The sequence below is a fragment of the Anabas testudineus genome, chromosome 24 (genome assembly GCF_900324465.2).
Source record: "Anabas testudineus chromosome 24, fAnaTes1.2, whole genome shotgun sequence".
NCBI classification, from domain to species: Eukaryota; Metazoa; Chordata; class Actinopteri; order Anabantiformes; family Anabantidae; genus Anabas; species Anabas testudineus.
The window spans coordinates 16,776,835-16,920,419 of NC_046632.1; the positions used below are offsets into that span (position 1 = coordinate 16,776,835).

The 143,585-nt window shown below is 38.5% G+C and overlaps 10 protein-coding genes and 4 long non-coding RNA genes across 14 annotated transcripts in view; all 14 read right to left on the reverse strand.

The window, feature by feature from the left end:
• Positions 1-1,502: 1,502 nt before the first annotated feature.
• On the reverse strand, positions 1,503-8,936 carry smpdl3a (sphingomyelin phosphodiesterase acid like 3A). The gene is made up of 8 exons (XM_026341733.1): positions 8,735-8,936; positions 8,051-8,264; positions 5,800-5,944; positions 5,430-5,526; positions 4,794-4,957; positions 4,428-4,608; positions 3,306-3,430; positions 1,503-2,970 (listed from the first exon to the last, which is right to left on the reverse strand). Exons 1-8 carry the CDS (start codon positions 8,901-8,903, stop codon positions 2,668-2,670), a joined length of 1,398 nt encoding a protein of 465 aa, XP_026197518.1. The 5' UTR covers positions 8,904-8,936; the 3' UTR covers positions 1,503-2,667.
• A 1,209-nt stretch (positions 8,937-10,145) lies between these two features.
• LOC113148946 (fatty acid-binding protein, brain) lies at positions 10,146-11,694 on the reverse strand. The gene is made up of 4 exons (XM_026340714.1): positions 11,428-11,694; positions 11,141-11,313; positions 10,766-10,867; positions 10,146-10,401 (listed from the first exon to the last, which is right to left on the reverse strand). Exons 1-4 carry the CDS (start codon positions 11,498-11,500, stop codon positions 10,351-10,353), a joined length of 399 nt encoding a protein of 132 aa, XP_026196499.1. The 5' UTR covers positions 11,501-11,694; the 3' UTR covers positions 10,146-10,350.
• A 2,565-nt stretch (positions 11,695-14,259) lies between these two features.
• On the reverse strand, positions 14,260-46,081 carry LOC113149060. The gene is made up of 11 exons (XM_033325895.1): positions 46,021-46,081; positions 45,513-45,839; positions 42,776-43,105; positions 42,615-42,652; positions 27,673-27,916; positions 16,593-16,757; positions 16,242-16,277; positions 16,030-16,122; positions 15,924-15,952; positions 15,648-15,716; positions 14,260-15,409 (listed from the first exon to the last, which is right to left on the reverse strand). Exons 1-11 carry the CDS (start codon positions 46,079-46,081, stop codon positions 15,287-15,289), a joined length of 1,515 nt encoding a protein of 504 aa, XP_033181786.1. The 3' UTR covers positions 14,260-15,286.
• LOC113149066 lies at positions 32,780-35,039 on the reverse strand. Its single transcript, XR_003297545.1, has 5 exons — positions 34,945-35,039; positions 33,509-33,601; positions 33,403-33,431; positions 33,128-33,196; positions 32,780-32,889 (listed from the first exon to the last, which is right to left on the reverse strand). It is a non-coding gene; the product is annotated as an uncharacterized LOC113149066 (long non-coding RNA).
• A 3,073-nt stretch (positions 46,082-49,154) lies between the features above and the next one.
• On the reverse strand, positions 49,155-50,922 carry LOC113149069. Its single transcript, XR_003297548.1, has 4 exons — positions 50,846-50,922; positions 49,996-50,091; positions 49,873-49,901; positions 49,155-49,485 (listed from the first exon to the last, which is right to left on the reverse strand). It is a non-coding gene; the product is annotated as an uncharacterized LOC113149069 (long non-coding RNA).
• A 7,758-nt stretch (positions 50,923-58,680) lies between these two features.
• Positions 58,681-59,374, reverse strand: LOC113149068. Its single transcript, XR_003297547.2, has 4 exons — positions 59,281-59,374; positions 59,168-59,196; positions 58,900-58,941; positions 58,681-58,750 (listed from the first exon to the last, which is right to left on the reverse strand). It is a non-coding gene; the product is annotated as an uncharacterized LOC113149068 (long non-coding RNA).
• Positions 59,375-64,393: 5,019 nt separating this feature from the next.
• LOC113149067 lies at positions 64,394-65,263 on the reverse strand. Its single transcript, XR_003297546.1, has 4 exons — positions 65,200-65,263; positions 65,100-65,128; positions 64,758-64,799; positions 64,394-64,654 (listed from the first exon to the last, which is right to left on the reverse strand). It is a non-coding gene; the product is annotated as an uncharacterized LOC113149067 (long non-coding RNA).
• A 231-nt stretch (positions 65,264-65,494) lies between these two features.
• LOC117152835 lies at positions 65,495-70,283 on the reverse strand. The gene is made up of 4 exons (XM_033325896.1): positions 70,250-70,283; positions 68,445-68,759; positions 65,755-66,015; positions 65,495-65,676 (listed from the first exon to the last, which is right to left on the reverse strand). The coding sequence occupies exons 1-4, from the start codon at positions 70,281-70,283 to the stop codon at positions 65,495-65,497; spliced, it is 792 nt and encodes a 263-aa protein (XP_033181787.1).
• Positions 70,284-75,489: 5,206 nt separating this feature from the next.
• LOC113149057 lies at positions 75,490-88,899 on the reverse strand (the record flags this gene model as incomplete). The annotated part of the gene is made up of 4 exons (XM_026340888.1): positions 88,708-88,899; positions 88,109-88,441; positions 75,659-75,940; positions 75,490-75,521 (listed from the first exon to the last, which is right to left on the reverse strand). Coding segments are annotated over exons 1-4 (708 nt in total), but the record flags the coding sequence as incomplete, so codon positions are not given.
• Positions 88,900-92,395: 3,496 nt separating this feature from the next.
• LOC113149636 lies at positions 92,396-96,715 on the reverse strand (the record flags this gene model as incomplete). Its single annotated transcript, XM_026341845.1, has 4 exons — positions 96,622-96,715; positions 92,999-93,331; positions 92,600-92,875; positions 92,396-92,445 (listed from the first exon to the last, which is right to left on the reverse strand). Coding segments are annotated over exons 1-4 (753 nt in total), but the record flags the coding sequence as incomplete, so codon positions are not given.
• Positions 96,716-102,423: 5,708 nt separating this feature from the next.
• Positions 102,424-105,442, reverse strand: LOC113149638. The gene is made up of 6 exons (XM_026341847.1): positions 105,033-105,442; positions 104,493-104,822; positions 104,088-104,369; positions 103,104-103,199; positions 102,982-103,010; positions 102,424-102,486 (listed from the first exon to the last, which is right to left on the reverse strand). Exons 1-6 carry the CDS (start codon positions 105,091-105,093, stop codon positions 102,424-102,426), a joined length of 861 nt encoding a protein of 286 aa, XP_026197632.1. The 5' UTR covers positions 105,094-105,442.
• Positions 105,443-108,875: 3,433 nt separating this feature from the next.
• Positions 108,876-116,056, reverse strand: LOC113149640. Its single transcript, XM_026341850.1, has 9 exons — positions 115,848-116,056; positions 115,318-115,647; positions 112,827-113,126; positions 112,428-112,703; positions 112,175-112,267; positions 110,737-110,829; positions 110,631-110,659; positions 110,360-110,428; positions 108,876-110,121 (listed from the first exon to the last, which is right to left on the reverse strand). Exons 1-9 carry the CDS (start codon positions 115,906-115,908, stop codon positions 109,999-110,001), a joined length of 1,374 nt encoding a protein of 457 aa, XP_026197635.1. The 5' UTR covers positions 115,909-116,056; the 3' UTR covers positions 108,876-109,998.
• Positions 116,057-128,136: 12,080 nt separating this feature from the next.
• LOC113149645 lies at positions 128,137-131,916 on the reverse strand. Its single transcript, XM_026341861.1, has 7 exons — positions 131,775-131,916; positions 131,125-131,457; positions 129,446-129,547; positions 129,140-129,241; positions 129,040-129,068; positions 128,697-128,738; positions 128,137-128,247 (listed from the first exon to the last, which is right to left on the reverse strand). Exons 1-7 carry the CDS (start codon positions 131,914-131,916, stop codon positions 128,137-128,139), a joined length of 861 nt encoding a protein of 286 aa, XP_026197646.1.
• Positions 131,917-142,001: 10,085 nt separating this feature from the next.
• LOC113149646 overlaps positions 142,002-143,585 on the reverse strand; it is a 3,456-nt gene continuing 1,872 nt past the window's right edge. Inside the window, exons 5-10 of the mRNA XM_026341863.1 lie at positions 143,550-143,585; positions 143,076-143,165; positions 142,966-142,994; positions 142,624-142,665; positions 142,356-142,424; positions 142,002-142,112 (exon numbers count right to left, since the gene is read on the reverse strand). The exon at positions 143,550-143,585 is cut by the window's right edge and continues 49 nt beyond it. Coding sequence (XP_026197648.1) covers positions 142,002-142,112; positions 142,356-142,424; positions 142,624-142,665; positions 142,966-142,994; positions 143,076-143,165; positions 143,550-143,585 — 377 coding nt within the window. The remainder of the gene's footprint in view (positions 142,113-142,355; positions 142,425-142,623; positions 142,666-142,965; positions 142,995-143,075; positions 143,166-143,549) is intronic.

Consider the following 143,585-nt stretch of genomic DNA (forward strand, 5'->3'; position numbering starts at 1 on the left):
CATAAACAGATTCCTGCTCCCCAGGAGAGGGCAGTTGGATGGCTGTACTGTCCTGACAGTAATCCTAAGATTAACCGGTTGTGGGGCACCACCAGTCAGCCAGCAGCCAGTCAGCCAATCAGCCAACTGGAACAACATCAGACATGTATGCAAACCTGAACATGTGGGTCAGTCAGCCAAACATAGAACCAGAGAGTCCAGCAGCCAGTCAACACATAATATCTTTATTTTATTTATTATTTATTATTATTTAATATTTTAAATATGAACAAAATGATTCTATGAACTGTTACACAGGGTTACGAGCAAAAAAAGTTCATTAAGTTAATTGATTATAAAAACAGTTTGTAGATTTATTTTAAAAGCACCTTTATTTTACTTTTCTCTTTTAATCTAGCACCAGCTCCAAAACCCAGTGGAGCTGTAGCGAGGAAACACACACAGACCTTTATCTGCTGTATCTAATTGGCAGGTCAGTGGTTAAATAAGAGCCACTAACAGTGATCTCCGAGATGGATTCGGAGGACTGGGAGCTTTACTGCTGTTACCGTGGCGATGCATCACCATGCTCGCCACCAACTCTGTCTCCACGGTTACGTTTTGTCAGGCACCGACCGAGGCCAGACTTGGTCAGGAATAATAACGATGGAGGGGGCACATGAGGGGAAAGACGGTAACAAACACGCAGACAAAGATTCAATCCTCAAGGAGCGACGTGGTCTTAAAGTTCTGAGAAGAGACTCACAGAAATATTTAATTTAATATTTAATGATCCCGGGAACCCAGGTGAAAACTCAAAATAGACTATGTTCTTTTATTGAAACATGTTTTTCATTTCATTAATTTCTGCCAAGAAGGAAAATCTATTTTAAAATAAATTAAAAATAAAAAGCTCTAAGATTAGTGTCCTCAACATTTTGGGGGAGGGGGTATAGGAATAAAAGGGGTGGGATTGAGGAGGGGAAGACAGGAGGGGCAAATGTTTGAGGTACAGGCTGAGAAACGAGAGGAGGTTCTGGAAGGTTCGAACAGGAGAAGAATAAGATCAAGGCGACAGTGGTGGGAGGGGGTGAACTTAGAGTGAGGGGTCACATGAGGTTAGTCGCTGCTCCTTTGCCTTCCCTGCAGAGAGCAACTAGCCTGCACATGTTTTACTGTGACTTTCAAATAACCAGAGTAACTCCTGCAGCGACGGCTCTTTTTAAAAGCTCTAACATAAAAAAGAGACGAGTTAATAATAATCAGCTGCGACTGTATGACTGGAACCTCTCAAACACAGGCTGTTCATTCAGACAGGATACACAGTCCTTAAACTTTTATTTTGTAGAAAAATAAACTGAAGAGTTAAAACATAACATCAGTCCTGTGGAATAAGCTCATGTGCTCCCTTTGTTTTCATTTTTTTATTTTTTATGCATCTGCAGAATTCAGTGGTAACATCACCAGAAACTATGACTTTTATTTCTGGTTCATTTTACTGTACACATTTCTCACTTTTGAGCTTTAGTGGAATTATAAATGTCAAAAGCATCTGATTCAATAATGTCCATAAGTGCAACATTATGGAACATACAGGTCCCTGTATTTACACTTAGACAGACAGCATATGAAAGAGAGACAGCTACACATTAAAAAGTCTTAAATCTCATTACAGAGGTTAAACATTAAAAAATCAGTCAAAATCATATACTCAAGTGACTCAGGCAGCAATTATCATCCCACAGATGAGGTGGAATCTATTTGGTCAAGGAGGGATTCAGGGAATAAACCTGCATGTTAAACTAAGATTTTAAATTAAACAGTGCAACATACTCTTTTCATCAAGGTGTCTAAAAACCATTTAGTAATTATCTTACTGTGTATGCCACCAAAGTTTGGAGGCGGGCAGGTGGATTTTAATGTCATCAAGATGTCTATGATATGAATTTTTCTATTATTGGATCTTTAAATACAAGAAAGTAATTAAAAATGACATGAAGAGAAATCTGCACAGCAAAAATGTGGGACTGGTCTTTTCATGACTTCCTTGTTTCACATTTCAATGTGTCTTTCAGAACAAAGATCTGAGGATCAGTTGATTTATTCCACCTTCATGTTAGCATTCCCTCTAATGACCCGTAAAGAGGAGAAACTGGACTTTATGCTTTGGTGTCTGCAGCGACATCATCTCCACACATTCAGTTTAGCACATAGATAACAAGACAAAAAAATGATCCCAAGGCACAAAGAGAGCAAAACTCCCTTTAACTGAAGAAACCTCCAGCAGAACAAGGCTCAGGGTCGGCGACCGTCTGTATCAACCAGACGAGGCGAGTGGCGAGTTTATAGTTTTACAATCTTGATTCACATAAAATCTTACATTAAATATCACCTCATCGAGAGAAAGCTTAAAAAAGTTAAAGCACGCTGTTCCCTTCTTAATGTTTATAGTCAAATTTCCTCAATAATAAACTTGTAATTCACATTCATACCATCAGTCTTCTTAAGAAGAAGCAGCAGGTGACTTATACGACATTTACAATATTTTTGTAAGACGTTTCTGCCTTAAAAAAAGTTAAAATAGTTTATTTAATATCTAGGAGGAGCACTTCCCTTGTTTGATTCCAGTTGAGTAAAAATATTTGATTTAAATCATTAAAAACTAAACAGCTGAGATAAATCCCTTGATCATTGTCCCTTTGCGACACATTTAGAGTAGGACTGTTGGTCCAGGTAGAGCACAGCACACACCTGGCTGACCTTGCAGCGTCCTTCACAGGTGATACTGCTGTCGTAGTTGACCATGTAGTGACTGAAGTACTTGTCGAAGGTTTTGGTCTGTGGCAGCATGAAGCTCAGGCCCAGCTGGAGGAGGCTTTGTGGCTGCAGGTCAGTCAGTCCAAAAGCCTCAGTCATGACATATTCAAGCCTCCAGTCAGATCTTTGTTTCTCGTTGGCTTCCGTCAGATTCAAATAGTACTGCCAGATATCCTTCAAAAAGAGAGAAAGGCACCGAAAGGGGGGAGGGGAGCAAGAAAAAAAGGTCTTTGACACTTGTTGAATGCCAGAAACTGTTTTTGTGTGCTGACTGACACCGTCATTAATCACTAAAAGAAACTTTTTTTCTGTCTTTGAAGAGTGAGATAAAACCTCGAGAGGGTGTTTTGAAAGATTTTTAGACGTTTTTAGTTTTGACCTGAATGTTCAGTTCCCATCTTCTGTCTGTATTTTTTTCAAACCTGCCGTACAGTTCACACAGAGACACCACGGGACATGAAAGATAAGAAAGACCTGAGCTGAGATGTGTGCAGCACAGAGCGTCTTACCTGCAGGGTGTAGTCCTTGGAGTTGTACAGGTACACACGGAAAGCTGGGTTGTTAGAGTACGCCTCCAAAAAACTTTTGATTGGTGTAACAGCCGGAGACACAAACAGAGAATTCACTGGTTTACCTAGAAAATAAAAAAAACAAGTTTCCAGCCAGTTGTTTATCAGCTACAATACTTATACTGTACAGGAACACATTAAATTCCAATGATTTTGTAAATATACATGAATGATTTTATCATAAAGATTCATATAAAGCGCCACAAGGCTCAACTCTGGGTAAACTACTTTGGTCTATTATACAATATTCTCCCAGTAAAATTCTTTCCACTCCTCCTCTGATATTTAATTACACACTGCAAACTGTACCAAAAAACACATTTATTCTTCAAAAAGGTTTTTCAGGTTTTCTTTTTGATTATATGCTGTATCTGTGACTGTTCAGTAGCTTTTAGCGCTGACTTGCATTTCCTGCACAAAAATAAAATAAATGAGTTCAGTAGGAATGTAGTTCAAGTTCGATGGAAACAGCACCTGCAGGCAGAGAGCCTGGTGTTTTAAAGCCTTTTAGAAATGACATAATTAGGACACTTTTATTTTTAATCTGCGATTCATGAATCAGAGATAATTTACTCTGCAGAGTTTCTTCATTTAACAGACTTAATATCAAAGTTTGTCTTTCTAATTCTGTACTATTGAAAGTTCTGTAGAGTTTTCTCTCAGATCTCTTTTCATTGCTTAAAAAGCGGACTGCAACTGATGATTAATTCCATTATTGAAAAATCTCCTGATTAATTGAGTTTAGTCTATAAAATGTAAAATAATATTTAAAAAATGACATTAACACTTTCCCGGGGTCCACAGAGATTTCTTAAATTAGCTTATTTTATACATATATTATATTTTTAAGAAACGCAATTTACCAGTTATTTTTACTATCAATTCACTAACACAACTATATGTTGTGGCTCTGGTGGAGTCATTGAAGAGTTGAATCAGTCTACAAACGCGTCACAACAGGAATATTCTATTACCATTTAGCACAGTTGCCCCTGTGTAGTGAGTATAAGAAACGATGGTTGTAAAATAAAGGTCATAAGACATATTTATCTCTTGTTTTACCTTGTTGGTCGGGCAGCACCATGATGCTGTCTCGGTGTGTGTGACCATAGAAATGTCCCGTAATAACATGACTGTACTTCCTGAAGATAGAGACCAGCCGCTCGTTGTCTCTCTCTCTTATAGCAGTGGTGCTTCTGGCAAATGGCAGGTACCCCACTGGGACGTGGGCTATGATGTACACCTAGAGCAAGAAGTAAACTCCCCTCAAATCCCAGCTCTTTATGCAGAAACAGAAGGGATTCCCAATATTTCCACATATTGTAAGATACACAGTATTATATTAATTTGATAACTAAAAAACAACATGCAGCACTGTAAGGCAGCTCAAATGTCGTTGTTCAAAATGTTTAAAATAGAATTTCAGACCTTCTCCTGGCTCTGATCAGCTTTCTGCAGAGTCTTCTCCAGCCACTCAAACTGTCCAGCAGGGTCTGTCATGTTACTGGTGACTTTATCAGGACCATAATACAGGATAGTGTTGAGACTGACAACACGCAATCCAGGCTTTGCCAGCTGAGAGTAGAAACCACCTGCAAGGATTAAAAAAGCAAAACAAACTAAATGAGTCTGATTCTTACCTCATAGAGCAAAGTTAAATATCAAACACTCAAACTGTGACAATCTCTGTATCGTCTGAGTGTCCAACTTCTTCTTAGCTAACCTCTACATACGGACCTGGACACTTCCTTGTCCGTTTTCCACTTCCCTGATGACACTACATAACTGCAGTTATGTATTTTACATTTGTCTCTTGCACTAAATCACAATAACTTTGTATTTTCAGAGACATCATTCACACCTAGCTGTGGTTTCCTCTCTCCCTTATTTCTTAATAAAGGAACCTTCCAGTCATTTGCTTTTTCAGCCATCTATCAGATCATGTGATGTTTAAAGTTGAGGATGCATTTTATTTCTATTATATTTGTTACATGTAGGTCCGGAAAGCTTTCACATTGGTACTAAGACTTAATCACAGCAGCTGATGCACTGATGACATGTTACCTTGTGAGAGCGTAGCCAGAGCTTCAGTCTGCAGCCAGGGTTTCCACAGCTCAGCAGCAGCTTTGTAGATGGCGTTGGTGGAGTCTGGCATCTGGTCCTAAGAACAGAGACACAAACACTAACTTAGAAAACACTCTCAGGAAAATCTCAAATACTTAATTAAAAACCTTTAAATCCAATGATATCCATTAATACTGGATCAGAATGTCTCCTAAGCTAAAAGAATCAGTCTGATAAGCTCCTTCCCAGACAGAGGGAAACACTTCAAATGGCTGAGTAATGATAAAGGTACAGTTTCATTTAAACTCCTTAGCCTTTTTCTCAAAGCTTGAAAGACTACCTGCTTTTATGTCCTATTATATAAAGTTACCTGTGGCCAGTAGTCATGGTTCCCCAGGGCAGGATACACTGTGAGTTTGGGGAAGTGCTGTCTGATGGTCTGCGTCATGTTACTTATCACCTGGATCACTATGTCTGTGGTGAGCTCGTCCACAGGGACGTGAGGGGGACTGTCACTGTGAGAGATGGAAAATAAAAGCATGTATTATTAACACAGGTCAGATGAGCCACAGACAGGTGGAGCTTTGTCTTTTGTTCTTCAATAGATTTCTTTAAACTTACAGTAACTAAAATTCCAGTTACATGACTAACAGGTTTTGTTGCTGTCTGGGTTTTTCCCAGTATTTAAACCACCAGGGGGGGTCAAGTTGATAAGAAAAGACAGGAAGATGCATCTTGAGGCCATTTGATACTTAGCAAATAAAGGAAAATACTACATGAGTTAAAGTCACTGAGGTGGTTTCTCTGATTTCCTAACAGCTCGGTATCTTCTCTCCATCAAATCATGGTTTTTCCAGACACGGCTGGCTCAGCAGAGCTGTACTCAACTGTACAATAGAGAAGAAATAACGTGACTCCCATTGTACAATGGCTTTCCCCTCTACATGAAAAGGCAAACCCGTGCTACAAAACCCATTAACAATAGAATAAAGCAAAATCTGCCTGCGCAGTAACGTAATCCTCTACACCAGGGAGTCTTTCTGAGTTTTAAGTGGCAGGGAGTTCTCTTAAGCATGTTTAATAAGTCTATGAATTCCTGGCTTAGATGATTAGCTGCAGATGAATGGAGAGCTGTATGGAGGTGGTGCTGCTGTGGCTGAAGCTTTGTGTCATTATCACTGTATAAACAGTGTGAACACAGATGATGCTGAGCTACTTTTCATGACAAGTGAACAGCTCTGTACTCATCTTTCAAAGCTCCATGTTTGTTATTATTGAAATTTGATGAATGAGAACTAAACCACAAACCACAAGGGAACTCAATAAGGTACTCAGTGGGTTTTTCTATTCAGTAGGGACCACAGGAGGAAGTAACACTTCTGCTTCCTGACACGAATGAAGGCACTTACAGGAGCGCTTCTGACAATCGAAACCCTGAATGGTTAATGCCACAATTTACACCACTGAAAAGAAGAACTGCTACAGACTATCAGCAGATCTGCAGGAGCCAGTTGCACACACTGAAGAATCACAGTCTTCTCAGGAACCACTGTCTACCTGGTTCCTTCATGAAGAGAACGTCAGTGCTGCTGAGTCCAGTGCAGTTTAATACTGAACCCCAAAGTGCCTGTAGGAGTCCACTTTCATCACATCCTCTCTCTGGATGACAACCAGGAAAGGGAACCTCCTGTTCCAGTTGCAGTCCACCACAGGCTCACTGGTTTTGCTGACACTGACATGTGATGGAGTTCTCTGGTTCTATACTCCTCTTTAAAAATAGACCCTAAGTGCAGACAACATGTTTCTTTCTGATAATTATTCACTACATGGTGAATGGTGGAGAGTACGTGCACAATCATCATGACACGGAAACTCTAGTTTCATCGTCAAACTTTTCTAACTTGTAGTCTTCAGTCTGCAGCTGCCTCTGGAGCCACGTAAGCTTTATACTGTCCAAACTTTGTGTTAAATACACATTGTGTTAAATACACAATGTTGGTCTGTACGTTGCCTTCTAGCTACAGTTAAATACTTCACAGTCAAACCAGAGTGCACTTGCAGGGTAAAAATAAACGTGCAAATAACCAGAGGTGAAAATCTGTTTCATGTTTAGTCTAAATAGATCTCAAGAGCCTACAGCTGTGCTAACACTGTGACTCTGTGTGTAAACAGAACAGTGCTTTCAGCCACAAACTGATATTTAGCTTCATGTTTGCTGATGCGCTGAAGTTTAAAATCTTTATTAGTACTATACAATGAATAAGACTGAGATTGAAAAGAATGTCATTCATTTTGTATATATTGTGTTATAAACCAAAAAACACTCGATGAAAACGGATGGTTTCATTGAAGTTATTACAATATAGTCCTGCAGGTGATGTCTGATAGAAAATGAACATCCTTCTTACACAACTAAAAAAAGAAGTTGGGATTTCCAGACTGACTTAAGCCAACTCTAAGTTCAAATTGGTTTTGGTTCTGTAAAAGTACAGAATGCATTAGTTCCACAACTACTACTGGAGAGAGGGAAAATGAAATGAAACTCCTGTAAAGCCACAGATTTATTAAGTTATTATGATGCAAAAAGCCTCAAGTTATTCAAAAATAAATATTATACCGACCCGGTCCATACGATGAAGTCCTGCGGCTGTGTGAGTGACGCCATGTGAGTGAATGCTGACTGGATGAGGCGGTAGGGCGAGTCACACAGGAAGTCCCCGAACACACCGGCTTGGCTGGCCGGGGCTCCTTTGGAGGAGAAGCACACCTTGGTGGGATCTGGTGCCAGGTGGTAGGTGGGGTCCAGGTGGAGGTCAGTGATATGCCAGAATCTACCTGTGTAGATAGACAGTGAATAATAATAAAGGTGAGAGTGAATAAAAATTGTAATTAAAACAAAGTGCAGTTAAAGTTAATGTGGGAGTGTATGGAACTCCACTGAGGCCAAACTCTGTTTAAAAATTAGTCAATTAATAGATTTTGAAAACATTCTCTGACAGAATATATGTTTAACATACCATTTCACATATAGTATAACTCCTTAAAGTCTGAGGTCACATTCGGCGAAGCATGACAATTAACAAATAGCACTCATTTTAAGAAAATCTCGATTTAAACAGTGGAAGTAAACAGGTCAAAACCGCACATAACACATTAAGTGACATGTTGTTCGGTGAAACCAATAAAAGAAGATAATCTAAAAGCATAAACCCACTGTGTACAGCTCAGTCTCGATAAATCTCTGTAAATAATGACTAAAAGCAGAAACAAACTGTCCTCTGATTATCCCTGGTGCTCCTTCTCACCTGTGCCCGTCAGGAAGCTGCTTCCAGCCGGTGCTGCCGTGAGCGGAGCCGCGCAGCAGAGCAGCAGCACAAAACACCAACGTTTCACCATTTTCAGTGAGTGAAAACCCGACAGTAAAGTGATCGACATGGTTAAAGAATAAAATAAAGAAGAAACAGGGAAGGACATTCCCCTCTGAAGTAAACAGGAAGTACAGCGGCCAACGGGTCATGTGACTTCTGTGTTTTGACGCTCAGGGGGAGGAGCTTAGAGAAACTGGAAGTCAGCAGGGTTCAGTATTAGACACACTTTACAAGTTATTAATGAGATGTAATTAAGTAGATTTACTCAAGTACTGCACTGAAGTATACTACTGAGGTACAAAAAATCCAGACAATTATTCCACCACATATTACAAGTTTGACTGATCTATTATAGCACATATAATAAATTATCATAATAAATATAAAACATGTACATTTAACTCCATCTCAACCAATTAAAACTATAAAAGGCAGCTTATGCAAAAGGCTGACACTGTTATAATAGTAGTTCATTATCTTAATATACTTTACTTTGTCAAGTCATGCTCAGTCATGTACAGTTTGTAATCAATTCTAAATGATTATTAATATGAATGTATGAGACAGAGAGAGGGGAAGTTATTTATATATAGATATATAGATATATAGAGAGATTATACATAATTTGCGCAACACCTTTATTCTGTTTTCCTTCCTGTCTGTTTAATAACAGTTTATCTCAGCACATAAAAGCCACTTCCTCACACATTACAGTCTTCTCTCCTAGTCATATGTAGTCATATGGGAAGCGCTTGGTTTCATTTTGCTCAGAGCTTTCGATTTCAGTCTCTGAGCTTTCTGTTTCCACCCACACAGTGAAAAAACATTTCACTACTAAAAGTAGTTTTAGTCTCATCAGTGATAATAATCAGATTGATATTATTTTTTAACAACATAACGTCCTTTTCCACTGTAGTTAGAGACACTGTTGGTGTAAAGATCCACTGCTGTAGGTTGGACTGAAGACTCATTTGAGCTCTTAAACTCTAATAAAACCACATCAGGGGATAATCTGAGGGAAAATTTTGTGTAAGGATACAACTGCTCCTTTGTCCCAGAAAATAGTAGATTGACTCCCCTGATTCTGATTCTCAGAAATATTCTCAACACTCACAGCCTTTGTTGTAATGAGATATTGTTGTATTGTGCTGAACTACTAAACAATATGTTTCAGTTATAATGGTGCCCTGTTATAACAGATGAAATCATGCAGAGAAAGTCTTTTCTGTTTGCAGAAAGTTCAGAGGTCAGGGTTTGGATCAGAGGGTTATTCTCTATTCAACTACAGTGAATAATGGAGCCATAGTCATTTAAAATCAGAATCAATGCATCAGACAGCAGACAAACATTTACTCTCTGTGGTTTTTATTTCATGTTTCACACAGGATTGCAAAGACGATCCACCCATCACGACAGAAATGTATTCGTATAAAAAATTCTTACAAAACATGCAGCCTGGGGGCTGTGGACATGTGCAGCAGGATGCAGTCAGTCAATAATAATTATAAAATCAAGACTTCTTGGTCAGTGTGGGAGGCTGTCATTCGGAGAACTCACGCCTTCTCGTAGGTACGCACCGCATGGATGTCTTCAAAGGTCAAATTCTGCACGAGAGAGACAACACTTACTAATAAGTCTTTTTTTAAATGAATAAAAAAGTTTTTAACGTGAGAACAGAAGTAATGAGGCAGAGTTTGACTTATTTGTGCAAGAAATCCAAAGAAAAGCACAAAAGTTTTCTACACACATCACTGAGTAATGAACAAGAACTGGAAAGCCAAGTGTATCATCCATGAACATTTTCTGCATCCACACATATTTCACAGTGATATTTCTTTTTATTTGAAACTGAAACTTCATGAATATTTTATTTTATATCTCTGGTTCTACCTTTCCACTGTCTTAGTGAAAGTAATCCATTAAAATCACATAGAAGAAGCACGTGTGATGTGGATCTGTTTGTCTCACCATGATCAGTTTGCCATCCTTGATTTCTCTGACGAACTTGGTCTCTTTGCCGTCCCACTTCTGGACGTGGACCAACTTGTCTCCCTCCAGACTCACTGTGGACTGAATAAATAACAAGTGAGGAGAAAAGTCAAGATGCTGCCAACTGTTGGTCTGTTTCAGGAGGTCTCAAGATCACAACTCTTGTCTCTGAATCTAAAAGAGCAGCAAAGAAATGCTGCAGAAGTCCTGGATTAAATAGATTTGACTTATTTAACACTTCTTTGAATCATTCCTTGAATGTCTGGACTTTGAAAAAGTGCCTAAATTAGCTTTTAACCACTCGTATGCAATAATTAATAAATAAGTAATTCAGCCTCCTTTCTATCAACTTACTTTGCAGTTCCTGTCATCAGCAGTGGCCTCGTCAAACTCCTCTCCCAGCTTGAAAGAGATCTCAGTGTTTTTGAAGGTGCTCTGGGTGCGAATCACCACCTTGTCGCCCTCCTGGCTGATGATCACAGTCGGCTTGGTCACATTCCCGACCTGCCGGGTGGCAAAGCCCACACCTGAGCCGGGGACAGAGGTAAAATATGACTGTTAACGTCATGTTTAAATACAGTCTTTAAACATATGATTTGCATTAATGCAAAGTAAGTTTGCATTAGTGAAGCGTTACTCACCAAGTGCCTTCATGTACTCATCAAAGTTCTCACTGTCAACCAGTTTCCAAGTGGCACAGAAGGCGTCGACCATGGTGAAGGTTTTTCAGAGAGGCAGAGTAAACTCCAAAGCACACTGAGCAAGCTGCAGCTTTTCCAAGTTTCCTCCCTGTGTTATTATTCTGTCTCTTATTACTATGCGAGCAGGTGGGCGGTACCAAGCATCCGATTGGCTCAGGAGATTTTCTCTTAGTTGTGATTGGGTATTTAAATTAGGTCAGGGTCTGATGGACCCTAAGACATGAGAAAAAAAAAAGATAAATTAGCTCATTTGTATGCAAAATGATGTAAGTACTCTCATTGTTGGGTGTCGGTGAGGTTTAGTGAGGTGAAGTTTGGTGCTCGACACAACTGCAGGAAAAACTCTGATATTAAATCATATTTCATAAAAAATAAAAACCTGTGGATTTATCACCAAAGATCTTCTAAACATGTGGTTTGCCTACTTCATATAAAACACTATCTGTTCCGCTGGAACCTGGATTTAAGTCAGTGAGCGCCAGGAGCTGCGGTAATTCCCTCTGTAGAATTCATTTCCTCATCCTAAACCCCCACGTTGGAGACCGGCCGTCTTCTTGTGGATGGAATGTGTCCTGTAGATGAACACCAGTGAAGCAGAATCAGTGTGTTTGACAGCCCTTTGTCCTTAACTGCATTAACAGCCCTCGACTGCAATTTATTCATGCTCAACACACACACTAATTACTGCAACTACATGTCTGTGTGTGTGTGTGTGTGTGTGTGTGAGAGAGAGTGAAGAGTTCTCACACAAAGTAAATGTATGTTATTATCTCCAGGCCTCCGGGAGGATATTTTGATTTATTTATTATTTTGCTTTTGACAATAAATTTGAGAAAACATTTGAACATTAAAGTCAAACTTTACTAGAAAAACCTTTTACTACAAACTTTGGTGTACAGATTAAAATGTGAAATTACTTCAAAGTTGTTTTTAATAAGAAGGATTTTATTTCTCTTTAAAGAGCAGGTGGAGGAACCAGGTGACCACAGTCATGTAAACTGAAACAGTCATGGATTGATGTAAGTTATTGATGGTTTCTCACAATAATGTTGATGAATAATGAATAATGTTAAAAAGAACTGAATACACACTTTACAAGATCTTATAATTTGACTTTTTATGGATCAGTATATGTTTGCTGTCAGTTTCCTTTTATATTCTCTCATATCAGAAAGTAATATTTGACATTTTACTTAGTTTATTCCACTGGCAGCTGTTGTTTCAGTTCTAAGATAAATTGATGGTTCACTTAGTTTGGATGAACTATCACCACTGAAAACTTAAATTTCAGTTTCCATACATCTCTCTACACTTTACTTCCATTTTTTTGTCATTATTGTTTTTCCTTCTTTCTTCTCGTTTCATTTTCTTCCTTCCAAAAGCATGAATTTCCCTAAAACTGTAGATGCTGTCATGTCAGATTAAGAATGCTCCAATTGTTACCTTTACTTTAAATAATACGTTTATTGTATTGTTGTTAGATAGCGGCGCTTTATTTGATAATGGTTTGGGAACTCTGTAGATAGTCAGTAATAAGATAATGAGTGCTGTGTGATGAGGATGAGTTTCCAGCACTGACCTCCATGTGGTAACAGATCTCTGGCGCCACTCTCTGGTGAGAAAAGAAAACTGTGACATTGATGAAATCCCATATTCATCCGTTTTGCTGAGATATTTGGGGGATGCTCTGCTCTCTGCACATATTTGTTTTAATTGCTTTTTCCATGACTGGTCTTCTTGTATTCTGACGTCTACTTGTCGGACGTCGTCTTGTATAGTTTCCTCTGACATCTTTCAGTCAGTAAACTTGGCTTCAGTTGCTTAGAAAGTTCTTTGGATTTCATGGAGTGGTTTTAAGAGGAATTGCTGAACACCAGATGGATTTTAGCTCAGTGGAACTTTGCTCACATGATAACAAATGATGGTGCACGGTGTCCAAAAACAAATTGAACTGTACTTATTAGAATATTTGTCAGAAGTGGGCCACCTTCATTTTATCATCTCTTAGGACCTAGCGTACACATGCGTGTACATCACATTTTGGGTTCTTGTGCGTGCAAGCTGATTGGAACTGTTACACAGCCTTTCACAAATAGGTGTGTAAAGAAAAGGGTATTACTAGTTTTTAATTCAAAATGTTTTGAATGTGTTAATTTGTTATTCTAGGAATATGATGTCTTCCTGAAACTGTTTGTGAAAAGATGATGCTTAGTTTTTATACTTATCAGGTTCCAATAAGCCAAATCAAAGAGAAATAAAAAATGCATATCAAATTAGAGCTCGGGTCTTAAGAGGTTAAAGTTATCCTAATCTAGCACTAGCTCTGCCCAGCCCTCCCTCTTCCTGCTTTAATACAGGTCTGCTTTGCTTTTTTACACTTCACCTTGCTCTGCACTAGTAATGCTATGTTCATGAACGGTTCCTGGGTAGAAAAGGAGGGATCCGACTCTTACTTCAGAACTCAAGAGCCTTATTTTCACACTGTGCCCTAATTTCACTGACTACACAAAATCCACTCCTCTCTTTTTCTTGAACTGTGAGCTTTATGAAAAAGTTACGAGAGGGAGAAGTTGCTGAGTATAATTTGTCCGTGCTGCCAGAAAACGCACCACTTCCTTCCTGCCTCAGCAGCGGTCGAGCAAATGATGAGCGGTAGTGAGGTCTGTTCCTTCTTTCTGCTCTATGCAGCTGAGCATATGTGTGGATTATTACAGTATATGTTATTCCATTCACAACTCTGCAGCCAGCACAATCTTTCAGGTAGTTGTTATCAAATTACAATAATTGACAAGCTACAGAACTTTTTATTATTAGTAGGACTCTTGCTATTCTCTGATTGGTTAGAAGGGGGCTGCTGAAAGGCTTTGACAACACCTCTCCACACTGACATAACTTATAAAGCAAATGTTATTTAAAAGTAGCCCAAAAAGAATTATATATATATAGTCCATTAGTATTTGCACATAGAGAAATCTGCAATAACTCATATATTTATTTCATTAATTGATTAGATGTTGATTTGTTGCTGTTTCTAGACAGATGTATGTTAAATGTGCAGCGTGTGCAGCAGAGATCATGTGATCAACGACATTTAAACTGATCTAAAGACAGACATGCTGCCCTTCCTTTGTCAGTGTCTAAGGAACTCACACACTTCTTTGCTGTTTCTCAGAAAGATTGAGGAAGTTTACACGTCGTCACTGATGCTTTATTTACTAGTGGTTCTGTTTCAAAAAGAGGAAGTGTAATGATTAAAAAGCAGAAGTACGTTCATGTTAATGTACAGAGGTTAAAATAAGGCTGAGAAACTGACGTGATATCATGAAGGTGCATGATATGATCAAGATCTAGCCACACCAACAGTGCAGTGAGTACTGTGTCAGTGGTTAGTGGCTGTTTCCGTTTGCAGCTTTACTTAGTACTAAACCAGACACAGAAAATAATTTGGTGTGAAGTGGACAAAGCTGCAGCAAAGACTTAAAACAGCATCTGAAAACCTACAGGACTTATTAAACCAGGAAACCATTCACACTATAGCAAGAAAAACTGAGCATATAGATGATAAATAAACAATAATGAACAGAAAACATCATGTAGTTAAACAAACAGACAAAGAGGATAAGAAAGATGTTAACCTGAACCTTAACCTACCATCAATGAGGGGAGACACAGTACTAAGAAAGAGAAATACACAGGAACCAAAATACTAATGTACTGTACTGTATGTACACCTGTACAGTAGAAGACAGTCCAATAGAAGAACTCTACACAGAATCTCTCTCAAATGTCTGAATTAATCTTATTTGTTTGGTTTGTTGACGGTTGTATAGAGGATACTGGGGTCAGTGGAGGCTCCAGCAGCAGAAGAGGAAGCTCTCACAGTGCTGTAGGTCACCGCATCAACTTCATCAGCTTGTTGATCCTGGAAGGAAACAGCACACGATTTACATCCACATAAACTTAGGAGCTCTGACTGTCCTCATTCTGCTGCAGCTTTTATCTGCTGAGTAGATCTGAGTGGTGATACTGCAAAGGAAAGGTCTGGGGGCCACAGGGATTAACAGTCTGATCAGAATCACAATCAATTATCAATCAATTACTTTGACTTTAATTTAATTAATGTCCTCATTATTCAACATCACACCAAGCAGACGTCTTACCCAGGTTTTATTTTTGGTCATCTTGGTGAAGCTGATGGAGGCGTAGGGAACTCCATCTTCAGGATCAGTCTACAGAGAGAAGACAAAGATCAGAATGTGGATTTAATCTGAGTCACTATCACCACAACAGTCTCACTGCACATTAGTTTGTGTTCTGTACAGTGAAGTTAGTACCGTTTATTGTTCTCTCTGTTTCTTTACATATTTAATAGTAAAACAATTTAATTTATAACATTAAAATTATAAAAACATTTAGTTTTTAGCTCTAAAACTCACCTTGTTTTCAGTTCTTTGTGTTCTGTTCCCTGAAAAGACAAAAGAAAGTCAAGTTTAACTAAGAATCCAGGTTGATTAGAAATCTCTGCTTTTACTTCTTTCTCACCTTTAGTTTTCTTCCATCTGATGAATGTTGCAACAACAATTATTAACAGTGCTGCTAAACCCACAGCTCCAATAATGAACCACCAAGACCAGCCTGGGAAGAGAAATTAAAAATGGTAAAGACCTGAACCCCAAGAAAAACAACAGGGTTCAAAACTGAGAAGGACTGAACCAATTAAATTACATAAACTAAACAACAGATTCAGTCAGTACCTTGTTGTTTTCCTGGATCAGTGATGTTTGTCCCACCTGATGTAAAAAATGTCAGAAAGTAACAGTGAGACTAAATGTTCCTTTACAAACACGTGATAAACATGTTAAACACTGGTGTCATGTTAAAACCTCAAATAATTTCAATAAGACATTTTCTTTTATTATGTCTAAATCAAAGTTAATATAAATATTAAGTATATGTGTAAAGACTTGTGTTAATATCTATTAACAGTATAAATATCATTGTTCCATTTGTACATTGATGTTGATAAAGAAACAAACTAATACTGATGATACTATAATAAACTCTGAAAACTTTACAATCATAAAAAGAGAAAAATGTTCAGTTACCTGGTGATTTTGTTGGTTCACTGCTGCTTGTGGAGGTTTTTTCATTTGTCTCTTCAGTCACTGGTCTTGTTGTTGTTGTTGATGTTGTTGTTGTTGTTGTTGGTGGTGGTGGTTGTAGTGTAGAAGTAGTAGTAGTTGTTGATGATGGTTTTGTTGTCTCTTTAGCTATATTACAAATACAAACAAAATTGCTCTCTGATAAAATACTTTATGTTGGTCATCAGCAACAAAAGAAATAATTAAAGAAGAATTTCACATCAGTTTCGAATGATTTCAACAGTTCATCATCTTCTCACCTGGTTTTTCACGTGAAGTCTGACGTCTGAAGGGAAACTGCTGCTTTCTCCTGTTACCATCAGTCACTTCACACTTCAATAAATCAGAATACTGATTAAAGTCAGATGTTGTAAATGTCACAGTGGCAGAACAGGAACTCTGTGGTGTCTTCATGTCTGTTAAATGATTATTATTATCCTCATTCAGCCACTTCACTGTGAGTCTACACTGATCATATGTTGATACAGAGCAGGTTAATGTGACCTGATCATTGTTCTGATGTTCAGTCTCTGATGAAGATGAAGATTCTGTGACAGAAATAAAACAAGAGTTAAATGAACTTCATCACTGTATCATCATTATTGTAACGTTTCAGTTTATTGTTCTGACAAAACAGTTTGATGTGAAAACATTATGATGGAAATACTCACTGGTAACAACAGACAGATCAACCTGAGAGTCTCCACCTTGTTGTCGTCCTGATATAAACTGTCTGCAGGTGTAACGACCAACATCTTCATCTGTGACCTTCTTTATAACCAGAAAACAGTTCTCTGTAACACTCAGTCTGTTGGATTTAGATTTGGCTTCTTTCTTAATCTCTCCAAGATTAACCAGCTCTACTGCTTGCTGAGTTTCCTGAACCAGTGAAGATCCAGATGGTACTGTTACATTTATTCTGATCCTCTATCACATTTCCACAAGGTAAAGTGACGTCATCTCCGTCTCTGACAGTGAAGTCAGAATATTTTCCAGTTACTGTTGATGAGAAAAAGAGAGAAATGTCTGAAATGAATAGAACTGTTCTATTCATAGTATGAGGTTAATTTAGATTCAACACAAGTTGTGTTTGTCTCATCTTTGGTTTCCAACAGTCAACTACATTCTCACAGTTCCAAACTAAACTGATTCTGTCTCATTTAAAGACATTTTGAACCTGTCTGAATTCAACCATCGTGTGTTTGTCTCTTCTCACTATTAACCCCTTGTTGTCAAACTCTCAGTTAACACAGTCTGTGAAGTTGTTTCTGTTTAAAGGTGATTACAGCGTCTAATTCCTGTGACCAATGAGCTGTCACTTTGTCATGATTTACACTTTGTTGAATGTAGAGAAGAGATTAGTTTTTAATGTCCACTGTGAGGACGACACTGTTTCTTAGTGGATCAGAAACAGAAGAAGTCAGATGTGTGAAGATGGTTCATGAACAGAAAGCTGCATGAATGCGACTGATTTTCTTTGAACAGTGTTTGTTAGAGAAGAGACAGGAGTCCTGGTGACGTCTGACAGCTCACATCAACAAACAGGTGAAGAGTCAAACCTGTCACAGTGGGATTCTTGATGCTGAGTGGTGGAACATAGTGATACTGTTCATAAAGAAGAAGATATTTAGTCATGGTGGTCGTATCTCTGAAATGACTTCTTTCTGACTACAGAGGAGGACGTGTTGTACTGAGAACGTGACAACAGCAGCAGAGCTCTGGAGGTTTGAGCCACAAACAATGAGCTCATGAACATCAGGAACATCTGTGGTTTTAACACGTTGATCAGTTTGTGACTGAACTAACTTTAGAGCGTCAGCTTCCAACAGTCTCACTTCTGCAAAGTAAAGTCTAAACTTTATATTAAAAATATCAACAAGTTATTAATAAGTTTTCTTTTCTGTGAGATGAAGTTTAGATTCAGATGATAAAGTGAGAACAGATGATACAGAGCTGAAGAAGATGAAGAAATAAACTGATATTTGGTTCTTAATATGAGGTCAAATCACATCTTTAATGATCTGAGAGTAAAACAGAAATATGTTGTCACACAAAACTCATTTATCATAGTTTAAAACAAAAACACTGAGTAATCGACATCTTCAATAGATTCTATGATTCTATTGTTGTTCTTATATAAAATGTGATAAGATGATATGAAATCATAGAAATATTAGACAGTTTCAGTGTCTAACAAAACAGTTTGATGTGAAAACATTATGATGGAAATACTCACTGGTAACAACAGACAGATCAACCACAGAGTCTCCACCTTGTTGTCGTCCTGATATAAACTGTCTGCAGGTGTAACGACCAACATCTTCATCTGTGACCTTCTTTATAACCAGAGAACAGTTCTCTGTAACATTCAGTCTGTCTGGTTTAGATTTGACTACATCTTTAGAAATCTTCCTTTTTTTAGACAGTTTTACTGCTGCTGAATTTCCTAAACCAGTGAACATCCAGGTAGTACTGTAACATTTATTCTGATCATCTCTCACATTTCCACAAGGTAAAGTGACGTCATCTCGATGTCTCACAGTGAAGATAGGTGGATTTTGTCCACTTGCTACTGTTAATAATAAAAAAAGGTAAATATTAGTAAAATAATGTGAACTTGACTATTTTAATAATACTTTCTAACATTAATCTTCCTGTTTTCAGGTTCATTTAGCTACAGTAGAAGTTGTGTTTGTCCAAGAGTCGACTACTTTCTCTCAGTTACAAATCAAACTCTATTTTCTCTGTGGAAGAAAAACATCTTGATAAACCTGTCTCAGTCATGTTTGTGCAGTTCTCTAATGTTTCTTGATTTAGTGTGAGTTCTATGTGTCCTTACCTGTAAAGTGAAGCATCAGAATCAGAAATAAAGACATTTGAATCCATCTGAATTCAACCATCCTGCTTCTCTGTCTCTTCTTTGTTGATCTCTTGTTGTCAACTGACAAAGTCTGTGTAGTTGTTTCCTCTTAAAGACCAGTTGAGGCGTCACTTCCTCTTCAGGACTTCACACTGCATTTTCTCTCCTCTCTTTCCTGTTCAACTTATAAAGGATAGAAGCTTTTTATCTATTGAAGTTATCAAAAGACGGATTCATGTTTTTAACTTTTTAACTGTTATGTTTGATCCATTTCACTGACTTTTATTTTCACTGATTCACAGTGAGAGAAACTGTGAAAAACATCTTGATCACAAACAGAATAGAGGAAGTTTAATATGTGAAGACTGTTAGTTATGATAAATGTTTGTATTAATGCAGCTTTTCTTCTCTTTAGACAGAGGTTTTTAGAAAACATGAAGGATTCATGATGTTTGACAGCACATGAACAAACAAAAGAAGAGTCAAGCTCCTCGTCCGTCACAATTTGACTCTGTCTTGTTCCAGTTCCTCCCTCTGGCCCTGTCTTTTGGTTTGGTTGTTTTTTTTTTTTTTTTCTGTCTCACTCTCCTGCCACACGCCCATATATGGACTTCCTCTACTCTCCACTCTCACTCCCCGGACTAATTATTGACTCATTTCACCTGTGCATCCCTTTGTTTTAAAAGCACCCCTCAGTTCTCTGCTCATTGCTGGTTTGTTGACATTATACACGCTGTTCTCTGCATTTCCTCTGGTTAGTTCGTTCGTTTGCTGCTCATTCATTCACTCACCATTGTTGTTCATGTCATCATTCATGCTGTTCATCGCAGTTCTCGGGTTAGTTCGTTTTGTTTGTTTGCTCCATATCATCCTCCACCCTGACTTTCATGTCCTCTCATGCCGACATTGATTCACCTCTGGTTAGTTCGTTTGCCGATTCATTCATGCTTCACACATTGACTTTCACACATCATTCACTTCTGTTCATTCATGCTCTCACGCTGCTCATGTTTTGTTTGCCCCGTATCATTCTGGTCAGTACGTGTGTTTGTTTGTTCGTCAGGAACCCTGTTTGTTTGTAAGTTTGAATTATTTGGTCTGCGTTTATGCAGTGTTCCTTAGTTGTTACTTTGTCCTGTTAATTTGGTATGTTTGTGAGTTTGTACGTTGCCTGCCTTTTGCAGTGAATTTTCCGTTGTTACTTTGTCTTGTTAGCCGTGTCTGTTTGTTCCCGTGTAGCCTGCCTTCAGCAGTGATTTTTGTTTGCTACTTTTGTATTTTCTAGTCATGAGTTCATTTGTGCCTTGTCTTGTTTTATGTTAGTGTGTTAAGTTTCTAGGTTGTATTTTGCGCCTGTGTTTCCACGGCGTTTTCAATTGTTACTTTGTATGTCAGTTTATGGTTTAGTTTGTGTCTGTCCACCGTGTTTTTGGGTCTTTAAGTTGATACATGAAAAAAACAGGAGAGAAGAGTCAAACTCCTCGTCCGTCACACTTTGACTCGTTCTGTTCATAGTTTAACTGATGAAACTGCAGCAGCTGAGAAAGAACTGAAGATGAAAGATGTCACAGATCTGAGGTCTGTTGGTTCCTCTTCTGAGGCTTATTTTCTTCTGAGAATTTGCAGCAGGGTTTAGATGCAAATGTTGACCTAATAACAGCAACACAAGTGGTCAACACACTGATGAGCGACTGACTGAAGGGTTTAATTTCCCTGAAAGTTCATCATCTGCTGCAGTTTTGTTAGATCAAGAGATAAAGAAAGAAAAGTCACAGAAAGGACACCCTGTGATCAAGAATACTCAAAAAGCCATCTGTGTGTTTATGATCCTAATAAATGTAAGGGATGATCAGTGACCTGAGTCCCCAGGTCTTCAGGGCATTTGAGTGGTAGATTGGTTCATCCATCCATCACTGATACCACTTATCCTGTAGAGGGTTGTTGGGAACTCAGAGCTGATCACAGCTGACACTGGACACCAGATCATCACTGAACCACCAGGTCTGTTTGAGTTGTTGTCAAATGGTCTGTTGAACTTTTGCTGAACTAAACTGTGCATTTGTTCTATAACAGCTAAATAAGTTAATTTACTGTTTGATCTAACTTTTGATGCTGATGATGCAGAAATGATTTCAACCCAACAGAGGGAAGATTTGATGGTAGAAGTGAGAAAACAGGAAGTGACAGCTGAGCAGAGAAACGCTTGTAGTTAACGTCATGTCAAATGTGGACAAATTTAACTTTAGATACCACAGTTGTGGGGACGTGTTGACTCTAGTACGACTCCACCACCCTCTGTGACCTGAACCTGAACCCATTTGAAGTTGGATTAATTTCACTGACTCTTCTTCTCAGTGATTCACAGTGAGGGCAACAGTAGAAAACGTCTTGATGAAGCTGAATGTGGGAAGATTGTTAGTTCTGATCAGTGTTTGCATGAAGTCAGTGTTTTTCTGAGAACTTGACATCAGCAGCAGGTTTTAAACACTAACGATGAAACAAACAAACAGCAGTAACACCAGTGGTTAACACGTCCATTAAAAGCGTCTGACTGAACTGTTTTTCATTTCCGTCCATCAAGTTTCCACAGTGTCACTTTAAAGATAGAAATAAGCAGCAGGTCCGTTTATCTTCCATCAGTTTGTCCTGTAGAGGTTTGTGTGGAGCCCAGAGCTGATCACAGCTGACACTGGGTAAGAAGCAGGGTTCACCCTGGACACCAGATCACCTCTACTGCAGCATGACCTCTGACCTCTGGTTATGTTCATCCATCCTTTCAACCCAACACAGGGAAGTTTTACTGGTGCTGAGAGAACAACAAGTGTAGAGCTGAGTTCCAGTAAGCTTGTAGTTTGTGTGTGTACATGTACTCTATGTACTTGTGTGTACATATTGTAGTACTTCTAATGTGTACTGTCCTCTGTGAAGCTCAGCAAGCAGCGAGCTGGACTCCACAAGTTGATCCCTCCCTGGTGGCTGGTTGCAGTACAAGTCTCTAACACCGTCACTGGTAGAAGTTCAAAATCAGCTTCACCAAACATGTGTCTCTAAAATAATGGATACACATTTCTACTTCAATACATGTGATGCAGTCTGTAATAAATTCACGTGACAGTCTGTACAGTATTTGATTCCAGCTTTTTCCTTGTACCTGAGTTTTATTTTGATGTTACTACATCTCAAAGGAGCATTTCAACTAGTATGTTTTGTTCATCAGCAGTTATTATTGAAGAGCAAATGTTGCAAACACTGGTTCAAGTCATTGAGTCTTCAGAGTATTTAGTAGATGCAGTTATTCACTATGTGACTTTTAAAAGCCGTTTAAAGAACCAGTGATGATTCAAATGAGTTGTTTGACATTTACACCAGTCTGCAGCATGTGTAAAAGCATGAATGGAGTCTGGATAAGCATAATAAGTATATTGCTACAGCGTAGGTACTTAACACATATTTGGACTAAACTTGTCGACTGTACTTTGTTTAGCAGCTGCTTCCTATAGATGTCAGACCTTATGTGTGCACTGAGAATTGAAGTTCAGTGCGGATATACAGGAATCAAAGTAGCATGTGCCACTGCTGGTTTATATCCCATCAGCTTGTCGGGAAGTGTTTATTATTACTCCTGAGATTAAATAAATCTCCATGATATAGATAAACTGTTGGCTGTACTACCACAGATATCACAAGTGCCACTATATTCTGTTGGGGTAGAAATCATACACATGAATGTGATTAGAATAACATTGACAACAACATTTTGGAAGTTACTACAGTGTTGGTGGAAGTCAACTGCGCAGCAGCTTTAGGAAATCTTTAGGAGTCTGTTTTCCAATAAAAAAACTCAGTTCCACATATTGCTTTAAGAAAAAAGTCACACCAGACATGAGAAGATATAGGGTGTTGGGTTCAAGAAGTGTTAAAGGCCCCAGATTGGGAACAAAAATATTGAGGGAACTCATATTGTCCTTCATTAGACACTACCTCCTGTTGCATGAACATCAAAGCAAAGGGTGTTAGATCTATACATAGTTCATGTTCCAATCCAGAAACAGATATCACACTTATGACATTATCCTCAGAAAATGAAGCTATGTTGTCATCAATACAAAACAAATCGTGGGCAGCAAATTAGATTTTGGGGGTATTAAAGGAGTAACTCCTGTTGTTGTACAGCCAAAGTATAATTTTAGACCATGCAAAGCAACAATATCCACTAAGTCAGGAGGTTGTTGAGGGCATTGCTCCAGTCATTCAATCACTTATAGAAAGAGGTGTAATAGAGGAATGTCCCCAGTCACCATGCAACACCCCCACAAAACGAATGGGTCATGGAGGCCAGTCCAAGATCTTAGAGCTATAAATGAAGCAGTTCACCATCAGGGTCCAACAGTACAAAATGTAACAACACTTATGTGTCCCAGGTCCCAGGAACTGCTTTTTGGTTTTCTGTCACTGATCTGGCAAATGCATATTTAGTATTCAGTATTTTGTCCATCCCGATTCACAATTCTGGTTTACTTTTACTTTCATTGGTAAGCATTTACATTTACATTTTACATTTAATCATTTAGCAGAGGCTTTTATCCAAAGCGACTTTCGAGTAAGTGATATACGTGGACACTTATGGCTCAGGGATTTTCATCCAGCTCGACATTGTTTGCATTAGCAGTGGCTGAAAATCTCTCACATTGGGAGCCACCATGTAATAATAAATTAATTACTTATGTGGATGATCTGTTAATCTTTTCAATAACAAAGCATATGCCAAACCGATACAGTGTCCCTGCTTAGTTTTCTGGCAGAAAATGGACGCAAGGTTGCTAAAGACAAATAACAACTTGTCTCACAATCTGTGCTCTATCTTCGCTATATAATCACTCCAGAGGGCTGTAATTGGGATCCTGAACGCATCCAAGCAATTTTGGGTATTCCAAAATAGCAAAATAAAAAAAAACAAATGATGTCTTTTCTAGGCCTAGCAGGCTATTGCCGTCAATGGATTCAAAATGATGCGGAGATCTCCCAAACCCTGTATGACATCACACATGGGGGGAAACATATGGTCATGACTGACAATCTGACTTGGACTAAAAATGCAGAAACTGCATTTAATGACTTAAAAAAAGCTCTTGCAAGCACACAGTTCACTCACTAATTCTGCAAGCAAAAACTGCTCATCTAACACCAGCAAGGCTACTGCATTGGCAAAACACCTTACTAGCCATGTCTCATCCCACACTAAAACAATGTACTGTTCTTAATCCTTCAACTCTGCCTCCCATAGCTGAAGATGGAGAACCACATTCCTGTGTGGAAGTTATAGACACTATGACAACTCCACATGATAACTTGTTTGATACACCTTTATGTAATCCTGACTGTAAACGTGTGTTTTTTGTAGATGGATCTGCAATGAAGAATCCCTCAAATGGTTCACCTCGTGTTGCTTATGCTATATGTAGCAACAAAGTGACAGAAGAAAAGAAGAGGGGATGATGGATTTTGTAAATAGATTATGGTATGCTCTAGGGTTTTCAGTCTTTGCTGAAAATCTTTGTAAATATATATAAAAATATATATTTTGTGCTACAAATAAAGTTGGCATAACCACTGAGATGCCTTTATCGACACACCCAAAACCTGAAGGTCCTTTTGAATGTTTAATGATTAACTTTATTGAACTAACACCATGCTCTGGTTACAAATATTGTTTAGTAATAATAGACTTGTTTTTAAAAGTGGATTGAATGTTTCCCATGTATGAAATGCATAAGCTATCTCAGTAGCATAGGCATTACTTAGAGAAGTCGTTTCACGAAGTGGTTTACCTTCAAGACTGAGCAGTGATAATGGCTCACATTTTGGAAACAACGTCATACAGAGCCTGTCAGAAAGCTTTCAGATAAATCTGAAAACACACTGTGCCTACCATCTAGCCAGTGGTGGTGCAGTGGAAAGAGCAAATCAGACACTCAAAACCAAACTCACAAAACTAATGTCTGAAACACAGTTGTTGTGGGTTAAAGTTCTACAAACAAAAAACTGAAAAAATAAAAAACAAACGAATTTAATGAATTTATATATGCTTCATAATGTCTGTAACATTCACATGTACAGTTTACAAATTAAGAATTAGTGTAGTTCTGCACTGAAGCCAAAGTTTACTATGATACTAATCAGTCGTGGATTCATTTGTTGAATAGTTTGAATGTAATCTACAGTACAGCACTGTTGGTCCTCTGTGACAGAAATTCACTGCAGCACTTATGTTATTATGGATTCTTATTACATCTTTGGTAAACATGGAAGATATCACATCACATCATGTTAAACTGCTTGTTTTCTAAATGTCATTCTTTTCAGGTTGTTCTACAGTCATGTTGAATAAAAACTGTTTTAGGTTTTTACCAGAGATAAGAAACAGAAAACCACAGCACCATGCAACATTTGAACAGGACAGAGAGTTGAATTGTTAACTGGGAACAGCAGTCGAGTCATGTCTCTTGTTGATCAGTGGAGTCTGACAGACGCAGAAACGTCTTCATCATCTTCATAGTTCATCTTCATCATCACACACCTGAGAAGAACAACAACACTTGAGATTCAGAGTTTAAACTGATCTCCCAGTTTGTGTTGTCAGGTTGACTTCATACTTGAATCAACACTTTAGATTTTCTGTTGTCATATTCAACTTCTTCCTCTCCAGTAACAACTTGCTGAATTATTTTCAAACTGTTTAGTTCTGTTCTGTCCTCTATGATTTTACACAACAGTCTGAAGATTATCCTTGTTCACTGGTTCCTTTACCACTAAACTCTGTTATACAGTTGCCTCAACAAAAGCAACACCTGAATCCACCAAAGATACTCCCCTAACGTGTGGCTTTTAACCACAGTGCTAAATGAACCAGACCATGAACAATTTTCTGAGATAATGTATTTGACTATTTAATGTTCATACTCACAGTGTTTCCTTCTATCATCATCTTTTTCCCTGAGAAGAATATAAAACATAAAACAAGTCAACTTAAGCTTGAAGAGTAAAAAACTTGTTGTTTGTAAAAGTTTCCTCAGTGAATGTTCTCACCTTTAGTTCTCGTCCACATGTTGACTGTAACAACAGATATGATCAGTGCTGCTAAACCCACAGACACAATGATGGATCTCAGTAAATATGGAAAATCTGAAAAGATTCAAAAATATTTAACTTCAACTTCTTGTTCTGTTTAAAATCTGAAGGTTAAAGAAAATTCAATATGTTTGAATGTGTAAAATAAAATCTCTGTTGTGTGTGGTACCCCATGCACACTGATTTCGTTTTTTTTGTCTCAGTTTGTTCCTTTACTGGCTCTAAACTGGATCCTCCACCCACTGTCATACTAATCAGCAGAGCTGCTGACAAACAGCTTCAACAAACCTAAACTACACCCAACAACAAGTCCAAATCATCAACTACACATGGAAGGTAAAACAACACAACATGTGTCAACAGTCTCTCCACTACACTCAACATGCTCCAACTAGACACAGATTCAGTCAGTGACTTGTTGTTTTCCTGGATCAGTGATGGAAAAAATGTCAGAAAGTAACAGTGAGACTAAATGTTCCTTTACAAACACGTGATAAACATGTTAAACACTGGTGTCATGTTAAAACCTCAAATTCTGTCAAACATTCGACTTTAATTTGAAATAATTTCAATGAGACATTTTCTTTTATTATGTCTGAATCAAAGTTAATATAAATATTAAGTATATGTGTAAAGACTTGTATTAATATCTATTAACAGTATAAATATCATTGTTCCATTTGTACATTGATGTTGATAAAGAAACAAACTAATACTGATGATACTATAATAAACTCTGAAAACTTTACAATCATTAAAAGAGAAAAATGTTCAGTTACCTGGTGATTTTGTTGGTTCACTGCTGCTTGTGGAGGTTTTTTCATTTGTCTCTTCTGTCACTGGTCTTGTTGTTGTTGTTGTTGTTGTTGTTGTTGTTGTTGTTGTTTTCTCTTTACCTGAACAAATACAGGTATATAAGTGAGATATAAGTAAAAATAATTTTGTGATAAAATACTTCATGTTTGTCATCAACAACAAAATAAAATAAAATAAACAAGAATTATTTTAATTTTTCACTCAGTTTAAAATGATTTCAACAGTTCATCATCTTCTCACCTGGTTTTTCACCTGAAGTCTGACGTCTGAAGGGAAACTGCTGCTTTCTCCTGTTACCATCAGTCACTTCACACTTCAATAAGTCAGAATACTGATTAAAGTCAGATGTTGTAAATGTCACAGTGGCAGAACAGGAACTCTGTGATGTCTTCATGTCTGTTAAATGATTATTATTATCCTCATTCAGCCACTTCACTGTGAGTTTACACTGATCATATGTTGATACAGAGCAGGTTAATGTCACCTCAACATCGTTCTGATGTTCCGTCTTTGATGAAGATGAAGATTCTGTGACAGAAAGAAAACAAGAGTTAAATTAACTTCATCACTGTATCATCATTATTGTAACGTTTCAGTTTATTGTTCTGACAAAACAGTTTGATGTGAAAACATTATGATGGAAATACTCACTGTTAACAACAGACAGATCAACCTCAGAGTCTCCACCTTGTTGTCGTCCTGATATAAACTGTCTGCAGGTGTAACGACCAACATCTTCATCTGTGACCTTCTTTATAACCAGAGAACAGTTCTCTGTAACACTCAGTCTGTCTGATTGAGATTTGACTACATCTTTGTGAATCTGCCTTTTTTTAAACAGTGTTACTGCTGCTGAAGACTTTCCTGAACCAGTGAAGATCCAGGTAGTACTGTCACATTTATTCTGATCATCTATCACATTTTCACAAGGTAAAGTGACGTCGTCTCCGTCTCTGACAGTGACGGAGTAGAAATATTGTCCAGTTACTGTTGATGAGAAAAAGAGAGAAATGTCTGAAATGAATAGAACTGTTCTATTCATAGTATGAGGTTAATTTAGATTCAACACAAGTTGTGTTTGTCTCATCTTTAGTTTCCAACAGTCAACTTCATTCTCACAGTTCCAAACTAAACTGATTCTGTCTCATTTAAAGACATTTTGAACCTGTCTGAATTCAACCATCGTGTGTTTGTCTCTTCTCACTATTAACCCCTTGTTGTCAAACTCTCAGTTAACACAGTCTGTGAAGTTGTTTCTGTTTAAAGGTGATTACAGCGTCTAATTCCTGTGACCAATGAGCTGTCACTTTGTCATGATTTACACTTTGTTGAATGTAGAGAAGAGATTAGTTTTTAATGTCCACTGTGAGGACGACACTGTTTCTTAGTGGATCAGAAACAGAAGAAGTCAGATGTGTGAAGATGGTTCATGAACAGAAAGCTGCATGAATGCGACTGATTTTCTTTGAACAGTGTTTGTTAGAGAAGAGACAGGAGTCCTGGTGACGTCTGACAGCTCACATCAACAAACAGGTGAAGAGTCAAACCTGTCACAGTGGGATTCTTGATGCTGAGTGGTGGAACATAGTGATACTGTTCATAAAGAAGAAGATATTTAGTCATGGTGGTCGTATCTCTGAAATGACTTCTTTCTGACTACAGAGGAGGACGTGTTGTACTGAGAACGTGACAACAGCAGCAGAGCTCTGGAGGTTTGAGCCACAAACAATGAGCTCATGAACATCAGGAACATCTGTGGTTTTAACACGTTGATCAGTTTCTGACTGAACTAACTTTAGAGCGTCAGCTTCCAACAGTCTCACTTCTGCAAAGTAAAGTCTAAACTTTATATTAAAAATATCAACAAGTTATTAATAAGTTTTCTTTTCTGTGAGATGAAGTTTAGATTCAGATGATAAAGTGAGAACAGATGATACAGAGCTGAAGAAGATGAAGAAATAAACTGATATTTGGTTCTTAATATGAGGTCAAATCACATCTTTAATGATCTGAGAGTAAAACAGAAATATGTTGTCACACAAAACTCATTTATCATAGTTTAAAACAAAAACACTGAGTAATCGACATCTTCAATAGATTTTATGATTCTATTGTTGTTCTTATATAAAATGTGATAAGATGATATGAAATCATAGAAATATTAGACTGTTTCAGTGTCTAACAAAACAGTTTGATGTGAAAACATTAGGATGGAAATACTCACTGGTAACAACAGACAGATAAACCTCAGAGTCTTGATGTCGTCCTGATATAAACTGTCTGCAGGTGTAACGACCAACATCTTCATCTGTGACCTTCTTTATAACCAGAGAACAATTTTTTTTAACAGTCAGTCTGTCGGATTTAGATTTGACTTCTTTCTTCATTTGTCCATATTCAAAAAGTGATACTAGTGCTGAGTTTCCTGAACCAATGAACATCCAGGTAGTACTGTCACATTTCTTCTGATCATCTCTCACATTTTCACAAGGTAACATGACCTCATCTCCATGCGTTACAGCGTAGGTGGAAGATTCTCCAGTTACTGTTAATGAGAAAAAACACAAATATCGAATAATCTGTCTATTTTATTTATATTGTGAGGTTAATAGATCCAACATAAATTGTGTTTATCTCGTCTTTCAGTTACAAACTACAATATATTATTTTTGTACAAGGATTTAAAACAGTAATATTCAAACAGTTTCTATTGACTTTTTAAATGTAATGTGAGTTCTATGTGTCCTTACCTGTAAAGTGAAGCATCAGAATAAGAAATAAAGACATTTGAATCCATCTGAATTCAACCATCCTGCTTCTCTGTCTCTTCTTTGTTGATCTCTTGTTGTCAACTGACAAAGTCTGTGAAGTTGTTTCCTCTTAAAGACCAGTTGAGGCGTCACTTCCTCTTCAGAACTTCACACTGCATTTTCTCTCCTCTCTTTCCTGTTGAATTTGATTCTATCTGTGTTTGAAGCTCCTTAAATGAACTGTTGACAGCTACAGAGAGAAACAAGTGTTGAACATTTGAAGTTGGATCCATTTCACTGACTCTTCTTCTCAGTGAAGGGTCAAACTTCTGGTCCATTAGAACTGAGCTGTTGATGTTCAACACGGTGAAACTGCAGCAGCTGGGAAAGAACTCTAGGTGTCTGAGACCTCTTGTTTCCTCATTGTATTTATGAAGTCAGTGTTTTTCTGAGAACGTGACATCAGCAGCAGGTTTTAGACACTAACGATGAAACAAACAAACAGCAGTAACATCAGTGGTTAACACGTCCATTAAAAGCGTCTGACTGAAATGTTTTTCATTTCCGTCTATCAAGTTCCCACAGTGTCACTTTAAAGATAGAAATAAGCAGCAGGTCCGTTTATCTTCCATCAGTTTGTCCTGTAGAGGTTTGTGTGGAGCCCAGAGCTGATCACAGCTGACACTGGGTAAGAAGCAGGGTTCACCCTGGACACCAGATCACCTCTACTGCAGCATGACCTCTGACCTCTGGTTATGTTCATCTGGTGCTGAGAGAAGAACAAGTGGAGGGCTGAATACCAGTAAGTTTGTAGTATGCGTGTGTACATGTATTCTATGTACTTGTGTGGACATATTGTACTACTACTAATGTTTACTGTCCTCTATGAAGCTCAGCAAGCAGCGAGCTGGACTCCACCCACAGACTATTTCTAAAGATGGAGTCATGAAAGCTCTGTAAAAGTGAAGTCGATCCCTCCCTGGTGGCTGGTTGCAGTACAAGTCTCATCAGAAGTTCAACATCAGCTTCACCAAACATGTGTCTCTAAAATAATGAATTTAGGACTTCATTAAAACTTGGAATCCAGACTTTTCCTTGTAACTGAGTATTATTCTAATGTTACTTGTCACGAGGTCGGGCTCAGACTCCATTGCCAGAGACCACACAGAGGCAAGAATGAGTTTAAAAGATTCATTACGATAATTGGTGCAAGTGATAGAGTTGGGGAGTTCTGCAGGGCACCAGCAGGATAGGGGATGATGTTGGGTGAGTATGGCGGTCTAGTAGAGGAGACAGTTAATAAATATCAGTAGCATAAGTGGTTAATACAATAATGATTGGATGATTGAAGTGTCTTTCATTTCCTGGAGTAGAGCAGAAAGTTCCCACAATGCCACTGCTGAACACATGTAGTATAGTGAGAGACACAGCAGTTTGAGGGACAATAATGTGAAGACGATGTTGATAAATGATCTTGAGATAACAGTAGATCATAGGAACATTTCTGGAACAAACTTCTCAGGACCACCGATGAGGTTAATAAGACAGTTGTTTATTTTCTCTTGAGCAAAGGGAGCATGGTTCCTCAGCAAAGACAGAGGAAGTTATAATAAATGGGAGTTTGATGAGAGAAACAAATGTAAAATGAAAACTATCTGTACAATGTTTCTAACAACCAGTCACAGAAAATCATTTGGTTTCAATGTGGACAAAGCTGCAGCAAAGGTTTAAAACAGCATTTGAAAAACTACAGGACTGAAAGAAACTGGAAACAATCTAAATAAACTAATTTCAAGTGAAATATCTAAAACATAATTTGGAATAATATTTTAATTTGGCCTGAAAAACATCACAGGTTATCCAGGATCTGTGGTCACATGAACCTGTGCTTTAGTTAGTAAAAATAAAAACATCATCAGGAAAAACATGTTAAACCAGGAAATCATTCACACTATAGCAAGAAAAACTGAACATTTAGATAATTAATAAACAATAATAAACAGAAAGCATCATGTAGTTAAACAAACAGACAAAGAAGATAAGAAAGATGTTAACCTGAACCTTAACCTACCATCAATGTTGGGAGAAACAGTACTAAGAGAAAGAAATAGAAATACACATGAACCAAAATATTAATTTACTGTACTGTATGTACACCTGTACAGTAGAAGACAGTCCAATAGAAGAGCTCTACACAGAATCTGAATTAAACTTCATCATAGGTGATGTAACTTACTGCATTAGGCTAATTTCAGTGGTGTGTCCTCCCCATTTCCATACATGAGGGGTTCAGTTTATTAGGAACACCTTTCAATGCTGAAAACTCAAACAGTAGGAATTTCCTGTTCAGTGGATGTTATGGCTGCAGGTATTGGATTACATTCACCTGTACAGGTCTACATCAATCAGTGTGTGTCTGTCTGCCCCCTCTTTCTTTACCTGACAGTAATTTGTAAAATAAAAAGAATTAAGTCAAGAAGAAGAACACGACCAACTATTAAAATCATGTCTGTTATTAATCTTAAAATTTAAACCATGATCCAATCATGCAAGTGCAATAAAAACCTGATCATTAAGAAACATTTTATTTGTTTGGTTTGTTGACAGTTGCATAGAGGATACTGGGGTCAGTGGAGGCTCCAGCAGCAGAAGAGGAAGCTCTCACAGTGCTGTAGGTCACCACATCAACTTCATCAGCTTGTTGATCCTGGAAGGAAACAGCACACGATTTACATCCACATAAACTTAGGAGCTCTGACTGTCCTCATTCTGCTGCAGCTTTTATCTGCTGAGTAGATCTGAGCGGTGATACTGCAAAGGAAAGGTCTGGGGGCCACAGGGATTAACAGTCTGATCAGAATCACAATCAATTATCAATCAATTACTTTGACTTTAATTTAATTAATGTCCTCATTAATCAACATCACACCAAGCAGACGTCTTACCCAGGTTTTATTTTTGGTGATCTTGGTGAAGCTGATGGAGGCGTAGGGAACTCCATCTTCAGGATCAGTCTACAGAGAGAAGACAAAGATCAGAATGTGGATTTAATCTGACTCACTATCACCACAACAGTCTCACTGCACATTAGTTTGTGTTCTGTACAGTGAAGTTAGTACCGTTTATTGTTCTCTCTGTTTCTTAACATATTTAATAGTAACACACTTTATTTATTACATTAAAATTATAAAAACATTTAGTTTTTAGCTGTAAAACTCACCTTGTCTTCAGTTCTTTGTGTTCTGTTCCCTGAAAAGACAAAAGAAAGTCAAGTTTAACTAAGAATCCAGGTTGATTAGAAATCTCTGCTTTTCCTTCTTTCTCACCTTTAGTTTTCTTCCATCTGATGAATGTTGCAACAACAATTATTAACAGTGCTGCAAAACCCACAGCTCTAATAATGAACCACCAAGACCAGTCTGGGAAGAGAAATTAAAAATCGTAAAGACCTGAACCCCAAGAACAACAACAGGGTTCAAAACTGAGACGGACTGAAACAATTTAATTAGATAAACTAAAAAACAGATTCAGTCAGTGACTTGTTGTTTTCCTGGATCAGTGTTTGTCTCATTGATGTTCTTCTTCTGACTCTTGTTGACAGTTCAGTTGTCATGATTCCAGTTTTCTTGCTGCCTGTTCTCCCCCCATGCCCTTATTTGGTCAACTTCCTGTTTCCTCCTCCCAGCCTAATTATCCTCACCCGCTGATTGGCTGCACCTGGACTACATATACAGACCTTCTCACCTTCCTCCCCTGCCGGATAGTCTGCCCTCAAACCCAGATTAAAACTATTCAGCGTTTCTATTCGGACTGACATTTGGACTTTACCTGCCCTGGACCGCGCTTTTACCTGAGGCTCCGGCACCGTGAGTTCCTCTCTCCTGATCTGTCCATTCCTGGTCTTTCCACCTTCTCACAGCACCTGACCTGAACCTGTCTCTACCTCAGAGATTTGCCAGCCGGACTTCCCTTGTACTGCCTTACCATGTATGCCTTGGAAACTTCTGAGCACGGATACTAGCTCTTGGACTTCTTATTTAACCTGCCCCTGTACATAACCCCAGACTGTTTTATCATACTGTTTGTTGGACTTTGGTTTCATCATCCTCTGTTTAAGAATCTGGACTGTTTCCCCATCGTGCTTCTACAGAAATGTTATTACTCCCCTGGACACTCTCCACAGTGGCCAGCCGCCATTCCTGGTTCACACCCTGACCTCCACACTCACCCTACACCATCTCCTCTTGAGGAGTTCTCTGTAATACTCATTTGACTTTTTCCCTTGTGCACTGGTTATTAATAAACCTTTAAAAATCCTTTCTGTGTGTCTCTAGTCATGGAGTCCTTCCTCGCACTCGTTACATCAGTTCTCATTGTCGATACTGATTTAGTTGTAGTGGTATCTTCACAAGAACAGAAACAATACAGAATGTCAGAAAGTAACAGTGAGACTAAATGTTCCTTTACAAACACGTGATAAACATGTTAAACACTGGTGTCATGTTAAAACCTCAAATTCTGTCAGAAATTCCACTTTAATTTTAATAAATTTTAATTAGACATTTTCTTTTATTATGTCTGAATCAAAGTTAATATAAATATTAAGTATATGTGTAAAGACTTGTGTTAATATCTATTAACAGTATAAATATCATTGTTCCATTTGTACATTGATGTTGATAAAGAAACAAACTAATACTGATGATACTATAATAAACTCTGAAAACTTTACAATCATAAAAAGAGAAAAATGTTCAGTTACCTGGTGATTTTGTTGGTTCACTGCTGCTTGTGGAGCTTTTTTCATTTGTCTCTTCTGTCACTGGTCTTGTTGTTGTTGTTGTTGTTGTTGTTGTTGTTTTCTCTATACCTCGACAAATACAAAGTAAAAATTGTACTGTGATAAAATACTTCATGTTTGTCATTAACAACAAAATAAAATCAAATGAACAACAATTAGTTTAATTTTTCACTCAGTTTAAAATTGGTTTCAACAGTTCTTCATCTTCTCACCTGAAGTCTGACGTCTGAAGGGAAACTTCTGCTTTCTGCTGTTACCATCAGTCACTTCACACTTCAATAAGTCAGAATACTGATTAAAGTCAGATGTTGTAAATGTCACAGTATCAGAACAGGAACTCTGTGGTGTCTTCATGTCTGTTAAATGATTATTATTATCCTCATTCAGCCACTTCACTGTGTGTCCACACTGATCATATGTTGATACAGAGCAGGTTAATGTGACCTGATCATTGTTCTGATGTTCAGTCTCTGATGAAGATGAAGATTCTGTGACAGAAAGAAAACAAGAGTTAAATGAACTTCATCACTGTATCATCATTATTGTAACGTTTCGGTTTATTGTTCTGACAAAACAGTTTGATGTAAAAACATTATGATGGAAATACTCACTGGTAACAACAGACAGATCAACCTCAGAGTTTCCACCTCGTTGTCGTCCTGATATAAACTGTCTGCAGGTGTAACGACCAACATCTTCATCTGTGACCTTCTTTATAACCAGAGAACAGTTCTCTGTAACACTCAGTCTGTCTGATTTAGATTTGGCTTCTATCTTAATCTCTCCAAGATTAACCAGCTCTACTGTTGCTGAGTTTCCTTAAATAACTGTACAACCAGGTATTACTGTCACATTTATTCTGATCATCTATCACATTTCCACAAGGTAAAGTGACGTCATCTCCGTCTCTGACAGTGAAGTAGTAGAAATATTGTCCAGTTACTGTTGATGAGAAAAAGAGAGAAATGTCTGAAATGAATAGAACTGTTCTATTCATAGTATGAGGTTAATTTAGATTCAACACAAGTTGTGTTTGTCTCATCTTTGGTTTCCAACAGTCAACTACATTCTCACAGTTCCAAACTAAACTGATTCTGTCTCATTTAAAGACATTTTGAACCTGTCTGAATTCAACCATCGTGTGTTTGTCTCTTCTCACTATTAACCCCTTGTTGTCAAACTCTCAGTTAACACAGTCTGTGAAGTTGTTTCTGTTTAAAGGTGATTACAGCGTCTAATTCCTGTGACCAATGAGCTGTCACTTTGTCATGATTTACACTTTGTTGAATGTAGAGAAGAGATTAGTTTTTAATGTCCACTGTGAGGACGACACTGTTTCTTATTGGATCAGAAACAGAAGAAGTCAGATGTGTGAAGATGGTTCATGAACAGAAAGCTGCATGAATGCGACTGATTTTCTTTGAACAGTGTTTGTTAGAGAAGAGACAGGAGTCCTGGTGACGTCTGACAGCTCACATCAACAAACAGGTGAAGAGTCAAACCTGTCACAGTGGGATTCTTGATGCTGAGTGGTGGAACATAGTGATACTGTTCATAAAGAAGAAGATATTTAGTCATGGTGGTCGTATCTCTGAAATGACTTCTTTCTGACTACAGAGGAGGACGTGTTGTACTGAGAACGTGACAACAGCAGCAGAGCTCTGGAGGTTTGAGCCACAAACAATGAGCTCATGAACATCAGGAACATCTGTGGTTTTAACACGTTGATCAGTTTCTGACTGAACTAACTTTAGAGCGTCAGCTTCCAACAGTCTCACTTCTGCAAAGTAAAGTCTAAACTTTATATTAAAAATATCAACAAGTTATTAATAAGTTTTCTTTTCTGTGAGATGAAGTTTAGATTCAGATGATAAAGTGAGAACAGATGATACAGAGCTGAAGAAGATGAAGAAATAAACTGATATTTGGTTCTTAATAGAGGTCAAATCACATCTTTAATGATCTGAGAGAAAAACAGAAATATGTTGTCACAAAAAACTCATTTATCATAGTTTCAAACAAAAACACTGAGTAATCGACATCTTCAATAGATTTTATGATTCTATTGTTGTTCTTATATAAAATGTGATAAGATGATATGAAATCATAGAAATATTAGACAGTTTCAGTGTCTAACAAAACAGTTTGATGTGAAAACATTATGATGGAAATACTCACTGGTAACAACAGACAGATAAACCTCAGAGTCTTGATGTTGTCCTGATATAAACTGTCTGCAGGTGTAACGACCAACATCTTCATCTGTGACCTTCTTTATAACCAGAGAACAATTCTCTGTAACACTCAGTCTGTCTGGATTTAGATTTGACTTCTTTCTTCATTTGTCCATATTCAAACAGTGATACTAGTGCTGAGTTTCCTGAACCAATGAACATCCAGGTAGTACTGTCACATTTATTCTGATCATCTCTCACATTTTCACAAGGTAACATGACCTCATCTCCATGCGTGACAGCGAAAGTGGAAGATTCTCCAGTTACTGTTAATGAGAAAAAAAACAAATATCTAATAATCTGTCTATTTTATTTATATTGTGAGGTTAATAGATCCAACATAAATTGTGTTTATCTCGTCTTTCAGTTACAAACTACAATATATTATTTTTGTACAAGGATTTAAAACAGTAATTTTCAAACAGTTTCTATTGACTTTTTAAATGTAACATGAGTTCTATGTGTCCTTACCTGTAACGTGAAGCTTCAGAATCAGAAATAAAGACATTTGAATCCATCTGAATTCAACCATCCTGCTTCTCTGTCTCTTCTTTGTTGATCTCTTGTTGTCAACTGACAAAGTCTGTGAAGTTGTTTCCTCTTAAAGACCAGTTGAGGCGTCACTTCCTCTTCAGGACTTCACACTGCATTTTCTCTCCTCTCTTTCCTGTTGAGTTTGATTCTATCTGTGTTTGAAGCTCCTTAAATGAACTGTTGACAGCTACAGAGTGAAACAAGTGTTGAACATTTGAAGTTGGATTCATTTCACTGACTCTTCTTCTCAGTGATTCACAGTGAGGGCAACAGTAGAAAACGTCTTGATGAAGCTGAATGTGGGAAGATTGTTAGTTCTGTGTTTTCTGTGGCGTTGACAGTAACTTGTAAAAGAAAAAATAAAGAATTAAGCCAAAAAGAAGAACCCAACCAGCTATTAAGATACTGTCTGTTATAAATCTTAAAATTTAAACTATGATCCAATCATGGAACTGTGCGTTCTGATTGTTATCAGTGTTTCCATGAAGTCAGTGTTTTTCTGAGAACGTGACATCAGCAGCAGGTTTTAGACACTAACGATGAAACAAACAAACAGCAGTAACACCAGTGGTTAACACGTCCATTTAAAGCGTCTGACTGAACTGTTTTTCATTTCCGTCCATCAAGTTTCCACAGTGTCACTTTAAAGATAGAAATAAGCAGCAGGTCCGTTTATCTTCCATCAGTTTGTCCTGTAGAGGTTTGTGTGGAGCCCAGAGCTGATCACAGCTGACACTGGGTAAGAAGCAGGGTTCACCCTGGACACCAGATCACCTCTACTGCAGCATGACCTCTGACCTCTGGTTATGTTCATCCATCATTTCAACACAACACAGGGAAGTTTTACTGGTGCTGAGAGAACAACAAGTGGAGAGCTGAGTTACAGTAAGTTTGTAGTTCGTGTGTGTACATGTACTCTAGGTGCTTGTGTGTACATATTGTAGTACTACTAATGTGTACTGTCCTCTGTGAAGCTCAGCAAGCAGCGAGCTGGACTCCACCCACAGACTATTTCTAAAGATGGAGTCATGACAGCTCTGTAAAAGTGAAGTCGATCCCTCCCTGGTGGCTGGTTGCAGTACAAGTCTCTAACACCGTCACTGGTAGAAGGTAAACATCAGCTTCACCAAACATGTATCTCTAAAATAATCGGTATATTACTTGATTAAAATTTGGAATCCAGAGTTTTCCTTGTAACTGAGTATTATTCTGATTTTTCTTGTCGGGAGGCCATGTCTAGGCTCTTAGAGCTATAAATGAATCAGTTCACCATTAGGCTTCAACACTAGCAAATGTTACAACACTTATGTGTCAAGTCCCAGGAACTGCTTTTTGGTTTTCTGTCACTGATCTGGCAAATGCACATTTTAGTATTCTTGTCCATCCCGATTCACAATTCTGGTTTGCTTTTACTTTCAATGGTAAGCGATATACGTGGACAAATATGGCTCAGGGATTTCTATCCAGCCCCACATTGTTTGCATTAGAAGTAGCTGAAAATCTCTTACATTGGGAGCCACAATGTAATAGTAAATAATTACTTATGTGGCTGATCTTTTAATCTTTTCAATAACAAAGCATATACCAAACCAACATAGTGCCTCTTCTTAGTTTTCTGGCAGTAAACGGACACAAGGTTGCTAAAGACAAATTACAACTTTCCTCACAATCTGCGCACTATCTTGGCCATATAATCACCCCGGAGGGTCGTAAATTGGGTCCTGAATGCATCCAGGCAATTTTGGAAGTGCCAAACCTGCGAAATAAAAAGCAAATGATGTCTTCTCTAGACCTAGCAGGCAATTGCTGTGCATTAATTCAAAATTATGCGAAGATCTCCCAACCCCTGTATGACATCACACATAGGGGGAAACATATGGCCATGACTGACAAGCTGACTTGGACTACAGATTTAGAGACTGCATTTAACGAATTGAAACAAGCTTTTGCAAGCACACAGTTCACTCACTTATTCTGCAAACAAAAAATGCTCATATAACGCCAGCTAGGCTGCTGCTTTGGCAAAATGTCTCACTAACCATGTCTCATGTCACAGAGGATAATTTGTGCTACAAATAAAGTTGGCAGAACCACTGAGATGCCTTCATCGGCACACCCAAAACCTGAAGGTCTTTTTGACCGTTTGATAATAGACTTTGTTGAATTAACACCATGCTCTAGTTACAAATATTGTTTTCTGATATTAGACTTGTTTTCAAAGTGGATTGAACGTTTCCCATGTAGAAATGCATCGGTTGTTCCATGATGGGCTTTACCTTCAAGACTGAGCAGTGATAATGGTTCACATTTTCAAATGTTCCAATGAGCAGTTTTTTTGATCAAGAGCTCAATAAGATTCTTTATCACAGTATTAACTTGAAAAGTTGGAGTTTTATTTGGAATAAAAATCAAGCAACTAAAAAACTGAAAAAGCAAAAAAACAAACATATTTAATCAATATATATTTGCTTCATAATGTCTGTAACATTCACATATACAGTTTACAAATCAAGAATTAGAGCAGTTCTGCACTGAAGCCAAAGTTTACTATGATGCTAATCATTCATGGATCAACAACATGTTGAATAGTTTGAATGTAATCTACAGTACAGCACTGTTGGTCCTCTGTGACAGAAATTCACTGCAGCACTTATGTTATTATGGATTCTTATTACATTTTTGGTAAACATGGAAGATTTCACATCACATCATGTTAAACTGCTGGTTTTATAAATGTCATTCTTTTCAGGTTGTTCTACAGTCATGTTGACTAAAAACTGTTCTCTGAAGTTCTTCAAGACCCATTTCAAACTTTTTACTGCTGGTTTTTACCAGAGATAAGAAACAGAAAACCACAGCACCATGCAACATTTGAACAGGACAGAGAGTTGAATTGTTAACTGTGAACAGCAGTCGAGTCATGTCTCTTGTTGATCAGTGGAGTCTGACAGACGCAGAAACGTCTTCATCATGTTCATAGTTCATCTTCATCATCACACCTGAGAAGAACAACAACACTTGAGATTCAGAGTTTAAACTGATCTCCCAGTTTGTGTTGTCAGGTTCAACTTCTTCCCTTCAATTAACAACTTGCTGAACTGTTTAGTTCTGTTCTGTCCTCTATGATTTTACACACCAGTGCTAAATGAACCAGAACATGAACAATTTTCAGAGATAACGTATTTGACTATTCAGTGTTTAAACTCACAGTGTTTTCTCTAATCAGTCTCTTTTTCCCTGAGAAGAATATAAAAACTTAGAACAAGTCAAGTTCAGCTTCAACATTAAAAAAACTTGTTGTTAGTAAAAGTTTCCTCAGTGAATGTTCTCACCTTTAGTTCTCGTCCACATGTTGACTGTAACAACAGATATGATCAGTGCTGCTAAACCCACAGACACAATGATGGATCTCAGCAAATATGGAAAATCTGAAAAGATTCAAAATATTTGGCTTCAACTGTTTGATCTTTTTAAAATATGAAGTTTGAGACATTATCTGAAAATATTATATATTCAGACATGGAAAATAAAATCTGTCTGAGAAACTAAATGGTAACACTTCACTGCTCAGTATTTCAAACTGAAATGGCAAACACAAATAATAAAGGAGTTCAGTGTAGAAGATTATTTGTTGAATGATACAGGGGCCACACAGAGGAAGCAGGGAACAAAAAACATGTCACAAAGCACACAAAAAACACAAGGTACCAACTAATATGACAAGAACAACAAAAGCATGATGAACAATGGAAAAGTATGAACTGAAAATCAAACTACACACTTATAGGGGCTGAGGTCAAAAGTATGTAATCCAGGGACTGATCCAAAGGAAAGCAAAGGTCCAAAATCACAGGTCAGGAAAAACAGGAAGGCAGAGACGAGGTCCAGATTTAAACAAGGACACACAAGGAGGAAAGTGAGGCTGGAAACAAAACACGAGACAAGATGCAAGAAACAAAACTAGATACAAGATACAAGAAACACAAGGTCAATGACTGGAGAGCAGCACAACACTGACAATCTGGTTAACAGGGTGGTGATTAAAAAGGGGGATAACGAGACACGGGTGAAAGTAATCAAACACAGACGGGAGACAGGATGGATTACAAAATAAAAGCATGACACGGAAAAAAAGAGTCAGGATCATGACACATTCACAGTATGTTGTTAGGTTTATATAAAATCTTTAGATATTGCTGTGGCCAAAACTAATTATCAAGGTTTCACATGACTTTAAGATCTACTGTGGATTCAAATTATTCAGCTTCTTTTGTTGTAAATCAAATTTTGTTTCCTCCAAATGTGTTGTAATCTAACTATCAATAACTCCTTCTTACCATCGCGTGTCTGTCTGACCTTCACATGTTAAAAATTATGACAGCAGAGAGAGAAGATGTGAAGTCTCTACCTTGTTGTTCTGTTGAGTTTCTGTTGTTGGTGGAGTTTTTATCATTTGTCTCTTCTGCTGAACTTTCTTCATCTGATGTTGTTGGTTTAATTTTCTTTGCTGAATCTTTACCTGGACAGAAAAGTAAAAAAAAAAAAAAAGTACAATGAGACAAAATTTAAAATCCATCAAATTAACAATGATTTTATTTTAAAATGATTTTAACAGTTCACCATCTTCTCACCTGAAGTCTGACGTCTGAAGGGAAACTGCTGCTTTCTTCTGTTACCATCAGTCACTTCACACTTCAATAAGTCAGAATACTGATTAAAGTCAGATGTTGGAAATGTCACAGTGGCAGAACAGGAACTCTGTGGTGTCTTCATGTCTGTTAAATTATTATTATTATCCTCATTCAGCCACTTCACTGTGAGTCTACACTGATCATATGTTGATACAGAGCAGGTTAATGTCACGTTGTTCTGATGTTCAGTCTCTGATGAAGATGAAGATTCTGTGACAGAAAGAAAACAAGAGTTAAATTAACTTCATCACTGTATCATCATTATTGTAACGTTTCAGTTTATTGTTCTGACAAAACAGTTTGATGTGAAAACATTATGATGGAAATACTCACTGGTAACAACATACAGATCAACCTCAGAGTCTCCACCTAGTTGTCGTCCTGATATAAACTGTCTGCAGGTGTAAAAACCAACATCTTCATCTGTGACCTTCTTTATAACCAGAGAACAGTTCTCTGTAACTCTCAGTCTGTCTGATTTAGATTTGACTAAATCTTTGTTAATCTGCCTTTTTTTAAACAGTGTTACTGCTGCTGAGTTTCCTGAACCAGTGAAGATCCAGGTAGTACTGTCACATTCATTCTGATCATCTGTCACATTTCCACAAGGTAAAGTGACGTCATCTCCGTCTCTGACAGTGAAGTAGAAATATTGTCCAGTTACTGTTGATGAGAAAAAAAGAGAGAAATGTCTGAAATGAATAGAACTGTTCTATTCATAGTATGAAGTTAATTTAGATTCAACACAAGTTGTGTTTGTCTCATCTTTGGTTTCCAACAGTCAACTACATTTTGCAGTTGATGCAGAAAATGTTATTTATTAAATGTGTGTTATACTGTAAGTCTCCTTATGTGTAATTAGAAGCATCAGTTTCATTAATAACATTTTAAACAGAGTTCAACCATCATGCTATTATATCTCTTATTATATTGTGAACATGTCTTCTTCTCTTTCGGCTTTTCCCATCAGGGGTTGCCACAGTGAATCATCCTTTTCCACCTAACTCTATCATGAACATCTTCTACCCTAACACTAGCCAACCTCATGTCCTCTGTTAAGACATCCATATATCTCCTCCTTGGTCGTCCTCTTGTCCTCCTGCCTGGCAGCTCCATCTCCAACATCCTTCTACCAATATACTCACTATCCCTCCTCTGAACATGTCCAAACCATCTCAGTCTGGCCTCTCTGACTTGTTGCTAACTCAGACAACGTGAGCCGTCCCTCCGATGTACTCGTTCCTTATTCTGTCTAACCTGGTCACTCCTAAGGAGAACCTCAACATCTTCATCTCTGCTACCTCCATCTCAGCCTCTTGTCTCTGTCTCACTGCTACCGTCTCTAACCCATAGAGCCGAGCTGGTCTCACCACTGTCTTGTACACCTTTCCTTTGAGTCTTGCTGACACTCTTCTGTCACACAACACTCCTGACACTTTCCTCCACCCGCTCCAACCTGCCTGCACTCGTCTCTTCACCTCTTTTCCACACTCCCCATCACACTGAACTGTTGAACCCAAGTACTTAAACTCCTGCACCTTCTTCACCTCAGCCCCCTGTAACCTAACGCTTCTACCTTGATCCCTCTCGTTCAGACACATGTATTCTGTCTTACTACGACTGACCTTCATGCCTCTTCTTTCCAGAGCAAACCTCCACCTCTCCAGCTGTTCAAACATCATTGTCCAGGGAGATTCCTGTCTGACCTCATCTGTCGGCCTGTCCATCAACATAGCAAACAAGAAGGGACTCAAAGCTGATCCTTGGTGTAGTCCCACCTCCACCTTGAACTCCTCTGTCTGACCTACAGCACATCTCACCACCGTCATACTTCTCTCATACATGTCCTGAACTACTCTGACGTACTTCTCTGCCACTCCCGACAACCTCATACAGTACCACAGCTCCTCCCTCGGCACCCTGTCATACGCCTTCTCTAAATCTACAAAGACACAATGCAGCTCCTTCTGACCATCTCTGTACTTTTCCATCAACATTCTCAAAGCAAAAATGGCATCAGTGGTGCTCTTACGGGGCATGAAACCATACTGCTGCTCACAAATCTCCACCTTCTTCCTAAGCCTGGCTTCCACTACTCTTTCCCACAGCTTCATTGTGTGGCTCATCAACTTTATTCCTCTGTAGTTGCTGCAGTTCTGCGTGTCACCCTTGTTCTTAATATATTGTGAACATGTGATCAATAAATAAAGCAGCATTAATGCAGCTGATTTTCTTTAGACAGAGTTTAAACAGTCAGGACTCATGATGATGTTTGACAGCTCACATGAACATGGTGAAGAGTCAAATGTCTTGTAATTTGACTCTTCATGGTGAATTATATATATATTCTGCAGCAGATCATAAAGATCCTAGTTTTACTCTGTCCATCTATTTATTTCTGAGAACTGAGGGGGGAAGTGTTTTACTGAGAACATGACAACAGCAGCAGAGCTCAGGAGGTTTTAGCCACAAACTATGATCTAATAAACCAGAAATACATGTGGTCAACACTTTGATGAGTGTCTCAACAGTTTACAATTAGCTGCAGGTAAAACATCAAGTTTCCATCAAGTTTATCTGAGTCTGTTTGATTTAATCACTTCAGTAATTTTCATGCTGTGAACATTGTAAAGAAGAATCTTTGGTTCTCAGTGATGTCTGAGAAAAATCTGGAGTAATGTTCCAGCTACAGTGAGAGGATCTGTCTTTCCACCATGAACACTTGTGAATGTAGCCTGAGCTGCTGCATTTTCATTGAGACTCGTGGGTCATTAAAACCAAAAACATACTGGACTCACAGTTAACACGTTAACAAGACTAAATTTAGACAAATGAAGTAATTTCCTCTGAACACTGAGCTTCTGCAACTTAAACAAGAACCAGGAAGTAAAACCTCTCAGTACAATGCTGTATAAATGTATAAATACATTACTGTATAAAACAATTCTTTTGTTAGATGATATTAAGCAAACAAAACCACAGAGTAATCCACCAACTTAAAACATAATTATTGTAATATTTGCTCTAAAAATACTTTTATATCTGAAAACATTATAATGGAAATACTCACTGGTAACAACAGACAGATCAAACACAGATTCTCCACCTTGTTGTTGTCCTGACATAAACTGTCTGCAGGTGTAACGACCAACATCTTCAGCTGTGACCTTCTTTATAACCAGAGAACAGTTCTCTGTAACACTCAGTCTGTCTGATTTAGATTTGGCTTCTTTGTAAATCTGCCCATGATCAATCAGTGTTACTGCTGCTGACTTTCCTGAACCAGTGAAGATCCAGGTAGTATTGTCACATTCATTCTGATCACTTATCACATTTTCACAAGGTAAAGTGACGTCATCTCCGTCTCTGACAGTGGCGGTAAAAGATTGTCCAGTTACTGTTAATGAAAAAATAAAAATACATATCTAATAATCTGTATGTGTCTATTTAATTCATATTGTGAGGTTAATAGATCCAACAGAAGTTGTGTTTGTCTCGTCTTTCAGTTACAAACTACAACATATTCATACAGTTTATATTGACTTTTTAAATGTAACATGAGTTCTATGTGTACTTACCTGTAACGTGAAGCTTCAGAATCAGAAATAAAGACATTTGAATCCATCTGAATTCAACCATCCTGCTTCTCTGTCTCTTCTTTGTTGATCTCTTGTTGTCAACTGACAAAGTCTGTGAAGTTGTTTCCTCTTAAAGACCAGTTGAGGCGTCACTTCCTCTTCAGGACTTCACACTGCATTTTCTCTCCTCTCTTTCCTGTTGAATTTGATTCTATCTGTGTTTGAAGCTCCTTAAATGAACTGTTGACAGCTACAGAGTGAAACAAGTGTTGAACATTTGAAGTTGGATTCATTTCACTGACTCTTCTTCTCAGTGATTCACAGTGAGGGCAACAGTAGAAAACGTCTTGATGAAGCTGAATGTGGGAAGATTGTTAGTTCTGATCAGTGTTTGTATGAAGTTAGTGTTTTTCTGAGAACGTGACATCAGCAGCAGGTTTTAAACACTAACGATGAAACAAACAAACAGCAGTAACACCAGTGGTTAACACGTCCATTTAAAGCGTCTGACTGAACTGTTTTTCATTTCCGTCCATCAAGTTTCCACAGTGTCACTTTAAAGATAGAAATAAGCAGCAGGTCCGTTTATCTTCCATCAGTTTTTGCTGTAGAGGTTTGTGTGGAGCCCAGAGCTGATCACAGCTGACACTGGGTAAGAAGCAGGGTTCACCCTGGACACCAGATCACCTCTACTGCAGCATGACCTCTGACCTCTGGTTATGTTCGTCCATCATTTCAACCAACACAGGAAATTTTACTGGTGCTGAGAGAACAACAAGTGGAGAGCTGAGTTCCAGTAAGCTTGTAGTTTGTGTGTGTACATGTACTCTATGTGCTTGTGTGTACATATTGTAGTACTACTAATGTGTACTGTCCTCTGTGAAGCTCAGCAAGCAGCGAGCTGGACTCCACCCACAGACTATTTCTAAAGATGGAGTCATGACAGCTCTGTAAAAGTGGAGTCGATCCCTCCCTGGTGGCTGGTTGCAGTACAAGTCTCTAACACCGTCACTGGTAGAAGTTAAACATCAGCTTCACCAAACATGTGTCTCTAAAATAATGGATACACATTTCTACTTCAATACATGTGAAGTAGTCTGTAATAAATTAATGTGACAGTCTGCACAGTATTTGATTCCAGTACTTCTGCACTTTAACTTGATTCAAACTTGGAATCCAGACTTTTCCTTGTACCTGAGTTTTATTCTGATGTTACTACTTCAACTAAATCTTTCTCATCCTTCCCAGTTTTTGATTTTCCCTCCTTCCTCTCACTAATAAGCAGCTGTGTTGGAGCTTCTAGTGTGTAACAGTCCCTGCATTTCCTTCTTTCACCAGCAAGTGGCGTTAGAATTCCCTTGACTGTCTGCTACTGCAACAGACTTAAAGGACCATTTCAACTATCTTTTGTCCATCAACAGTTATTATTAAAGATCGAATGTTGTAAACACTGGTTCAGGTCAGTATTTAGTAGATGCAGTTTTGCATCTTTGTGAAGATATAGGGTGTTGGGTTCAAAAAGCATTAAAGGCCCCAGATTGGGAACAAAACTATGGAGGGAACTCATATTTTCCTTCATTGAACACTACATCCTATTGCATCAACATCAAAGCAAGAAGTGTTAGATCTATGCATAGTTCACATTCCAAGCCAGAAACAGATATCACACTTATGACATTATCCTCAGAAAATGAAGCCTTGCTGTCATCAATACCAAGCAAAGTGTGGGCAGCAAATTTGATTTTGGGGGTATTAAAGGAGTAACGCCTGTTGTTGTACAGCGAAAGTCTAATTTTACACCATGCAAAGCAAATATCCACTAGGTTAGGAGGCTTAGGTCTTAAGTCTCAGGAACTGCTTGTTGATTTTCACTGATTGTCATTGTCACTGATCTGGCAAATGTATATTTTAGTATTCCTTTTTTTTTTATAATAAATGTAGAATTTGTGCTACAAATAAATGTGACAGAACCACAGAGATGCCTTTATCAGCACACCCAAAACCTGAATGTCCTTTCAACCGTTTAATGATGGACTTTATTGAACTAACACCATGCTCTGGTTATAAATATTGTTTTGTGATATTAGACTTGTTTTCAAAGTGAATTGAATGTTTCCCATGGAGAAATCATCAGCTATCTCAGTAGTAAAGGCATTACTTAGAGACGTTCTTCCACGATGGGGTTTACCCTCAAGACTGAGCAGTGATAATGGCTCACAATTTGGAAATAACCTCATACAAAGCCTGTCAGAAAGTCTTCAGATAAATCTAATAAACACACTGTGCCTACCATCCAGCGAGTGGTAGTACAGTCGAAAGAGCAAATCAGACACTCAAAACCAAACTCACAAAACTAATGGCTGAAACACAGTTGTCGCGGGTTAAAGTCTTACCATTGGCATTAATGTTTAGGGTCGCCCATTTAGACCAAAGGGACTCTCCCCATATAAAATACTTACTGGTCGACCTATGCTAATGACTAATACACAGTTTCCCCAAAAATAAGTTGACTTTGACAGATATGGATGATGAGAGATTAAAATGCTGTTGTGCACTTAACCATACTCTTAAGAGCATTTTCTCCAAGGTAAAAGCTGCTCTTCCTGAACCTGCAGTGGGGTAACTCCAAAACATCATGCATTGGGGAATGGATTGTGGTAAAGGACCTAAGGAGAAAGCTCTGGCACCAGCCCCAGTGGACAGATGTTGCTGACCAATGAGTCATAGAGTCAGAGAACACTGGCAACGTCTTCCCTCCATGCTGCATGTAATAAATCTGAGATGAAACCACACGCTGTTGTTTTGTTTTTTTGATTCTTGTGAGAAATTTCCACAACATGCCACATGTTGAACCTGAACTCAGAGTGTTGTTCATTCATTCCCTGATGTGTTTGTGTTGTGATTTCAGAAGCAGCCTGTCCCATAGACACAGCACAGGACAGAAGATGAAGACTCCTCCAACACTGACAGTGGACTCTCTACATGTTCTACTAGATTAAACATCAACTCTTAGAGATGGACAAAGGTTTGAACATCTAAAGTAATCCTACATGTTCCTGTTCCATCTTCTCTGTTTATCACAGACTGAGTTCAAATGTTCTACAAACAAACTTATGTTATTATGGATTCTTATTACATCTTTGGTAAACATGGAAGATTTCACATCACATTATGTTAAACTGCTGCTTTTATAAATGTCATTCTTTTCAGGTTGTTCTACAGTTATGTTGACTAAAAATCATTCTCTGAAGTTCTTCAAGACCCATTTCAAACTTTTTACTGCTGGTTTTTACCAGAGATAAGAAACAGAAAAAAACCACAGCACCATGCAACATTTGAACAGGACAGAGAGTTGAATTGTTAACTGGGAACAGCAGTCGAGTCATGTCTCTTGTTGATCAGTGGAGTCTGACAGACGTAGAAACGTCTTCATCATGTTCATAGTTCATCTTCATCATCACACACCTGAGAAGAACAACAACACTTGAGATTCAGAGTTTAAACTGATCTCCCAGTTTGTGTTGTCAGGTTGACTTCATACTTGAATCAACACTTTTGATTTTCTGTTTTCATATTCAACTTCTTCCCCTCAATTAACAACTTACTGAATTATTTTCAAACTGTTTAGTTCTGTTCTGTCCTCTATGATTTTACACAACAGTCTGAAGATTATCCTTGTTCACTGGTTCCTTTACCACTAAACTCTGTTATACAGTTTCCTCAACAACAGCTACACCTGAATCCTCCAAAGATACTCCCCTAACGTGTGTTTTTTAACCACAGTGCTAAATGAACCAGACCATGAACAATTTTCAGAGATGACTTATTTGACTATACAGTGTTTAAACTCACAGTGTTTCCTTCTATCAGTGTCTTTTTCTCTGAGAAGAATAAAAAAACATAAAACAAGTCAACTTCAGCTTCAACAGTAAAAAACTTGTTGTTAGTAAAAGTTTCCTCAGTGAATGTTCTCACCTTTAGTTCTCGTCCACATGTTGACTGTAACAACAGATATGATCAGTGCTGCTAAACCCACAGACACAATGATGGATCTCAGCAAATATGGAAAATCTGAAAAGATTCAAAAATATTTAACTTCAACTTTTTGTTCTGTTCAAAATCTGAAGGTTAAAGAAAATTCAATATGTTTAAATGTGTAAAATAAAATCTCTGTTGTTAAAAGTTGCTGTTTGTTCATGTTGACACAAGGAACTTTGTCAACTCATATTAAAGCTGGTAGTTTGATTCTCAACATTTTGACTTTAACCTTCAAATTTCAACTTTATTCTCAAAATGCAAACGTAAAAAACTCCTCCTGACTCTAATACTGTCGTATAACTGAGATCTGATCTGCTTTGCCTCCAACAGCAGTGGCTGTTTGATTTCAGGGTAACCAGCCCTGCGTCTAGTTAACACTGACAGAATAATCTAACATCCACATGAGCTGGTTGATAACATGCAAACAACAAAAGCACTGCAGATGGTTCCATTAGCTGAACAACTTGACCCACAATGTAGGATTCACCATCAGCAAACCTCCCTTCATGTACGTTCAGTGTCCTCCACCTGGAAACATGTCTGAAGTTTGAGTCTGTGAAGGAGCGGTGGGGGGAGACAGGTCTGTCCAAACTTTGTAATTTGAACTTCAGTAGCTGCTTTACCTGCTTTAACTATGTGTAAAGACTTGTGTTAATATCTATTAACAGTATAAATATCATTGTTCCATTTGTACATTGATGTTGATAAAGAAACAAACTAATACTGATGATACTATAATAAACTCTGAAAACTTTACAATCATAAAAAGAGAAAAATGTTCAGTTACCTGGTGATTTTGTTGGTTCACTGCTGCTTGTGGAGGTTTTTTCATTTGTCTCTTCTGTCACTGGTCTTATTGTTGTTGTTGTTGTTGTTTTTGGTTTTGGTTTTAGTTTTGTTGTTATTGCAGCTGTTGTTTTCTTTTTATCTGAACAAAGAGAAAAGTAAAACATGTACTGTAAGAAAATACTTCATGTTTGTCATCAACAACAAAATAAAATCAAATGAACAAGAATTAGTTTCATTTTTCTCTCAGTTGATTTCAACAGTTCATCATCTTCTCACCTGGTTTTTCACGTGAAGTCTGATGTCTGAAGGGAAACTGCTGCTTTCTCCTGTTACCATCAGTCACTTCACACTTCAATAAGTCAGAATACTGATTAAAGTCAGATGTTGTAAATGTCACAGTGGCAGAACAGGAACTCTGTGGTGTCTTCATGTCTGTTAAATGATTATTATTATCCTCATTCAGCCACTTCACTGTGTGTCTACACTGATCATATGTTGATACAGAGCAGGTTAATGTCACGTTGTTCTGATGTTCAGTCTCTGATGAAGAAGAAGATTCTGTGACAGAAAGAAAACAAGAGTTAAATTAACTTCATCACTGTATCATCATTATTGTAACGTTTCAGTTTATTGTTCTGACAAAACAGTTTGATGTGAAAACATTATGATGGAAATACTCACTGTTAACAACAGACAGATCAACCTCAGAGTCTTCATAGTGTCGTCCTAAAATAAACTGTCTGCAGGTGTAAAGACCAACATCTTCATCTGTGACCTTCTTTATAACCAGAGAACAGTTCTCTGTAACACTCAGTCTGTCTGATTTAGATTTGACTGAATCTTTCTTAATCTGTCCAAGTTCAAACAGTGATACTGTTGCTGAGTTTCCTGAACCACTGAACATCCAGGTAGTACTGTCACATTTAGTCTGATCATCTATCACATTTTCACAAGGTAAAGTGACGTCATCTCCGTCTCTGACAGTGAAGAAATATTGTCCAATTACTGTTGATGAGAAAAAGAGAGAAATGTCTGAAATGAATAGAACTGTTCTATTCATAGTATGAGGTTAATTTAGATTCAACACAAGTTGCGTTTGTCTCATCTTTGGTTTTCAACAGTCAACTACATTCTCACAGTTCCAAATAAAAATATGTTGATTTAAAGAAAAACTGCAGTTGATACAGAAAATATTCTTTATTGAATGTGTGTTATACTGTAAGTCTCCTTATGTGTAATTAGAAGCATCAGTTTCATTAATAACATTTTAATTAGAGTTCAACCATCATGTTTCCCTGTCTCTTATTATATTGTAAAAATGTCATCATTAAAATAAAGCAGCATTAATGCAGCTGATTTTCTTTAGACAGAGTTTAAACAGTCACGAGCTGGATGAAGAACTCCATGGCCAGAGATTACCAGAGTTGCCAAAGTTTTCAACTTTTATTTCTAACAAGAGAGCAATAAGTCAATGAAATCAACAGGCATTAGATGGGAAGAGATGGCGTAGGGTGAGTGTGGAGGTCTGTGGAGGTCTGTGGAAGTGATTGCTGCCTGGAAGAGGGGGTGTGACGTCACGACCAAGATGGCCGACCAACGGGGAGCACGTGGAACAGATGGAGGAGAATGGAGATGGTGAATGCTCGGAATGGCGGCTGACAACGGTTGAGAGTGTCCAGGAGGGTAACAAGAGTATTGCAGAAGCACGATGAATAAATAGTCCAAACTTTAACACAGATGATGATGAAATCCAAAGTCCAATACACAGTGTGAGAAAACAGTCCGGGGTGATGTACAAAGGCAGTCCAAACAATAAATCCAACAGGCTAATATTGGAGGTCAGGGGCAATCTAGGTCATACACAGTGAAACAGTACAATTGAGTTCCGGCAGGCACAATCCACAACAGAAAGACAATCTAGGTCAGAACACTAAGGAGGTCCAAACAGTCAGAGCAGGGAAGGGAACAACAAGGGAGAGAACAGATCAGAGGAAAACACTCACAGAGCCAGAGGGGTAGACGGGAAGCAGGGTCAGGTCAGGCTGGTCCAGTGAGAGGAATCCGGTAGAGACAGGGTAAAAGGGGTGCAGGTCCAGAAAGGGGAATCAGGCAGTGACAGGCTCAGGCTCAGTACTGTGAGCAGGGGGATGACGGAGAGCAAGCAGAACTCACAGTACAAAGGGATCAGGTGAGAGACAGGGTCCAGGGCAGGCAGAGACCAAAATAACAAAATAGTAGTCCAGGAGAAACGCTGGATAGTAACTACTCAGGGATTGAGGTCAGACCATCTGGCAGGGGAGGAAGGTGAACAGGTCTGTATATGTAGTTTTGGGGAAACCAGGTACAGCCAATCAGGTGAGTGAGTGTAATTAGGCTGGGAGGAGGAAACAGGAAGTTGTCCAAATAAGGGCATGGGGAAAAGACGGGCAGCAAGGAGGCTGGAATCGTGACATAAACAATCAGGACTCATGATGATGTTTGACAGCTCACATGAACACGGTGAAGAGTCAAATCTCTTGTAATTTGACTCTTCATGGTGAATTACAGTGATTCTACAGCAGATTATAAAGATCCTAGTTTTACTCTGTTCATCTATTTATTTCTGAGAACTGAGGGGGGGAAGTGTTTTACTGAGAACGTGACAACAGCAGCAGAGCTCTGGAGGTTTTAACCACAAACTATGATCAAATAAACCAGAAATACATGTGGTCAACACTTCGATGAGTGTCTCAACAGTTTATAATTAGCTGCAGGTAAAACATCAAGTTCACCACAATCATGTAAATATCTTCTGCTCTTCTCTCTAACCCTCATACTTATACTTCACATCGCCCCCAACATAACATTCCAGAGGAACTAAGTATATGTGTACTATGAAGAAAACAAATTCTTCTACACATAAGTTGACTGTTTTCACTACAGGTCTGTGTTTATCCCTCGTTACAACCTTGTGACCCAGAACCCATGTCCTACCCATGTCCTGTCAATGAACCCTTGTCCTGGTTGGTATCTCTTGCCTTCTTTTTATGTGTAAGAATAATCTGGAGTAATGTTCCAGTTACAGTGAGAGGATCTGTCTTTCCACCATGAACACTTGTGAATGTAGCCTGAGCTGCTGCATTTTCATTGAGACTCGAGGGTCATTAAAACCAAACACATACTGGACTCACAGTTAACACGTTAACAACAAGACTAAATTTAGACAAATGAAGTAATTTCCTCTGAACACTGAGCTTCTGCAACTTAAACAAGAACCAGGAAGTAAAAACTTTCAGTACAATGCTGCATCTGGAAGCAAAATTAAAGATGCAGTAGGTTAAATGTATAAATACATTATAAAACAATTCTTCAATTGTTAGATGAAATTAAGCAAATAAAACCACAGGATAACCCACCATCTTAAAAAATTATTATTATTATATTTGGTCTAAAATACTTTTATATCAGAAAAATTATAATGGAAATACTCACTGGTAACAACAGACAGATCAACCACAGAGACTCCACCTTGTTCTCTGCTGAGGTAACGACCAACATCTTCATCTGTGACCTTCTTTATAACCAGAGAACAGTTCTCTGTAACACTCAGTCTGTCTGATTTAGATTTGACTACATCTTTTTGAATCTGCGCATGATGAAACAGTTTTACTCTTGCTGCTGAGTTTCTTGAACCACTGAAGATCCAGGTAGTACTGTCACATTGATTCTGATGATCTTTCACATTTCCACAAGGTAAAGTGACGTCATCTCCGTGTCTGACAGTGAAGGAGGAATATTGTTCAGATACTGTTGAGGAAAAGAGAGAAAATTTTGTAAAATAATGTAAACATGACTATATTAATAATACTTTCTAACACTAATCTTCCTGTTTTCAGGTTCATTTAGCTACAGTAGAAGTTGTGTTTGTCGAAGGGTCGACTACTTTCTCTCAGTTACAAATCAAAGTCTATTTTCTCTGTGGAAGAAAAACATCTTGATAAACCTGTCTCAGTAATGTGCAGTTCTCTAATGTTTCTTGATTTAGTGTGAGTTCTATGTGTCCTTACCTGGAAAGTGAAGCATCAGAATCAGAAATAAAGACATTTGAATCCATCTGAATTCAACCATCCTGCTTCTCTGTCTCTTCTTTGTTGATCTCTTGTTGTCAACTGACAAAGTCTGTGAAGTTGTTTCCTCTTAAAGACCAGTTGAGGCGTCACTTCCTCTTCAGGACTTCACACTGCATTTTCTCTCCTCTCTTTCCTGTTGAGTTTGATTCTATCTGTGTTTGAAGCTCCTTAAATGAACTGTTGACAGCTACAGAGAGAAACAAGTGTTGAACATTTGAAGTTGGATCCATTTCACTGACTCTTCTTCTCAGTGAAGGGTCAAACTCCTCGTCCATTAGAACTGAACTGCTGATGTTCAACACGGTGAAACTGCAGCAGCTGGGAAAGAACTCTAGGTGTCTGAAACCTGTTGGTTCCTCATTGTATCTATGAAGTCAGTGTTTTTCTGAGAACATGACATCAGCAGCAGGTTTTAGACACTAACAATGAAACAAACAGCAGTAACACCAGTGGTTAACACGTCCATTTAAAGCGTCTGACTGAACTGTTTTTCATTTCCGTCTATCAAGTTTCCACAGTGTCACTTTAAATATAGAAATAAGCAGCAGGTCCGTTTATCTTCCATCAGTTTGTCCTGTAGAGGTTTGTGTGGAGCCCAGAGCTGATCACAGCTGACACTGGGTAAGAAGCAGGGTTCACCCTGGACACCAGATCACCTCTACTGCAGCATGACCTCTGACCTCTGGTTATGTTCTTCAGATCTTTGCACTGGCTTCCTGCACTGGCTTCCTGTGGCTGCAAGGATCAGGTTCAAAGCTCTGTCTCTTGCCTACAGAGTGGTTAACTCCACAGCTCCATCTTATCTCAGTTCAATCATTCAGGTCTACATCCTGTCCCGTCCACTGCGCTCAACCAGTGAACGTCGTCTGGTGGTACCAGCACCACACAGTCGACACCAAGGAAAACTGTTCAGCTCAGTGATCCCAAGATGGTGGAATGAGCTGCCTATCTCTGCACGCTCAGCCACCTCACTTGCAATCTTTAAAAAACTGCTGAAAACAGAACTCTTCCGCATCTTCTTTTGCACTTAAAAAAAAAGAAAAAAAAATTCTACCCTTTCTTTCTAACATCTCTTGAAACAGAAACACTTTTTCGATAGCACTTTGCTTGATGTTGTTTCTCCTTGACTTAGATTTTGTTTGCTTGCCTTGTTCCTCACTTGTAAGTCGCTTTGGATAAAAGCGTCTGCTAAATGACTAAATGTAAATGTAAATGTTATGTTCATACCTCATTTCAACCCAACACAGGGAAGTTTTACTGGTGCTGAGAGAACAACAAGTGGAGAGCTGAGTTCCAGTAAGCTTGTAGTTTGTGTGTGTACATGTACTCTATGTACCTGTGTGAACATATTGTAGTACTACTAATGTGTACTGTCCTCTGTGAAGCTCAGCAAGCAGCGAGCTGGACTCCACCCACAGACTATTTCTAAAGATGGAGTCATGACAGCTCTGTAACAGTGAAGTCGATCCCTCCCTGGTGGCTGGTTGCAGTACAAGTCTCTAACACCGTCAGTGGTAGAAGTTCAACATCAGCTTCACCAAGTAGTGAAGTGTTAGTGTAGTCAGTCTGTTTGTCAGTTATAGCTTTAGCTTTGTATTTTAATTCAGCGTTCACCTGCGCTCATTTGTTTCTCATTAGATCCAGCTCAGCTGATTAGTTTTTGATCTTTAGTCCCAGCAATTGCGGTGGTTTGTTTTTTCTTCGTTAGTTTCAGCTTCGGCTGTGATTTTGGTTTCCTTTTGTATCATGTTTACTGTGTTTCTTTGTTTGTTATTCAGACTAGTAAGATTCTAGTTTTCCTGCCTTATGCAGTGATCTTTATTTTGCCCCTTTCGTTGCATTACGTTACATCTGTTCTGCATTTATTGTTACTAAATCTGTTAATAGATCTTTTTGGAAAATCTCACTCTGCTTTTTGTTGTCTTATCCAGAATGGATCCAGCTGAAAGGCAACAATTACTGACTGCGATTCAGTCTCAGGGGGCCATGTCAGGCCACCTGCAGAACGAGACAAACGAGACGAAAACAGATCTAGCGCTTCCTTTCTCATTCATTCTCATTCTCACATTCCTTGGCTTTGTGAATTTCTACTGCCACTTCATTTGTGGATACAGCAAGGTTACTGCTCCCCTTCACGTGCTCACCTCTTTATTTGTTTGGTGACCAGTGGCTGAGGATGATTTTGTTCACCTCATGGCCTTGTTTACCTCTGCACCCATCCTCAATCTCCCCAAGCCCCAGAGGCAATTAATTGTGGAGGTGGATGCCTCCAGCACCGGAGTCGGGGTGATCTTGTCACCGAGAACCAACACCGCATTGTTTATCTCTTGTTGTCAACAGACAAAGTTTGTGAAGTTGTTTCCTCTTAAAGACCAGTTGAGGAGTCACTTCCTCTTCAGGACACTGCATTTTCTCTCCTCTCTTTACTGTTGAATTTATATTATAGAAAGTATAGAAGCTTTTTATCTATTGAATCTCACTGAATGTATCAAAAGACTGATTCATGTTTTTACCTTTTTAACTGTTGTGTTTGAGTGTTATTCTAACTGATTCACAGTTAGAAACAATGGAAAACATCTTGATCACAGACAGAATAGATAAATGTTTGCTTTAATGCAGCTCTTCTTCTGTTTAGACAGAGTTTCTTTTCACAGTGTAGTAATAATGTAGTGGTAACATTATGAGCTGGGAGTGGTTCTGAAAAACAACATGCAGAAACACATAGGTTAAAAAAGAGTTTAATGTGGCATCCTATATACTCTTTCTGAAGACACATTATCTTTTAAATACATGTATTCCACTCACAACATCCTACATAACATCAAACAAATAAAATAAGATGTGTTCCCTAAAGAACCAGGCGTTTGTCTTTATCTTAAATAATCTGTCAACTGCTGTCTTTCTTCCTGAATGCTGTTATCTTCTGGGGAAATCTTGAGAGCAGGGAACAGCTTGTACAAAACATCCTGAATAAAATAAATAGATAATATGAAACTGAACATCAGCAGGTGTATACTGTTTTTATTCATGAAACACTGAATCCAATGAATATACGGTGTGTCATTTCTTGTTAACTAGATGTGTATTACAGTAATAACAGTCTGATACTCAGTGCTTCTATGTGGAATAACGACATCTTTTTTTTAATTATTGCGGTTCACACAGTACATGACATATTTGTTAAAGTTGAATCACCCTTATGATGATAAAGGTGATTGATAATGATATTGATGATAAAGATACACATACAGCTCTGGCTGGGTGACCTTTGCAGCAAAGTTTGTGTCCTAAACAAGGGGTCAACCACTTCAGGAACTCCCTTCTGGATAGCTGCCAGAGAGCAGAGCTGTCAATCAATACGTTTGATAAAACCAGGAAGGCTTTAAAGTGTTGACTGCTGAGCTTTAGGTTAGTTGATGTTGGCATACATGGGCTCACTGAAGTTTTTGCAAGAAGATGAGGAAGCTTCCATCATGTTGAAGGTCATCACACCAGCATAAGTATAATCATAATCATTGACCTGATCCTGGAAGGAAACAGCACCACTCCAAATTAATATATGCAGAATTTAAACCAACCTAATCTGACAGGGATCCTCTCTGCCTTTACTTTAATTATAGTTTTATCTGCTGATTAGATTTGGACTGTTGAGAAGTTGGTCTGAAGGGGGCACTACTTTGTAGAAAAGAAGGAAAGGAAGAAGATCCACCAAGTGGAAATCTTACCCATGCATTATGTTTGCTGTTGTTTATGTAGCTGATGGATGCAAAGGAAACACCATCATCAGGTTTATCCTGCAGAAAGAAGAAAACACAAGGACTGTTCACTACATGAGGATTAATACAGACTCATTCTACTCCAGTTTAATTGAATGATATTCTAACTGGTTAAAAGTTCCTGCTTCATGAAAGACATGAGCATTAGAGGAGCTCGGTGATCTCACCATGTTCTGATTCTCAGACACTGCAGGGTAAAATCTCAGCTCCTACACAAACACAGGTTAGTGACGTCAAATTCTTTCCTGATTTACTTTATTTCTTTATCTTCAGGCTTCACAACAACACTACACCTAAACTTTCTAATATACGATGTCAGTATTGCTGTTTAACTTACAGGTGCAGAGCTTCAAGGGTAATAATGGTTTATAGAAATGTAAACTCTCATTTGTATCACAATTTAAAGAACATTTGATCTTCAGTTCTAAAACTCACCACATTTCCATACAGGTGTGGTTCAATCTCTGAAAAGACAAGATAAATAAAGTTAAATTTTATTTTAAACTCTTTAACTTTATCAAAAGTTAATACTTTAACTTCTTTTACACCTTTAGTTTTCTTCCATCTCATGAGCCCAATAATGAGTCCAGCAACAGTTATTAATAGTGCTGCTGCAGCAACAGCTACAATAATGAACCACCAAGGCCAACCTGGAAAGAGAATTTAAATATGAAGGTTAATAACATGAAAAAACAGCCACGTGTGGACAAAATAAACATTTGAGCAAACATCACTGGGATGACAGAAAAGTAACTGTGAGAAGCTGAAGAAAGAGTAACTGTATGTAAATATGCTGTTTGGTCCAAAGCCAACGATGAGAGTCTGAAATTTACAGTTCAGTCATCAAACGAGGAGAAAGAGAAATGTTCAGTCAGTACCTGATGGGTTACTCTCACTTGTGTTGTCTATTTTCTTTGTCCCGTCTGAAAAAGGTAAAAATTGTACGATGAGAAGATTGAAACATGAATCATGTGCATCATTTTTCAGTTTAAATTGACTTGAACAGCAGTGGCTGTTTGATTTCAGGGTAACCAGCCCTGCGTCTAGTTAACACTGACAGAATAATCTAACATCCACATGAGCTGGTTGATAACATGCAAACAACAAAAACACTGCAGATGGTTCCATTAGCTGAACAACTTGACCCACAATGTAGGATTCACCATCAGGAAACCTCCCTTCATGTACGTTCAGTGTCCTCCACCTGGAAACATGTCTGAAGTTTGAGTCTGTGAAGGAGGGGTGGGGGGAGACAGCTCTGTCCAAACTTTGTCATTTGAACTACAGTAGCTGTTTTACCTGCTTTTTGTCAGTGTCACAGTTTGTTCCTTTACTGTCTCTAAACTGGATCCTCCACCCACTGTCATACTAATCAGCAGAGCTGCTGACAAACAGCTTCAACAAACCTAAACTACACCCAACAACAAGTCCAAATCATCAACTACACATGGAGGGTAAAACAACAAATGTTCAATGAACAAGACTTACTTTTATTCTTCACTCAGTTTAAAATGATTTCAACAGTTCATCATCTTCTCACCTGAAGTCTGACGTCTGAAGGGAAACTGCTGCTTTCTCCTGTTACCATCAGTCACTTCACACTTCAATAAGTCAGAATACTGATTAAAGTCAGATGTTGTAAATGTCACAGTGGCAGAACAGGAACTCTGTGATGTCTTCATGTCTGTTAAATGATTATTATTATCCTCATTCAGCCACTTCACTGTGTGTCTACACTGATCATATGTTGATACAGAGCAGGTTAATGTGACCGTGACCTTGTTGTGAAGTTTAGTCACTGGTGAAGACAGAGTAAGAAAGATGAAATCGGAATCGTTGCAATATCAGTTTATTTTTATAATAAGATAGTTTGATGTGAAAACATTATGATGGAAATACTCACTGGTAACAACAGACAGATCAACCACAGAGTCTCCACCTTGTTGTCGTCCTGATATAAACTGTCTGCAGGTGTAAAGACCAACATCTTCATCTGTGACCTTCTTTATAACCAGAGAACAGTTCTCTGTAACACTCAGTCTGTCTGATTTAGATTTGACTGAATCTTTGTGAATCTGTCCATGTTCAAACAGTGGTACTAGTGCTGTGTTTCTTGAAACACAGAATAACCAGGTAGTACTGTCACATTTATTCTGATCTATCACATTTCCACAAGGTAAAGTGACGTCGTCTCCGTCTCTGACAGTGAGAGTTAGAATATTGTCCACTTGCTACTGTTGAAGAGAAAAAGGAGATGATAGGAGGATAAATCATGTGAAATTACTATTCTGTTCTAACCTAATCTACATACTGTCAGTTACAAAACAAACTCCTTTATCCCTGTGACTCTCTTAATTCTGTAGTTTTAAAATGGTTGGTTACATTGTAAATTACATGTAAACTGTAGCATCCCCATTGAAAAACAAAGACATTTTAATGCGTCTGAATTCAGTCCTTATGTTTAACTCTCTGTATGATTTTAGTTGAATTTCTTGTTCTCACTTTCCTGTGACCTGTGTAATGTCACTTCCCCATCATGATTTTTTGATTTTATTTTTGGGATATTCACTATTGATCTCTATAAAATAACTGTAGACATTTAAACAGTGAGAACATTATAAATATACAGCAACACAGTTCCTGACTTTAGAAACAAGTTATGTGTGAAGATAGTGTTATTTAATGTAGTGGTAAGATCACCACCTTCTATGTGGGAGACTGGGGTTTGAATCCCAGCCGTGGTCTACCTCCAGTAGGGGTCCTTAGGCAAGACCTCCTAACACTCACCCTGCCTACACTTGTAAGTTGCTTTGGATAAAAGTGTCTGCTAAATTTAACGTATACGTTTGCATTAGTGTTGATCTTCCTGTATTCTTTATAGACAGAGTTTATTAGAAACAGATGGTTCATTATAATGTTTGACAGCTCACAGGATCAATAAGATCAAACTCAACCTAGCATGATCCTTTTTTTTTTCTTAATGCATGTTGGTACTGGAGCAGATGGTAATGACCTCATGTAAGTGCTATATATATTTCGAGTGAGACCTGTTGGTCCCACCACTGAGGTCTTTTATTCCTGAGAACTGAGAGAGGAAGTGTTATACTAAGAACATGACAACAGCAGCAGAGCTCTGGAGGTTTTAGTCACAAACTATGATCAAATAAACCAGAAATACTCATGATTAACACCTTGATGAGCGTCTCAACGTTTTTAGAACACATGTAGCTGCTCATCTATATGTGATATTCACCAAAACACCATTAAATTCATATTTGATCAGATTCTGTTTGACTGTATCATGTTTTTCTTGTTGTGCACACAGCAGAGTTGAGTCTTCAGTTGTTTAATTATGTCTGAGACTAATCTGGAGTCAAATTACAGCTGCAGTAAAATACGTCCAGTGAATAAAACGATTTACATATATGACTTTATATAATTTTAGAGAACAATGAAAACAGAGCTGTTTGACTCAACATCTCAGTAATGCGATGCGGTATGATATCATGGTCTGTAAAAGATTTAATCTGAATTGTTTTTAATATGACAATAATTCATAATAAAAATGTCATTGGACCATTTTTAATTTAAAACTTCAAGCTCATTAAAGTCAAACACATTCATATCACAATAAAAACAACACAGAGACAAATAAAAGTGGTTCCTTTCTACACTAAGTGACTAAAGTTGTCTGAATGATGTTCATGTTCTAATGTTTCTATATTTAATGTGAGATATATGTATTCTTACCTGTAAACTGAAACAGCAGCAGAAGAAAAAACATTGTTCTCTATCTGAAGTCAACCATCCTGCTTCTCTGTCTGTTAGTTATGTCCTTGATCTGCAAAATGGTTTATTCTTAAAGACAAAGACAGTCTTAACTTCCTGTAAAACTCTGAGGTATCACTTCCTCTTTATGACTCTGGGTTGTATTTTTCTGCCCTGTTATTTTTTAAATTCATCTATTGATTGATCTGTTGATTTATCCAAAGTCATGTTGAGCTTGTTATCATGGAAACTTCTTCAATCTGAAACATACTCTGATTCTTTTAATCAGTGTAAACAAGAGAACTGTCACGATCTGTATTTTCCACTTCCTCTCTCGTGCTTTTATTTTGTTGTCTTTCCTGTCTCCCTCTTGTTTCTGGTCTCCAGTTTCTTGTAATCAGTGTTAATCAGTTTCACCGGTGCCCTGCCAGCTCTTATTTAACCCCCACCAGGTTCATCTGCAACATGGGGAACAAGTTTTGTAAATACAAGCAGTATTTCTGAGCATGGCACCCCCTTCTAATCAGGGTCAAAGGTCAAACCCCATTTGTCACATATTGATGAAAAATGGTATTTTGTCCATATCTACATTTCTCTATATTATCAAAAACATCAACAGTGTTTAAACTATTGGTGTCTTCAACTGCTGTATTAGTTTAATGTTGTTTCTATGTCGTGAAGCTCAGTGAACAGAAATAATCATATCAAGTGTATTTATATTGCCCAACATGGTCAAATCACGCTGTCAGATACATGTTAGTATCTTTGTTAGCAATTAATCACCTTCATTCATGACACACACATCACAAATAGGCTGATTTAACACATGGTTGATGTTTAAGAACAGGAAAGTGCAGGCTGTGGGCTGAGACAATGGAGCCATGAAATATGAAGATAAGCTCAGGTTACAGTGAAATAATTACTGAAACGAAGCGAGTTTGAACAAAGAAGATCTTAAATGAGCAGGAGTGTCATGGTTCCTGCCTCATCCACGTTCTGTTGGTGTTTTTGTCTCCCCCTGGTGTTCACCTTCTCACTCCCCTCTACAGCCACTTCCTACTGTTCTCATTTGGACCACCTGAACTCTTCACGCTCCTGGACTTTGATTATGAGTTGTTTCACCTTTGTGTCCCCGTGTCTTTAAAAGCTCCCTCAGTCATTGTTCTCGTTGCCAGTTTCTTGACAATACACACACGTCCTCCTGGTTGGTTTGTACATTGATTGGTTGTCGCACACAGTTTCTTGGTACATGGACTGGAGTTCACCCCTTTGTTTTACCCAGGATTTTGCCTTTTGCGTTTCTGGTTAGTCTGTAACTTCAGTCTATCAGTTGTGCATTTCTGTTGTTATTTTGTTTTTTATCAGTGTCTTACTTTGTAGTTTGCGTCCGTCAGTGTAGCGCTCTCTGTTACTTTGCCTTCAGGTTTTCTAGTTAATATTCAGTTTGTCACTTTGTCTGTTCGGGTTTTGTTTGTTACTTGTTTTTTTTTTTTTCACCGTGCTTGGGGTCGCTTTTAGTTGTCACTTTTTTTCCATCGAGCCTGCATTTTTGTAGTATGCGTTTATTTCTCCACCTTGTTTCCCTGTATTGATAATAAACCTCTTTCGTTTGTTAAACCCTTTGATTCCTCACAAGGAGAGAAATGTCTGTGGTCACATGAGCTTGTGTGGTGCTTTGTTAGTGTGCTAATTAAAATGACTGCTACACAGTTAACATTCAAACCAACAACAAAAAAAAATCAAACATGCTGAAACACACAAGAAAATTATTTAGAACAGAATAGATTATTTTATTCTCACTGTGCACAATATAATAAGACAAACGTAACCATCTATTATCATACTTTTACAGGTTACAAGGTTTAAAAACTACGATACAAACAATTGGTTTAAAAACCACTTCAGGCGCCCGCCCTAATCAGGGCACTTTAGTTTAAGCATTATGTTGTTCAAATGTTTACGTTGACAAAGTCTTAAAATTACTTTACATATATACATATTTTCTGACAAAGGGAGATTTTGAGGTGTCACAGAACTTCTGGGTTAGTTTGGGGTTTCGTAGATCGGCTCACTCAAAGATTCACCAGAAGAGTAGAACGATCTCTTCGTGTTGTAGGTCACTGCACCAACATTACCATAATAATTACCCAGATCCTGGAAGGAAATAGACTCAACCTTCAATAAATAAATTTAATTCTAACTTGTTGAAACTTATTAGGCACATATTAGAGAAGACTCTGAAACTCTGTGAACTCACCATGTTCCGATTCTCCGTCAGTGCAGGGTGAAATCTCCGCTCCTAGACAAACACAGGTCAGTGACATTTAGTCTGTGGTCGTGTCATCTGTGTATTATACTATAAAGACTGAGCTGATTTTATAGTATGAGGATGATATTGATTCTAAAGACAGATATTTGTGGTATTTGGCTTCTTCTATTCACTTTATTTCTACAACTGTCTTTAACATTTTCTTCTGCAAACACCTAAACTTTCTTTAATAGTGTCAGTTATTCTGTTAGTTTCTTACAGTTGTAGAGCTACACAGTCAGTAATGATTCATGAAAACACAAAAACTTGATTTTCAGTTGTAAAACTCACCATATTTTCATACAGCTGTGGTTCAATCTCTGAAAAGACAAGAGAACCAAGTTAAACTGAAAATCCTGCATCATTAAAATTCTTGTTTTTACTTTCTCACCTTCAGTTTTCTTGCATCTGGACAGTGAAATAACGAATACACCGACGGTTAATAAGAGTGTCGCTATAATCGTAGCAATAACAATGTACCACAAAGACCGACCTGGAAAGAGAATTTAAATATGGAATGAAACAACACAGCTCTGTGTGATAATATAATTATTATAAATGACCAGTTATTCTTCTGCTGATGTAAATGGTCATTTTGACCCAGCAGAAGTTGAAAAGGCTTCTCTGTTTGTTCTTTGAGAGGATAGAATTAGGCTTTAACATCAAAACAGGAGAGAGAGAACTGCTTAGTCATTACCCTGTGGTTCTGTTGGGTCACGCTTGATTGAGTAGTTACGTGTATTCGTCTGTGCTGATGTTGCTTCTGTTATTGTTGTTGTTGACTTTAATCTTGTTGTATTTGTCATTATTAATTTAGATTTTGATGTTGTTGTTTCTGTCGTTGTTGTTGATTTTGTTGCTTCTTCACCTGAAAAAAATAATACATTGAGACATTTCATACGTTGATAATTCGAGTGTTTGGATATGTGATTTGTCGTCTTCTCACCTGAAGTCTGACGTCTGAAGGGAAACTGCTGCTTTCTCCTGTGACCATCAGTCACTTCACATTTTAATAAGTCAGAATACTTCTGATTACGATGAGACGTTTTAAATTTCATAAAGGCTGAACAGTAAGAGTGTGATGTCTCCACGTCTGTGAAAATGCTGTTATTACCCTCATATATCCACTTCACTGTGTGTCTACACAGACCATTGGACAACACAATGCAGATCATGGTGATCTTATTATTGTCCTTTACTTTGTTAACTGTGGAAGATGGAAACATTAAGAGAGAGAGAGAGAAATAAAACGATGAGTGTAATGTTCCAGTATATTCATTATCATCAAACACTACGATATCAACACTCACTAGTAACAGAGGAACCAGTGTCTGAACCCTGTTTCTGTCCTGACTTGAACTCTCTACAGCTGCATCAACCAACTTCCTCCATTTTCTTAAAAACTGTTTAGATCTAATTTCTTTGTGCAGAATTCTTCTCCGGTCTAAACGTCTCTTCTGCTGCAACATTATCACACACAAACCATTATAAACTCATCCCACTATCCATTATAAGACCAGTATATCTTTAATCTTGTAAGTTGCTTGTTTGATTTATTAAACATTTAGCTAAAGGTAACACTGAACCATTCGGTTCTACAACAGGTAAAGTCTCAGCAGTTTGTGAATTATACAATCTGAGCTCAAACTGAAGGAAACCTGTGGACATTCTGCACATGCGATCTTTCACACCCCCGTTCTGACCACTCTCTGTGTTTAGGTAGACCTTGTTAGTAGGACAGTGATAGTCTGACTTGCTACCTGTCCCTCGACAGCAGGCTCTTCTTCTTAGCACAGACCAGACAAACCTCATTGACTCACATCCTCTAGACCAGTTGTCATGATTCCAGGTCTCTCCTCTTTGTCTGTTTCCGGTTTCCCCTTTCCCTACCTCATGATTCTGATTATTCTTTATCCACACCTGTGCCACTCCTTCACTTCACTATTGAAGCAGCTCCATGTGCTTCTCTACTCTGCTAGATAGTTTCACATCAACCTGAGAAGACAGACTATCCAGTATTCTTTTGGGTCGACTTCCTGTTATTGAACCTGCTTGATCTGAACCTGCCTCTGCTCTCTCTCCTTCCCTGTGTGTGGCCTGGACTGTCCCTTAAGATTGTTATCAGCCTTTCGGATTTCTGTTCCAAGTTCTGCCTATTAGTGTTGACTTGGATTGTTGTTTGGACGTCTGATTCCGCTTTACGGACATTAGTGTTTGGACTGCTCTTCTGTGTATGACCCTGGAATTGTTTCTCATTCTGCACCTTGGATTTCTGGAGAACTGTCCAGTGGCAAGAAAAAGTATGTGAACCCTTTGCGATTACGTGGACTTTTGCATGAATTGGTCATAAAATGTGCTCCGATCTTCATCTAACTCACAACAATACAAAAACACAGTCTGCTGAAACATTATATGTTTGTGTACATAAATGTTGTGTCCGCCAACTGAACCTCCACAGAGTATGGGTGATGCAACAGGACAATGACCCAAAGCATACAAGTAATTGAACGAAAGAATGACTTCAACAGAACAAAATAGTCCTGACCTCAACCCGATTGAAATGCTGTGGCATGACCTTAAGAGAGCCGTTCACACCAGACATCCCAAGAATATTAATACACTGAAACAGTTTTGTGAAGAGGAGTGGTCCAAAATTACTCCAGATCGTTGTGCAGGTCTGATCTGCAACTACGTTTGGTTGAGGTTATTGCTGCCAAAGAAGGGTCAACCAGTTATTAAGTCCAAAGGTTCACATACTTTTTCCACCCTGCACTGTGAATGTTTACATGTTATGTTCAATAAAAACATGAAAACATATAATGTTTGTGTACTATTATTTTCAGCAGACTGTGTTTTTGTATTGTTGTGAGTTAGATGAGGATCAGAGCACAATTTATGACCAATTCATGCAAAACTCCACGTAATCCCAAAGGGTTCACATACTTTTTCTTGCCACTGTATTTTCACTAACCAATTGTGCTTTTGTAACATTGCTCAATCTTCAGAACATATCATTCTTCCTCTGCTCCCAGTCTACACGTGCTTCATTCTGCTGTCGGCCATCTTGGAAGCTCCACCATATTCACCGGTCTACAAGCCACCACCACTTACAGGTCACCACTCAAGATGACACCTCACAGACCTATCTCTGCTCTTCTTTCTATCATTTCATGTTAAAGTAGCAAGTTTCACAGTCCTACCTTGTGTTATGTACCAAATCTGCTGAACTATTTATATGTAAACCGCACTGATTATTCCTACATCACACTGAAAAACATGTCGATACACCTCAATTTGTTACTCAGCTCTAATAAAGCTACAATAAGATGTGGTGTTTGTCCACTACAAAAACATCTTATTAATTTATTTAATTTTAATTTCAAAACATTTACATTTACATTTAGTCATTTGGCAGACGCTTTTTTCCAAAGTGGTAGGTTGAGGAGGTGTTGCCTAAGGACCCCTACTGGAGGTAGACTACACCTTTAACACATGAAAGTAATTAATTTTAGAGATGAGATCACAATAAATGGAGAATTGATGAAAGGCAGGTTTGTAGTGTGATCTGACTGATATTAAATGTGTTAAGATGATATTTAACAGTAGAATTGTGAAAACAATATTATGAATACTCACTGGTAACAACAGACAGATCAACCATAGAGTCTTCTTTTTGTTGTCTACAGGTGTAACGACCAACATCTTCAGCTGTGACCTTCTTTATAACCAGAGAACAGTTCTCTGTAACACTCAGTCTGTTGGATTTAGATTTGACTATATCTTTCTTAATCTGTCCAAGTTCAAACAGTGTTACTGTTGTTGATTTTCCTGAAACACTGAAGATCCAGGTAGTACTGTAACATTTATTCTGATCATCTGTCACATTTCCACAAGTTAAAGTGACGTCATCTCGATGTCTCACAGTGACGTTAGAATATTGTCCAGTTGTTACTGTTGATGAAAAAAAGGAGGATAAATCATCTGAAAATTACTATTCTCAGTAAACAAAGTGTGAGATTACTCTTATCTGTCCTAACCTAATCTACATACTATCAGTTACAAAACAAACTCCTTTATCCCTGTGACTCTCTTAGTTATGTAGTTTTTGATTGTTTATTAACAATGTGTGATGTGTATCTGTTCATGTAAACTGTAGCATCCCTATTAAAAATCAAAGACATGTTAATACATCTGAATTCAATGTTTGTGTTCAACTCTCTTCAAATGTTCTTTATTATTTAGTTGAATTCTCTTGTTCTCACTTTCTTGCGACCTCTGTTGTATCCCTCCCCTGTTGTCGCTGTCACAGCTCTTCCTGTCTTCCTTTTTTAGGTCAGCTTCCTGTTCCTCCTCACAGTCTTGATTGCCCATTGACTACACCTGTGTCCCTCTCTCTCTCTATATAAGCAGTTCCATTTGCCTTCCTCCTCTGCCAGATCTGCACATCGCTTCTCCTTCTCTCTTTAACTCACCCTCCAGCCATACCCACTCTAGTTGCTCTCCGGACTGCAGAATCATCAGTTGCATTATATTATTGTTAATAAAACCAGTTCTAACTCTGATCTGTCTTTTGTGTTGTCTCTGGCCATAGAGTCTGAGCCTGGATAAGTGACACCCGTCATGATTTCGTGACAAAGCTGTTTTGTCTCATGTGTCACTGTTGATCTTTATAAATTAACACTGTTTTTAATTTACACATTAAGAACATTTTAAACATACAGCGACACAGTTTCTGTCTTTAGAAACAAGTTAAATGTGTGAACATTGTTAGTTCACGTACATGTTTGCACGAGTGCCAAGCTTCCTGTATTTTCTATCGACCTTCTTAATGCATGTTGGTGCTGGAGCAGATGGTAATGACCTCATGTAAGTGCTAAATATATATTTCACGTGAGACCTGTTGGTCCCACCACTGAGGTGATGACTGATGTATTTTATTTCTGAGAATTGAGAGAGGAGGTGTTATATTGAAAACATGACAACAGCAGCAGAGCTCAGGAGGTTTTAGCCACAAACTATGACCTAATAAACCAGAAATACTTATGGTTAATATGTTTTTTTTGTTCCTGCAGGTGAAGCATCAAGTTCACATTATATCTACATTAGAACATACAGTATGTCCAGTTAATGAAGCAATTTACGACTTTGGATAAATATTAGAGATCAATGAAAACAGACATCTTTAACAATCTAATGCGATGAGGTACGATATTGTGGTCTGTATAAGATTTAATCTGAATTGTTTTTAATATGGTCAATAATTCATAATAAAAATGAGATTGGACCATTTTTAATCTAATACTTCAAGCTCATTAAAGTCAAACACATTAATATTAAAGTAAAAACAACACAGAGACAAATAAAAGTGGTTCCTTTCTACACTAAGTGACTAAAGTTGTCTGAATGTTTCTATATTAAATGTGAGATATATGTATTCTTACCTGTAAACTGAAACAGCAGCAGAAGAATAAACATTGTTATTTATCTGAACTCAACCATCCTGCTTCTCTGTCTTTTAGTTATGTCCTCGATCTGCAAAGTGGTTTATTCTTAAAGACAAAGACAGTCTTAACTTCCTGTAAAACTCTGAGCTATCACTTCCTCTTTCTGACTCTGGGTTGTATTTTTCTCCCCTGGTACTTTTTTAATTCATCTATTGATTGATCTGTTGATTTATCCAAAGTCATGTTGAGCTTGTTATCATGGAAACTTCTTCAATCTGAAACATACTCTGATTCTTTTAATCAGTGTTAACAAGAGAACTGTCATGATATGTATTTTCCACTTCCTCTCTCGTGCTTTTATTTTGCTGTCTTTCCTGTCTCCCTCTTGTTTCTGGTCTCCAGTTTCTTGTAATCAGTGTTAATCAGTTTCACCGGTGCCCTGTCAGCTCTTATTTAACCCCCACCCTGTTCACCATGACTTCACCAGACTGTTAGTTTCTCCTTACAGGAACATGCAAATGGAGAATATTACATTTACCATCTGTGTGTGTGCATCCTGTGAGACTGTGCACAGCCCCTGTCACTGTTCACCATGGTACCCTGGATAGTGGGAACCACCTTTTGGGATAAACCTAATCCTAATCCTGTTCTCTCCCGACACTGCTTGTCAGCAGCCAGGTTCACAGACACTGTGTTTGTGAGGGTTTTGAAGTCCATCATCATCTTCAGGCACAAAAACCAGGAAACTCCCACAATTCTTAGGGTCACTTCCTCTTAATGACTTAAATCTGTCTTTTGTCTTCACTGTTACTTTTGTTAGGAAACAAGTTTTGCAAATGCAAAGGCTATTTTTAGCAAGGGACCCCCTTCTAACAAACTGAAAGTCAAAGGTCAAACCCCATTTGTCACATACTGATAAAAATGGTACTTTACTTATACCTCTACTATATATATACTATACCTCTCTATTATCAAAAACATCAACAGTGTTTAAACTATTGGTGTCTTTAACTGCTGTGTTAGTTTAATGTTGTTTCTATGTTGTGAAGCTCAGGCATCATAAATAATCAAATCAGGTTTATTTCTATTGTCCAACATAAAAAATCAGAAGTTAAACTTCCAATAAACCCTTTAATTAAAAAAAAATGGAAGAAACCTCAGGAAGAGTAACAGATGAGTGATTCGGGTCGGATTCAGATGTTTAACAGATATCATGTACAGTACCACATGTGAATGGGTCAAATCACTTTGTTAGTGATTAATAACCTTCATTCATGACACATACATAACATATAGGCTGATTTAACACATGGTTAATGTTGAAGAACAAAAAAGTGCAGGCTGTGGGCTGAGACAATGCAGCCATGAATTATGAAGATAAGCTCAGGTTGCAGTAGAATAATTACTGAAACGAAGCTCCATGTTATTGAATGAGACATGTGGTAAATTAAAAAGTATAAATTTACAGTACTTTTGCCAAAGGTAAAAGTCATATCATGTTAAGTAGATATTATCATGCTGATTTGTCTCATCAGTTTGTTTTCAGTAAGTTACTTTATTTCTTGCAGCACAAGATGAAAAACAAATCAATGTCCAAATTCTTTGTGTAGGAACCATTTTATGTGAAGGACAGTCTACAGAGGGATTTGTTCTATTTCACTGGTGCCACATGTTGAACCTGAACTCAGAGTGTTTGTTCATTCATTCCCCGATGTGTTTGTGTTGTGATTTCAGAAGCAGCCTGTCCCACAGACACAGCACAGGACAGAAGATGAGGACTCCTCCAGCACTGACAGTGGACTCTCTACATGTTCTACTAGTTCAAATATCAACTCTTAGAGATGGACAAAGGTTTGACCATCTAAAGTAATCCTACATGTTCCTGTTCCATCTTCTCTGTTTATCACAGACTGAGTTCAAATGTTCTAATTAGCAGTTTTTGAATCAAGAGCTCAATAAGATTCTTTATCACAGTATTAACTTGAAATGTTGGAGTTTTATTTCATTTTAAAAATAAGAATCAAACAAACAAAAAACTTAAAAAGCAAAAATCAAACGTATTTAATCATTTTATATATTTGCTTCATAATGTCTGTAACATTCACATATACAGTTTACAAATCAAGAATTAGAGCAGTTCTGCACTGAAGCCAAAGTTTACTATGATGCTAATCATTCATGGATCAACAACGTGTTGAATAGTTTGAATGTAATCTACAGTACAGCACTGTTGGTCCTCTGTGACAGAAATTCACTGCAGCACTTATGTTATTATGGATTCTTATTACATCTTTGGTAAACATGGAAGATTTCACATCACACTATGTTAAACTGCTGGTTTAACAGAAAACCACAGCACCATGCAACATTTGAACAGGACAGAGAGTTGAATTGTTAACTGGGAACAGCAGTCGAGTCATGTCTCTTGTTGATCAGTGGAGTCTGACAGACGCAGAAACGTCTTCATCATTTTCATAGTTCATCTTCATCATCACACACCTGAGAAGAACAACAACACTTGAGATTCAGAGTTTAAACTGATCTCCCAGTTTGTGTTGTCAGGTTGACTTCATACTTGAATCAACACTTTTGATTTTCTGTTTTCATATTCAACTTCTTCCCCTCAATTAACAACTTGCTGAATTATTTTCAAACTGTTTAGTTCTGTTCTGTCCTCTATGATTTTACACAACAGTCTGAAGATTATCCTTGTTCACTGGATCCTTTAACCACTAAACTCTGTTATACAGTTTCCTCAACAACAGCTACACCTGAATCCTCCAAAGATACTCCCCTAACGTGTGGTTTTTAACAACAGTGCTTTTGTTTTTGTCCAAAGTCCTGATTCAACCTGGAAACTGGACCTTCAGATACAGGTGTATTTATACTACCGTCATGTAAAAACATAGACTTCACTCAGCTGATCTCTGTTTAACTGTGCGACTTCTAAAAGCATTCGGCTGCAGCTGAGATGATTCAGAGGAGTCATTTTAAAGAAGGTGAAAACTTAACTAAGCACTTCTTACTGTTTTGTTTTTGATTCCTGTGTAGAGATCTGATTTTCTGTTTAGCATTATTTAAAAAATGCTAAATATGATATGAGAACATTTAGTATTCATAAACTCACTCTTTTATTTTCCACTTCTCTCTCCTGCTCATTTCCACCCTCTGCAGGCCAAACCACGAAAACACATGAGACAGTTTTTCTGGCTCATGGGCCACTGATTGGTCAGTGATTTATACTGAAGGAAAAAGATGAACTTGACTTCACAGCAATGACAGCATGAGCCCATCACCCAGCACAACGTGTTTAAAATACTCTATGATAAAAACCATTCTCACCTTACTCAGAGACAATGACTCCATCATGGACTATCACACCGCTGCACATTTCACTACGTGCTGTGAGGATAACCACCTGAACCTCAATGTCAACAGGACAAAAGAGCTCATAGTCAACCCCCCTTCACCACAGCCCCTCATTGTCCTTCATAACCAAACAGTAGAAACAGTGGACAGTTTCAAATACCTCAGTAACATTAGATAACACACTCACCTTTGATCAGCACATCCTGGACATTCAGAAAAGAAGTCACCAAACACTGTATATCATCTGTAAACTTACAGGACTTGATGTTGCTCCTCATCTCCTACTGTTACTTTCAGATACAGATGTATTTACTAGAATCACCTGTGATGATTCAGCTGAGTCATCTTAAAGGTGGTGGATACTTTCAGTATTTTCAGTTTTATATGTTTCATTCATTTACAGATCTGATTTCATTTGGACTTCAAAGAGTCTTTTTCTGTTGATCAGTGTTAAACAGACTATAATACTTTAAATAGATCCTGTATTTGACTATTTAATCTTTATACTCACAGTGTTTCCTTCTATCAGTGTCTTTTCCTCTGAGAGGAATAAAAAACATAAAACAAGTCAACTTCAGCTTCAACAGTAAAACACTTGTTGTTATTAAAAGTTTCCTCAGTGAATGTTCTCACCTTTAGTTCTCGTCCACATGTTGACTGTAACAACAGATATGATCAGTGCTGCTAAACCCACAGACACAATGATGGATCTCAGCAAATATGGAAAATCTGAAAAGATTCAAAATATTTGGCTTCAACTTTTTGTTCTGTTTAAAATCTGAAGGTTAAAGAAAATTCAAAATGTTCAAATGTGTAAAATAAAATCTCTGTTGTTAAAAGTTGCTGTTTGTTCATGTTGATACAAAAGTTTGTCAACTCATATTAAAGCTGGTAGTTTGATTCTTAACATTTTGACTTTAACCTTCAAATTTTAACTTTATTTTTAAAATGCAAACGTAAAAAAATCCTCCTGACTCTAATACTGTCGTATAACTGAGATCTGATCTGCTTTGCCTTCAACAGCAGTGGCTGTTTGATTTCAGGGTAACCAGCCCTGCGTCTAGTTAACACTGACAGAATAATCTAACGTCCACATGAGCTGGTTGATGGTTTGTTCCTTTACTGGCTCTAAACTGGATCCTCCACCCACTGTCATACTAATCAGCAGAGCTGCTGACAAACAGCTTCAACAAACCTAAACTACACCCAACAACAAGTCCAAATCATCAACTACACATGGAAGGTAAAACAACACAACATGTGTCAACAGTCTCTCCACTACACTCAACATGCTCCAACTAGACACAGATTCAGTCAGTGACTTGTTGTTTTCCTGGATCAGTGATGTTTGTCCCACCTGATGTAAAAAATGTCAGAAAGTAACAGTGAGACTAAATGTTCCTTTACAAACACGTGATAAACATGTTAAACACTGGTGTCATGTTAAAACCTCAAATTCTGTCAAAAATTCCACTTTAATTTTAAATAATTTCAGTAGGACATTTTCTTTTATTATGTCTGAATCAAAGTTAATATAAATATTAAGTATATGTGTAAAGACTTGTGTTAATATCTATTAACAGTATAAATATCATTGTTCCATTTGTACATTGATGTTGATAAAGAAACAAACTAATACTGATGATACTATAATAAACTCTGAAAACTTTACAATCATAAAAAGAGAAAAATGTTCAGTTACCTGGTGATTTTGTTGGTTCACTGCTGCTTGTGGAGGTTTTTTCATTTGTCTCTTCAGTCACTGGTCTTGTTGTTGTTGTTTTAGTTGTTGTTGTTGTTGGAGTTGATGTTGTTGTTGTTGCTTTTGGTTTTTTTGTTGTTGTTTTTTTTGGTTTTGGTTTTAGTTTTGTTGTTATTACAGTTGTTGTTTTCTTTTTATCTGAACAAAGAAAAAATTAAAACATGTACTGTAAGAAAATACTTCATGTTTGTCATCAACAACAAAATAAAATCAAATGAACAAGAATTAGTTTCATTTTTCTCTCAGTTGATTTCAACAGTTCTTCATCCTCTCACCTGGTTTTTCACCTGAAGTCTGACGTCTGAAGGGAAACTGCTGCTTTCTCCTGTTACCATCAGTCACTTCACACTTCAATAAGTCAGAATACTGATTAAAGTCAGATGTTGTAAATGTCACAGTGGCAGAACAGGAACTCTGTGATGTCTTCATGTCTGTTAAATGATTATTATTATCCTCATTCAGCCACTTCACTGTGAGTCTACACTGATCATATGTTGATACAGAGCAGGTTAATGTCACGTTGTTCTGATGTTCAGTCTCTGATGAAGATGAAGATTCTGTGACAGAAAGAAAACAAGAGTTAAATTAACTTCATCACTGTATCATCATTATTGTAACGTTTCAGTTTATTGTTCTGACAAAACAGTTTGATGTGAAAACATTATGATGGAAATACTCACTGGTAACAACAGACAGATCAACCACAGAGTCTCCACCTTGTTGTCGTCCTGATATAAACTGTCTGCAGGTGTAAAGACCAACATCTTCATCTGTGACCTTCTTTATAACCAGAGAACAGTTCTCTGTAACACTCAGTCTGTCTGATTTAGATTTGACTGAATCTTTGTTAATCTGCCTTTTTTTAAACAGTGTTACTGCTGCTGCTGAGTTTCCTGAACCACTTAAGATCCAGGTAGTACTGTCACATTTATTCTGATCATCTTTCACATTTCCACAAGGTAAAGTGACGTCATCTCCGTCTCTGACAGTGAAGTAGAAATATTGTCCAGTTACTGTTGATGAGAAAAAGAGAGAAATGTCTGAAATGAATAGAACTGTTCTATTTATAGTATGAAGTTAATTTAGATTCAACACAAGTTGTGTTTGTCTCATCTTTGGTTTCCAACAGTCAACTACATTTTGCAGTTGATGCAGAAAATGTTATTTATTAAATGTGTGTTATACTGTAAGTCTCCTTATGTGTAATTAGAAGCATCAGTTTCATTAATAACATTTTAAACAGAGTTCAACCATCATGCTTCTATATCTCTTATTATATGGTGAACATGTCTTCTTCTCTGTCGGCTTTTCCCATCAGGGGTCGCCACAGCGAATCATCCTTTTCCACCTCACTCTATCATGAACATCTTCTACCCTAACACTAGCCAACCTCATGTCCTCTGTTATAACATCCATATATCTCCTCTTTGGTCGTCCTCTTGCTCTCCTGCCTGGCAGCTCCATCTCCAACATCCTTCTACCAATATACTCACTATCCCTCCTCTGAACATGTCCAAACCATCTCAGTCTGGCCTCTCTGACTTTGTTGCTAACACATGCAACGTGAGCCGTCCCTCTGATGTACTCGTTCCTTATTCTGTCTAACCTGGTCACTCCTAAGGAGAACCTCAACATCTTCATCTCTGCTACCTCCATCTCAGCCTCTTGTCTCTGTCTCACTGCTACCGTCTCTAACCCATAGAGCAGAGCTGGTCTCACCACTGTCTTGTACACCTTTCCTTTGAGTCTTGCTGACACTCTTCTGTCACACAACACTCCTGACACTTTCCTCCACCCGCTCCAACCTGCCTGCACTCGTCTCTTCACCTCTTTTCCACACTCCCCATCACACTGAACTGTTGAACCCAAGTACTTAAACTCCTGCACCTTCTTCACCTCAGCCCCCTGTAACCTAACATTTCTACCTTGATCCCTCTCGTTCAGACACATGTATTCTGTCTTACTACGACTGACCTTCATGCCTCTTCTTTCCAGAGCAAACCTCCACCTCTCTAGCTGTTCCTCTACCTGCTCTCTACTCTCACTGCAAATCACAATATCATCCGCAAACATCATTGTCCAGGGAGATTCCTGTCTGACCTCATCTGTCAGCCTGTCCATCAACATAGCAAACAAGAAGGGACTCAAAGCTGATCCTTGGTGTAGTCCCACCTCCACCTTGAACTCCTCTGTCTGACCTACAGCACATCTCACCACCGTCATACTTCTCTCATACATGTCCTGAACTAGTCTGACGTACTTCTCTGCCACTCCAGACGACCTCATACAGTACCACAGCTCCTCCCTCGGCACCCTGTCATACGCCTTCTCTAAATCTACAAAGACACAATGCAGCTCCTTCTGACCATCTCTGTACTTTTCCATCAACATTCTCAAAGTAAAAATGGCATCAGTGGTGCTCTTACGGGGCATGAAACCATACTGCTGCTCACAAATCTCCACCTTCTTCCTAAGCCTGGCTTCCACTACTCTTTCCCACAGCTTCATTGTGTGACTCATCAACTTTATTCCTCTATAGTTGCTGCAGTTCTGCGTGTCACCCTTGTTCTTAATATATTGTGAACATGTGATCAATAAATAAAGCAGCATTAATGCAGCTGATTTTCTTTAGACAGAGTTTAAACAGTCAGGACTCATGATGATGTTTGACAGCGATGAACACGGTGAAGAGTCAAATCTCTTGTAATTTGACTCTTCATGGTGAATTACAGTGATTCTGCAGCAGATCATAAAGATCCTAGTTTTACTCTGTCCATCTATTTATTTCTGAGAACTGAGGGGGGAAGTGTTTTACTGAGAACATGACAACAGCAGCAGAGCTCAGGAGGTTTTAGCCACAAACTATGATCAAATAAACCAGAAATACATGTGGTCAACACTTTGATGAGTGTCTCAACAGTTTACAATTAGCTGCAGGTAAAACATCAAGTTTCCATCAAGTTTATCTGAGTCTGTTTGATTTAATCACTTCAGTAATTTTCATGCTGTGAACATTGTAAAGAAGAATCTTTGGTTCTCAGTGATGTCTGAGAATAATCCTAATAATCTGGAGTAATGTTCCAGCTACAGTGAGAGGATCTGTCTTTCCACCATGAACACTTGTGAATGTAGCCTGAGCTGCTGCATTTTCATTGAGACTCAAGGGTCATTAAAACCAAACACATACTGGACTCACAGTTAACACGTTAACAACAAGACTAAATTTAGACAAATGAAGTCAGTTCCTCTGAACACTGAGCTTCAGCAACTTAAAATAGAACCAGGAAGTAAAACCTCTCAGTACAATGCTGCATCTGGAACCAAAATTAAAGATGCAGTAGGTTAAATGTATAAATACATTATAAAACAATTCTTCAATTGTTAGATGAAATTAAGCAAATAAAACCACAGAGTAATCCACCAACTTAAAACATAATTATTGTAATATTTGCTCTAAAAATACTTTTATATCTGAAAACATTATGATGGAAATACTCACTGGTAACAACAGACAGATCAACCACAGAGTCTCCACCTTGTTGTTGTCCTGATATAAACTGTCTGCAGGTGTAACGACCAACATCTTCAGCTGTGAGCTTCATTATAACCAGAGAACAGTTCTCTGTAACACTCAGTCTGTCGGATTTAGATTCAGCTTCTTTGTAAATCTGCCCATGATCAATCAGTGTTACTGCTGCTGACTTTCCTGAACCAGTGAAGATCCAGGTAGTATTATCACATTCATTCTGATCATCTATCACATTTTCACAAGGTAAAGTGACGTCATCTCCGTGTCTGACAGTGAAGTAGAAATATAGTCCAGTTACTGTTGATGAGAAAAAGAGAGAAATGTCTGAAATGAATAGAACTGTTCTATTTATAGTGTGAAGTTAATTTAGATTCAACACAAGTTGTGTTTGTCTCATCTTTGGTTTCCAACAGTCAACTACATTTTGCAGTTGATGCAGAAAATGTTATTTATTAAATGTGTGTTATACTGTAAGTCTCCTTATGTGTAATTAGAAGCATCAGTTTCATTAATACCATTTTAAACAGAGTTCAACCATCATGCTTCTATATCTCTTATTATATTGTGAACATCCAGTCCAGTTACTGTTGATAAAAAAATAAAAATACATATCTAATAATCTGTATGTGTCTATTTAATTCATATTGTGAGGTTAATAGATCCAACAGAAGCTGTGTTTGTCTCGTCTTTCAGTTACAAACTACAATATATTCATACAGTTTATAATGTCTTTTTAAACGTAATGTGAGTTCTATGTGTCCTTACCTGTAACGTGAAGCTTCAGAATCAGAAATAAAGACATTTGAATCCATCTGAATTCAACCATCCTGCTTCTCTGTCTCTTCTTTGTTGATCTCTTGTTGTCAACTGACAAAGTCTGTGAAGTTGTTTCCTCTTAAAGACCAGTTGAGGCGTCACTTCCTCTTCAGGACTTCACACTGCATTTTCTCTCCTCTCTTTCCTGTTGAATTTGATTCTATCTGTGTTTGAAGCTCCTTAAATGAACTGTTGACAGCTACAGAGAGAAACAAGTGTTGAACATTTGAAGTTGGATTCATTTCACTGACTCTTCTTCTCAGTGATTCACAGTGAGGGCAACAGTAGAAAACGTCTTGATGAAGCTGAATGTGGGAAGATTGTTAGTTCTGATCAGTGTTTGTATGAAGTCAGTGTTTTTCTGAGAACGTGACATCAGCAGCAGGTTTTAAACACTAACGATGAAACAAACAAACAGCAGTAACACCAGTGGTTAACACGTCCATTTAAAGCGTCTGACTGAACTGTTTTTCATTTCCGTCCATCAAGTTTCCACAGTGTCACTTTAAAGATAGAAATAAGCAGCAGGTCCGTTTATCTTCCATCAGTTTGTCCTGTAGAGGTTTGTGTGGAGCCCAGAGCTGATCACAGCTGACACTGGGTAAGAAGCAGGGTTCACCCTGGACACCAGATCACCTCTACTGCAGCATGACCTCTGACCTCTGGTTATGTTCATCCATCATTTCAACCCAACACAGGGAAGTTTTACTGGTGCTGAGAGAACAACAAGTGGAGAGCTGAGTTCCAGTAAGCTTGTAGTTTGTGTGTGTACATATACTCTATGTGCTTGTGTGTACATATTGTAGTACTACTAATGTGTACTGTCCTCTGTGAAGCTCAGCAAGCAGCGAGCTGGACTCCACCCACAGACTATTTCTAAAGATGGAGTCATGACAGCTCTGTAAAAGTGAAGTTGATCCCTCCCTGGTGGCTGGTTGCAGTACAAGTCTCTAACACCGTCACTGGCAGAAGTTCAACATCAGCTTCACCAAACATGTGTCTCTAAAATAATGGATACACATTTCTACTTCAATACATGTGATGCAGTCTGTAATAAATTAATGTGACAGTCTGCACAGTATTTGATTCCAGTATTTCTGCACTTTGACTTGATTCAAACTTGGAATCCAGACTTTTCCTTGTACCTGAGTTTTATTCTGATGTTACTAATTCAACTAAATCTTTCTCATCCTTCCGAGGTTTTGATTTTCCCTCCTTCCTCTCACTAATAAACAGCTGTGTTGGAGCTTCTACAGTGTCACAGTTCCTGCAATTCCTTCTTTCACCAGCAAGTGGCGCTAGAATTCCCTTGACTGTCTGCTACTGAAACAGACTTCAAGGAGCATTTCAACTGTTATCTTTTGTTCATCAACAGGTATTATTAAGTACCAAATCTTGTAAACACTGGTTAAAATCAGTATTAAGTAGATTAAGTTTTACACTATGTGACTTTTAAAAGCCGTTTAAAGTTTAAAGAAGTGACCAGACCCCATATTTCAACTGGGGGGGGGGGGGGGGGGGGGGGGGTGTTACCAGAGGTAGAGTTGTATATGTGAATTTCTCACTCTAATATGTTTTCTAAAACCACGCCCTATCACAAATGTGCAAAAAAGAAAGTAACAAATAAAAAAATCACAATGGCAGAAGAGACACATCCAGGACTTCTGATTGATCCACTGTCCACATGTGAACCTACAGCAACCAGCACATCTCTTGGTCTGAGGTTCACAGTGCAGCAGTGCTTCACCTGGCACACGGATCTTTTTCCAGGACTAGGTGTGGGGGGTTGATTTCGAAGCTCTTGCTCCATCGTTGCCTTTTTTACTGTGCAGCTGTTGAATGAAAGTGGGCGGGTCTTCCATAATCTATGGGTCTTTTGGTTCTCACATCTACAGACATGGAAATCAGGTGGGTCACTGACCCATGGGTTGTATTGCCCACCTGATGCCCAAATCAGGCCAGTCACCATTCAGAAGTGGGAAATGTGCAACAGTTCTCCGTGAAAGAAAGTCCTCACTGTAAAATTGGCATCATAACACTGTACTGGAGAACTGCATCCAGTTTAGAGACAAAGACAACTTGTCGTCCTGCTTTGTTGAACTGCTTTGACGGCGTGTTCCGGTGTCCGGTCCCGCTCCGTGTCACACTGAGTGTATACGTTCGTTAGTTCTATGTATTTGTTATATGACCACCATAAAGCACCAAAGACGACTTGTCTTCCCGCTTTGGAGAAGAAGAAGATGATGTGTGTGACTGTCTCCATAAGATGTTTTGGTGAGGCAGAGCTTCAGCCGGCCTCCCTTCCTCTTGCGCTAAGTCAGCGACAACCCTCCCCCAATCTGCCCCCACCCCGACATGTGCCCCTAACGACCGTCTTTACATAATAAAAGCAGCTGTCCACAGGGGGCCAGGTTGTCATTTGACCACCCTGCCGGGCTCCTAGGTATGACCAGAAAAGTCAGTAGTTCTAGTGTTAACCTGTTGAATGCATTACTGCTTCCTACATCAGTAGCAAATGTCAAGCTCATACAACTACCAAGGATCCAGTGTCAAAAGGAAATGCTTCAGCAGATACGGCAGCTAAAGCAGCTTCGGTCTCGCCTGTCTCCCAAATTCTGCAAATGCCCGTTTCTGTCCAGGATAATGTTTTTTCCTTTGATAATGTCTTTGTTGCAAGGGAGGATACTGGCAAACAAGTGTCCTGGAAAAAGAAGGGTTGCAAAAACCATTCCTCGGGTGTCTGGGTAAATCCATAGGGTCCCAGTAATACCGAGATCCATTTTCCCTTTCTTAGCAAAGTTGACTCTTGTTCCTGATGTGTCAAAAGAGGGGATGATGGATATTGTAAATGGATTATGGTATGCTCCAGGGTTTTCAGTCTTTGCTGAAAATCTTTGTAAAAAATGTATAATTTGTGCTACAAATAAAGTTGGCAGAACCACTGAGATGCCTTTATCGGCACAAAACCTGAAGGTCCTTTTGAATGTTTAATGATGGACTTGATTAAACTAACACCATGCTCTGGTTACAAATATTGTTTAGTAATAATAGACTTGTTTGTAAAAGTAGATTGAATGTTTCCCATGGAGAAAGGCATCAGCTATCTCAGTAGCATAGGCATTACTTAGAGAAGTCGTTCCACGATGGGGTTTACCCTCAAACCTGAGCAGTGATGATGGCTCACATTTTGGAAACAACGTCATACAGAGCCTGTCAGAGGGTCTTCAGGGAAGCGATATACGATATAATTGGACACAATTAGATATTTCTTATCTCTGGTTTTTACCAGAGATAAGAAACAGAAAACCACAGCACCATGCAACATTTGAACAGGACAGAGAGTTGAATTGTTAACTGGGAACAGCAGTCGAGTCATGTCTCTTGTTGATCAGTGGAGTCTGACAGACGCAGAAACGTCTTCATCATCTTCATCATCACACACCTGAGAAGAACAACAACACTTGAGATTCAGAGTTTAAACTGATCTCCCAGTTTGTGTTGTCAGGTTGACTTCATACTTGAATCAACACTTTTGATTTTCTGTTGTCATATTCAACTTCTTCCCCTCAATTAACAACTTACTGAATTATTTTCAAACTGTTTAGTTCTGTTCTGTCCTCTATGATTTTATAACCTTCTGTTTTCTCACCAAAGTATGAAACAGATGTTGTCTTTTGATCATGCTGTCTGAGTCAGGAACTCAGGAACTATCACCTGGGTGTAAGATCCTGCGGGAAACTCCTGCAAACCCACATCCCAGGTAAATCAGTGACACCTACAGCAGACAAAAGGTGGTGGGGGGGAGTTTCCCCAGGTATAAAAGCCCTGACATCCCTTTGTTCGGGGTCTTTCTTCATTCTGATCGCTCGTGTGTTTGACTGACCTTTCTTTGCAAAGAAATAAAACCTTGTCGGCCAGCAGAAGACTCTATTTCCGTATTCACCAGCAGAGAAAATTTCCACAACACAACAACTGTGCTTTTGTTTTTGTCCAGAGTCCTGGAAACTGGACTTTCAGATACAGGTGTATTTATACTACAGACACTTAAAAACATGGACTTCACTCAGCTGATCTCTGTTTAACTGTGTGACTTCTAAAAGCATTCGGCTGCAGCTGAGATGATTCAGAGGAGTCATTTTAAAGGAGGTGAATACTTAGCTAAGCACTTCTTTACTGTTCTGTTTTTGATTCCTGTGTAGAGATCTGTTTTTCTGTTTATCATTATTTAATAAATGCTAAATATGATATGAGAACATTTAGTATTCATAAACTCACTCACTCTTTTTTTTCCACTTCTCTCTCCTGCTCATTTCCACCCTCTGCAGGCCAAACCATGAAAACACACAAGACAGTTTTTCTGGCACATGGGCCACTGATTGGTCAGGAACAACGCTCCACCTGGTGGAAGTCCACTGGTCCAGACCTGGTTCTCCACAATCCGAAAATGTTCCCACTTTCTACTGGAGAGGCATCAAGGTTGGGAAGCAGCTGAAAGAAAATCAACATGGTGCAGCATCAGCAGTGATGTGGAGATTATAGCAAAGTGTTGTGGTGAAGAGTGAAGAGTTAACTGAACCACGAGGTTAAACTCTCAAATGTCACGTCCTCACAATAATTTCAGACTGTTTCTAAAATGACAAATCTCTGTTTTACTTTCATGTGTTTCTCTGACTCTCACATATCCAGTGATTTATACTGAAGGAAAAAGAGGAAGTTGTCTTCACAGCAATGACAGCATGAGCCCATCACCCAGCACAACGTGTTTAAAATACTCTATGATAAAAACCATTCTCACCTTACTCAGAGACAATGACTCCATCATGGACTATCACACCGCTGCACATTTCACTACGTGCTGTGAGGATAACCACCTGAACCTCAATGTCAACAGGACAAAAGAGCTCATAGTCAACCCCCCTTCACCACAGCCCCTCATTGTCATTCATAACCAAACAGTAGAAACAGTGGACAGTTTCAAATACCTCAGTAACATTAGATAACACACTCACCTTTGATCAGCACATCATGGACATTCAGAAAAGAAGTCACCAAACACTGTATATCATCTGTAAACCTACAGGACTTGATGTTGCTCCTCATCTCCTACTGTTACTTTATCAAAGTTTTATTCAGTCAGTCCTACTGTGCTGCTCCAGTTGCTTTTTAACAGCCTCTCTAAGTTGTTCGTATCTGTTGGTTCTGGCTCGTGGCTGCTAAAGACAGAACCTGAAGGTAGTACATGGAACTCTGAGTGTAGGAGATGGAGCTGTATGTACGAGTTACACTGATAAACTAATTATTCTAATTTGTTCTGAGTGTTTGCACTGAGAAAAAATACAAATGAATCCAATGGATGTTGACGCTGTCGTCAGCTGGTGTCAGTACAACAGAAACATGTGACACATGGTGACAAACACACTGAGGTTATTTAATCTGACTGTTGATGAAGACACAACAACACAGGAAAACAAGTTCAAAAATCAAGTGCAGGTTTAAATACACTAATAATAGGTATCCAGATCAATAACACTACAATCAGTTATTTCATGTCATAAAACAAAGTACATATATAAAAGAGGAAGCAACAACCAGATGTGATTGGTTTGTCTGTGCAATTTATTATTAGATGTTGAACAAGGAGACATGAAGCAAAATAAAGGAGAAGAAATAAAGATGTGAACAGAACAAATGAGTCGATGAGAGAGGAAACAAAAAAGAGCAAAAGGGTGCAACCTTAAATCAATGAAAAGACAATAACAGAACAGGTTTCATCAATCTAACTCTAATTACAGGAATAAAACAAAGAGATATATCTGCTCTAACTCACTGAGTGAAGGAGCAGCACCTAACAACTGAACCACTGAAGAAGAAGCAGCACCTGTTGTTCCTAGTGGATGATCAGTGGAGTCAGACAGAAGCAGAAAGGTCTTCATGGTTTTCATAGTTCACTTCATCTTCATCATTACACACCTGAGAAAAACAACAACACTTGAGATTCGGAGTTGAACTAACGTCACAGTTTGTGTTGTACTGAACAGGTCGACTTCATTCTTGAATCAGCTCCATGTGCTGCTCACATTTCATTTTCTGTTGTTATATATACAAAGTTCATCTTCTATCTTTAGCTCATCACCAGTTAATGCTGCTGATGGTGTGTTTGTCTGTTTGTGATGATGTGCAGCGTGTTCTTGTTTCTTCATGTGTAGATTTTGACCAGCATACTGATTCACCGGGACAGTTTAACCTTCAAGATACAGATGTATTTACTAGAATCACCTGTGATGATTCAGCTGAGTCATCTTAAAGGTGGTGGATACTTTCAGTATTTTCAGTTTTATATGTTTCATTCATTTACAGATCTGTTTTCATTTGGACTTCAAAGAGTCTTTTTCTGTTGATAATTGTAAAACAGACTATAATACTTTAAATAGATCCTGTATTTGACTATTTAATGTTTATACTCACAGTGTTTCCTTCTATCAGCGTCTTTTTCCCTGAGAAGAATAAAAAAACATAAAACAAGTCAACTTCAGCTTCAACAGTAAAAAACTTGTTGATAGTAAAAGTTTCCTCAGTGAATGTTCTCACCTTTAGTTCTCGTCCACATGTTGACTGTAACAACAGATATGATCAGTGCTGCTAAACCCACAGACACAATGATGGATCTCAGTAAATATGGAAAATCTGAAAAGATTCAAAATATTTGGCTTCAACTTTTTGTTCTGTTTAAAATCTGAAGGTTAAAGAAAATTCAAAATGTTTAAATGTGTAAAATAAAAACTCTGTTGTTAAAAGTTGCTGTTTGTTCATGTTGACACAAGGAACTTTGTCAACTCATATTAAAGCTGGTAGTTTGATTCTCAACATTTTGACTTTAACCTTCAAATTTCAACTTTATTCTCAAAATGCAAACGTAAAAAACTCCTCCTGACTCTAATACTGTCGTATAACTGAGATCTGATCTTCTTTGCCTCCAACAGCAGTGGCTGTTTGATTTCAGGGTAACCAGCCCTGCGTCTAGTTAACACTGACAGAATAATCTAACGTCCACATGAGCTGGTTGATAACATGCAAACAACAAAAGCACTGCAGATGGTTCCATTAGCTGAACAACTTGACCCACAATGTAGGATTCACCATCAGTAAACTTCCCTTCATGTACGTTCAGTGTCCTCCACCTGGAAACATGTCTGAAGTTTGAGTCTGTGAAGCAGCGGTGGGGGGAGACAGCTCTGTCCAAACTTTGTCATTTGAACTTCAGTAGCTGTTTTACCTGCTTTTTGTCAGTGTCACAGTTTGTTCCTTTACTGGCTCTAAACTGGATCCTCCACCCACTGTCATACTAATCAGCAGAGCTGCTGACAAACAGCTTCAACAAACCTAAACTACACCCAACAACAAGTCCAAATCATCAACTACACATGGAAGGTAAAACAACACAACATGTGTCAACAGTCTCTCCACTACACTCAACATGCTCCAACTAGACACAGATTCAGTCAGTGACTTGTTGTTTTCCTGGATCAGTGATGTTTGTCCCACCTGATGTAAAAAATGTCAGAAAGTAACAGTGAGACTAAATGTTCCTTTACAAACATGTGATAAACATGTTAAACACTGGTGTCATGTTAAAACCTCAAATTCTGTCTTAAATTCCACTTTAATTTTAAATAATTTCAATAAGACATTTTCTTTAATTATGTCTGAATCAAAGTTAATATCAATATTAAGTATATGTGTAAAGACTTGTGTTAATATCTATCAACAGTATAAATATCATTGTTCCATTTGTACATTGATGTTGATAAAGAAACAAACTAATACTGATGATACTATAATAAACACTTTTGTCTCTTCGTTCACTTCTCTTTCTGTAATTGTTTTTTTCTCCTCACCTGAACAAATACAAAGTAAAAATTACATTTAATGTACATATAATAAAATAAAATTCACCAGTTTAAAATGATTTCAACAGTTCATCATCTTCTCACCTGGTTTTTCACCTGAAGTCTGACGTCTGAAGGGAAACTGCTGCTTTGTCCTGTTACCATCAGTCACTTCACACTTCAATAAGTCAGAATACTGATTAAAGTCAGATGTTGTAAATGTCACAGTGGCAGAACAGGAACTCTGTGATGTCTTCATGTCTGTTAAATGATTATTATTATCCTCATTCAGCCACTTCACTGTAAGTTCACAATGATCATGTGTCCTCACAGTACAGAACAAGCTGGTTTCATTATTGCTCTTATTTTCAGTTACTGGGAGAGAAAAGACAATTTAAATTAACTTCATCACTGTATCATCATTATTGTAACGTTTCAGTTTATTGTTCTGACAAAACAGTTTGATGTAAAAACATTATGATGGAAATACTCACTGGTAACAACATACAGATCAACCTCAGAGTCTCCACCTTGTTGTCGTCCTGATATAAACTGTCTGCAGGTGTAAAGACCAACATCTTCATCTGTGACCTTCTTTATAACCAGAGAACAGTTCTCTGTAACACTCAGTCTGTCTGATTTAGATTTGACTGAATCTTTCCTAATCTGCCCATGATCAATCAGTGTTACTGCTGCTGAGTTTCCTGAACCGCTGAAGATCCAGGTAGTACTGTCACATTTATTCTGATCATCTATCACATTTCCACAAGGTAAAGTGACGTCATCTCCGTCTCTGACAGTGAAAAAGTTGCCATGTTGTCCAGTTACTGTTTAGAAAAAAACAGTAAACAATTAGTAAAATAATGTGAACGTGACTATTTTAATAATACTTTCTAACACTAATCTTCCTGTTTTCAGGTTCATTTAGCTACAGTAGAAGTTGTGTTTGTCCAAGAGTCGACTACTTTCTCTCAGTTACAAATCAAACTCTATTTTCTCTGTGGAAGAAAAACATCTTGATAAACCTGTCTCAGTCATGTTTGTGCAGTTCTCTAATGTTTCTTGATTTAGTGTGAGTTCTATGTGTCCTTACCTGTAAAGTGAAGCATCAGAATCAGAAATAAAGACATTTGAATCCATCTGAATTCAACCATCCTGCTTCTCTGTCTCTTCTTTGTTGATCTCTTGTTGTCAACTGACAAAGTCTGTGAAGTTGTTTCCTCTTAAAGACCAGTTGAGGCGTCACTTCCTCTTCAGGACTTCACACTGCATTTTCTCTCCTCTCTTTCCTGTTGAATTTATAAAGGATAGAAGCTTTTTATCTATTGAAACAGTGGAAAATATATTGAATTAATCGGAATAGAAGAAGTTTAATGTGTGAAGATTGTTAGTTATGATAAATGTTGCTCTTCTTCTCTTTAGAGTTTATTAGAAAACAGGAAGGATTAATAATGTTTGACAGCACATGAACAAACAGGAGAAGAGTCAAACTCCTCGTCCGTCACAATTTGACTCGTTCTGTTCATAGTTTAACTGATGAAACTGCAGCAGCTGAGAAAGAACTGAAGATGAAAGATGTCACAGATCTGAGGTCTGTTGGTTCCTCTTCTGAGGTTATTTTCTTCTGAGAAGTTGGAGAGAAGTGTTTTTTCTGAGAATTTGCAGCAGGTTTTAGATGCAAATGTTGACCTAATAACATCAGCAACACAAGTGGTCAACACACTGATGAGCGACTGACTACTTCTTCTCTTTCTTCTTTTCCCATCAGGGGTCGCCACAGCGAATCATCCTTTTCCACCTCACTCTATCATGAACATCTTCTACCCTAACATTAGCCAACTTCATGTCCTCTGTTATAACATCCATATATCTCCTCCTTGGTCGTCCTCTTGCTCTCCTGCCTGGCAGCTCCATCTCCAACATCCTTCTACCAATATACTCACTATCCCTCCTCTGAACATGTCCAAACCATCTCAGTCTGGCCTCTCTGACTTTGTCGCTAACACAGGCAACGTGAGCCGTCCCTTTGATGTACTCGTTCCTTATTCTGTCTAACCTGGTCACTCCTAAGGAGAACCTCAACATCTTCATCTCTGCTACCTCCATCTCAGCCTCTTGTCTGTCTCACTGCTACCGTCTCTAACCCATAGAGCAGAGCTGGTCTCACCACTGTCTTGTAGACCTTTCCTTTGAGTCTTGCTGACACTCTTCTGTCACACAACACTCCTGACACTTTCCTCCACCCGCTCCAACCTGCCTGCACTCTCCTCTTCACCTCTATTCCACATTCCCCATCGCACTGAACTGTTGACCCCAAGTACTTAAACTCCTGCACCTTCTTCACCTCAGCCCCCTGTAACCTAACGCTTCTACCTTGATCCCTCTCGTTTAGACACATGTATTCGGTCTTACTACGACTGACCTTCATGCCTCTTCTTTCCAGAGCAAACCTCCACCTCTCCAGCTGTTCAAACATCATTGTCCAGGGAGATTCCTGTCTGACCTCATCTGTCAGCTTGTCCATCAGCATAGCAAACAAGAAGGGACTCAAAGCTGATCCTTGGTGTAGTCCCACCTCCACCTTGAACTCCTCTGTCTGACCTACAGCACATCTCACCACCGTCATACTTCTCTCATACATGTCCTGAACTAGTCTGACGTACTTCTCTGCCACTCCAGACGACCTCATACAGTACCACAGCTCCTCCCTCGGCACCCTGTCATACGCCTTCTCTAAATCCACAATGCAGCTCCTTCTGACCATCTCTGTACTTTTCCATCAACATTCTCAAAGCAAAAATGGCATCAGTGGTGCTCTTACGGGGCATGAAACCATACTGCTGCTCACAAATCTCCACCTTCTTCCGAAGCCTGGCTTCCACTACTCTTTCCCACAGCTTCATTGTGTGGCTCATCAACTTTATTCCTCTATAGTTGCTGCAGTTCTGCGTGTCACCCTTGTTCTTAAAGATCGGAACCAGAACACTTCTCCTCCATTCCTCAGGCATCTTCTCACTCTCTAGAATCCTATTGAACAAACTGGTTAGAAACTCCACTGCTGCCTCTCCTAAGCACTTCCACACCTCCACAGGTACGTCATCAGGACCAACAGCCTTTCCACTCTTCATCCTTTTCAGAGCCTTCCTAACCTCATCCTTTCCAATCTCTGCTATTTCCTGCTCCACAACATCCACATCTTCCTCCCTTCTTTCCCTGTCATTTTCCTCGTTCATCAGCTCCTCAAAATACTCCTTCCATCTTTTCTGCACACTCTCCTGGGTTGTTAGCACCTTTCCATCTCTGTCCTTAATCACCCTTATCTGTTGCACGTCCTTCCCATCTCTATCTCTCTGTCTGGCTAGCCTGTACAAGTCCTTCCTTCCTTTGTGTCTAACCTCGTAAGCTTTCTGTTTGGCCTTTGCCACCTCCCTCTTCACTCTACGCTGCGCTTCCTTGTACTCCTGTCTACTTTCCTCAGTCCTTTCTACATCCCACTTCCTTTTAGCCAACCTCTTCCTCTGCTGTAGTCTTTTCACCTCTAGGACATTGTTCACAAACTCCCCCTTCAGGATCACTCCTACCCCGTTTCTCTTCCTATCCACACCATGGTAGTACAATTTGTATCCTCCTCCAATACTACGTGCCCTGCTGCCCTTCCACCTTGTCTCCTGCACACACAGAACATCTACCTTCCTTCTCTCCATCATGTCTGCCAGCTCTCTGCCTTTCCCTGTCATCGTCCCTATTCTCAAATCTATGTTCCTGCCTTTTCCCTTCTCTCTCTGCCCACGAACCCTTCTGCCTCCCCTCTTTCTTCGACCAACAGTAGTCAAATTTCCACCGACACCCTGTAGGTTAACAGCATCGGTGGCGGTCGTTGTTAACCCGGGCCTTGACCGATCCGCTATCAAAGTCTTATTGAGGATTCGCATGGTTATTTTGGCAATTTTTACGCCGGATGCCCTTCCTGACGCAACCCTCTCTATTTATCCGGGCTTGGGACCGGCACAGAAATCACTGGCTTGTAACCCCTGTGGCTAGATTGGGAGACAGCTCTTTCCAAACTTTGTCATTTGAACTTCAGTAGCTGTTTTACCTGCTTTTTGTCAGTGTCACAGTTTGTTCCTTTACTGTCTCTAAACTGGATCCTCCACCCACTGTCATACTAATCAGCAGAGCTGCTGACAAACAGCTTCAACAAACCTAAACTACACCCAACAACAAGTCCAAATCATCAACTACACATGGAAGGTAAAACAACACAACATGTGTCAACAGTCGCTCCACTACACTCAACATGCTCCAACTAGACACAGATTCAGTCAGTGACTTGTTGTTTTCCTGGATCAGTGATGTTTGTCCCACCTGATGTAAAAAATGTCAGAAAGTAACAGTGAGACTAAATGTTCCTTTACAAACACGTGATAAACATGTTAAACACTGGTGTCATGTTAAAACCTCAAATTCTGTCAAAAATTCCACTTTAATTTTAAATAATTTCAATAAGACATTTTCTTTAATTATGTCTGAATCAAAGTTAATATAAATATTAAGTATATGTGTAAAGACTTGTGTTAATATCTATTAACAGTATAAATATCATTGTTCCATTTGTACATTGATGTTGATAAAGAAACAAACTAATACTGATGATACTGTAATAAACTCTGAAAACTTTACAATCATAAAAAGAGAAAAATGTTCAGTTACCTGGTGATTTTGTTGGTTCACTGCTGCTTGTGGAGGTTTTTTTCATTTGTCTCTTCTGTCACTGGTCTTGTTGTTGTTGTTGTTGTTGTTGTTGTTGTTGTTGTTGTTGTTGTTGTTTTCTCTATACCTCGACAAATACAAAGAAAAATTGTACTGTGATAAAATACTTAATTTTTGATTTAAAAATTAAATCAAATTAACAAGAAATTTGTTTCATTTTTCACTAGGTTTAAAATGATTTCAACAGTTCATCATCCTTTCACCTGGTTTTTCACCTGAAGTCTGACGTCTGAAGGGAAACTGCTGCTTTCTGCTGTTACCATCAGTCACTTCACACTTCAATAAGTCAGAATACTGATTAAAGTCAGATATTGTAAATGTCACAGTGGCAGAACAGGAACTCTGTGATGTCTTCATGTCTGTGAAATGATTATTATTATCCTCATTCAGCCACTTCACTGTGTGTCTACACTGATCATATGTTGATACAGAGCAGGTTAATGTGACCTCAACATTGTTCTGATGTTCAGTCTCTGATGAAGATGAAGATTCTGCGACAGAAAGAAAACAAGAGTTAAATTAACTTCATCACTGTATCATCATTATTGTAACGTTTCAGTTTATTGTTCTGACAAAACAGTTTGATGTGAAAACATTATGATGGAAATACTCACTGGTAACAACAGACAGATCAACCACAGAGTCTCCACCTTGTTGTCGTCCTGATATAAACTGTCTGCAGGTGTAAAGACCAACATCTTCATCTGTGACCTTCTTTATAACCAGAGAACAGTTCTCTGTAACACTCAGTCTGTCTGATTTAGATTTGACTGAATCTTTGTTAATCTGTCCAAGTTCAAACAGTGGTACTGCTGCTGAGTTTCTTAAATAACTGAAGATCCAGGTAGTACTGTCACATTTATTCTGATCATCTGTCACATTTCCACAAGGTAAAGTGACGTCGTCTCCGTCTCTGACAGTGAAGGAGTAGAAATATTGTCCAGTTACTGTTGATGAGAAAAAAAGAGAGAAATGTCTGAAATGAATAGAACTGTTCTATTCATAGTATGAGGTTAATTTAGATTCAACACAAGTTGTGTTTGTCTCATCGTTGGTTTCCAACCGTCAACTACATTCTCACAGTTACAAATGAAAATATGTTGATTTAAAGAAAAATTGCAGTTGATACAGAAAATATTCTTTATTGAATGTGTGTTATACTGTAAGTCTCCTTATGTGTAATTAGAAGCATCAGTTTCATTAATAACATTTTAATCTGCGTTCAACCATCATGTTTCTCTGTCTCTTATTATATTGTGAACATGTGATCATTAAAATAAAGCAGCGTTAATGCTGCTGATTTTCTTTAGACAGAGTTTAAACAGTCAGGACTCGTGATGATGTTTGACAGCTCACATGAACACGGTGAAGAGTCAAATCTCTTGTAATTTGACTCTTCATGGTGAATTATAGTGATTCTGCAGCAGATTATAAAGATTCTAGTTTTACTCTGTCCATCTATTTATTTCTGAGAACTGAGGGGGGAAGTGTTTTACTGAGAACATGACAACAGCAGCAGAGCTCTGGAGGTTTTAGCCACGAACTATGATCAAATAAACCAGAAATATATGTGGTGAACACTTCGATGAGTGTCTCAACAGTTTATAATTAGCTGCAGGTAAAACATCAAGTTTCCATTAAGTTTATCTGAGTCTGTTTGATTTAATCACTTCAGTAATTTTCATGCTGTGAACATTGTAAAGAAGAATCTTTGGTTCTCAGTGATGTCTGAGAAAAATCTGGAGTAATGTTCCAGCTACAGTGAGAGGATCTGTCTTTCCACCATGAACACTTGTGAATGTAACCTGAGCTGCTGCATTTTCATTGAGACTCGAGGGTCATTAAAACCGAATGCATACTGGACTCACAGTTAACATGTTAACAACAAGACTAAATTTAGACAAATGAAGTCAGTTCCTCTGAACACTGAGCTTCTGCAACTTAAACAAGAACCAGGAAGTAAAACCTCTCAGTACAATGCTGCATCTGGAAGCAAAATTAAAGTTGCAATAGTAAAAATGTATAAATACATTATAAAACAATTCTTCAATTGTTAGATGAAATTAAGCAAATAAAACCACAGAGTAATCCACCAACTTAAAACATAAATATTGTGATATTTATAATATACCTCTATATCTGAAAACATTATGATGGAAATACTCACTGGTAACAACAGACAGATCAACCTCAGAGTCTTCATAGTGTCGTCCTGATATAAACTGTCTGCAGGTGTAACGACCAACATCTTCATCTGTGACCTTCTTTATAACCAGAGAACAGTTCTCTGTAACACTCAGTCTGTCTGATTTAGATTTGACTGAATCTTTCTTAATCTGCCCATGATCAATCAGTGTTACTGTTGCTGACTTTCTTGAACCACTGGAGATCCAGGTAGTACTGTCACATTTATTCTGATCACTTATCACATTTTCACAAAGTAACACGACGTCACCTCCATGTCTGACAGTGAAGGAGGAAGCTTGTCCAGTTACTATTGATGAAAAAATTAAAAGACATATCTAATAATCTGTATGTGTCTATTTTATTCATATTGTGAGGTTAATATTTCCAACATAAATTGTGTTTGTTTCGTCTTTGAGTTACAAACTAAATTATATTGTTTTTTTTGAAGGATTAAAAACAGTAATATTCATACAGTTTTTTAATTACCTTTTATATGTAACATGAGTTCTATGTGTCCTTACCTGTAAAGTGAAGCATCAGAATCAGAAATAAAGACATTTGAATCCATCTGAATTCAACCATCCTGCTTCTCTGTCTCTTCTTTGTTGATCTCTTGTTGTCAACTGACAAAGTCTGTGAAGTTGTTTCCTCTTAAAGACCAGTTGAGGCGTCACTTCCTCTTCAGGACTTCACACTGCATTTTCTCTCCTCTCTTTCCTGTTGAATTTGATTCTATCTGTGTTTGAAGCTCCTTAAATGAACTGTTGACAGCTACAGAGAGAAACAAGTGTTGAACATTTGAAGTTGGATTCATTTCACTGACTCTTCTTCTCAGTGATTCACAGTGAGGGCAACAGTAGAAAATGTCTTGATGAAGCTGAATGTGGGAAGATTGTTAGTTCTGATCAGTGTTTGTATGAAGTCAGTGTTTTTCTGAGAACGTGACATCAGCAGCAGGTTTTAAACACTAACGATGAAACAAACAAACAGCAGTAACACCAGTGGTTAACACGTCGATTTAAAGCGTCTGACTGAACTGTTTTTCATTTCCGTCCATCAAGTTTCCACAGTGTCACTTTAAAGATAGAAATAAGCAGCAGGTCCGTTTATCTTCCATCAGTTTGTCCTGTAGAGGTTTGTGTGGAGCCCAGAGCTGATCACAGCTGACACTGGGTAAGAAGCAGGGTTCACCCTGGACACCAGATCACCTCTACTGCAGCATGATCCCTGACCTCTGGTTATGTTCATCCATCATTTCAACCCAACACAGGGAGGTTTTACTGGTGCTGAGAGAACAACAAGTGTAGAGCTGAGTTCCAGTTAGCTTGTAGTTTGTGTGTGTACATGTACTCTATGTGCTTGTGTGTACATATTGCAGTACTACTAATGTGTACTGTCCTCTGTGAAGCTCAGCAAGCAGCGAGCTGGACTCCACCCACAGACTATTTCTAAAGATGGAGTCATGACAGCTCTGTAAAAGTGAAGTCGATCCCTCCCTGGTGGCTGGTTGCAGTACAAGTCTCTAACACCGTCACTGGCAGAAGTTCAACATCAGCTTCACCAAACATGTGTCTCTAAAATAATGGATACACATTTCTACTTCAATACATGTGAAGTAGTCTGTAATAAATTCATGTGACAGTCTGCACAGTATTTGATTCCAGTACTTCTGCACTTTGACTTGATTCAAACTTGGAATCCAGACTTTTCCTTGTACCTGAGTTTTATTCTGATGTTACTACTTCAACTAAATCTTTCTCATCCTTCCCAGTTTTTGATTTTCTCTCCTTCCTCTCACTAATAAACAGCTGTGTTGGAGCTTCTACTGTGGAAAGTTCCCACAATGCCGTTGCTGAACACATGTAGTAGAGTGAGAGACACAGCAGTTTGAGGGACAATAATGTAAAGACTGACATTTGATGAACATGTGAAAATGTACACACTTGGACAGAATTGTTGGTACACCTCAGTTAAAGAAAGAAAAACAAGAGAAAGACCATCATTTTCTCTGGCAAAATCACCATTAACTGTCAAGTCAAACCAAATAAACCTGTAAAGACCAGTTGAGCTGAAGCTGGTCTGCGACCCACGGCCACAGTGGCTACTCCTGCAGTGTATTGTGGTCTCCTTCCATTGGGAAGCATGTTTTGCTCCAGAATACCTTAAAAGTCTTGAGATTTCATTGTACCCTGCACAGATTAAAGAAACCCTGTGCCAGATGGATCAAAGCAGGCACAGAACACAACCAACTTAACCAATTTTCTAAATAAAAAAAAAAAAAAATCATAGAGATCAGCACAATCTGTCACGTAGTGAAGGAAGGACTCTATGGCCAGAGATAACTCAGATTCAGGACAGAGTTCAAAAAGTTTATTAACACCAGAAGTAGAGAATAGACAAATCAGGGGGTTCAGCACAGATCCAATCGGGAGAAGAAGGCATCGGGTGAGTATGAAGGTCTGATTGTGAACTGTTGTGGAGCACAAGAGGAAACGGCGGAGTTGGTAATGGCAGTGATCTGGAGGTGATTGAGGAAGGTCAGAGGTGAGAATGCCGACACTTTAAAGATGGCTGTTGGACAGAGGGTGAAGACTGAAAGCGACATGTGGCTGGTGACGGTGGTGAGGTTCCAGGTCAGTAGTTTGCCTAAAGCTTATAGCAAATAGGATTGTTGGGTTTTCTGTATCATTTTTTATATAATTATACTCTGTAAGGTCTTAAACCTTAAACTGTAAAGTGCCTTGAGATAACTTCTGTTGTGAACTGGCGCTATACAAATAAAACTGAATTGAATGGAACTGAATAGTTGCGAGTTTGCCCAAGCATAACAAAAGAGGCGGGTTCAGGTGAGGCAGGTTTACGCAACAGGAAGTCAATCAGAAAGTTAATGCTGGATAGCGTATCTCTTAGGAAAGTGTGAGACTATCTGGGTATGAGACAAACGGACCTGCTTATAAAGGGCTGGAGTAGCACAGGTTCAGCCAATAAATAGACGAGGGTAATTAAGCCGGGAAGAGGAAAACAGGAAAGCAACGAAATAAGGAAGTGAGGGGCAGGAAGGAGGAGCTAGCATCGTGACATAATAAATGTATATACTCACTTTATAATGACTGTAACATTCACATATACAGTGTAGTTCTGCACTGAAACCGAAGTTTACTATGATGCTAATCAGTCGTGGATAAACAACATGTTATAATTTGAATGTAATCTACAGTACAGCACTGTTGGTCCTCTGTGACAGAAATTCACTGCAGCACTTATGTTATTATGGATTCTTATTACATCTTTGGTAAACATGGAAGATTTCACATCACATCATGTTAAACTGCTGCTTTTATAAATGTCATTCTTTTCAGGTTGTTCTGCAGTTATGTTGAATAAAAATTGTTTTAGGTTTTTACCAGAAAACTAGGAAACAGAAAACTAAATCTTTCTCATCCTTCCCAGTTTTTGATTTTCTCTCCTTCCTCTCACTAATAAACAGCTGTGTTGCAGCTGCTACTGTGGAACAGTCCCTGCATTTCGTTTCTCTCACCAGCAGGTGGCGCTAGAATTCCCCTGACTATCTGCTACTGAAACAGGCTTAAAGGAGCATTTCAACTGTAAATTAGGATCAAACTCTACAAGTAGCAGCTAGAACAGAAAACATGTGAGAGCTTTGTTTCTAAGAAGTGAAGATAGAGTTTTCTGGTGAGAACGTAACAACAGCAGCAGAACTTTAGAGGGTTTTAAAAATGACCAAATAAATATCAGTAGCATAAGTGGTTCATACAATAATGATTGGATGATTGAAGTGTCTTTCATTTCCTGGAGTAGAGCAGAAAGTTCCCACAATGCCACTGCTGAACACATGTAGTAGAATGAGAGACACAGCAGTTTGAGGAACAATAATGTGAAGACGGACATTTGATGAACATGTGAAAATGTACACACTTGGACAGAATTGTTGGTACACCTCAGTTAAAGAAAGAAAAACAAGAGAAAGACCATCATTTTCTCTGGCAAAATCACCATTAACTGTCAAGTCAAACCAAATAAACCTGTAAAGACCAGTTGAGCTGAAGCTGGTCTGCGACCCACGGCCACAGTGGCTACTCCTGCAGTGTATTGTGGTCTCCTTCGATTGGGAAAAATGTTTTGCTCCAGAATACCTTAAAAGTCTTGAGATTTCATTGTACCCTGCACAGATTAAAGAAACCCTGTGCCAGATGGATCAAAGCAGGCACAGAACACAACCAACTTAACCAATTTTCTAAAAAAAAAAAAAAAAAATCATAGAGATCAGCACAATCTGTCACATAGTGAAGGAAGGACTCCATGGCCAGAGATAACTCAGATTCAGGACAGAGTTCAAAAAGTTTATTAACACCAGAAGTAGAGAATAGACAAATCAGGGGGTTCAGCACAGATCCAAACGGGAGAAGAAGGCGTCGGGTGAGTATGAAGGTCTGATTGTGAACTGTTGTGGAGCACAAGAGGAAATGGTGAAATTAGTAATGGCAGTGATCTGGAGGTGATTGAGGAAGGTCAGAGGTGAGAATGCCGACACTTTAAAGATGGCTATTGGACAGAGGGTGAAGACTGAAAGCGACATGTGGCTGGTGACGGTGGTGAGGTTCCAGGTCAGTAGTTTGCCTAAAGCTTGCACAAATAGGATTGTTGGGTTTTCTGTATCATTTTTTATATAATTATACTCTGTAAGGTCTTAAACCTTAAACTGTAAAGTGCCTTGAGATAACTTCTGTTGTGAACTGGCGCTATACAAATAAAACTGAATTGAATGGAACTGAATAGTTGCGAGTTTGCCCAAGCATAACAAAAGAGGCGGGTTCAGGTGAGGCAGGTTTACGCAACAGGAAGTCAATCAGAAAGTTAATGCTGGATAGCGTATCTCTCAGGAAAGTGTGAGACTATCTGGCAGGGTGTGAGACAAACCGACCTGCTTATAAAGGGCTGGAGTAGCACAGGTTCAGCCAATAAATAGACGAGGGTAATTAGGCCGGGAGGAGGAAAACATGATTGCAACGAAATAAGGAAGTGAGGGGCAGGAAGGAGGAGCTAGCATCGTGACATAATCAATATATATTTGCTTTATAATGTCTGTAACATTCACATATACAGTGTAGTTCTGCACTGAAGCCAAAGTTTACTATGATACTAATCATTCATGGATCAACAACATGTTATAATTTGAATGTAATCTACAGTACAGCACTGTTGGTCCTCTGTGACAGAAATTCACTGCAGCACTTATGTTATTATGGATTCTTATTACATCTTTGGTAAACATGGAAGATTTCACATCACACTATGTTAAACTGCTGCTTTTATAAATGTCATTCTTTTCAGGTTGTTCTACAGTCATGTTGACTAAAAACTGTTCTCTGAAGTTCTTCAAATTACATTTCAAACTTTTTACTGCAGGTTTTTACCAGAGATAAGAAACAGAAAAAAACCACAGCACCATGCAACATTTGAACAGGACAGAGAGTTTAATTGTTTACTGGGAACAGCAGTCGAGTCATGTCTCTAGCTGATCAGTGGAGTCTGACAGACGCAGAAACGTCTTCATCATGTTCATAGTTCATCTTCATCATCACACCTGAGAAGAACAACAACACTTGAGATTCAGAGTTTAAACTGATCTCCCAGTTTGTGTTGTCAGGTTGACTTCATACTTGAATCAACACTTTAGATTTTCTGTTGTCATATTCAACTTCTTCTTCCCCTCAATTAACAACTTGCTGAATTATTTTCAAACTTTTTAGTTCTGTTCTGTCCTCTATGATTTTACACAACAGTCTGAAGATTATCCTTGTTCACTGGTTCCTTTACCACTAAACTCTGTTATACAGTTTCCTCAACAACAGCTACACCTGAATCCTCCAAAGATACTCCCCTAACGTGTGGTTTTGAACAACAGTGCTTTTGTTGCTGTCCAGAGTCCTGATTCAAACTGGAAACTGGACCTTCAGATACAGGTGTATTTATACTACAGTCATGTAAAAACATGGACTTCACTCAGCTGATCTCTGTTTAACTGTGTGACTTCTAAAAGCATTCGGCTGCAGCTGAGATTATTCAAATGATTCACTTTTAAGGATGTGAAAACTTAACAAAGCACTTCTTTACTATTTTGTTTTTGATTCCTGTGTAGAGATCTGTTTTTCTGTTTATCATTATTTAAAAAATGCTAAATATGATATGAGAACATTTAGTATTCATAAACTCACTCTTTTATTTTCCACTTCTCGCTCCTGCTCATTTCCACCCTCTGCAGGCCAAACCATGAAAACACACGAGACAGTTTTTCTGGGACATGGGCCACTGATTGGTGAAGAACAACACTCCACCTGGTGGACGTCCACTGGTCCAGAAAATGTTCCATGTTCTACTGGAGAGGCATCAAGGTTGGGAAGCAGCTGAAAGAAAATGAACATGGTGCAGCATCAGCAGTGATGTGGAGATTAGAGCAAATTGTTGTGGTGAAGAGTGAAGAGTTAACTGAACCACGAGGTTAAACTCTCAAATGTCACGTCCTCACAATAATTTCAGACTGTTTTCTAAAAAAGCAAAACAAAATCTCTGTTTTACTTTCATGTGTTTCTCTGACTCTCACATATCCAGTGATTTATACTGAAGGAAAAAGAGGAAGTTGTCTTCACAGCAATGACAGCATGAGCCCATCACCCAACACAACGTGTTTAAAATACTCTATGATAAAAACCATTCTCACCTTACTCAGAGACAATGACTCCATCATGGACTATCACACTGCTGCACATTTCACTACGTGCTGTGAGGATAACCACCTGAACCTCAATGTCAACAGGACAAAAGAGCTCATAGTCAACCCCCCTTCACCACAGCCCCTCATTGTCCTTCATAACCAAACAGTAGAAACAGTGGACAGTTTCAAATACCTCAGTAACATTAGATAACACACTCACCTTTGATCAGCACATCATGGACATTCAGAAAAGAAGTCACCAAACACTGTATATCATCTGTAAACTTACAGGACCTGAGGTTGCTCCTCATCTCCTACTGTTACTTTATCAAAGTTTTATTCAGTCAGTCCTACTGTGCTGCTCCAGTTGCTTTTTAACATCCTCTCTAAGTTGTTCGTATCTGTTGGTTCTGGCTCGTGGCTGCTAAAGACAGAACCTGAAGGTAGTACATGGAACTCTGAGTGTAGGAGATGGAGCTGTATGTACGAGTTACACTGATAAACTAATTATTCTAATTTGTTCTGAGTGTTTGCACTGAGAAAAAATACGAATGAATACAAGTGGATGTTGACGCTGTCGTCAGCTGGTGTCAGTTCAACAGAAACATGTGACACATGGTGACAAACACACTGTGGTTATTTAATCTGACTGTTGATGAAGACACAACAACACAGGAAAACAAGTTCAAAAATCAAGTGCAGGTTTAAATACACTAATAATAGGTATCCAGATCAATAACACTACAATCAGTTATTTCATGTCATAAAACAAAGTACATATATAAAAGAGGAAGAAACAACCAGATGTGATTGGTTTGTCTGGGCAATTTATTATTAGATGTTGAACAAGGAGACATGAAGCAAAATAAAGGAGAAGAAATAAAGATGAGAACAGGAGAAATGAGTCGATGAGAGAGGAAACAAAAAAGAGCAAAAGGGTGCAACCTTAAATCAATGAAAAGACAATAACAGAACAGGTTTCATCAATCTAACTCTAATTACAGGAATAAACCAAAGAGATATATCTGCTCTAACTCACTGAGTGAAGGAGCAGCACCTAACAACTGAACCACTGAAGAAGAAGCAGCACCTGCTGTTCCTAGTGGATGATCAGTGGAGTCAGACAGAAGCAGAAAGGTCTTCAACGCTTTCATAGATCACTTCATCTTCATCATTACACACCTGAGAAAAACAACAACACTTGAGATTCAGAGTTGAACTAACGTCACAGTTTGTGTTGTACTGAACAGGTCGACTTCATTCTTGAATCAGCTCCATGTGCTGCTCACATTTCATTTTCTGTTGTTATATATACAAAGTTCATCTTGTATCTTTAGCTCATCACCAGTTAATGCTGCTGATGGTGTGTTTGTCTGTTTGTGATGATGTGCAGCGTGTTCTTGTTTCTTCATGTGTAGATTTTGACCAGCATACTGATTCACCGGGACAGTTTAACCTTCCAGATACAGATGTATTTACTAGAATCACCTGTGAGGATTCAGCTGAGTCATCTTAAAGGTGGTGGATACTTTCAGTATTTTCAGTTTTATATGTTTCATTCATTTACAGATCTGTTTTCATTTGGACTTCAAAGAGTCTTTTTCTGTTGATAATTGTAAAACAGACTATAATACTTTTAATAGATCCTGTATTTGACTATTTTATCTTTATACTCACAGTGTTTCTTTCTATCAGTGTCTTTTTCCCTGAAAAGAAAAACAAGTAAAACAAAACTTGTTTTAAGCTTCAACAGTAAAAAACTTGTTGTTAGTAAAAGTTTCCTCAGTGAATGTTCTCACCTTTAGTTCTCGTCCACATGTTGACTGTAACAACAGATATGATCAGTGCTGCTAAACCCACAGACACAATGATGGATCTCAGCAAATATGGAAAATCTGAAAAGATTCAAAATATTTGGCTTCAACTTCTTGTTCTATTCAAAATGTGAAGGTTAAAAAAAATTCGTTATCTCCAAATGTGTACTGTGAACTTTAATCTCAAAATGCAAACGTAAAAAACTCCTCCTGACTCTAATACTGTTGTATAACTGAGATCTGATCTTCTTTGCCTCCAACAGCAGTGGCTGTTTGATTTCAGGGTAACCAGCCCTGCGTCTAGTTAACACTGACAGAATAATCTAACGTCCACATGAGCTGGTTGATAACATGCAAACAACTAAAACACTGCAGATGGTTCCATTAGCTGAACAACTTGATCCACAATGTAGGATTCACCATCAGCAAACTTCCCTTCATGTACGTTCAGTGTCCTCCACCTGGAACCATGTCTGAAGTTTGAGTCTGTGAAGGAGGGGTGGGGGGAGACAGGTCTGTCCAAACTTTGTAATTTGAACTTCAGTAGCTGTTTTACCTGCTTTAACTATGTGTAAAGACTTGTGTTAATATCTATTAACAGTATAAATATCATTGTTCCATTTGTACATTGATGTTGATAAAGAAACAAACTAATACTGATGATACTATAATAAACTCTGAAAACTTTACAATCATAAAAAGAGAAAAATGTTCAGTTACCTGGTGATTTTGTTGGTTCACTGCTGCTTGTGGAGGTTTTTTCATTTGTCTCTTCTGTCACTGGTCTTGTTGTTGTTGTTGTTGTTGTTGTTGTTGTTGTTGTTGTTGTTTTCTTTTTATCTGAACAAACAGAAAAATAAAGCATGTACTGAGAGAAAATACTTCATGTTCATCAACAACAAAATAAAATAAAATGAACAAGAATTAGTTTCAGTTTAAATTGATTTCAACAGTTCTTCATCCTCTCACCTGGTTTTTCACCTGAAGTCTGACGTCTGAAGGGAAACTGCTGCTTTCTCCTGTTACCATCAGTCACTTCACAGTTCAATAAGTCAGAATACTGATTAAAGTCAGATGTTGTAAATGTCACAGTGGCAGAACAGGAACTCTGTGATGTCTTCATGTCTGTTAAATGATTATTATTATCCTCATTCAGCCACTTCACTGTGTGTCTACACTGATCATATGTTGATACAGAGCAGGTTAATGTCACGTTGTTCTGATGTTCAGTCTCTGATGAAGATGAAGATTCTGTGACAGAAATAAAACAAGAGTTAAATTAACTTCATCACTGTATCATCATTATTGTAACGTTTCAGTTTATTGTTCTGATAAAACAGTTTGATGTGAAAACATTATGATGGAAATACTCACTGGTAACAACAGACAGATCAACCTCAGAGTCTCCACCTTGTTGTCGTCCTGATATAAACTGTCTGCAGGTGTAACGACCAACATCTTCATCTGTGACCTTCTTTATAACCAGAGAACAGTTCTCTGTAACACTCAGTCTGTCTGATTTAGATTTGACTGAATCTTTGTGAATCTGCCCATGATCAATCAGGGTTATTGCTGCTGACTTTCCTGAACCACTTAAGATCCAGGTAGTACTGTCACATTTATTCTGATCATCTATCACATTTTCACAAGGTAAAGTGACGTCATCTCCATGTCTGACAGTGAAGGAGGAAGATTGTCCAGTAACTGTTGATGAGAGAAAAAAAAACAAATATCTAATAATCTGTGTCTATTTTATTCCTATTGTGAGGTTAATATTTCCAACAGAAGTTGTGTTTGTCTCGTCTTTCAGTTACAAACTAAAATATATCATTTTTGTAGAAGAATTAAAAACAGTAATATTTATACAGTTTCTATTGACTTTTTAAATGTAATGTGAGTTCTATGTGTCCTTACCTGTAAAGTGAAGCATCAGAATCAGAAATAAAGACATTTGAATCCATCTGAATTCAACCATCCTGCTTCTCTGTCTCTTCTTTGTTGATCTCTTGTTGTCAACTGACAAAGTCTGTGAAGTTGTTTCCTCTTAAAGACCAGTTGAGGCGTCACTTCCTCTTCAGGACTTCACACTGCATTTTCTCTCCTCTCTTTCCTGTTGAATTTGATTCTATCTGTGTTTGAAGCTCCTTAAATGAACTGTTGACAGCTACAGAGTGAAACAAGTGTTGAACATTTGAAGTTGGATTCATTTCACTGACTCTTCTTCTCAGTGATTCACAGTGAGGGCAACAGTAGAAAACGTCTTGATGAAGCTGAATGTGGGAAGATTGTTAGTTCTGATCAGTGTTTGTATGAAGTCAGTGTTTTTCTGAGAACGTGACATCAGCAGCAGGTTTTAGACACTAACGATGAAACAAACAAACAGCAGTAACACCAGTGGTTAACACGTCGATTTAAAGCGTCTGACTGAACTGTGTTTCATTTCCGTCCATCAAGTTCCCACAGTGTCACTTTAAAGATAGAAATAAGCAGCAGGTCCGTTTATCTTCCATCAGTTTTTGCTGTAGAGGTTTGTGTGGAGCCCAGAGCTGATCACAGCTGACACTGGGTAAGATGCAGGGTTCACCCTGGACACCAGATCACCTCTACTGCAGCATGACCTCTGACCTCTGGTTATGTTCATCCATCATTTCAACCCAACACAGGGAAGTTTTACTGGTGCTGAGAGAACAACAAGTGGAGAGCTGAGTTCCAGTAAGCTTGTAGTTTGTGTGTGTACATGTACTCTATGTACCTGTGTGAACATATTGTAGTACTACTAATGTGTACTGTCCTCTGTGAAGCTCAACAAGCAGCGAGCTGGACTCCACCCACAGACTATTTCTAAAGATGGAGTCATGACAGCTCTGTAAAAGTGAAGTCGATCCCTCCCTGGTGGCTGGTTGCAGTACAAGTCTCTAACACCGTCAATAACAGATGTTCAATATCAGCTTCACCAAACATGTTTCTCTAAAATAATGGATACACATTTCTACTTCAATACATGTGATGCAGTCTGTAATAAATTCATGTGACAGTCTGCACAGTATTTGATTCCAGTATTTCTTCACTTTGACTTGATTCAAACTTGGAATCCAGACTTTTCCTTGTACCTGAGTTTTATTCTGATGTTACTACTTCAACTAAATCTTTCTCATCCTTCACAGTTTTTGATTTTCCCTCCTTCCTCTCACTAATAAACAGCTGTGTTGGAGCTTCTACTGTGTAACAGTCCCTGCATTTCCTTTCTCTCACCAGCAGATGGCGATAAAATTCCCCTGACTGTCTGCTACTGACACAGACTTAAAGGAGCATTTCAACTGTAAATTAGGATCAAACTCTACAAGTAGCAGCTAGAACAGAAAACATGTGAGAGCTTTGTTTCTAAGAAGTGAAGATAGAGTTTTCTGGTGAGAACGTAACAACAGCAGCAGAACTTTAGAGGGTTTTAAAAATGACCAAATAAATATCAGTAGCATAAGTGGTTAATACAATAATGATTGGATGATTGAAGTGTCTTTCATTTCCTGGAGTAGAGCAGAAAGTTCCCACAATGCCACTGCTGAACACATGTAGTAGAGTGAGAGACACAGCAGTTTGAGGGACAATAATGTGAAGACTGACATTAGATGAACATGTGAAAAATGGAACTGTGCACATGCACACACATGTACATAGGTGAGCTCCATCCCCACACCTCTGGTCACAGTCTGTTTACACCAGGAACGTTTTCTGCTCCAGTAGGAGGGTCTAGACAACGAGGAGCAAACCACAGTCCCAGCTAGTTTCTCCTGTTGCTCTTTCAGCACCACAGAGGAGGAGATCACTGTTAATGTCAGTGGTCTGATAAATTAAACTGCTACTGAAACATCAACACAATCATATGGAAAATTACATTTGAATCATAGAATAATCCGATTTTCATTAGTTCAAACTTTGAAGGATGAGACAGGTGTGATCAGATGAACCAGACACTCAGTTTGATGTTGATAAATGATCTTGAGATAACAGTAGATCATAGGAACATTTCTGGAACAAACTTCTCAGGACCACCGATGAGGTTAATAAGACGTCGTTTATTTTCTCTAGAGCAAAGGAAGCATGGTTCCTCAGCACAGACAGAGGAAGTTATAACAAATGACAGTTTGATGAGAGAAACTAAATGTAAAAGGAAAACTCTCTGTACAATGTTTCTAACATTTCCCTCCTGTTTATACTTTTACATACAAAGAAAAATAAAAGTAAATATCAGACACTGAATAAAAATCATAACAGTAACTTGTCAAATTCATAGAAGTAAGTGTATGGTCATTTTTAATTAATGGACAATAAAACAAGGAAAAGGAAATAAAATCATCACATGATACTGTGTACTTTTACATTTATATCGGCTGATAACAGGTTTTCATAACACGCATCATCAAGTTTTCACTTCAGTATCAGGAGACTTAGAACTTATTCAATGCAGGTTTCAGTATAGTTGTCATCTTCAAGGTTCTGATTCTCCTCATCGACCTGTTGGTACATAGTCTTAGTCAAGGCAGCATCTGTCCAGCTCTGCAGTTCTGCTTTACTGCCACCAGGGCGGCCACCACTGCAATAGAGACTAGAGGAGAAGAGATTAGACTGCTCCATCTCCCAAACTATTAGTCAAATAAGGAGGTGAGAGGATCGTCCACCTCTGAATTTTCAGGTTGTTCTTCAGACAGCATGTGAGGAAGCAACAAAGGTGACGCGAGTATAACAAACGAAAAAGGTTTATTATCAATACAGGGAAACAACAAGGTGGAGAAAAACGCACACTACAAAAATGCAGGCTCGATGGGACAACAAAGTGACAATTAAAGGGACCCGAAGCACAATGAAAAAATAAAGAAACAAACAAAACCTGAATAGACAAAGTGACAAACAAAATATTAACTAGCAAACCTGAATACAAAGTAACAACAGAGAGCGCTGCACTGACCCAGGCAAACTACAAAGTAACACACTGACCAAAAACAAAGTACCAACAGAAATGCACAACTGATAGACTGAAGTTACAGACTAACCAGAAACACAAAGTAACAACAAAAATCAAAAGCACTAAAGCAAACAAAATACAGACTAACTCACTTAACTAGACAAACAAAATAATAACTGAAAAGAGTTGCAAACTGCAGGCGAACCTACAAGTAGGGAAAAACAAGAAGGCAAAATCCTGGGTGAAACTAAGGGGTGAACTCCAGTCCATGTACCAACAACCAACATACAAACAATCAATGTACAAACCAACCAGAGAACGTGTGTGTATTAGCAAGAAACTGGCAATGAAAACAATGACTGAGGGAGTTTTTAAAGACACGGGGACACGCAGGTGAAACAACTCATAATCAAAGTCCAGGAGCGTGAAGAGTTCAGGTGGTCCAAATGAGAACAGTAGGAAGTGGCTGTAGAGGGGAGTGAGAAGGTGAACACCAGGGGGAGACAAAAACACCAACAGAAGGGGGATGAGGCAGGAACCATGACACAGTGCAGTCAGGTCTTCTAAGGTTTAACTAACGCTGCCGTCTGGTGCTGTTTTGTTGTGTTTGAATGTACAGAATGAAACTCTCTACAGACACCTCCCTTTCTGTTAACAACATGTCCAATACCTTTTGGTATCACTTGTAAAACTCAACATTCACTGTTGATTGTAAAAGTATAAAGTTAAATAATTCATCCAGTCTACATTCTTATTAACTGTAATCCACCACATAAGGAATTATTCAAATCTAGCACCAATTTGGATTCTAGTCTTCTGTACATCAGGAACACCTCCAGGGACCTCTACAGCAGCTATGAACATGCAGTCATCAAACTCCATCTGTCGCTTGTTACAGTGGTGTTTTGGAGTATTGAGATGTTGGAGCAACTGAGCCAGTGCCTCTGCTGAGAACATCTGGAACAGCACCAACAGCTGGATTAAAACACATGATCACTGTCAGTCAGGTGGAAGTTTGGGTCTCAGTTCTTTATTTACACATCTGACCTGTTTACTGTTTGGTTCACAAACCATGAGGAATTATGGGGGAGATCTACTGAGGTGATGTTAATGGTTTAATTATAATTATATTTTTAAACAGGTGTAATTAGCAGAATAAAATTCAGCTCCTGGGGAAACTGAAAGTTAAGAAATGGCAGCGGTGAGTCTGAAGGGGGAGGTGACCAAGAATGGTCTTGATGCTAACAAGGACAAAGGGAAGTTTCACAAGAGTCACTTTAAGTTATAACAAACTGAAGTTTGATGAGAGAAACACATGTAAAATGAAAACTCTCTGTACAATGTTTCTAACAACCAGTCACAGAAAATCTTTTGGTTTCAATGTGGACAAAGCTGCAGCAAAAGTTTAAAACAGCATCTGAAAAACTACAGGACTGAAAGAAACCGGAAACAATCTAAATAAACAGATTTATAGTGAAAAATTTAAAAAAGAATTAGGAAAAATATTTTAATTTGCCCTGAAAACCATCAGAGGTTATTCAGGATCTGTGGTCACATGAACCTGTGCTTTAGTTTGTCTGTGTATTAGTTAAAACTGTTAAAAAAATAAAAACATAATCAAGAAAAACACGTTAAACCAGGAAATCATTCACAATATAGCAAGAAAAACTGAGTATATAGATAATCAATAAACAATAATGAACAGAAAGCATCATGTAGTTAAACAAACAGACAAAGAGGATAAGAAAGATGTTAACCTGAACCTTAACTTACCATCAATGAGAGAGACACAGTACTAAGAGAAAGAAATACACAGGAACCAAAATACTAATGTACTGTACTGTATGTACACCTGTACAGTAGAAGACAGTCCAATAGAAGAACTCTACACACAATCTGTCTCAAATGTCTGAATTAATCTTATTTGTTTGGTTTGTTGACAGTTGCATAGAGGATACTGGGGTCAGTGGAGGCTCCAGCAGCAGAAGAGGAAGCTCTCACAGTGCTGTAGGTCACCGCATCAACTTCATCAGCTTGTTGATCCTGGAAGGAAACAGCACACGATTTACATCCACATAAACTTAGGAGCTCTGACTGTCCTCATTCTGCTGCAGCTTTTATCTGCTGAGTAGATCTGAGTGGTGATACTGCAAAGGAAAGGTCTGGGGGCCACAGGGATTAACAGTCTGATCAGAATCACAATCAATTATCAATCAATTACTTTGACTTTAATTCAATTAATGTCCTCATTAATCAACATCACACCAAGCAGACGTCTTACCCAGGTTTTATTTTTGGTGATCTTGGTGAAGCTGATGGAGGCGTAGGGAACTCCATCTTCAGGATCAGTCTACGGAGAGAAGACAAAGATCAGAATGTGGATTTAATCTGAGTCACTATCACCACAACAGTCTCACTGCACATTAGTTTGTGTTCTGTACAGTGAAGTTAGTACCGTTTATTGTTCTCTCTGTTTCTTTACATATTTAATAGTAAAACACTTTATAACATTAAAATTGTAAAAACATTTAGTTTTTAGCTCTAAAACTCACCTTGTTTTCAGTTCTTTGTGTTCTGTTCTCTGAAAAGACAAAAGAAAGTCAAGTTTAACTAAGAATCCAGGTTGATTAGAAATCTCTGCTTTTCCTTCTTTCTCACCTTTAGTTTTCTTCCATCTGATGAATGTTGCAACAACAATTATTAACAGTGCTGCTAAACCCACAGCTCCAATAATGAACCACCAAGACCAGTCTGGGAAGAGAAATTAAAAATCGTAAAGACCTGAACCCCAAGAACAACAACAGGGTTCAAAACTGAGACGGACTGAAACAATTTAAATACACAAACTAAACAACAGATTCAGTCAGTGACTTGTTGTTTTCCTGGATCAGTGTTTGTCTCATTGATGTTCTTCTTCTGACTCCTGTTGACAGTTCAGTTGTCATGATTCCAGCTTTCTTGCTGCATGTCTTCCCCCCATGCCCTTATTTGGTCAACTTCCTGTTTCCTCCTCCCAGCCTAATTATCCTCACCCGCTGATTGGCTGCACCTGGACCACATATACAGACCTTCTCACCTTCCTCCCCTGCCAGATAGTCTGCCCTCAAACCCAGAGTAAAACTATTCAGCGTTTCTATTCGGACTGACATTTGGACTTTACCTGCCCTGGACCCCGCTTTTGCCTGAGGCTCCGGCACCGTGAGTTCCTCTCTCCTGATCTGTCCATTCCTGGTCTTTCCACCTTCTCACAGCACCTGACCTGAACCCGTCTCTACCTCAGAGATTTTGCCAGCCGGACTTCCCTTGTACTGCCTTACCATGTATGCCTTGGAAACCTCTGAGCACGGATACTAGCTCTTGGACTTCTTATTTAACCTGCCCCTGTACATAACCCCAGACTGTTTTATCATACTGTTTGTTGGACTTTGGTTTCATCATCCTCTGTTTAAGAATCTGGACTGTTTCCCCATCGTGCTTCTACAGAAATGTTATTACTCCCCTGGACACTCTCCACAGTGGCCAGCCGCCATTCCTGGTTCACACCCTGACCTCCACACTCACCCTACACCATCTCCTCTTGAGGAGTTCTCTGTAATACTCATTTGACCTTTTCCCTTGTGCACTGTTTTTTAATGAACCTTTGAAAATCCTTTCTGTGTGTCTCTAGTCATGGAGTCCTTCCTCGCACTCGTGACATCAGTTCTCATTGTCGATGCTGATTTAGTTGTAGTTGTGTCTTCACAAGAACAGAAACAATACAGAATGTCAGAAAGTAACAGTGAGACTAAATGTTCCTTTACAAACACGTGATAAACATGTTAAACACTGGTGTCATGTTAAAACCTCAAATTCTGTCAAAACATTCCACTTTAATTTTAAATAATTTCAATGAGACATTTTCTTTTATTATGTCTGAATCAAAGTTAATATAAATATTAAGTATATGTGTAAAGACTTGTGTTAATATCTATTAACAGTATAAATATCATTGTTCCATTTGTACATTGATGTTGATAAAGAAACAAACTAATACTGATGATACTATAATAAACTCTGAAAACTTTACAATCATAAAAAGAGAAAAATGTTCAGTTACCTGGTGATTTTGTTGGTTCACTGCTGCTTGTGGAGGTTTTTTCATTTGTCTCTTCCGTCACTGGTCTTGTTGTTGTTGTTGTTGTTGTTTTCTCTATAACTCGACAAATACAAAGTAAAAATTGTACTATGATAAAATAATTCATGTTTGTCATCAACAACAAAATAAAATCAAATAAACAAGAATTAGTTTAATTTTTCACTCAGTTTAAAATGATTTCAACAGTTCTTCATCCTCTCACCTGGTTTTTCACCTGAAGTCTGACGTCTGAAGGGAAACTGCTGCTTTCTCCTGTTACCATCAGTCACTTCACACTTCAATAAGTCAGAATACTGATTAAAGTCAGATGTTGTAAATGTCACAGTGTCAGAACAGGAACTCTGTGATGTCTTCATGTCTGTTAAATGATTATTATTATCCTCATTCAGCCACTTCACTGTGTGTCTACACTGATCATATGTTGATACAGAGCAGGTTAATGTCACCTCAACATCGTTCTGATGTTCAGTCTCTGATGAAGATGAAGATTCTGTGACAGAAAGAAAACAAGAGTTAAATGAACTTCATCACTGTATCATCATTATTGTAACGTTTCAGTTTATTGTTCTGACAAAACAGTTTGATGTGAAAACATTATGATGGAAATACTCACTGGTAACAACAGACAGATCAACCACAGAGTCTCCACCTTGTTGTCGTCCTGATATAAACTGTCTGCAGGTGTAACGACCAACATCTTCATCTGTGACCTTCTTTATAACCAGAGAACAGTTCTCTGTAACACTCAGTCTGTCTGATTTAGATTTGACTGAATCTTTGTGAATCTGTCCATGTTCAAACAGTGTTACTGCTGCTGAGTTTCCTGAACCAGTGAAGATCCAGGTAGTATTGTCACATTCATTCTGATCATCTATCACATTTTCCACAAGGTAAAGTGACGTCATCTCCGTCTCTGACAGTGAAGTCAGAATATTTTCCAGTTACTGTTGATGAGAAAAAGAGAGAAATGTCTGAAATGAATAGAACTGTTTTATTTACATTATGAGGTTAATTTAGATTCAACACAAGTTGTGTTTGTCTCATCTTTAGTTTCCAACAGTCAACTTCATTCTCACAGTTCCAAACTAAACTGATTCTGTCTCATTTAAAGACATTTTGAACCTGTCTGAATTCAACCATCGTGTGTTTGTCTCTTCTCACTATTAACCCCTTGTTGTCAAACTCTCAGTTAACACAGTCTGTGAAGTTGTTTCTGTTTAAAGGTGATTACAGCGTCTAATTCCTGTGAACAATGAGCTGTCACTTTGTCCTGATTTACACTTTGTTGAATGTAGAGAAGAGATTAGTTTTTAAAGTCCACTGTGAGGACGACACTGTTTCTTAGTGGATCAGAAACAGAAGAAGTCAGATGTGTGAAGATGGTTCATGAACAGAAAGCTGCATGAATACGACTGATTTTCTTTGAACAGTGTTTGTTAGAGAAGAGACAGGAGTCCTGGTGACGTCTGACAGCTCACATCAACAAACAGGTGAAGAGTCAAACCTGTCACAGTGGGATTCTTGATGCTGAGTGGTGGAACATAGTGATACTGTTCATAAAGAAGAAGATATTTAGTGATGGTGGTCGTATCTCTGAAATGACTTCTGTCTGATTACAGAGGAGGACGTGTTGTACTGAGAACGTGACAACAGCAGCAGAGCTCTGGAGGTTTGAGCCACAAACAATGAGCTCATGAACATCAGGAACATCTGTGGTTTTAACACGTTGATCAGTTTCTGACTGAACTAACTTTAGAGCGTCAGCTTCCAACAGTCTCACTTCTGCAAAGTAAAGTCTAAACTTTATATTAAAAATATCAACAAGTTATTAATAAGTTTTCTTTTCTGTGAGATGAAGTTTAGATTCAGATGATAAAGTGAGAACAGATGATACAGAGCTGAAGAAGATGAAGAAATAAACTGATATTTGGTTCTTAATATGAGGTCAAATCACATCTTTAATGATCTGAGAGTAAAACAGAAATATGTTGTCACACAAAACTCATTTATCATAGTTTCAAACAAAAACACTGAGTAATCGACATCTTCAATAGATTTTATGATTCTATTGTTGTTCTTATATAAAATGTGATAAGATGATATGAAATCATAGAAATATTAGACAGTTTCAGTGTCTAACAAAACAGTTTGATGTGAAAACATTATGATGGAAATACTCACTGGTAACAACAGACAGATCAACCTCAGAGTCTTGATGTTGTCCTGATATCATCTGTCTGCAGGTGTAAAGACCAACATCTTCATCTGTGACCTTCTTTATAACCAGAGAACAGTTCTCTGTAACACTCAGTCTGTTTGATTTAGATTCAGCTTCTTTGTGAATCTGCCCATGATCAATCAGTGTTACTACTGCTGAATTTCCTGAACCAGTGAAAATCCAGGTAGTACTGTCACATTTATTCTGATCATCTGTCACATTTGCACAAGGTAAAGTGACGTCATCTCCGTCTCTGACAGTGACGTTAGAACATTGTCCAGTTCCTGTTGATGAGAAAAAGAGAGAAATGTCTGAAATGAATAGAACCTAATTATAAATAACAGTTTATAATTAGCTGCAGGTAAAACATCAAGTTTCCATCAAGTTTATCTGAGTCTGTTTGATGAAACCACTTCAGTTATTTTCATGCTGTGAACATTGTAGAGAAGAATCTTTGGTTCTCAGTGATGTCTGAGAATAATCAGGAGTAATGTTCCAGCTACAGTGAGAGGATCTGTCTTTCCACCATGAACACTTGTGAATGTAGCCTGAGCTGCTGCATTTTCATTGAGACTCGAGGGTCATTAAAACCAAACACATACTGGACTCACAGTTAACATGTTAATAACAAGACTAAATTTAGACAAATGAAGTCAGTTCCTCTGAACACTGAGCTTCAGCAACTTAAACAAGAAGCAGGAAGTAAAAAGAAAAATTAAAATACGCAATAGTATAAATGTATAAAAACATTATAAAACAATTATTCTGTTAAATGACATTAATCAAATAAAACCACAGAATAATCCACCAACTTAAAACATAATTATTATTATATTTGCTCTAAAAATACTTTTTTATCTGAAAAACTTAAAATGGAAATACTCACTGCTAACAACAGACAGATCAACCACAGATTCTCCACCTTGATGTCGTCCTGATTTGTTAAACTGTCTGCAGGTGTAACGACCAACATCTTCATCTGTGACCTTCTTTATAACCAGAGAACAGTTCTCTGTAACACTCAGTCTGTCTGATTTAGATTCAGCTTCTTTGTGAATCTGCCCATGATCAATCAGTGTTACTGCTGCTGACTTTCCTGAACCAGTGAAAATCCAGGTAGTACTGTTACATTTATTCTGATCATCTGTCACATTTCCACAAGGTAAAGTGACGTCATCTCCGTCTCTGACAGTGAAGGAAGAAGATTGTCCAGTAACTGTTGATGAGAGAAAAACAACAAACAAATATCTAATAATCTGTGTCTATTTTATTCATTTATTCTAAAAGAAGTTGTGTTTGTCTCGTCTTTCAGTTACAAACTAAATTAAATTATTTTTGTAGAAGGATTAAAAACAGTAATATTCCTACAGTTTATAAAGACTTTTTAAATGTAATGTGAGTTCTATGTGTCCTTACCTGTAAAGTGAAGCATCAGAATCAGAAATAAAGACATTTGAATCCATCTGAATTCAACCATCCTGCTTCTCTGTCTCTTCTTTGTTGATCTCTTGTTGTCAACTGACAAAGTCTGTGAAGTTGTTTCCTCTTAAAGACCAGTTGAGGCGTCACTTCCTCTTCAGGACTTCACACTGCATTTTCTCTCCTCTCTTTCCTGTTGAATTTGATTCTATATGTGTTTGAAGCTTCTTAAATGAACTGTTGACAGCTACAGAGTGAAACAAGTGTTGAACATTTGAAGTTGGATTCATTTCACTGACTCTTCTTCTCAGTGATTCACAGTGAGGGCAACAGTAGAAAACGTCTTGATGAAGCTGAATGTGGGAAGATTGTTAGTTCTGATCAGTGTTTGTATGAAGTCAGTGTTTTTCTGAGAACGTGACATCAGCAGCAGGTTTTAGACACTAACAATGAAACAAACAGCAGTAACACCAGTGGTTAACACGTCCATTTAAAGCGTCTGACTGAACTGTTTTTCATTTCCGTCCATCAAGTTTCCACAGTGTCACTTTAAAGATAGAAATAAGCAGCAGGTCCGTTTATCTTCCATCAGTTTGTCCTGTAGAGGTTTGTGTGGAGCCCAGAGCTGATCACAGCTGACACTGGGTAAGAAGCAGAGTTCACCCTGGACACCAGATCACCTCTACTGCAGCATGACCTCTGACCTCTGGCTATGTTCATCCATCATTTTAAGTCAACACAGGAAGTTTTACTGGTGCTGAGAGAACAACAAGTGGAGAGCTGAGTTCCAGTAAGTTTGTAGTATGCGTGTGTACATGTACTCTATGTGCTTGTATGTATATATTGTAGTACTACTAATGTGTACTGTCCTCTGTGAAGCTCAGCAAGCAGCGAGCTGGACTCCACCCACAGACTATTTCTAAAGATGGAGTCATGACAGCTCTGTAAAAGTGAAGTTGATCCCTCCCTGGTGGCTGGTTGCAGTACAAGTCTCTAACACCGTCACTGGCAGAAGTTAACGTCTGCTTTGCCAAACATTGTTATGATTCCCTCCTCCGGCTGAGGCAGTGTCCCCGGAACTCTCTGTATCTTTGTTGTGCTGTTTGTGTTTTACCTCATTTCTGGGGGCATGTCTTGGCTGGTTTGAGTGGTAGCATGTGTCTGTTTTGGGATAGATGACAGGGCAGCATGATAAATAGAAGACAGGTTGGAGGAGTAACACCTCAGGTCCCTCCAGGTAGGAGGAGTAACACCTCAGGTCCTGAATCAGCGGTGTACCTTCATCCTAAGGATAAAGGACACTCATTTAAGGACTGTGACGTTAAAATATTGGACAAAGAGGACAAGTGGTTTGAGAGAGGGGTGAGGGAAGCCCTGCATGTGCAAATCAACACTCCCTCTCTCAATAGAGGTGGAGGACTTAGACACAACCTGTCTTCTATTTATCATGCTGCCCTTTCGTCTATCCCCAAAAAGGCCAGAACCAGTTCACACCTGCACCAGGTTGGACACACTTAACGACCCATTTAGGTGTTACGAGGGGGTGGGCAGAGGTGTGATCATTACATCCTTCACATTCCCCCCATCCTTTGTTTCACCTAACGAGCCTATTCAGGGCAAGGGGTGGAGTGAAACCATTTTTGGGGCATAAATTTGCGGCTTCTAACCAACTATCTTCAGACTGAAGAAGCTACTTGGATGAGTAGCGAAACGTTTCAACTAACTAAAGGAAGTCCATGACTCAACTTCCAGATCAATCTGTTAATAACAATCTGCTCCTTAACACCTCCAAGACAAAAGAGGTTGTCGTTGACTTCCGGAGGACGAAAACTGAGGTCCCTCCACTGTACATTGGTGGGGACTGTGTTAAGAGGGTGTCAGACTTCCGCTTCTTGGGGGTCCACATAGAGGAGGATTTAACCTGGGGAGTACATACCTCTGAGCTGATAAGAAAGGCCCAGCAGAGACTGCACTTCCTAAGGGTACTTAGGAAGAACAACATCTCCCAGAGACTGCTGGTGTCCTTTTATCGATGCTCTATTAGAGCATCCTTACATACTGTGTTTCTGTGTGGTTCAGCAGATGCACAGTGGCTCAGAGGAAAGCTCTCCAGAGAGTGATCAAAACAGCACAGAGGATCACCGGTTGCCCTCTCCTCCCTCTAGAAGAACTTCACAGTTCCCGCTGCCTCAAAAAAGCTCAAACCATTCTCAGGGACACTACACACCCTGGACACTCTCTCTTTGAACTGTTGCCATCAGGGAGAAGGTTCAGGTCCATCAAAACTAGAACTGACAGATTTAAGAAAAGCTTTTATCCAGTAGCAATAACTACATTAAACATTGTAAAGAACGGACTATAGAAACTAGTACTGTAACTGTGACAGTATGCTCACTTGTGGGAGTGAGAGCTGGTCCGGAGCACAATGTGATGTTCTTTGATTACTTGAAGGGTTGTTTGTGTCTTATTTTGTCTTTTGACTGTCTCTGATTATTGATTCTGTTTTGTGTTTTTTTATTCCTTTTCATTCTATATATATATGGCACAGACTGGTTGGCACCTTAATCTCGTACGATGTTGCATGACAATAAAGTTTATCTTTATCTTTATCTTTATCTTTAAATCTTTTTGGAAAATCTCACTCTGCTTTTTGTTGTCCTTCTGCAAGTGGGTTAGCTCGTTCGTAACAGAACACACTAGCTAGAATGGATCCAGCTGAAAGGCAACAATTACTGACTGTGATTCAGTCTCACGGGGCCATGTGAGGCCACCTGCAGAACCAGACGAATGCTAATGTTTCAGGCTTGGCCTCAGTTAGTGCTGTTGCTGACCAGGCCTTGCTCCTGGTTAATTCACTGTCAGCCGAGTGCAAATTGGCTCCAGTCGAGCAGCTTTTCGGACGCTCTTTTTTGGCTGGACAAAAATTTTTGTTTGTCTGAGCCCGCTATCTGCAAGACTACGAGAGTCTCGCAGATAGCATAAAAGACGAGTTGGCAAGACACGCTCTACCCACCAGGCTGAAGGAACTCATCTCCTTGGCGGTGGCAACCGGCGACTCCCTAGTTCGGACACTCAATACAAAGACAGTCAAGCTAAGGGATCCCATCGAGGTCAGAGCATTGGACAATTACGTCATGTACTTGATTAAACGTAAGACCAAGCCAGTCAAGTTAGTGGTGTCAGGCAACCACCAGGAAACCTTCAACATTCAACGTCATCTCCATCTCTGGAAATCTCCACTCCATTACTGTTGGGTCTCCCTTGGCTCATCTTACACGACCCTCACATCAGCTGGGCAGCGGGGAAGAACACCTTCTGTTTGACAAATTGTTTGCGCTCTGCCAACCCGCCTTCCTCTGCCAGTTCTGCGCCACCTCCCTCACCTATCAACCTCTCTGTGATTTCTCCAGTCTACCACGACCTCCAGGTGGTATTCAGTGAGAGCCCGGCAACCTCTCTGCCTCTGTGACTTAGACCTCCTCCCTGGCAAAATAGGGAATTTTCTCCCTATCGCACGCAGAGAGACAGGTGCATCAGGGACTCCCTTCAGGCCGGCATCATCAGACCCTCATCAGCTGGAGATAGCTTCTTTTTCATGGATAAGAAGGATTAGTCCCTGCGCCCCTGCATAGACTATTGTGGTTTTAATGATGTCACTGTCAAGGATATGTATCCTTTGCCACACATCTCCTCTGCGTTTGAACTGTTGGAGGATGCCACGATCTTCACTAAGCTCGGCCTGCGTAACACTTATCACCTGGTACGAATAAAAGAGGGAGATAAGTGGAAAGCGGCTTTCAACACCCCCAGTGGCCATTACAAGCATTTAGTAATGCCCTTCGGACTCACCAAAGCCCCCACTGTTTTCCAGGCTCAGTGACCCTAGTGTCTCTTGTGAACGACAGGGACATGGTCAACTTCTTCATGTTTGTTTACCTGGACGATGTCCTCATTTATTCCTAAAGTCTCTATCAACATGTCCAGCACGTTCGAGCAGTCCTGCTGCACCTACTGGAGAACCAACTCTTTGTCAAAGGTGTGAAGTGTGAGTTCCACGTTCAGAAGACTACGTTCCTGGGGATTGTGCTTGAACCAGGGAGGCTTGCCATGGATCCCGCCAAGGTGTCTGTGGTTCGAGAGTGGCCAATGTCTAAGAACCGCAAATGGCTCTAGCACTTCCTTGGCTTTGTGAATTTCTACTGCCACTTCATTTGTGGATACAGCAAGGTTGCTGCTCCCCTTCACATGCTCACCTCTTTGTTTGTTTGGTGACCAGTGGCTGAGGATGCTTTTGTTCACCTCAAGGGGTCAGGGAGATCTTGTTACAAAGAAGCCGCATTGTTGATCTCTTGTTGTCAACTGACAAAGTCTGTGAAGTTGTTTCCCCTTAAAGACCAGTTGAGACGTCACTTCATCTTCAGGACTTCACACTGCACGTTTTTACCTTTTTACATTTTTGATCCATTTCACTGACTCACATTGAGGGAAACAATGGAAAACATCTTGATCACAAACAGAATAAATGAAGTTTAATGTGTGAATATTTTTGGTTATTAGATAAATGTTTGCTTTAATGCAGCTCTTCTTCTGTTTAGACAGAGTTTCTGTTCACAGTGTAGTAATAATATAGTGATAACATAGCTGCCTTCCATGCAGGACACCAGGTTTTTTTTTCATTGATGTGTCTCCCCAGATCATCACTGCCCCAACGTTCTCCACAGCTACTCCAGACCTTTCATGTCTGTCACATTTGTTCAGGGTGAATCTGCTCTCATCTGTGAAAATCACAGGGGCCCAGTGGCAGACCTGCCAATTCTAGTGTTCTATGATAGATGCCAATCAAGCTCCACTGTGCTGGGCATTAAGCACAGGGTCCATTAGAGGACGTCTGGCCCTCAGGTTACCCTCATGAGGTCTGTTTCTGATTGTTTGGTTAGAGACATTCTGCTAGAGGTCATTTTGCTCTGACAGTGCTCATCTTTTTTCCCTTTTCACAAAGGAGCAGATACTGGTCCTGTTGATAGGTTAAAGACCTTCTATGGCCCTTTCCAGCTCTTCCAAACTAACTGCCTGTCTCCTGAAATCCTGTCTTTGCTCTTGCTGCGTCCTTAGAGTGATTCCTAAAAATTTAATTTTAACTAAATAAATTAATCAATAAAACATTAACAGTATTCCAAACTAACATACTTTATGAGCTGGGAGTGGTTCTGAAAAACAACATGCAGAAACTCATAGGTTTAAAAAATACATAGGAGTTAAATGTGGCATCTTATATTCTCTTTCTGAAGACACATTATCTTTTAAATACACATAATCCACTTACAACATCCTACATGACAGCAAACAAATAAGATAAGATGTGTTTCCTAAAGACCCAGGCGTTTGTTTTTAGCTTAATTAATCTGTCAACTGCTGTCTTTCTTTCTTTCTTTCTTCCTGTTATCTTCTGGGGAAATCTTGAGAGCAGGGAACAGCTTGTACAAAACATCCTGAGTAAAATAAATAAATAAAATGAAACTGAACATCAGCAGGTGTATACTGTTTTTATTCATGAAACACTGAATCCAATGAATTTACCTTGTGTCATTTCTTGTTAACTGTGTATTTACAGTAATAACAATCTGATGCTCAGATACTCTCCACTCTATGTGGAATACGTACATCTTTGTTTTAAATATTATTGTGGTTCACACAGTACATGACATCTTTGTTAATGATGAATCACCCTCAGGATGATGAAGGTGATTGATTATTATATTGATGATAAATCAATGTGTTCGATAAAACCAGGAAGGCTTTAAAGTGTTGAGTGCTGAGCTTTGGGTTAGTTGATGCTGGCATACATGGGCTCACGGAAGTTTTTGCCAGATGAGGAAGCTTCCATCAGGATGAAGGTCATCACACCAGCATAATCATAATCATTGACCTGATCCTGGAAGGAAACAGCACCACTCCAAATTAATATATGCAGAATTTAAACCAACATAATCTGACAGGGATTCTCTCTGCCTTTACTTTGATTATAGTTTTATCTGCTGATTAGATTGTGACTTGAGAAGTTGGTCTGAAGGGGGCACTACTTTATAGAAAAGGAGGAAAGGAAGAAGATCCACCAAGTGGACATCTTACCCATGCATTATGTTTGCTGTGGTTTATGTAGCTGATGGATGCAAAGGAAACACCATCATCAGGTTTATCCTGCAGAAAGAAGAAAACACAAGGACTGTTCACTACATGAGGATTAATACAGACTCATTCTATTCCAATTTAATTGAATGATATTCTAACTGGTTAAAAGTTCCTGCTTCATGAAAGACATGAGCATTAGAGGAGCTCTGTGATCTCACCATGTTCTGATTCTCAGACACTGCAGGGTAAAATCTCAGCTCCTACACAAACACAGGTGAGTGACGTCAAATTCTTTCCTGATTTACTTTATTTCTTTATCTTCAGGCTTCACAACAACACGACACCTAAACTTTCTAATATATGATGTCAGTATTGCTGTTTAACTTACAGGTGCAGAGCTTCACAGGTAATAATGATTTATAGGAATGTAAGCTCTCATTTATATCACAATTTAAAGAACATTTGATCTTCAGTTCTAAAACTCACCACATTTCCATACAGGTTTGGTTTACTCTCTGAAAAGACAAGATAATAAAGTTTAATTTTATTTTAAACTCTTTAGCTTTATCAGAAGTTAATACTTTTACTTCTTTCAAACCTTTAGTTTTCTTCCATCTCATGAGCCCAATAATGAGTCCAGCAACAGTTATTAATAGTGCTGCTGCAGCCACAGCTACAATAATGAACCACCAAGGCCAATCTGGAAAGAGAATTTAAATATGAAGGTTAATAACATGAAAAAACAGCCACGTGTGGACAAAATAAAGATTTGAGCAAACATCACTGGGATGACAGAGATGCAACTGGGAGAAGCTGACGAAAGAGGAACTGTATGTAAATGTGCTGTTTGGCCCAGAGCCAACGATGAGAGTCTGAAATTTACAGTTCAGTCATCAAACGAGGAGAAAGAGAAATGTTCAGTTACCTGTTGTTGTTGTTGTTGTTTTCTGTTTACCTGAACAAATACAAAGTAAAAGATGTACTGTGATAAAATACTTCCTGTTTGTTACTTCACTGTGTGTCTACACTGATCATATGTTGATACAGAGCAGTTTAATATCACCATGACAAGACAGAGTAAGAAAGATGAAATCGTAATTGACAGTTTGATCTGAAACCATTATGATGGAAATACTCACTGGTAACAACAGACAGATCAGCCATGTTGTCTCCACCTTGATGTCGTCCTGATATAAACTGTCTGCAGGTGTAACGACCAACATCTTCATCTGTGACCTTCTTTATAACCAGAGAACAGTTCTCTGTAACACTCAGTCTGTCTGGTTTAGATTCAACTACATCTTTGTGAATCTGTCCATATTCAAACAGTGTTACTGTTGCGTTTGTTGAGTTTCCTGAACCATTGAACATCCAGGTAGTATTGTTACATTTATTCTGATCATCTGTCACATTTTTACAAGGTAAAGTGACGTTATCTCCGTCTCTGACAGTGACGTTAGAATATTGTCCAGTTGTTACTGTTGATGAGAAAAAGGAGGATAAATCATCTGAAAATTACTATTCTCAGTAAACAAAGTGTGAGATTATTGTTATCTGTTCTAACCTAATCTACATACTGTCAGTTATAAAACAAGCTCCTTTATCCCTGTGACTCTCGTAGTTATGTAGATTTTGGTTGTTTATGAACAATGTGTGATGTGTATCTGTGCATGTAAACTGTAGCATCCCTATTAAAAAACAAAGACATGTTAATACATCTGAATTCAATGCTTGTGTTTAACTTTCTTTATTATTTTAGTTTAATTCTCTTGTTCTTGTTCTGACCTCTGTTGTCTCTGTCCCAGCTCTTCCTGTCTGTCCCACATGCCTTTTTTTGGTCATCTTTCTGTTCCTCCTCACAGTCTTGAGGTTAATTACCTCCCATTGACAACACCTGTGTCCCTCTCTACCTATATAAGCAGTTGCGTTTATCTTCCTCCTCTCCCAGATCGTCTCACGCCTTCCTGTGATTCTCACTACCCAGTGCTTGTTTTGTATTGACTTCTCACTACTGAACTTGACTTTGCCTCCAGCCTGCTCTTTTTAGTTACCTCTGCTGTTTGATGAACTGTCTTTTTGTGTTTGACCAGGACTGCCTCACGACCTCAGGACATCACTTCTCCTTCTCTCTCTTACTCACCCTACTGCCAAACCCACTCGATGTTTGCATTAGTGTCGAGCTTCCTATATCATCTATCAACCTTGCATCATCCTTTTTTTCTTTTTTTAATGCATGTTGGTACTGGAGCAGATGGTAATGACCTCATGTAAGTGCTAAATATATTTCGAGTGAGACCTGTTGGTCCCACCACTGATGTCTTTTATTTCTGAGAACTGAGAGAGGAAGTGTTATACTAAGAACATGACAACAGCAGCAGAGCTCTGGAGGTTTTAGTCACAAACTATGATCTAATAAATCAGAAATACTCATGGTTAACACCTTGATGAGCGTCTCAATGTTTTTTTGAACACATGTAGCTGCTCGTCTATATGTGATATTCACCAAAACACCATTAAATGGATATTTGATCAGATTCTGTTTGACTGCATCATGTTTTTCTTGTTGTGCACACAGCAGAGTTGAGTCTTTGGTTGTTTAATTATGTCTGAGACTAATCTGGAGTCACATTACAGCTGCAGTAAAATACGTCCAGTGAATAAAACAATTTACATATATGACTTTATATAATTTTAGAGAACAATGAAAACAGAGCTGTTTGACTCAACATCTCAGTAATGTGATGCGATATGATGTCATGGTCTGTAAAGATTTAATCTGAATTGTTTTTAATATGACCACAATTCATAATAAAAATGTGATTGGACCATTTTTAATCTAAGACAAATAAAAGTGGTTCTTTTCTACACTAAGTGACTAAAGTTGTCTGAATGATCTTCATGTTCTAATGCTTCTATATTTAATGTGAGATATATGTATTCTTACCTGTAAACTGAAGCAGCAGCAGAAGAAAAAACATTGTTCTCTATCTGAACTCAACCATCCTGCTTCTCTGTCTTTTAGTTATGTCCTCGATCTGCAAAGTGGTTTATTCTTAAAGACAAAGACAGTCTTAACTTCCTGTAAAACTCTGAGCTATCACTTCCTCTTTATGACTCTGGGTTGTATTTTTCTGCCCTGTTATTTTTTTAATTAATCTATTGATTGATCTGTTGATTTATCCAAAGTCATGTTGAGCTTGTTATCATGGAAACTTCTTCAATCTGATTCACTCTGATTCTTTTAATCAGTGTAAACAAGAGAACTGTCACGATCTGTATTTTCCACTTCCTCTCTCGTGCTTTTATTTTGTTGTTTTTCCTGTCTCCCTCTTGTTTCTGGTCTCCAGCTTCTTAAGATAAGATAAGATAAGAAAACCTTTATTAGTCCCACAATGGGGAAATTGCATTTTTACAACAGCTTAAACACTAGAGTGTCAGAAAGACAGTCTGACCAAAGGAGACGAAAGACTAAACTGGCACAGTCCGAGATAAATAGACTATGAAACCTGATAGTACAAACAGTACAGTAATAAATAAAATATATACATGTAAGTACAGTATATGTAGCAGTGTGAGTATGTACAGTATATGGATATTACTGGATGGCAGTATTGAAAATGTACATTGTAAAGTTGGTTATTGCACAGGTGTAATATGAGTATCAGCAGTGTTCATTGTACAGTCTGACTGCAGCAGGGAGAAAAGATCTGCGTAATCTCTCCCAGAGCACACAGGGCGTCCTGCAGTGGGTGAGACTCGTGGTCCAGCATGGATGTCAGTTTTGCCAGGACCCTTCTCTCACCCACCTCTCGCACTGAGTCCAAGGGACAGCCCAGGACAGAGCTGGACTTCTTGATTACTTTGTCCAGCTTCTTCCTCTCCCTCTCTGTGATGCTGCTGCTCCAGCAGGCCACACCGTACAGGATGGCTGATGCCACTACAGAGTCATAGAAGGTCTTCAGGAGTGCTCCCTTCACTCCAAAAGACCTCAGTCTCCTCAGGAGGTACAACCTGCTCTGACCCTTCCCGAACAGTGCATTCGTGTGATGAGTCCAGTCTAGTTTATTGTTTAGGTGAACACTCAGATACTTATAAGAGTCCACTCTCTCAATATCTGTTCCCTGTATGTTCACCAGTGAGGGGACAGCAGGCTGCCGTTGGCGAAAATCCACCACCATCTCTTTGGTTTTCTTCGCATTGATCAGAAGGTGGTTTTGCCAACACCAGGCCACAAAGTTCTGCGTAAGTCCTCCGTACTCCGCGTCTTCATCATCAGTGATCAGGCCGACAATCGCAGAATCATCAGAGAACTTCTGCAGAACACAGCTGTCCGTGTTGTGCCTGAAGTCTGCAGTGTAGAGGGTGAAGAGGAAGGGGGCCGGGTGTAATGAGTGTCAATCAGTTTCACCGGTGCCCTGCCAGCTCTTATTTAACCCCCACCATGTTCATCTGCAACATGGGGAACAAGTTTTGTAAATACAAGCAGTATTTCTGAGCAAGGCACCCCCTTCTAATAAACTGAAGGTCAAAGGTCAAACCCCATTTGTCACATATTGATGAAAAATGGTATTTTGTCCATATCTGCATACCTCTCTATTATCAAAAACATTAACAGTGTTTAAACTATTGGTGTCTTTAACTGCTGTATTCGTTTGTTGTTTTTCATGTTTGAAGCTCAGTCATCAGAAATAATCAAATCAAGTTTATTTATATTGTACTATTGTATTATAACATTAAAAATCTGAAGTTTACAGGACAAACTCCCCATAAACCCTTTAATAAGAAAACATGGAAGTAACCTTGGAGCAACATGTGCCATGTACAGTACTGTGACATCTGAATGGGTCAAATCACTCTGTCAGCAGCGTCTCGACATGTGATGACATGTTCATGTCATGAAGGAAATTAATCACCTTCATTCATGACACACATCACAAATAGGCTGATTTAACACATGGTTATGTTTAAGGTCATAAAAGTGTTTAAATGTTTAAGAACAGAAAAGTGCAGGCTGTGGGCTGAGACAATGCAGCTAAGCTGAAGATGAAGATGAAGATAAGCTCAGGTGGCAGTAGAATAATTACTGAAACGAAGCGAGTTTGAACAAAGAAGATCTTAAATGAGCAGGAGTGTCATGGTTCCTGCCTCATCCACGTTCTGTTGGTGTTTTTGTCTCCCCCTGGTGTTCACCTTCTCACTCCCCTCTACAGCCACTTCCTACTGTTCTCATCTGGACCACCTGAACTCTTCACGCTCCTGGACTTTAATTAAGAGTTGTTTCACCTTTGTGTCCCCGTGTCTTTAAAAGCTCCCTCAGTCATTGTTCTCGTTGCCAGTTTCTTGACAATACACACACGTCCTCCTGGTTGGTTTGTACATTGATTGTTGTCGCACACAGTTTCTTGGTACATGGACTGGAGTTCACCCCTTTGTTTTACCCAGGATTTTGCCTTTTGCGTTTCTGGTTAGTCTGTAACTTCAGTCTATCAGTTGTGCATTTCTGTTATTTTGTTTTTTGTCAGTGTCCTTACTTTGTAGTTTGCTTGCGTCAGTGTAGCGCTCTCTGTTACTTTGCCTTCAGGTTTTCTAGTTAATATTCAGTTTGTCACTTTGTCTGTTCGGGTTTTGTTTGTTACTTCATTTTTTCACTGTGTTTGGGGTCGCTTTTAGTTGTCACTTTTTTTCCATCGAGCCTGCATTTTTGTAGTATTATTTATTTCTCCACCTTGTTTCCCTGTATTGATAATAAACCTCTTTCGTTTGTTAAACCCTTTGATTCCTCACAAGGAGAGAAATGTCTGTGGTCACATGAGCTTGTGCGGTGCTTTGTTAGTGTGCTAATTAAAATGACTGCTACACAGTTAACATTCAAACCAACAACAAAAAAAATCAAACATGCTGAAACACACAAGAAAATTATTTAGAACAGAATAGATTATTTTATTCTCACTGTGCACAATATAAGACAAACATAACCATCTTTTATACTTTTACAGGTTACAAGGTTTAAAAACTACGATACAAACAGTTGGTTTAAAAACCACTTCAGCCCTTTGCTTTAGTTTAAGCATTATGTTGTTCAAATGTTTACGTTGACAAAGTCTTAAAATTATTTTACATATATACATATTTTCTGATGTGTTACCAAACTCCTGGGTTAGTTTGGGGTTTCGTAGATCGGCTCACTCAAAGATTCACCAGAAGAGTAGAACGATCTCTTCGTGTTGTAGGTCACTGCACCAACATTACCATAATAATTACCCAGATCCTGGAAGGAAATAGTACAATCCAAGATTTACACACATGAAACTGGACAGGAGCTTTTACTGCTCTGATTTAAATTCAACTACTCAAATGTTCAAATGCTCAAATCTGCTGATTCAATTGTGACTAGTAAGAAATTGACATTTTGGTCTGAAGGTGCAGCTACTGTGTAGTGAGAGAGTTGAAGAGTAAAGGACCATGTGATTATCAGTAGATTCCCCTTCTAATCTAGTTTCTTCATGGATTCATATCATTTAGTTTAGAATCATCTTACCCAGGATTCATGTTTCACGCTTTTCTCTGTTTTGCTGATGGAGACGCAGGAAACACCATCATGTAATTCAGCCTGCAGAGAGAAGACGTGACTCAACCTTCAATAAATAAATTAAATTCTAACTTGATGAAACTTATTAGGCACATATTAGAGAAGACTCTGAAACTCTGTGAACTCACCAGGTTCCAATTCTCCGTCAGTGCAGGGTGAAATCTCCGCTCCTAGACAAACACAGGTCAGTGACATTTAGTCTGTGGTCGTGTCATCTGTGCATTATACTATATAGGACTGAACTGATTTTATAGTATGAGGATGATACTGATTCTAAAGACTGACATTTGTGGTATTTGGCTTCTTCTATTCACTTTATTTCTACAATTGTCTTTAACATTTTCTTCTGCAAACACCTAAACTTTCTTTAATAGTTTCAGTTATTCTGTTGATTTCTTCCAGTTGTAGAGCTACACAGTCAGTAATGATTCATGAAAACACAAAAACTTGATTTTCAGTTGTAAAACTCACCATATTTTCATACAGCTGTGGTTCAATCTCTGGAAAGACAAGAGAACCAAGTGAAACTGAAAATCCTGCATCATTAAAATTCTTGCTTTTACTTTCTCACCTTCAGTTTTCTTGCATCTGGACAGTGAAATAACGAATACACCGACGGTTAATAAGAGTGTCGCTATAATCGCAGCAATAACAATGTACCACCAAGACCGACCTGGAAAGAGAATTTAAATATGGGATGAAACAACACAGCTCTGTGTGATAATATAATTATTATAAATGACCAGTTATTCTTCTGCTGATGTAAATGGTCATTTTGACCCAGCAGAAGTTGAAAAGGCTTCTCTGTTTGTTCTTTGAGAGGATAAAATTAGGCTTTAACATCAAAAGAGGAGAGAGAGAACAGTTTAGTCTCTACCCTGTGGTTCTGTTCGGTCACGCTTGATTGAGTAGTTACGTGTATTCGTCTGTGCTGATGTTGCTTCTGTTATTGTTGTCATTGATTTTGTTGCTTCTTCACCTGAAAAAATTAAAACAGAAAAAAATAATACATTACACAATACACAAATAATATTCTGCCAGATAGAAAGAAGAAAAAAAGAGTCTCACATCAATCTGAGAAGACATACTATCCAGCATTCTTTTGGACTGACTTCTTGTGTTTGAACCGGCCTGATCTAAACTTGCCTCTGCTCTCCCTCCTTCCCTGTTCTGACCCTGTGTTGGATTTTAATGTGTTTGACCTGGACCGTCTCTTGACATTGTTATCAGCCTTTGGATTTCTGTGCTCCTTATGGCCCATCTTTATTGACCTGAATTGTTGTTTGGACCTCTGATTCAGCTTTATGGACATTAGTGCTTGGACGGCTCCCCTGTGTATGACCCTGGTATGTCTCATTCTGAAATTTGGATTTCTGGAAAAGTGCAACTGAAACTGTTTATTCTCACTAACCAATTGTGCTTTTGTAACATGGCTCATTCTTCAGAACATATCATTCCTCCTCTGCTCCCAGTCTACACGTGCTTCATTCTGCTGTCAGCCATCTTGGAAGCTCCACCATATTCACCAGTCTACAAGCCACCACCACTTACAGGTCACCACTCAAGACGAAACCTCACAGTCTTCTATCTGGTTCACTCCTTTTCTGCCGCTCGACCACCATTCACCCAGCCTTCAGTGAGTACTCTTCAAAAATATTACCCAAGATCCAGCCAGACTCTATCTAACTCTGTCTCCTCTCCTAGACCACCATACTCGCCTGACAAAAGCTCTGTTCGGCTGCTGGTTCCTGAAATCCATCCACTGCATTATCATCAATATTGTTAATAAACCTTTAACCTTCATTATCTTATACTCTGATGTTGTGTGTGTGGTGTCTGGCAATGGAGTCAGATCCTAGGCTTGTGACACGAGTAGAGTTTTCCCTGCTGGTAACCTGGTTCTTGAAATAAAACTAAGTTGAACCATGGGCAAAGATACACCAGTAACACAAGTGACACACCAATGAGCTTCTCCCCCAATGGTCTTGTTTTGGTTTTGTGTCCTGTTTTTTTTTTTTTTTTTTTTTTTTTTTCATGTTAATGAATACTTTAAATAAATTAAAGCAGCAAGTTTCACAGTCCTATCTTTTGTTATGTACCAAATCTGCTGAACAATTTATATGTAAACCGCACTGATTATTCCTACATCACACTGAAAAACATGTCGATACACCTCAATTTGTTACTCAGCTCTAATAAAGCTACAATAAGATGTGGTGTTTGTCCACTACTAAAACATCTTCTTTATTTATTTAATTTTGATTTCAAAGCATTTACATTTAGTCATTTGGCAGATGTTTTTATCCAAAGCGACTTACAAAGGTAGGCAGGTTAAGGAGGTCTTGCCTAAGGACCCCTACTGGAGGTAGGACACAGCTTTAACACATGAAAGATCCCAATGGAAGTTTAATTTTAGAAATGAGATCACAATAAATGGAGAATTGATGAAAGGCAGGTTTGTAGTGTGATCTGACTAATATTAAATGTGATTAGATGATATTTAACAGCAGAATTATGAATGTATCAGTGTGAAAACATTATGATGGAAATACTCACTGGTAGCAACAGACAGATCAACCTCAGAGTCTCCACCTTGTTGTCGTCCTGATATAAACTGTCTGCAGATGTAACGACCAACATCTTCATCTGTGACCTTCTTTATAACCAGAGAACAGTTCTCTGTAACACTCAGTCTGTCTGATTTAGATTTGACTGAATCTTTCTTAATCTGTCCAAGTTCAAACAGTGTTACTGCTGCTTTGTTTCCTGATTCACTGAAGATCCAGGTAGTACTGTCACATTTATTCTGATCATCTCTCACATTTCCACAAGGTAAAGTGACGTCATCTCCGTCTCTGACAGTGAAGGAGTAGAAATATTGTCCAGTTACTGTTGATGAGAAAAAGGAGATGATAGGAGGATAAATAATCTGAAATTACTATTCTCATTTGAGTAGAGATTACTCTTATCTGTTCTAACCTAATCTACATACTATCAGTTACAAAACAAACTCCTTTATCACTGTGACTCTCTTAGTTTTGCAGTTTTTGATTGTTTATGAACAATGTGTGATGTGTATCTGTGCATGTAAACTGTAGCATCCCTATTAAAAATCAAAGACATGTTAATGCGTCTGAATTCAATGTTTGTGTTTAACTCTTATCAAATGTTTCTTTATTATTTTAGTTTAATTCTCTTGTTCTCACTTTCTTGCGACCTGTTTAATGTAACTTCCCCGTTGTCGCTGTCCCTTCTCTTCCTTCCTGTCTGTCCCACATGCCTTTTTTTGGTCAGCTTCCTGTTCCTCCTCTTCTCTGCCTCACAGTCTTGAGGTTGACTACCTCCCATTGACTACACCTGTGTCCCTCTCTCCCTATAGAAGAAGTTCGGTTCACTTCTCCTTCTCTCTCTAACTCACCCTATTGCCAAACCCACTCGAGGTTGCTCCCAGCCGGCGACCTGCTCTCCGGACTGCAGAATCATCAGTTGCATTATATTATTGTTAATAAAACCAATTCTAACTCTGATCTGTCTTTCATGTTGTCTCTGGCCATAGAGTCTGACCCTAGATACAAGACACCCGTCATGATTTCATGACGAAGCTGTTTTGTCTCCTGTGTCACTGTTGATCTCTATAAATTAACTGTAAATATTTAAACATTAAGAACATTTTAAACATACAGCGACACAGTTTCTGACTTTAGAAACAAGTTAAATGTGTGAACATTGTTAGTTCACGTACATGTTTGCACGAGTGTCAAGCTTCCTGTATTTTCTATCGACCTTTTTAATGCATGTTGGTGCTGGAGCAGATGGCAATGACCTCATGTAAGTGCTAAATATATATTTCACGTGAGACCTGTTGGTCCCACTACTGATGTGATGACTGATGTATTTTATTTCTGAGAATTGAGAGAGGAGGTGTTATATTGAAAACATGACAACAGCAGCAGAGCTCTGGAGGTTTTAGTCACAAACTATGACCTAATAAACCAGAAATACTTATGGTTAATATGTTTTTTAAGTTCCTGCAGGTGAACATCAAGTTCACATTATATCTACATTAGAAAATACAGTATGTCCAGTTAATGAAGCAATTTACGACTTTGGACAAATATTAGAGAACAATGAAAACAGACATCTTTAACAATCTGATGCGATGAGGTACAATATTGTGGTCTGTATAAGTTTTAATCAGAGTTGTTTTTAATATGATCATAATTCCTAATAAAAATGAGATTGGACCATTTTTAATCTAATACTTCAAGCTCATTAAAGTCAAACACATTCATATTAATGTAAAAACAGCACAGAGACAAATAAAAGTGGTTCTTTTTTACACTAAGTGACTAAAGTTGTCTGAATGATCTACATGTTCTAATGTTTCTATATTTAATGTGAGATATATGTATTCTTACCTGTAAACTGAAACAGCAGCAGAAGAATAAACATTGTTCTCTATCTGAAGTCAACCATCCTGCTTCTCTGTCTTTTAGTTATGTCCTCGATCTGCAAAGTGGTTTATTCTTAAAGACAAAGACAGTCTTAACTTCCTGTAAAACTCTGAGCTATCACTTCCTCTTTATGACTCTGGGTTGTATTTTTCTGCCCTGGTATTTTTTTAATTAATCTATTGATTGATCTGTTGATTTATCCAAAGTCATGTTGAGCTTGTTATCATGGAAACTTCTTCAATCTGAAACATACTCTGATTCTTTTAATCAGTGTAAACAAGAGAACTGTCACGATCTGTATTTTCCACTTCCTCTCTCGTGCTTTTATTTTGTTGTCTTTCCTGTCTCCCTCTTGTTTCTGGTCTCCAGCTTCTTGTAATCAGTGTTAATCAGTTTCACCGGTGCCCTGCCAGCTCTTATTTAACCCCCACCACATTCATCTGCAACATGGGGAACAAGTTTTGTAAATACAAGTGGTATTTCTGAGCAAGGCACCCCCTTCTAATAAACTGAAGGTCAAAGTTCAAACCCCATTTGTCACATATTGATGAAAAATGGTCCTTTGTTCATATCTACATACCTCTCTATTATCAAAAACATTAACAGTGTTTAAACTGTTAGCTGCTTTTTTAGGACAAACTGTCAGTATCTTTGTTAGTGATTAATTCCCTTCATTCATGACACACACATCACAAATAGCCTGATTTAACACATGGTTGATGTTGAAGAACAGAAAAGTGCAGGCTGTGGGCTGAGACAATGCAGCCATGAAATATGAAACGAAGCAAGTTGGAACGAAAAACATCTTAAATGAGCAAGAAGAGAAATGTCTGTGGTCACATGAGCTTGTGTGGCGCTTTAGTGCGATGGTGTGCTAATTAAAATGACTGATACACAGACAAACATTGAAAACCCTCCAACACCAAAAAAATCAATAAACATGCTGAGGTGCACAAGGAAATTATTTACAACAGAATAAATTATTTTATTCTCACTGTGCACAAAGAAGCAATAAAAGACGAACGTAACCATCTATTCTGATCATGGTTTTACAAGTTATGAGTATTTAGGATACAAACAATAGTTTTAAAAACACTTCAGGACCCCCCCTTCATAGATATTATCAGAGTTTGTTATGAAACAGAGTTGTCAACCTTTCCTATCAGATCCCATTAGTTCAAGCATTACGTTGTTCAAATGTTGACAAAGTCTTAAAATTATTTTACATATATACATATTTTCTGATGTGTTACCAAACTCCTGGGTTAGTTTGCGGTATCGTAGATCGGCTCACTCAAAGATTCACCAGAAGAATAGAACGATTCCTTCATGTTGTGGATCACTGCACCAACATTACCATAATCATTTTCCAGAACCTGGAAGGAAACAGTACAATCCAAGATTTACACACATGTAACTGGACAGGAGCTTTTACTGCCCTGATTTAAGTTCAACTACTCAAATGTTCAAATCTTGATGTCATAGAGAGTATCCCCAGAGGAGAGAGACCTGTTGTTGGAGCAGACTTCAACGAGCATGTTGGTGAGGGCAACCAATGTGATAAGGAGGTGATGGGCAGGTTTGGTGTAAAGGAAAGGAATCTGGAAGGACAGATGGTGGTGGACTTTGCTAAGAGGATGGAAATGGCTGTAGTCAACACTTCACAGAGACAACACAGAGAGAGGAACACAGTGAAGTGTGTAAGATGACTCTGGAGGTGAGGAAGAAGAAGAGAGGGAAGACAGAAAAGAAGACCAAGCTAAAGAGGTGGAAGCTAAAGAAAGAAGAAACTTGCGATGAATTCAGGCAGACGTTGAGACGGGTTCTGGGTGGTCAGGAGGAGCTTCCAGATGACTGGGAAACTACAGCAGAGGTTATCAGGGAAACAGGTAGGAAGGTGCTAGGTGTGTCATCTGGAAAGAGGAAAGAAGGTAAAGACACTTGGTGGAATGAGGAAGTACAGGAATGCATCCCTTATCTGTGCAACAGATAAGGGTGATTAAGGACAGAGATGGAAAGGTGCTAACAACCCAGGAGAGTGTGCAGAAAAGATGGAAGGAGTATTTTGAGGATCTGATGAATGAGGAAAATCACAGGAAAGAAGGGAGGAAGATGTGGATGTTGTGGAGCAGGAAATAGCAGAGATTGGAAAGGATGAGGTGAGGAAGGCTCTGAAAAGGATGAAGAGTGGAAAGGCTGTTGGTCCTGATGACGTACCTGTGGAGGTGTGGAAGTGCTTAGGAGAGACAGCAGTGGAGTTTTTAACCAGTTAGTTCAATAGGATTCTAGAGAGTGAGAAGATGCCTGAGGAATGGAGGAGAAGTGTTCTGGTTCCGATCTTTAAGAACAAGGGTGACACGCAGAACTGCAGCAACTACAGAGGAATAAAGTTGATGAGCCACACAATGAAGCTGTGGGAAAGAGTAGTGGAGGCCAGGCTTAGGAAGAAGGTGGAGATTTGTGAGCAGCAGTATGGTTTCATGCCCAGTAAGAGCACCACTTGATCCTTCTCTAAACGAGAAGGATCAAGGTAGAAGCGTTAGGTTACAGGGGGCTGAGGTGAAGAAGGTGCAGTGTTGTGTGACAGAAGAGTGTCAGCAAGACTCAAAGGAAAGGTCTACAAGACAGTGGTGAGACCAGCTCTGCTCTATGGGTTAGAGACGGTAGCAGTGAGAAAGAGACAAGAGGCTGAGATGGAGGTAGCAGAGATGAAGATGTTGAGGTTCTCCTTAGGAGTGACCAGGTTAGACAGAATAAGGAACGAGTACATCAGAGGGACGGCTCACGTTGCCTGTGTTAGCGACAAAGTCAGAGAGGCCAGACTGAGATGGTTTAGACATGTTCAGAGGAGGGATAGTGAGTATATTGGTAGAAGGATGTTGGTCTGAAGGTACTGTGTAGTGAGAGAGTTGAAGAGTAAAGGACCATGTGAGTATCAGCAGATTTCACTTCTACTCTAGTTTCTTCATGGATTCATATCATTTAGTTTAGAATCATCTTACCCAGGATTCATGTTTCACGCTTTTCTCTGTTTTGCTGATGGAGACGCAGGAAACACCATCATGTAATTCAACCTGCAGAGAGAAGACGTGACTCAACCTTCAATAAATAAATTTAATTCTAACTTGTTGAAACTTATTAGGCACATATTAGAGAAGACTCTGAAACTCTGTGAACTCACCATGTTCCGATTCTCCATCAGTGCAGGGTGAAATCTCCGCTCCTACACAAACACAGGTCAGTGACATTTAGTCCGTGGTCGTGTCATCTGTGTATTATACTATAAAGACTGAACTGATTGTATAGTATGAGGATGATACTGATTCTAAAGACTGACATTTGTGGTATTTGACTAGTTTGATTTGAACATTTGATTTTCAGTTGTAAAACTCACCATATTTTCATACAGCTGTGGTTCAATCTCTGAAAAGACAAGAGAACCAAGTTAAACTGAAAATCCTGCATCATTAAAATTCTTGCTTTTACTTTCTCACCTTCAGTTTTCTTGCATCTGGACAGTGAAATAACGAATACACCGACGGTTAATAAGAGTGTCGCTATACTCGTAGCAATAACAATGTACCACCAAGACCGACCTGGAAAGAGAATTTAAATATGGAATGAAACAATTCAAGTGATTGAACCCAGAGAAAACATTCAATGAATAAAGATTTTACCAAACATCACTATATTCACATAGAAGCGAAGCTGATGATTCAGCTCTGTGTGATCATATAATTATTACAACTGACCAGTTAGTACCAGTTTATGAACTCTCTTTTGATTAATGTCAAAACAGGAGAGAGAGAACTGTTCAGTCTCTACCCTGTGGTTCTGTTGGGTCACTCTTGATTGTGTAGTTATGCGTGTTCGTCTGTGCTGATGTTGTTTCTGTCGTTGTTGTTGTTGACTTTAATCTTGTTGTATTTGTCATTATTAATTTTGATTTTGATGTTGTTGTTTCTGTTATTGTTGTCGTTGATTTTGTTGCTTCTTCACCTGAAAAAAATAATACAGAAAAAAATAATACATTACACAATACACAAATAATACATTTTATGATTCGTGTGTTTGGAAATGTGGTTTGTCGTCTTCTCACCTGAAGTCTGACGTCTGAAGGGAAACTGCTGCTTTCTCCTGTGACCATCAGTCACTTCACATTTTAATAAGTCAGAACAGACCATGGGACAACACAATGCAGATCATGGTGATCTTATTTTTCTCCTTTCCTTTATTCACTGTGGAAGATGGAGACATTAAGAGAGAGAGAGAGAAATAAAACGATGAGTGTAATGTTCCAGTATATTCATCATCATCAAACACTACGATATCAACACTCACTAGTAACAGAGGAACCAGTGTCTGAACCCTGTTTCTGTCCTGACTTGAACTCTCTACAGCTGCATCAACCAACTTCCTCCATTTTCTTAAAAACTGTTTAGATTTAATTTCTTTGTGCGGAATTCTTCTCCGGTCTAAACGTCTGCTGCTGCAACATTATCCCACACAAACCATTATAAACTCATCCCGATATCCATTATAAGACCAGTCTCTGTCTTTTTCACATCTTTTCTTGGAAGATGTTTTTAATTCCCAGTTCAGGTTCGGGAAGCAGACACCCTCTCTACATCTAAGACTAGACTTGGAGAGATGGATCAGGTGACTCTGAACCATCTCTTAGTTATGCTGCTATAGGTTAGTCCGCTGGGGGACCTCTATTGACAAACTGAGCTCCTCTCCTCTCTCCTTTCTCCTATATCAATAAAAATGCCACCATTTCATGTCATTAACTTGGTGTCTTCTCTCTCCTGTAGTTGTGTTTCCTCCTCTCTGTCTCCCTCTCTCTGTACTTTTCTGCAGGTATCCTCGGCCTGGAGCTGTACATCTCCAGAATCCAGTTGACCTGCCCAATGTTCTTGCTGCTTGTTGTTGTTTTTGTTGCCTGCTGTTCTTTTCTCTCTTCTCTTTCCACTCATCCCCAACCGGTCGAGGCAGATGACCGCCCACTATGAGCCTGGTTCTGCTGGAGGTTTCTTCCTCTAAAGGGAGTTTTTCCTCTCTAAAGCTGGCTCAAATGGGATTGTTGGGTTTTCTTTATAATTTTTTTTTGTATAATTATACTCTGTAAATCAAATAAAACTGAATTGAATTGAATCTTGTTAGTTGCTTGTTTGATTTATTAAACATTTAGCTAAAGGTAACACTGGGCAATTTGGTGGCACTACAACAGGTAAAGTCTCAGCAGTTTGTGAATTCAACAAACTGAGCTTAAAGTGAATGAAACCTGTGGACATTCTGCACATGCGATCTTTCACACCCCCGTTCTGACCACTCTCTGTGTTTAGGTAGATCTTGTTAGTAGGACAGTGATAGTCTGACTTGCTACCTGTCCCTCGACAACAGGCTCTTCTTCTCAGCACAGCACCAGACAAACCTCATTGACTCACATCCTCTCGACAGTAGAGTTTCCCTGGTTCTTGAAATAAAACTAAGTTTAACCAAAACTGTTGTCATCTCGAGAATAAAGATATTGTTGTTCGACTTTCCATTCCAATATTTCTTTATATAATATTTCTTTACTATTACTGGACATAATAATACAAAGCGACTTGTAGAAACAAACGGTTAACATGTGTGTTGATGTGTTTGGAGGTGGTGGAAACGTCAGACAGCTGCAGAAAATGTCAATTCCCTTCAACACACCAACTATTACTACAAATGATGTTTTAATCATATTAAATGGGATTTATTTCTTTTTCTAAGAACTGAGGGGGACGTGTTTTGCTGAGATGCAGCTGCACAAAGTCAAAGATACAGTAAAACAAGTGACGCACCGATGACTGTCTCCCTGAGTGGTCTTTAATTTCCTGTTTTGTTTCCTGTTTCTTTTCCATTTCATATGAAAGCAGCAGGTTTCACAGCAGCAGTCCAACCTTTGAACACACTTAGTAGCTGGTCTGTTCATGTTATAAGCTGTTTGTCACCAGGGGCTTAATTTTTCTCTTTTCCATACCACTACTACATTAGGGTTGGTGGTTCGATTCCCAGGCTCTCCTAGCTACTTGTGGAAGTGTCCTTGGACCTCAAAGGTGCAGCCTGTCCACAATGCAATTCACAGTGCTGGAGAACAGACGCTCAGTCACTTTGAGGCCAGGTTTGCTTCTGCAGTGCAGATTACCACAGCTTCTCCCCCCACGTTGCAGGTAAGGTTAGTTTGCAAACAGAGGACAGGAAGTCACAGAGAGCGAAAGAGGGGCGAGATTGCAAAGCAGAACATCTGCACGGCTTTATAGAGGAAATGGTTTGTGTACCAAATCTACTGAGCTATTTATATATGAACCGCACTGTTTAATCCTACATCACACTGAAAAACATGTCGATACACCTCGATTTGTTACTCAGCTCTAATAAAGCTACAATAAAACGTCATGTTTGTCCCCCATCAAAACATCTTATTAATTTAATTTTAATTTAAAAGCTTTTAACACGTGAAAGTTCCCAATGGAAGTTTAATTTTTGAGATGAGATGGAGAATTGATAAAAGACAGGTTTGTAGTGTGATCTGATCTATATTAAATATGATAAGATGATATTCAACAGCAGAATTACAAATGTATTAGTGTGAAAACAGTATTATGTGAATACTCACTGGTAACAACAGACAGATCAACCTGAGAGTCTTCTTGTTGTCTGCAGGTGTAACGACCAACATCCTCCATCGTGACCTTCTTTATGACCAGAGAACAGTTCTCTGTAACACTCAGTCGGTCTGATTTAGATTTGGCTCCAACACCGAACAACATCACTGTGTCATTTGATTTACTGAACGTCCAGGTGGTCCTGTTACATTTATCCTGATCGTTTGTCACATTCGGACAATGTAACATGACGTCATCTCCATGTCTACCAACTAAGACTGAAGAGTATTGTACAGTTCCTGCTGTTGAGAGACAGAAAGAAATGAGTAGTAATGCACTTTAAATCCGTACAGATAGAAGATGTGTAATTAGTGCCATTTGTATTCTTACCTGTAAACTGAAGCATTAGAATTAGAAACAAAGACATTCTAATCCACCTGAATTCGACCATCCTGCTTCACTGTCCTGTTGTCACTTTCACAACTAAGAAAAAACGTGAAGAGGTGTCTTCTTAAAGACAAACAGCATCACTTCCTGTGACTTTAAAGTGATGTTTTTCTCTTCTGTTACTTGATGTATTAATGCAGGACATACGTTTTTAGGCTTAATGGAAAAGCATGAAAAACATTTCATGTTTAGTTTGTTTTATTGACTCTTATTTTTTGTGATTTACAGAAAATACATCTTATTAGTAAACAGAAAAGAAGTTACGTTAAGAAGACGTTAAATGCATAAAGGTTGTTAAAATAAATGTTAATCAGATATAATTGTTGCTAATATCTTGTGATCCTGCATCTGTTGGTTTATTAAGTCATGTTGAGCCTGTTGTCATGAACCAAACTCTGGAGCAGTTTTAATCAGAAAACATGATTTAAACAGTGTCTGAACAGGAAATCCATCCATCTGTTGGTCTGCTGTTCTTAAATCATTGAGACTATCTCAAAAGCTGCAGTTCATTCAGAACACAGCAGCTTGAATCCTTACATGAACACGCAAATGGGAACGTTTTTCTACAGTTTTTCCAATTCATACAGTTGAAGAACTCTTCACCACTCTGCACCAATGCTGAAACATGGCCCACTCCACATCATATGATATGCCCTGGTACCCTGGAAAGCAGAGACCACCTCATGGAACAAACCTAATCTCTCCAGACACTGTTTGTCAGCAGTTTCTATCATGAGAAAGCTCCTGATCACTCTCTCTACTTTAGGGAGTGTATCACGGTTCAATACCACTTTCTACGGACATGGCAAAAAAGAAACTCCGGAGCAATCTCAATTCCAAACTACAATTCCAGCCCCTGCCACCGAGGCACCGAACGTTTGTCCCCTCAATCCACTGAGCGACATTTGGGTGCAGACACCAGTCCCACTGATCGTCATGACAAGTCTGTGGCCATGTTCAGCTTGTCACAGACGTGCACTGCTCTGATTAAGAGAGGGTGCTCGTGAGACCATGATATCAGATGCTAGGTAAAGCTCAGCCACCTCCTTTGATTGTTGATCAATGACATGCTGGACTTTAGTCTTGAACTTCCAACTTCATGATACTGGTTCTATTTCCTGTGTTGTGCTTTTACTTTGTCGTCCTTCCTGTCTCCCCCCTGTCTCTTGTCTCCAGCTTTATTTAATTATCCTTCATAAATTTCACCTGTGCCCCTCTACTCCTATATAAGCCTCCCTCAGTCATCAACCTCTTGACAGAGTCAGTGTTCATACTAGTCCTCAGCTTTTTCTCTTGCCTTTTCAACTTTAAAACACTTTCTTACTTGTTCTCTTCGGGTTCTTGTTGCTGTATTTAGTAGTTACTTTGTGTTCTAGTGCTTTGCCACGTGTTTTTTGTCCCTGTATCATTCAACAGATAATCTTTGACAAGAAATTCCATAACTATGTTCATTGTTGCTGTCTAGTTCCAGAGGAACATAATCAGAAGAGATGGTTGAGTTTCGATCTGGTACAAAAGGTTTATACAGTGTCAGTATTTGTTGCTCTTGGTGAATTACTTTCTATTTTTTATGCTACTAGTTTGATTTGCAAAAGCACATTTAAGCAGTAAAGTATTAGAAAGTAAGAGTAATTGGTGTCATAAACTGCTCTATCAGTTTGTGTTATGTCATGTGAACAGACAGAAGGTACCATCAACACTGTCTTGATATCATTTGAGTTTAGTAGGAAAGACCTTGTTTGTTTGGTTAGTTCGTTGCCTTACTACAGGTACTACAGCCTAGTTATAAACATTTAGTTTCAAAATCAGCTTTATCAGTCTTGTAACATACTACAGTACTGCATGGTACTATACAGTACATACTACACTGCTGTTGTGAGATACGATCCCAGGGTTAATTAATGTTGGCGTAGATGGGCTCACAGGAGGCGTCATCAGGAGAAGTGGGATCTTCAATATTGTTGTAGATCACTGCACCAACATTACCGTAATCATTTGCATAATCCTGGAAAAGATATAGTACAACAAAAGATCTTTTTATTTATTGTTAAATATAACACGTGAAATGTTCATCTTTCATCTGATGCTTAGGTTCTATCCAATGAGCTGAAGGCGGCACTAGTGTCTAGGAAACGTGGGGGATCTTTACTTACTTAGAGTGACTGAATCACAATTATTTATAAATATTATGTACTTTCTGAAAACATCTCTCTACAAATTAACATCATTTACTTTACAGTTAGTTTACCCAAGATTTCTGTTTGCTTTTGTCTTTGTAGCTGATGGAGGCGAAGGAAACGTCTTCATGAGGTTCAGTCTGCACAGAAAAAAACAACATGATGACAGTTTAGTAACAGGCAACTCATTCTCAACCCTCATTAAATGTATTAAACTCTAATTGGATGAAAGTTCCTGCTTCTTCTCTTCTGTCAGTTCTAGAGTCTCGATGATTTGACACAGGCACATTTCAGATTTAAAGAACAAACATAAGCATTAGAGGAACTCTGTAATCTCACCATGTTCTGATTCTCAGTCACCTTTGGGTAAGATCTCAGCTCCTAAACAAACACAGGTTAGTGTCATCTGTGCATTGTGATCAAATATAATAATTCCACGTCTTTACTATATAGGATTTAGCTGATCACACTTTTACAGTATGATGATATTTGTGCTTCTTCAACACTCTCTACTTTCTATTCACTGATGTCAGTGTTGCTTGTTATTGTGGTTTCTTACAGGTTTAGAGCTACACAGGTAATAATAATAATAATAATAATAATAATAATAATGATAGAAATGTGCAGTACAGATTCATATCACAGTTTCAAGAACATTTGACTTTCAGTTCTAACACTCACCATGTTTTCATACAGGTATGATTCACTCTCTGAAAAAAGAAGATAATTGAGTTTAATGTTATTTTAAATAGTATCTTTATTAAAAGTTATTACTTTTACTTTGTTCTCACCTTTCTTAGTTTTTTTCCTTCTCATGAGTCCAACAACACTTATTAATAGTGCTACTGCAGCCACAGCTACAAGAATGAACCACCAAGAACCTGGAAAGAGAATTTAAATATAGTGAACAGTTGGATGTTGGGAGTAAAAACAGGATCCTTTATTTCGTCAGATCCTTGGACAACACAGTATTTACCACATGGAGTCAAAGCAGTCAGTAATGATATCATTTAAGAACCTTTTAACAATAATGATACAGTCACAGAGTTCAGACCCAACTAACACCCCGCTGTGAAAGGCAGAGAGGAAAGGATCACGACAACGCAACTGGGAGAAGCTGAACAAAGCTGAATATTCTGAATAGTGCTGTGATGAAGTTGAGCTGGGTCAGAGCCGATGACCCAGTTGTCTATGTCAGAGTCTGCCAAGAGTCCAGAGTCTGACATAGAACATATAAAGAAGAGAAACAGACGTTCAGTTTCTACCTGGTGCTCCTCTTGGGGAGTCAGTTTTATTTGTCT

Excerpts from the sequence above, each read along its gene's own strand:
- smpdl3a (XM_026341733.1), bottom strand. The coding sequence starts at position 8,903 with ATGTCCTTCCCTGTTTCTTCTTTATTTTATTCTTTAACCATGTCGATC. Across the intron at positions 5,527-5,799 it reads ACCATGACTACTGGCCACAG|GACCAGATGCCAGACTCCAC; the intron begins GTAACTTTATAT and ends CTCTGTTCTTAG. Across the intron at positions 4,609-4,793 it reads CTGATCAGAGCCAGGAGAAG|GTGTACATCATAGCCCACGT; the intron begins GTCTGAAATTCT and ends TTCTTGCTCTAG.
- LOC113148946 (XM_026340714.1), bottom strand. The coding sequence starts at position 11,500 with ATGGTCGACGCCTTCTGTGCCACTTGGAAACTGGTTGACAGTGAGAAC. Across the intron at positions 11,314-11,427 it reads TGAGTACATGAAGGCACTTG|GTGTGGGCTTTGCCACCCGG; the intron begins GTGAGTAACGCT and ends TCCCCGGCTCAG. Across the intron at positions 10,868-11,140 it reads CTGATGACAGGAACTGCAAA|TCCACAGTGAGTCTGGAGGG; the intron begins GTAAGTTGATAG and ends TTATTTATTCAG.
- LOC113149060 (XM_033325895.1), bottom strand. The coding sequence starts at position 46,081 with ATGGTTGAATTCAGATGGATTCAAATGTCTTTATTTCTGATTCTGAAG. Across the intron at positions 43,106-45,512 it reads TGATCTGTCTGTTGTTACCA|TAACTGGACAATATTTCTAC; the intron begins GTGAGTATTTCC and ends TCTCATCAACAG. Across the intron at positions 27,917-42,614 it reads AGACTGAACATCAGAACAAC|GTGACATTAACCTGCTCTGT; the intron begins GTGACATTAACC and ends AACGATGTTGAG.
- LOC117152835 (XM_033325896.1), bottom strand. The coding sequence starts at position 70,283 with ATGTTTATTCTTCTGCTGCTGTTTCAGTTTACAG. Across the intron at positions 68,760-70,249 it reads GCTGCTGTTTCAGTTTACAG|TAACAACTGGACAATATTCT; the intron begins GTAAGAATACAT and ends TTTCATCAACAG. Across the intron at positions 66,016-68,444 it reads TGATCTGTCTGTTGTTACCA|TTAACAAAGTAAAGGACAAT; the intron begins GTGAGTATTCAT and ends CATCTTCCACAG.
- LOC113149638 (XM_026341847.1), bottom strand. The coding sequence starts at position 105,093 with ATGGTTGAATTCAGATGGATTCAAATGTCTTTATTTCTGATTCTGATG. Across the intron at positions 104,823-105,032 it reads TCTGATGCTTCACTTTACAG|TTACTGGACAATCTTCCTCC; the intron begins GTAAGGACACAT and ends TCTCATCAACAG. Across the intron at positions 103,200-104,087 it reads GACTTCAGGTGAAAAACCAG|ATTTTCCATATTTGCTGAGA; the intron begins GTGAGAGGATGA and ends GAATCTTTTCAG.
- LOC113149640 (XM_026341850.1), bottom strand. The coding sequence starts at position 115,908 with ATGGTTGAATTCAGATGGATTCAAATGTCTTTATTTCTGATTCTGATG. Across the intron at positions 113,127-115,317 it reads TGATCTGTCTGTTGTTAGCA|AGACGGAGATGACGTCACTT; the intron begins GTGAGTATTTCC and ends CTTCACTGTCAG. Across the intron at positions 110,830-112,174 it reads TGAACCAACAAAATCACCAG|ACTGGTCTTGGTGGTTCATT; the intron begins GTAACTGAACAT and ends TTCTCTTCCCAG.
- LOC113149645 (XM_026341861.1), bottom strand. The coding sequence starts at position 131,916 with ATGGGAGGTAGTCAACCTCAAGACTGTGAGGCAGAGAAGAGGAGGAAC. Across the intron at positions 131,458-131,774 it reads ATTAAACAGGTCGCAAGAAA|TAACTGGACAATATTTCTAC; the intron begins GTGAGAACAAGA and ends TCTCATCAACAG. Across the intron at positions 128,248-128,696 it reads TGACGGAGAATTGGAACCTG|GATCTGGGTAATTATTATGG; the intron begins GTGAGTTCACAG and ends ATTTCCTTCCAG.